A 144179-nucleotide genomic window follows, 5' to 3' on the forward strand; every position below is an offset into this window, starting at 1 on the left:
AATTTTTTTTTGTTTCCTTGTGGCTTCATTTTACTTTCACTGGTAGAACAGTGATGACACCTGTTATGTGGTCAGAATTATGTGTTATGTTATCGTGGTCAGAATGGATCACGATATTGATGAAATTATTAAGGCTACTCCACACAGTTAAAAGGAAGGTTTATTTAGTGGCGTAACTTACAAATGAAGGGATAGGTAGGTTGCAGGGTCTAGGAAAGGCATGGTGCAGTCCGGCGGTGTTCTCCGGAGAATTCTGCCCGGTCTACCTCCAGAGTCCAGGGTCTAGGAACCAAGAGAGATGGCGCATCCAGATCTACAGTCTTAAGGGTCCTCCCTTGGCCCTGCCTTGTAGGCATGACAGTTACCAAAGACTCAATGGGGTTTGGAACTTCCAGATCAAGGTTGGAATGGTTACCCATTACATCTCCCCCTTTTGTCTAAATAAGAAGATTCTAACCTAATACAAGACTATATAAAAGGAAAGGATATCAAATACTGTCCAGGGGTAAAGAGGGTTAATGACCTAGATAAGATGGAACTACAACCAATGCGAACAATATCAAGCAAGAAACACATACTAAAATCCAGGGAAGTCTAGAATGTAGGTAAATGGCATGTTACAAAGATCATTCCAAAAGATGTCCTATCCTAAAGAACCTGAATCTAATACTTAATATGTTCTAAGATTATATATATATATATATATATATATATATATATATATATGTTGTAACTATAACTGCTAGTCTTCAATCCCATCAAAGACCTGAGAAGGAATATAATGGTACCTGAGAAATGGATGGATGCAAGCAACTTTCGGAAATCTTCCAAGAATAGACAGAGACAGCTGGCAGCCTGGACAGTCAACCTAATGTTTCTCAGCATTGTTAGTGCATTCAAATTGTCTACAAGCCTAGAGTTTCTGACAGGCCATTTTCCGAAGCAGGAATTCTGAAAGACCATCTTACCTGTCTTGGCGGAGTTCAGAAGTCACTTTTTTTGTGTGTCCCACTTGTCCAGAAGGACAGCATTTGTATTGTCAGCAGTTGAGGCAAGGGCAGTTCTTTGCCCAATAGGCCATTTTGTGCCAAGAAAACAAACTTCCAACTGGAAATGTCTTAGAAGCCCAACATTCTCTTGGGATCAAGTTGGTGCTGCCAGGAGCAATTGTTTCTCACGTCAACAGAATTCTAAGTTATTTAAATGCCATATTCTCTAGGTCTATGAAGTGTTTGAAGATTACCTGTCCATCTGACCTGTGTATCTGTAAATCTAGATAACCTAACTAATGTAACTATAGAGAAGATAAGCACAGGTGACTATAAATCTGTAAGTCTTATCTACCTAAATAACCTAAGGACTAAGGCTTCATGTAAACAAGGTAAACAATCTAAAAGCAAATGTATGGTAAAGGACGATGATATATTTCTTTTTTCTTGAGAATTTCACTTATGTTTACAGTTAAAACAGGATCTAAATTTTCCCCATTTCCTTGCTCCAACTCTCCACACATCTTCTTTAAAATGTCCTCCTCCAACCTCCATGTTGTTTCATTTGTTGTTGTTGTTGTTGTTGTTGTTGTTGGTGGTGGTGGTGGTGGTGGTGTGTGTGTGTGTGTGTGTGTGTGTGTGTGTGTACAGCCCAGCAAGTCCAGTCCAGCTTGTGCAGCTAATATGTGCATGAATAAAGGACAATTCACAGGAGCATGAGCATCCTATCATTAATTACATGCTCAAAAAAGAGAGATTCTACCTCTTTACAAACTCTCAATTGTCAATAGTTCCTCAGTCAGGAGTGAGGCTTGAAGATTATCTACCCATCTACAGAAGACATTTAGCTGACTTGATTGTATGCAGGTTCTGTGATGGCTACCACAGATGCTAAGTTCACAAGTGCAACAGACATTTCATGATCAGAAAACAGTGTTTGCTGGAACTACCGTTGTGTCCCTTTTACATTCTTTCTTCCTGTTCAATGATATTTCCTGATGCTTGAAGGTGAGGCCAATATGGATATGCCATTTGTAGCCAAGATTTCAATCGTCTCATTCTCAACACATCGGTCAGTTACACATTTCTGTCTTTAAAAAAAAAAAATTATTATTTATTTATGTATATGAGTACTTTATTTGCATGTAAAACTTTATGCCAGAAGAGGGCACCAGATCCCACCAGAGATGGTTATGAGCCACAATGTGGTTGCTGGGAGTTGAACTCGGGACCTCTGGAAGAGCAGGCACTGCTCTTAACCACTGAGCCATCTCTCCAGCTGTCCCCTACCCCAGTTACACATTTCTTAACTGATTGCTAGAAGAAGCAACTTCTCTGGTGAAGAATGACAGCATGCCAAGTCTGTGCAGAAAAGCATAAATTCTAGAAGGCAATTTGACAACAGACTATTTATCAAAATAATAATAACAGGATCTGCTCTAAGACACATAACCTTCCCAGCCATGGGCTTTGACCAGAGTACCAGACATGAAATCCATGCCTGTGGTGCAGGCCTCAGATTCAATAGGGGCTTGTAAATTATTAGAGTCATATCTCCATTGCACCAATAGGCACATCTAGACTGGTGAGTCAGTACTGCAGTTTTCAGAGCCCGGCATTAGGTAAGATCACTAATTTATATACCCCCCCAGGAGCCTACAAAAAGCTCATTCTGACCTCTACAGATGGAAGTTTCCTAGTTTGTTTGAGTTAGGTTTCTAAATATTCTTCAGCTAAAGTGTGTGCTTTCTTCATCAACACAGTCTTACCATGTAACAAATGACAATGATAATATTTTGTACTGCTTTGAGACTTCTGGGTCCTCCCTGGCCTCTGATTTGTAGAGATGTCTTGCTCTATGATTTTTATTTAACAATACATATATTCTAGGAGCAACATTGTCCATGTATGTGGGTTATATCCATCTAAACTCGATCTTCTATTTATAAATTGTATTGTGAAGTTAGATTATTAACAACCAGGCTTCCATAAAACTTTTCTATACAGCCTTAGTTTTGGTTAAAATGCCCACTACTTTTTTCTTTCTCATCCCTCTTTTACATTCCAGATTAGTATTTAATCCATATATCCCCTTTCTTCTTTAATTTCATGAATGTTATATGCCCTATAATATTTTTTAAATTGATTTTGGAGACAGTATGCTTCCATATGGCTTTTCATACAGCCTTAAATGGTTTTAACTCCCAACTCGGTTTCCTTGTTTGTCCAATACTTCTGTGCCTTTCCCTGTTTAAGTGGTTATGTCCACAGTATTACACCTCTCTGCTTTGGATTTACCTACAATCTGCTATTTCTCCATTCCCCTCTTAACATATCTTCATACAAGGGCCTCTTTCACCATTTTTTTCTTTTAGTGTTCAATATTAAACATACAAAACAGAACACCTCAAGCTAGGATCAACATAAGACAAAAATCATATGACATTTTTCATAATTGAGCTGAATTACTCACTTATAAATTCTCCCATTATCATCCAGTTACCTTAAAATTATATGATTTCATATTGCTTTACAGCTGAACAATATTCCATTCTGCATGTGTACTATATTCCCCCCATTCAAGTAGTTTCAGTCCATTCCATTGCTATTGTGACTAGAGCAACAATGAACATAAAATAAATGTATCTCTCTAGCGGGATAAATGTCTGTTCATCATATGACCAGAAATGGTATAGATAGTCATATAGTAGTTCACTTTTTATTTTTTGAGAAATCTCCATGCTACTTTCCACAGTGGCTCACTAGTATACACACCCACACACTAGTGTATACACCCATCAACAATGTGCAGGAGTTCCACTTTCATGACATCCATATCAACATTTATTGCCACTTGTGTTCTAAGGGAAGGATATTTTGAGTAGAGTAAGATTGAATCATAAATGGTTTTTAAATTATATTTATCTAGTGAGTATTGTGAGTTCTATCAAAAGGGTTCCCTAGCCATGCAGTGCCTTATTTTTTGAGAAAATATCTCACTGAACCTGTAACTCACTGGTTTGGCTATACATGCTGGTCAGTGAACCATGGTATCCATCTGTTTTCATCCCCTAACCACTGATGTTACGGACACATTCAACCATAGCCAGCATATACTGGGTTTCTCAGGATCTGACCTGAAAACCTCAAGCATATACAGCAAGCACTTTACCCACTAAATCTCTTATTTCCCCCGACACAACTTTAAGCAAACAGTTATAAAATGTCTTCAACTTCAAAAATTTCAGAATTGGCTATTTGAAATAATTGGGTTTACATTTCTCTTAACCTAGACAATCATTGTATTCTTGTTGTCCTAGTTACATATTAATTCTCTTTAGCTGTTGAGTTATCACATAAAATCAGGAAGCTAACATTACAAATGTGGTGTGCAAAATATTTCCATAAACTATATCAGAACTTAATCTCAGTACCCCTAGTGATTAGCATAATGTATGTTACAAAAGAATACCCATTGATGGAATTTGCCGGATTCTGGCTGTTTTATTTTAAGTGATTTCTAAAATCTCATATACTTACTCCATTAGGCCACAAAAATCAAAAGAGTCTTCTATTTCAAATTAATGGACAGCATTCCGAACAGATAGTTCAAAGCTCACTCAGCTGGAGTCTGGATAATTATGTAACCTATTCGTATTTCCTTGTAGTTTATGCATGCACATATATAAATTAGTTAAACACAAAACAATAAAGATGACTACTGTATTTTGTATCACTGGTATTTTTCATAACTAAGATTTACATATAATTTGTATGTATGTGTATACACTGCTAAGGTTAATTTCTCAAAGAAGCTCCTTTTGGGTTACCAAAGAGTAAACAACAACCTCAACAACTAAGAAACAAGTTTGAATTCCTTCTAAATACCAGAAGGTGGTATAAAAGTTCATAGTTATTTACTTGTGTCTGTCTTATGGAAGTATAGAGTCTGATGTTATTTCCTTTGAGCTTGGTAATAAGACTCATAGGTTAAGTATTTGTATGACTTTGGAAACCTTTATCAGTTAATTATTTGGAAAATAATCTATTATTTGTATGGTATGTCTTGCACGCTTCTAAATAATGACACAGTCAGGATAAAGTGATGAGAATTAAATTTAAAGACAAGGAAAGAGTTTAGGGGTACTTTATATTTGACATCCCTCACAGAGAAGGTTTTTTCTTAACCATAATGAGTTATTCACAAGAATGAGCAAGACTAGGAAGACAAGACTCTATCAAAGAGACTTTGAGTACTGCACTGCCATAGACATTTCTGCCTCATCATGCAAAATAGTTTAACAAATAGTGACTTTATTACAAATACCAGATTTCCACTTTGTTAACTAGCTTTTTAATTATGCATGTGCTGTGATGTAGTGCATGAGTGGAGGTCAGAGACAACTTGGAGGAGTTAGGTTTCTTCCTTTACTATGTGAATTCCTAAGATTGAACTCAGATTTCTGTTTGGACAAAAGGATCTTTATCTACTGCATCATCTTGCCAGCATCTATCTATATTTTTTAGACTGTAAACTAACATTGTAATAGCTACAAAATGTTACTTAGTCAAATTAGTTATTACAAGAAGAGTTATCAAAATTTTATTCTCTTACACTCAACTTAATGGTTCCTATTACCTTGCTAGTGAGAAATATAATAGTACACCTGGCTTTGATCACATCTTGTATAATCTGCTGCTCAGATCTATGCATGGAGGAATCAAAGCACTATTAAATTTTTGAGTCAGATATTTGGTGTTTGCAGGAAGTTGTATGTCCTGCACAGTGGAGGGCTGTAGAAGTACTTTTGGGTCACACCTCATGGATACTGTTAGCATCTTCTCCATTCTCCATTCACCAAAACAACCAAGAAACTCTGTAGGTATTGCCAAATGCCTAGAACATGAGAGCAAATAGTGGATAGTACTTTATTTTAATTTAAAAAATCAATGGATTATATACTGTACAGGGGCAAAGGAGAAAGTTCACTACTCTGTAACTGAGATTCAAGGATGGATGCAAACTGAATCTAAGGTTATAGTTACACTTTAATGATGTGTTTTTAACAAGTTGTCCTATAATTTATTTATCTGAAATCCACCACAGATACACATAACAATATGTTAAAAGACCAGTAAAATGATCCATAATTTATGCAGTGAAATGCAATTGTAAATGATTTTCTACAAGTGTTTTCTACAATGAAACAGAAATAGTTGGAAAATATGATATAAGTTAGTAGTCTAAAGAGTATAAGAAAAATAACCTTGAATCCAAAGTCCCCTGGAATTCAGAAATGGCAAAAATCTGGGATTACAGCTGATTTGTGATTTTTGTTTTAGCTTAAATCTGCTCCTTGTGACTGAAAGCACAGCTCTAGACAGCAAAGCAGTTTCAGCTGTTCTGAGCAATGACAGGTAAGTGAGCTATTTAACTCATCATTAACTTGTGTTCCTCACTTACAGTTACTTAAATCAACTCCTGGGGATTGGGAGATTTCTGCACTTGAAGAAAATCGTTTTCAAGATCATGTTATTCTAAACTCAACTGTGAAGCTTTATTTTTTCCTTTCTTCTGTGCATTATAGATAAGAGTCTTGCCTGGTGATTCTACCTTTTTCTCTGTAGATTCTGTCTACTAAGTCCTCTACACAGTACTTGAGGGGGAAAAAGAAACCCTTAATTTTGAAAATTTCATCATCTGCAGAAAATATATTATTCTATCACAGACACATTAGATGTGTGAAGAGTTTTTCCAAACTTTCTGAGACTGTATGGTAATTGATGACGTAATTGCACCAGAAGAAGATGTTCCTACTTAGCCTAACCCCAGATGTACAAGATATAGTGCAGCATTATAATAATTTGCTCTAACAAATACTCAGAGAATATGTGCAGAGAAACATGAAAGTGGGACTGTTTTACAACACTAGGAAATATGTTTTAAAGAAGAAGCCAGGGGCATCTTTTTCAGTTATCGTACTCCAACCCTTGCTATATTGGAATTGTCTCTAATTTGTGCTGTTTCCCCCATCTTCTCTACCATTTGCTGTGGCTGCAGGATCTGCCATCTGCAGCTGTGTGAAGTGATCGGGTCGTTTACTGAGTGCAACTATCATTTGTGCCTAAGGAACCTGATCGAAGAGATGGTAGAGAGAGCTCTACAGCTGGGAAAACTCTTGGCATAAACTGCAAGACTGGTGAACCTTTTAGAACCTCCTGCAAGACCAGGGTGTGGTATGTCCTCACAAATTTTCAGACACCTGGCTGAAGGCACAGATTTTCGTGACTTTGTCAATTTAGTTTTGCGGAAGGAAAAACACATGACATATATTTACTTATCAGGTGGTGTATAATAGGAATAATGGAGCTATTTTATATTCCTAAAGCATAGTATTATGGTCTTACACTATTAGATCTGACCTAAAAGAACATGGGAGTCAATAATTTCTCCTCCTCCTTCTCCTTTTCATCCTTTTTCTCTTCTTAATGTAGTTTAAAGGACTAAGCCAGTTGCTTGTATGTGTAAAGCAATACTTTTATCAGCGAGCTATGCCACCACTCTAGAAGTCATTTCTTCTTTATTTAAAATAAGAAGCAAAAAAAGAAAAATCAGTGAATTTTCTTTCCATGTAAAAGAGATCCATTTTGTATCATAAACAACTGGCAGAATATGTCACATGAATTCAAAGACACTGCCTAGTTCTGTTTACCTGGTAGAAAACTAAATGCCACTGTAAACTAAGAGGTGCACTTACTGGTAAGTTTGATGAAGAACTGGAGACTGGTTATAGCTAAGCATGAGATTGAGTAACTTCAGGACTTACACTCTTAAAAGAGACAACTGCAATTTTATTCCCAAGAACCCCACGTGATTCTTACAGTACATACCTACAGAAAGTCACCCTTGTTTGTGCTAGGGAAGAAGAATGATCATTTGGATAGAAACAAAGCCTTCTCTGTAAGAACTTCCTGTTCCTCTGTAGGAGAGGCTTTGCTAGGGCTTATCCCAGCTTGAGAAACTTAAGTCATCCCATTATATCAAGCTATAGTTTTCTTCTTTCTATAAAAAAGAACACAAACAAACCAACAAACAAGAATGTGTTGTTTCAAGAAAATATACTATGGACACATGACCTAGAGGAGGAATTGGGCTAAAGAAGAGAGAGAGAGAGAGAGAGAGAGAGAGAGAGAGAGAGAGAGAGAGAGAGAGAGAGAGAGAGAAGAGAGAGAGAGAGGAGAGAGGAGAGAGGGAGAGAGAGAGAAAGAAAGGAAGGAAGGAAGAGAGAAAGAAAGAAAGAAAGAAAGAAAGAAAGAAAGAAAGAAAGAAAGAAAGAAAGAAAGAAAGAAAGAAAGAAAGAAACAAAGAAAAATTTATTCCAGCAAAGAAACAGTTGTGAAAAACCACAGGTACATTCAAAATCTGAAATCTAATAAAAGTTCTACGGAATGGCCAACTGCATGCCTTCTGCCAAGGCAGAAAATTGCCCTGTAGGCTAGAGTGCTCTTGCACTCCACTATCCATCCCTTCACCTAGACAATGGAGTCACCTGTGACCAAATAAGTGTAGTGGAAAATCTAACAAGGAAATAATTTAGACATTTTTACACAGTGCAGAATTCTCAGTGCCATGATGGAATTTCATGTTCTTCTGCTTGGTCCTAACTAGGTTGTCACACATTCTTTGTTCTACATCTTTTGTGCATATCATGTGATCATTTGTCATTTATAAGTTTTCTTGGAAAATGGCACACACACATATTCATATATTTTTATAACAGAAGTTTGAGGATACAAAAGTTCACAATACCTACACACAATGACAGAGAATTTCAAAATTTTAAACAGAGACTATGCACTGGAATTTATATTTGACCAGTTCTATTGAAGGGCACTCACCATAGAAACAAATTAAATGATCAATATTTCAAAAATGAAATAAAAAATGAAATGATGACAATAAAGATATGATAAGCTTGCAATGAACATACTATTATATTTGAATTTATTAAGGAAGAAGTACATTTATTTTAGGGTAGGTCAATAGATTTTCCTCAAAAACAACAAGAGAGAAAACTGGATAAACAACAAAAGACCCAGCAGGGTAGTCTCCAAATCCTGTGGCTACATGCCTGACACCAAAGAGCTTAGGTAGCTCTACCTTTCCAACTTGGATGCCTACAATACACTTATTTCTATTTGGGTGGTGTACTAGGAAGTTTTCCTGTGTCCTGCCAGTCCCACAGCTGTCACCACAGACTGGTTCTACTTCCTGTCTTCAGCTCTCTCAGGCAGAGTATCGTGGCTCAGGCATGTCTAGCATCTTGGGGTCTCCAAATTAATCCAGCCATCATTTTTACAACGTCACACAACGATCTCTCAATGTTTCCATACAGGGACTTCCCTTCCCTACCCCTGGCGTCAGCTGCTCTTTTTATCCTTGGAAGAAGATTTCATAACACATATAGTCTGATATCCTTCATGACTCACATCCCATAAATGACACTGCCAGTTCTGACTGCTTGCTTGGGATGGAGACTGCTCTGAATCACATTTGTATAAACGTTCTATTGCTGTGACTTGTTAGGACCATAAAATTCCCCAGGCAATTACTTTTAACAAGTTGGAAGCTTAGCTGGGTGGGGTCTTGCTCTAGTGGTATACTTTCTTTTGTTTCATTCTAGAGCAGAATTTTCTTTAATCTTCTCACCTCTTTTAGCACAGTACATAGCTCCAACGTAAAATTTTCTGGTGCTATTTTGCTCCTTATACTCTACATTTTGTATTTCTTTTTGCCTTATTTGTTTTTTATTGTAAATCTGCATATGAGTGACTACTAATAATCACACACAAAGCCAATACCTTGCTGCCATGAAATCTCTGCAAAGGAAATTAGTCCAATACCTTCCCCTTAAGCCTCAAGCATATTCTTATGACAAGGGCAGAAAGCAGCCATATTCCTTTCCAAATTATCAGAAGAATGGTCACTACATCAATTACTAATATTGTTCCCCTCTGAATCCTCTTTAGTTGGGCCTCCATAGTCCATACCTTTGCTCCACTACTAATGTCTCCCAAGGTCCTAATAGGATGGCCTGTTAATACCACTAAAGTGTTGAAGCACTTTCCTATTTTAAATTCCCAAAGTCTTCTACATTCCTCCAAAAAATATGGTCAGGTTTGTCACAGAACTAATCCCCTAGTATCAACTTCTGTCTTTGCTACTTCCCTAGAGCTATGACAAAACACCATGACCAAGGCAAATTATAGAAGAAAGTCTTTAATTTATAGTTTCAGAGGGTTGGAGTCTATGACGATGAGGAAGAGGTGCATGACAGCAGGCAAACATTACCCCAGAGCAGTGGCTGGGAGCTCATATCATAAGACACAGTCACAAAGCAAAAGAGAGACACATTGGTAATGGTGTGAGTCTCTCAAACTGCACAGTCTTTCCCTGGTGATACTACTGCTCCTCTAAGGCTCTACAGCCTAATCTTTTGCAAAGTTCCAACAACTTGATCCAAGTATTTGAATATATGCACCTATGGGGACTAGTCTCATTCAAACAACCACTATAGGGTGCAAATCAGTTGCAAGAGAAGACTGGAATGATTTATGTGATAATGAATGTGAATTTTAGAGAAGTAGTACCAACTTATGCTTCATTTTGATGGGTTATGTGCATGCACTTGGACGAGATTTCACATGTTTATTTTCTGTTGAAAGTGTTTATAAGCATTCACTCTCCATTGTCTTAAGACATCTTATATATAGACTTTCATTTATAATATTCTTTGCATATAGCAAGTACAAGGATATCATAGAGTAAATAACAATTAAAAGAAAATCCAGTAAAGAAACAATGTGCCCCCCAAACAAATCATATAGTTGCAAATAATAAAAAATATTCAAAGAACAAAAAGTCCACTTTCAAAGGCAGGAATATTTCAGATGTATATAGGACTTAATGGAAAACTCCCAATTAAATTGTTTTGGGGTATCTTTTATTTATTATTTATAAATTTAATACACATCAACAATGTATATTGATCATATTCACCCACTATTTTCTCTTTTTGCTTTCTTCAGGTACCCTGAAATTCTTCTTCTGAGTCTCTTCCAAGAACTCCCAGTTGACTATATCTCCCCTTTATGTTCTCTCCTCTTTTATTAATAACCCACTTAATTAGTGTTCCCAGTTGGAATGTTATCTGACCTTAAAACAGGAAACTGGTGATACTGTGATGATGTCATGAGTGTAATGGTTATGAGGTATCCAGAGAGAACATTTCACAGCACTCCTATCCATTTTCTGGCTCTTTTTCCATGATATTCTGAATCTTGGTACAGGAGTGGTGATGTTGACATATGTGTTCCATTTATGCTTGGGCAGTCAGTAGTCACTTATTCCCTGTACTTTCACCATTTATGAATATTTGTATTATCTGGTGACTACTTCCCAAAGAATGTTCTTTGGTTCAGATAGAAATCAACACTATGGATATAAGCACAGCTATTTAGAAGACAGTTTGATATCATATCATTCAGCAAAACAATGATGGTAAATTCCTCCTGGGAGCCTATGACATCACAAGTCATGGTCTTGTGGTCAGGTTTACAGTATTAGACACTAATTTCTTCCTGTGGAGCATGCCTCAAATCCTAACCCAACTTAATCAGTTACCCAATTACCTTCATGCTACTATTGCACCAGTGTGTACATATTGTCTTGTTGGTTGGTATTGGAGGATGCAGAGTTGGAGACAAGGGGAACACTGATGTATTTTCTTGGCCTGTAGCTTGCATAATACAGTCTGTCACTGCTGCTAGTTCTGTTGCCTTTTGGGTGTGATGGCTATTCTTGGTTATCAACTTGACTCCATCTAGCATTAACCAATTCTAAGTGGCTCTGTACACTGGTGAGGAAGTTTTTAAACGAAATCATCTGAAGTGGGAAGACCTACTATTAATCCAAATATTTTGAGGTGGGAAGCTCCACCTTTAATCTGGACCATACTTTTTGCTGTCATACTACATTATATAAAGTACACAGAAGAAGGAAGCTTGCTCTCTTTGTCTACCTGTTCTCTCCATCATTGGAATGTTATTCCTTCATTGACCTTAGAGCCTACTTCTTTGGAATTCTGGCATATACTGAACACTGGCTAAGACATCCAGCCTTATGAACTGAACAGCAAATGGATTCTTGGAACTTCCATTGGTAGACAGCCATTGATGGACTAGCTGAACCACTGATTGTAAGCTATTCTAACAAATGCTGTGTGTGTGTGTGTGTGTGTGTGTGTGTGTGTGTGTGTGTGTGTGTGTTTTATGTACATTTATTCTATAAGTTCTGTTTTTCCAAGTGAAATGTGGTGATATTTTATTTGTGCTGAAATGTGATTTTATTTGTATGTTAATAAATAAAGTTGCCTGGGGATCAGAGCTAAGAGCAAGCAGAAGTCCAGTGGTGGTGGCAGCCACCCTTAATCGAATCACATGGCAGGCAGAGTCTCTGTATGTTCAAGGACTCAGCCAAGCAGTGACCCAAACCTTTAATCCCAGTACCAACCATAGAGACATGGAGGTCTGTGTAGACGGTCAGTGACAAGGAAATCATGCTGTTGGGTTTAGAGCCTAGGAGAAGGCAGAACAGAAAGACAATAAAAGACAGGTCACACAGTAGAAGGTCTCTTTCTCAGGGGAAGGAGGGCAGTGAGTAGTAAGCTAAGGCTCTTCGCTAGTGCTCTGATCTCTTGGGCTTTTAACTCTGTATTAACTCTGTTTCTTATTTAATAAGACCATTTAGAATTTCGTCTACAGTGAACCCTATTACAATTTGTCATTGTAGATAGTCCTTGACTATGTCTCCATCTGGGACTGATTTTGGTGGGACTTCATTTAGCAGTTTTAGATTTTAAGATCTTATAATAAAGCCTTTATTCCATTTGGGATTGTTTTTCTTTCAGTGTAAGATATTGGAAAATAGTTTCATTCTTCTTTTTTAAAAAATATTTATTTATTTATTTGGTTTTTTGAGACAGGGTTTCTCTGTGTCACTTTGTGCCTTTCCTGGTCTTTGTAGACCAGGCTGGCCTCGAACTCACAGAGATCCACCTGACTCTCCCTCCCGAGTGCTGGGATTAAAGGCATGTGACACCACTTCCCGGCTTCACCTTTTTTAATTAAGAAATTTTTTTTCATTCATTTTAAATTCTTCTATGTATAATTACCTAGTTAAACACCAGATTTCAGTTGGTCAAAGCAGCTGTTTTCCAAAGTTTCAGTATGACACTTTTGAAAAATAATATTGGTGGATATTGCTGTGTGGGTTTGTTTGTGGCCTCTATTCACATCTATGATAAAAGTGTTAACTTTAGTAACAAAACAAATCATGCTATCAGACCATAATCCAAACTACACTATTCATATCCATGAATATATGTTGATTAAAAAATTATCAAAGATGCTTGGAAAGTAAATCTCTCATACAAGTAAATTCTAAAAGTATTTCAAGTTGGATGCTTCTCACTTTTGTATTATACATTGTACATAGTGACCACCTTACAAAGGATGACGTGAAAAGCAAGAAAACATTTCTTGCTTCACAGTGAAACAACCAGAGAGGTGCTGTCTTGACAAGATTGTCGTCATCAAGATCAGTTATTGGTAACAGTCTTTTTAGTATATGGAAGAATAGTATGATATAAATAATATTATACCTTTCTCATTTTCCTAACAAAGCACTTATGCTCAGCAGGATCGTGAGTGAAATACAAAAGAGAGCTACAATAAATATACAAGACCAAACCTCAAACCTATTAAGATCATCCATCAACTACAATGTCTGAAGAGTATAACAACGAAGGCTGTGAGACTCAAAGCTATAACAGTGTTGTGTCTTAACTAGGGTTTTGGAAAACAAAATAACATTTGCTAAAAATACAATAAAGATGTAATATGAATTTTAACTAATAATAATTTTTAATTTTTAATAAATTATGATACTTGCTAATTTAAATGCTATTAATGTAGATTTGAATGTTAGATAGTAAGAGAACTATATAATACTTAAAAGTTCTTTGGAGTATTCATGGAAATTTTCTGTAACATGGCAATCAAAATTTCAAGTGACAAATGCCATGTGTTAAAATTTAGCTCTGCAATTCTATAGAATTTATTTGTAGTTAAAAATATGAGACTTGTAATCTGGTATATAGATACTTTATATCCTAACATGTTATTTATGTTCAATCTCTACACCACCTGCTTCCAAAAATAGTAATTCAAGTTTCTTGGATTATTATTGCTGCATTTTTCTGAAAGAGGGATATAAAATTTATATAGTATTTTTTCAGGATATTCTTTAGTATACTAAAAAATACCCTTGAACAAAGATGCTGAAAGTTTCAATGACGTTTTCCAAGCCATAAGTCTTGAAGTAGCCACTGTGAGTGACAGATGAACACAAATTTCTGACTACTAAAAGAGGAGTCATGTTCACAGCACATAAATATTCACTGAGATGGTATCTTTAAATATAACTTGCAAATAATCTCACAGCAAAAATGTATTTTTATGCTTCCCAGCGGAATTAAAGTGAACTTTTCTCCTTTCCATTTTCTTTGATGAGTTATCACAATGTTGCTTTCAATCTCAGCATCTGCTATATTGATTTCTGTTTTCAAACACACTTGGCAGTTGTTTCAATTGATTTTATATTGACCTTGAAAGAATGATAAAATTTATGATATATTTAAAAGTTATAAGTTTACTACTGTTTACTTCTTACTGATAAAGAAATCAAGAATATGAAGTTCTTACTGAGCATTGATCATAAGTTGAGGAAACAGAATTTTCAGAAAGTACCACACAAATGGAGCAGAGGGCATAAATACCAGCACTCACCAACAAAGTTGTAACTATTCACCATTTTCATCTTTTGGAATAAAATGTAAAAGACAAGACACAAGAAGACTTTGAAGGGTATAATGATAGTGGCAAAAATGAACAACAGAGCCTTAGGGTCTCCTGTGCTGTGTGACAGAACTTAAATCGAAAGGATGGAACAAAGTCTTACTTTTTTGTGTGTGAGTTTCTGAATCAAGCACAATGATGCTTCCTCGGATTCATAAATAATGATCAATTAGCACCGTATTTAAAAAAAACATAAGAGTTCTAATCAGAATTATTCAGAATTGGTCAGCTAGTCAAAAAGTAGAAAATTATCATTTATGATGAGAGTTATCGATGATATATGACTTTGAAATAATTCTATAAGATCAAGGTTCCTACTTGGACTGGAGAGTGGTTCCCAAGGCCGACTCCTAGCTGCAAGGCAAATACCTTTAAATCTTTTACTTGAGAAATTGGGCATCAGTATTATTCAACAGCACATGGAAAAGCTTGGCTTCCTATATTCCTGATAAACAATTTAAATATTAAGAATTTATGGCAATAAGTTTATGTAGCGATTTGTTCCTCCTACACGTTGTGTTTTTGGGGGAGATAAAAATAAATATCTATTCACCTGTGTTAGGGCACACACACATACACACACACACACACACACACACACACACACACACACACACACACACACACACAAATAATACAAAACAAAACTCAGGTAAAGCAAAGTGACTCGACCCAAGTCCCCCTTGGCAAACTGAAGAGATCATTGAGATTACTTAGATGAAAAAGGATCAAAGATCATGGGATACTCAAAGGCAATAGCATCACCAAAAGTCCCATCACTCTGGAGTTTCCTGACTACTAGTCAAATCTATCAAATTGTATCTTCCCCTCAGCAAATCTTTGCTGCAAAATACCCTTGGGGAGATGGCTTGTGAATCACCATTGTGGATTTTGTAGATTCTGAGCCTCTTAATGTCAAGTTCTGTTAGCTTTCTTAGCCTCTAATCTCATTAGCTTCTATGGTCTCCCTCTTTCTCCCAAGTGAGATTGTTTCAATTCCAAGGGTAGCTGCTCAATATTTGTATGGTTTCTTGTATTTAATACTCCAACACAATTAAAAGTAAATTGTGAAAAGTTGACTCAACCTTGAATCATTAAATTCTACTCAAAATTGACTTGAATGCAAATGTTTACATTGAATTTTAGTGAAAGATCACATAAATATGAAATACATCATAAATAGTTGTGTATTTATGCAAATGCCTCTAGATATATCTAGTCATAAAAACACATATCACAATATAAAGTCGCAAGCATGTATAGCATTTATTACTGGTTTATAAGTTGATATTTGCTGTATAGCAATAACATTGCAAAGTTTAATAATCTATAAACTATGTTCACATATAAAAGTTCCTTTTTGATATTCAGGCATAAATATTATACTCAAATAATAATTTTCATTGGATCCAGAAATTAAACTGCTTTTTTCATTTTTTTCTTTTATTGAAAACAGTTTTTTTTTCCTCATACAGTATGTCTTAATTATAGGTCCCCTTCCTGTACTCCTTTCAGTTCCTTCCCATCTTCTCTCCCCTCTAGATCCACTCTCTTTCTTTCTCATTAGAAAAGAACAGGCTTCTAAGGGATAACAACCAAAGATGACAAAATAAAATACAGTAAAATGAAGCAAAAACTATCATGTTGAATTTGGACACGAACTCAATAGTAGCAGGCACAAGAGTCGGAGACTCACTCATTCTCACAGTCCGGAGTCCCACAAAAATACTAAGCTAACAGCGATAAAGCCATAATTTATAGACAGAGGACCTGGTGCAGACAAAGGTAGGCCCAGCGTTTGCTACTTCAGTTTCTGTAAGCTCCTATACACCTCTCTTAGTTGACTCAGAAGGCCTTGTAATCTTGGTGTTCTCCATCCCTTCTTGCTTTTACAATCTTTCTGCCTCATCTTCTTTGGTATTCTCTGAGCTCAGATGGGAGGGATTTGATGAAGACCTCCCATTTAGATTCTCTCTCCATGTGAAGTCCGCCTGTGGGTCTCTGCATCTGTTCCCATCTGCTGCTGGAAGAAGCCTCTCTGATGATGACAGGATAAGGCACTGATAGATGAGTATAGAAGAATATAATTAGAAATCATTTTATTGATACTTTTTTTAGACCAATAATGTTTGGTTTTACCCTGGGTCTCTGGGCTACCTAGTCTCTGGTTCTTGGTTCTAGGAGCATTGGGCATGGGTTTCCTATAGTGAAATGGACCTTAAGTAAAATCAGAAATTCATTGGCTTCCACAAGTTCTGTGCCACCATTGCCCTAGCATGTTTTGCATGTAGGAGAGATTACAGGCCAAAGGTTTTGTGGTAGGGTTTGTGTCCACATTGCTGTTTTGGTAGCCTACAATGTACCTTCTCACATCGAAAAGACTAAAGGGATATATTTTACCGCCAACTCACAAGAAATGGAAATAAACCATTCATTGATCATCTTACTCACAATTTCAAATACAATGATGAACACTTGAATTTAAAATTAATCTGTGTCTGACAGTATTTTATTATTTTTTCTTATTTCCTTCTCCCATTCCACCTCTCAACCCATCCAATTTACCCCTGTTCTCTTTCAAATTGGTGTTCTCTTTATCTTTAATTGTTATATATGTGTGGTAGGTAATTGTTTGTGTGTGAGTGTATTCCCAAATAAATACATATAAATTGTCCATCCAATATTACTTACATGTATATATTTTCATGGCTGATCATCTTTAGATTAAATGGTAATGTATGTGTTTATGGTATAGGAGACCAAGAATTAGTGAAACAGCATAACCAATGAAGACACAATAATGATATTTTTACCCAATAAAAGTTTGAGGGGCTGGAGAGATGGCTCAGAGGTTAAGAGCACTGACTGCTCTTCCAGAGGTCCTGAGTTCAATTCCCAGCAACCACATGGTGGGTCACAACCATCTGTAATGAGATCTGGCGCCCTCTTCTGTATACATAATAAATAAAAAAAAAGTTTGACATACCAGCATTGCAATTTTTAATATATTACATAAAACTGTTTACTTCTAAGAAAGTGCTTTGTTCACCTGAGGAAACTTAGTAGAAATTACACAAGCTGATGTTGATGTGTGTGCAATACAGGGACTGTATAAGAGAATTCTGGTGGTAAAAATGAGGAGATAGAAATATAAGGGAGAAAATATTTCATATACAGGTACTCCTTGCTTTATTCACATGATTAAAATTAGCTACTAAATATTGTAAAGAGCCCAAGCCTATAAGTATTTGGATCAAAATATCTGGGTAATGAAATTTTATAGGCTTGAAACAGAATTTTATAAGCTAGTGTAAGTGGTGAATAGTATAAAAATGGAATTTATAGATTGAATACAATATTATTTACTGGCTTATATAACTAATTTTTTGCAGCCAAATATTTAAAATGTAGTTTATATCACAAAGATCTACTAAATTTAATTTATAAAAAGGAACAGGAAGGAAGTATTATTGAAAAATCTAGCCATTTGTTTGTGAAAAATGTATAAAATGTGACTTATTAATTAGAGTACTTATGACATCAAAAGATACTTTTATAATTAATTGTTAATTGTGATGAATTATTACTTTTTAAGATTTATTTTTAATTATGGGTGTCTGTGCATGGAATGTTAGTGAAAGTGCTCTTGGAGGCAAGAGGTATCAGATACCTCAGACTCTGGAGTTACAGGCAGTTGTGAGCCACCCCATATGGGTGCTGGGAACCCGACTGTAATTGTCTGCAAAAGTGATATGCATTCTTAACTACTGAAACCTCAATTGAAAAAACACTTTATAAGAACCCATATTAATTCATAAAGTATAAACTCAAAACATGTGAAACTGAGTTCCACAGAAAAGTTAAGGAAAATAGATGAATGAATCTGTTCTTACCTTTGGATTTCAATATCCCTCAATTAGAAAAGACCAATTGACATGATCATCCCAACACACATTTGAACTTAAAAGTAACCATGCAATGTTTGTTTATTTTTTAATTAAGGAATTTTTTATTCATTTTACATACCAATCACAGACCCCTTGTCTTCCCTCTTCCTGCCCCTCCAACCTTCCCATCTAAATCCATCCCCAATTCCCTCCTCCAACAAGGTAAGGCCTCCCATGGAGAGTCAGCAGAGCCTGATACATTCAGTTGAGGCAGGTCCAAGCCCCTCCCTCTGCATCAAGGCTGTGCAAGGTGTCCCGCCATATGTAGTGGGCTCCAAAAAGCCTGCCCATGCACCAAAGATGGATCCTGAAACCACTTCCAGGGGGCCGCTTAAGAAGATCAAGCTACAGTTCGCTTATGCAGAGAGCATAGTTGAGTCCCATGGAGGCTCCACAGATATTGCTCTAAAGTTCATAAATTCCCACTAGTTTAATTTGGTTGTCTCTGTAGGTTTCCCCATCATGATCTTGATGAACCTTGCTCATAGAGACCCTCTTCTCTCTCTTCAACTGGAATCCTGGAGCTTGGCCTGGTGTTTGGCAGTGGATCTCTACATCTGCTTCCATCAGTCACTAGATGAAGGCTCTATGACGACAGGGTATTCACCGATCTGATTACTCGTACTGCAACTGACATCAGCATAAAAATCAGTAATAAAAGGACAGCTTAAAATTTCAAAAATATTTAGAATTTCATCAGCACAATCCTAAATAAATCAGGAGTCAAAGAAATTAATACTCTTTACTGTTTAGAAGATTCAATTCTGATTCTCCATCTGAACCAGGTGGTTCACATTCACCTGTAACTCCAAATCCAGAGAATATGATGCTTCTAGCTTCCTTGGAAACTTGCACTCACATGCAAATACATGCAATCAAATCAAATTTGTATAAATGCACAAAGACATGCACATAATTAAAAATAACAATAATAAAATGAATTATACAAATATATCAATAACAAATAATCTAACTTTCCAAATGTAGATTCCAAAAATTAAATACACTTAAAGATAAAAAAGCCAAATGTGAATATATTTAAAATAAAATATCAATTGAGATAAGGCAATAAAATCAAAAGCTTTTTATTTCTCCAAAATCCATGACACAAATAAAATTATGTAGGAGTCTAAGAAAAAATGAAGAAGTTACAAGTCACCTGTCATAGAAATTAAAGAGGTGTGTAACAGTGTAGAACTCAAGAAGACTAACAATAATGAACTAATATTGCAAGCAAATTTAAAACCATAATTTGATAAATTATATGGAATGGAAATTGTATTTAAATACAAAGTCTACCCGTTGATCTCTCTATATATGTATCTTTCTCTCTCTTACCTCCCAAACACACACACACAATATATGTATATGTATGTATGTATGTATGTTTGTATATATATATATATATATGCACTAAATACATACATTAACATTTGTATATAACTATCAATTTACTAAATAATTGGATAATTAAAAAGGGCTTTTCCACAAGTCTAGGCAGTAATTTGTCCACATTTTAATGAAAATATTAGATAATAAAATATTCCAAAAAATGTAATTTAAATTATATATATATATATATATATATATATATATATATATATATATATATATAATGAGATTCAAGGAACAGAACTCTGTTTGCTCTTGGCATGATTTTCCTCTAAGACTATTTGAAAGAATTAAAACAATTAGAAAATGCCGATGCTAAGTGATATTCTGATATAATTTTCTATGATTAATAAAGTTCAGGAAACAATTTTCCCCTAATTTATGTTACTTCCTCAAGTGTTTATCAAAGTGATGAAAAATTATAAAGCTAATGAACTTTTATTCAGTGCATAAAATTGAGCTTGGTCATATTGTGGGTAATTTAATATCTCTTCTGTCTTTACAGGTATTTAGAGTACAATTTAAAAATAATTAACAAACATTAATCATAACAAAAGTATTAGCATAGTTCCTAATAGATTCTTGAAACTAACCTCAATGCAACACATCTATTTACAGTAGATTCATGCTTCAATGATTATCTGATTCATGTAAGTTTTAAACCCTTGATCATATCATTTGATTACAGGTTCAGTGTCTGCCAGCATTTATTGTAACAATGGACACAGCAAATCATCCTGATAAATCTCAATTGGTATGTTTTTAAGATTGAAGGAGATAATTTAAGGTGTTCAAAAATAAGTTTGTACAACTATTTAAGACATGTTATGAAGACACAGATCATTGTTACATGTTGAAAAAACATTGGGTGTCTTTTACATAATGACACAATCTCATTTACAAAAGTATTTCCAAAGTAAATTCAGTTAAATCTCACCAAGAATAAGTAGGAAAATTACTTTTAAAAAATTCAGATGATACTAGGGAAGTTTTATGTGTATATCTCACTTACCTTTATAAAAATATTGTGGAAGCTACCTTAAAAATTAATTTCCACAGTGCACTAAGGATTTCCAAGCTTAAAAAAAATAGCTATGGTAACAAATTTAATGTGGTTGTTGATGAATTTCCAGTTTCAAAGATAAAGAAATATAATAATAAAGAAAAAATAATGCAGCGTTGAAGAAGAAATGAGGTACATTTTATGTGTAAAGCGCTTAGCAATACTTTTTATATATTATGTGCACCATGATCATTTTTATATCTGCCTCATTTTTGTAAGTCTTTTTGTTACATATACCTTTCCTTATCTATATCCATTTAAACTACTTCAGCTATTTACCAAATATTTCACACATTCATGTAAGGAGTTATTCTATAAAATAATGCATATATTATTGTAGAACAATAGAATGAAATACCATTAAATACTAATTCATAATATCACTTTGGTATTTTGCACAATGTCAACTTTTAAAATACATATGTTTCCTTAATATATAGAAGAAAATAGAACAATAGATGGTGTCAGTGACTCTAATGTTTATGATGAGACATTCATTCTTCCATGAAAGAACTGGTTTGGAATATTTATCTATATAATCATACATCTATCTATCATCTATCTATCTATCTATCTATCTATCTATCTATCTATCTTTTCACAGTCTATCTACTAGATATAATCATGAAAGCTCTTGAAAATTATGTAGCTCATTTCTTAACCTTCATTAATTATGCACATGCTTTACTTGAAGAAAAATAAAGTGTAAACATATTTTCACAGAATAGAAGATTATGATTCAGGTAAAATGGGTATAGAGAGGAGAATATAAGTAATACTTCAAGTACCAAATGTATATTTAACTTATTACACAGATATATTAAATGAATTGAACAGAAAAACATTTTGCTGAGTAGATTATAAAAATAACAAATTTACTTTATTTTTATCTATATAGGTGTTTTGCCTACATGGATGTGTGTGAGTAATTTGTTTGGTTTTGTTTTGTTTTTTCAAAACAGGGTTTCTCTGTGTAGTTTTGGTGCCTGTCCTGGATCTCACTCTGTAGACCAGGCTGGCCTCGAACTCACAGAGATCTGCCTGGCTCTGCCTCCTGAGTGCTGGGATTAAAGGCGTGTGCCACCACTGCCCATCTGTGTGAGCATTTTTTATGCAATACCCACAGAAGCCAGAGAGGTTTTGGGTCTTCTGGACTGAAACTGGAAATGGTTTTAAACTTCTCTATATGTGCTCTCATTTAAAACCGCTTCTGGAAAAGTCATTCAGTGCTCTTAACTAATGAATCATATCTCCAGCCTACAAGATTAATTCCAATAATATTGATATTAAATTTTCCTGACTAAGAACTATGATTATATACATATGCATTCTCATTAATCTTCTTATATTTTAAATATAAATAATATGGGCCTTAACTTTGTTTTAATTCACAAAATGCCAAATAATTCTTAAATGGCTGCCTCAAATTACCTGTGCAATGAGATATCCTAAACTTGAGAAAGGGGGGTGAATAAAGTAAAATGTTGCATGCAAAACAAAAGCAGATGTACAACAAATGCAAGATAAAGGGAGGGAAAAGAGAATCTAAGAAAGAGTTTTTTAAACACCTAACAAGGAAAATCAGTATTCTGGAATGCTACAAATATTGCACAATTGCATTTAGATATTATGGTATCTGAAATAGTGACTCCCCAAATGTGTCCTTGTTCTGATCCTCAGGTCCTTCTCCTATAGAAGAAGTGGATCAAGATAATTATCATTAAACTAGAAAATTTAAACTGTAGATATTATATTGGATAATCTGTGTAAAAAATGTGAAAAGCTGTTTCGCCACTGTTGAGGAGGAGGGACGATCACAGTCATGGAGAAGAGTTGGGGTGATTTTTATTTTGAATAAGAATAGTCCATAGAGCAGGTTGCACTCCTGGATGAGAATGGAGCACGGGTGGAGAACTAGAGGCATCTACTAAGAAAAGCAGATGGTTTGTAGATGCAGAATTCAGTTCAGCTATGTTAACAACTCATAAGGGTTCCCACATTTGTTTCAGACACTTGACCTTGAAAATTGCAAGATGACTAATCAATGTCAAATTAGGTCATTGACTCAGTGGTAATTTACAGAAGCAATGGAAAATGGATATATCTATTCTATGCAAATATTAGAAGTAAACAGGGACAACGAGTTCTGTAAATCTATCCATCAAAGGTGAGGTCTAATTAAAGGAGAAGTGGCAAAACAATATCTACTGTCTCTGGAATTTATATATGTGAAAAGCAGTTTCACCCATGTGAGTTAACTAGGGAACGCTGCAAAGTTAATTATATCACTAAAGATTAAACAGCATCAAAACTTAAACACAAGCCCAAAGGTCAAAAGTAGAGTGTCAGTGAGAAGACAGAGGCAGGGAGAAAAGTGATGTTATTGAATTAAAGAATATATATATTATCTTTAAGACAACAATTAGTCACTGATTCAGCAATGTATGTAGGTCTACTGGACAGACCATATGCCATGGCCCAGAAGGGGTGAAAACATCTGTGAAGAATATTTTGCTATCAACTTGTCAATGTGATATGAACACTAAGTTATCTCAGAGAGTAAGTATAAAGTTAAAATCCTCAAAATTATCTGAATAGTCCTTAAGAAATGTATTTAAAGATTTTAAAAAGTGTGACTCTTTGTAGCAACTAAAAATTTTACATTGAACTTAAAAACTACTTGCATTCTATTTTTGGATTTCTTATCCTGCAGCAAAACTTGAGTCTACATTGGCATGAATCCAACGAGCTGACTTTAAAGAAGCTTTAGTTATTTCAGAGGTGAAGATGGGAATCTTCCCACATTTCAGAGATATTTGATATGTGGATTGATTACCTTTTCATATTAGTGGGATAACTTAATGGCAAAATTCAAAGTTTGAAATGAACATGAACTTTTATTTATTTTTTAAACATGAACTTCTATAAATAATTTTATTCACATATATCTGAGTTTAAGTTCATTTTGAAATAATGAAAAGACAGAGCAGTGTATGGAGGCAGAAGGTTGAAGTCCACTGACTTAGTAGCACTCATACCAAAAAAAGTTTGCATTTCCCCAGTAAATACTTAGTGCTATACTTAGCCGCAGAGAACTGTTTCAAGAAAAATAAATTGTGCATAATGTTTAACGGAAAATATTAATTGCAAATTTGTATTTTATTTATAAAGCAAAATATAACAAAATAATAAAACTAAAATAATAGCAAAATTGTATATATGTCAGGAAAGAATATTCTGTGAAACATATGAAAGTTGAAACGATTTTTTTTTTGAAAAAATAGAATGAGCTACAAGTATATCAAAATAAAGGACATAAATCACACCGGATGCCACCAGTGGGGGTTGGAAATGGAAAAGGTGCCAGGGATAAGGACAGGAGTATCAGAAAAGAAAAAAAAAACCCACTGCAGTTGCCAAGTCAGAAAAGCATCAGCGAGAAGCAGTAACTTAAATTCAATGATAGAAATTCAGCTTTTGAAACTACATTCAATTCCACAGTCCTTTCAGACATACAATAGTCAACTCTACTTTTGTTGGGAAAATCTTATTAAATGAGAACAGCCTTAAACTCACTAGGAAGCCAACTGGCAATTGAGTTCTGATCCATCTACCTCCACTTCCCAAGTGCTCTACAATACCCTGTGTACGTGATGTTGGGGACTGAACCCAGCATTTCATTTATGACAAGCAAGCATGCTACCAAAAATAAACTAAATTGCATTCATAGCCCTAAAATTTATTGTAACTAATAATGCAAAACTAAAAAAAAATAAGTTGTTTTAATAGTTATCAAACTATGGCATGAAGTCCCTTGAGAAAGCACAACACAAAGAAATAGAAAGTACACTCGAATCATAAACATTGTAGGTATATTATGAATTACTGTCAATCTTGATTGTCAATGGAACTTGCAATTATTATCTAACTGGTTTTCTGGAAAGTATTAACTGAATGAGGAAGGACCCTTTGTGGACATTCCTTCCATGAGCACCCAGATATAAAAAGGCCTATATCAAGCTGATATCTAGAAAAACAAAAGATATAATATGTACATACATTTTTATATAGATGGTGAATTGCTAGAGTTGCTGACCATCCATAGAGGCTGGGTTCACATGTGCCTACATGTGAATAAAATCCATTTTAAAGGGCAAGTTAGTTACCTCAGCCGTCCTCATTTTTTGCTGAAGGAATGGAAGATTTCTGAGACCATTGATCTTCAGTCCCCATTGAATGGCTGAGGGAGCAGGAACTTGATGTCCATGAAAAAATAAAGATGACAAGCAAGCAACACAGTTCTTTTTTTTTTCTCTCAACTCAGTATCTGGGGAACTCATCAGGTAGTATTGCCCACTTCTGGGGAGTCTTTTTGGCACAGTCAGTTCTTCCTGGGAAAGCCACCAGAAAGTCAACCAGGAACACATAGCATAGTTAATTCCAGATCCTGACAAGTTGACAAGCAAGATTAACTGCCAGGATGTCAAAGTAAAACACAATCTCCTCCCTGCCTTAGCCTCTTCTTGAGTGAGTATTTGTGACCTTTGCTAACATCCTTCACTAACAGCTGACTGAAAATACTTCAGCTTTCTATACTGACTCAAAACCAATGTCGCCACAGATCATCAGGATTGGATTGGACATGTTGAGTTCTCTCTCCATGAGGACTGAACAGTCTATGTTCTAAGCTTCTCCAACTTGCAGAAAGCCATTGTTTGGCAACCTAGACCTGTCATATGCATTTTCTTTATTCTGTTGCTCTAGCAATTTGAGTGTTAATGCATTATAGTGTTGTTTATGTATTCTTGTATTATGTTAATCTATGTGTGTGTATGTATATTATATATAAAATGTAGTTTATATATATAATATTTATACTATAAATATTCAGAAGTTATTATATGTATGATGCTTGTTCAGCTTACATTGTCACTACATTCTAATAATTTCTGGTAGTGTCCTCTGCTTTCATAACCAATTTTTATTGTTAATTCAAATATCAGTTGGAGAGTTACTTCCTACTACCTGTATCCTCTTTCATGATAGTGGATTGTAGACAAATTTCTAAACATTCTTATTAAATAAGAAACACAGATTCAAATACAGGGGTGATAGCCATAGAGGTCAGAGAAATAGCAAATAGCCACTGACGAACCTTAGCTCGTCATGTTGCCGTAGCTTCCCAAGCGAGCATGTGACCCAGCTTCCTGTCTAACCTGTACCTTTATTGCTGTTCTGCCTTCTCATTGGCTGTTAACCCAGCCACTTGACTTCCTTGTCACTACCTGTCTATACAGACCTCCAGGTCTCTATGGTTGGTACTCGGATTAAAGGCATGTGTCACCACACTTGGCAGTGTCCTTAAACACACGGGGACTCTGTCTGTCATGTGATCGGTTTAAGGGCATGTGCTACCACCACCTGACTTCTGTTTATGGCTGCCTATATGACCTCTGATCTCCAGGCAAACTTTATTTATTAACATACAAATAAAATATCAAACTTCAGCACAAATAAAATATCACCACAGTGGGTAGTCTTGTGATTATTTATTATATGGGTTTCTTTAGTACATGTTTATGTTTGTGTGCTCTGTATATTGATTCTGGCACTTTTGAAGTCTGAAATATAATTTAAAAGTACTACAGTATTTTCCATTACAATACCTTCACATTTAGATTTAATAATTTGTGTTTGTCTCCTGTAATCTCACTCTTAATATATATTAAATTATATATTTTAAATGAGTATCTATGTTTCATTAGCTTAATAAAATAATATACATTAATAATCTCATATTAACTTATATGTCATAAAATTTTTAAAATATCTATGCAGTCATACTCAAATAAACATGATATCATATTTGTGCTAAAGTCTGTAGTGGATTTAAGGCTGTTTCATAATTTGAGATGCAGATGGGCACAGCATGGTACCTGAGATTACTATGACTTCCACCAAAACAAAATGTCTACTGACATGAAAATATGAAAATGGTTCTATTTTAGAGGAATTTCTCAACATTGGCCACCTGGAGAAGCAAGACTTTAAAACTACAGAACCAGAAACAATTTCATGTGTCCCTTCAGGTTTGGACATCATAAGACACATAATCATTGCATTCTCTAACATATGCCAGAAAACAGTAATTGAGAATTAATGAATGAATCCAATTACTTAATTTCCCTAGTTGTGAGCAGCTTTGACAAGATTGGGTGCTGCCCTCCCTGTCCATCATAAAAATTAACAGCTTTACACATTTTATCTCTAATATGCAATATAAATATCATCCTTTGAGCCATATTGTTGGAAGCAGAAGTATATCTCCCTGCTTGCATTTCAGTACATTGCATTTCTGCAGCGTGCTATGTGCACACCTGCTTCTTTTCTTCTGCCATGCTGTTTTATACTTTTGTTATGTTTAGAATCGTTCTCTTATTTTTTTTCCAATGATACTCAATCCCTATAAGTCAACTTCAGACTCTTATTTGAAACCTCATTGTGTCCTCATGACCTTACTTCTAATACTGTGGTTGACAGAGGACAATTCTACAAAAACATAGCATAACATATTCTGTATGAATTTGACACATGTGGAAGAGGTTTAAAGATAGAATATCTGCACATCAATCTACCTCTATCTATCAACTATTCAACTTGGAAACAGATCAAATCAAGAAGGATACAAGAAAATGCTCTACTCACTCTTGATAACATAATTTTATTTCAATCTAGATAAAAAAAATACTTGCTTAGGTGAGAAATTATGTTTAATACATGCTCATTTGTTATTTCAGTGGCTATATTTTCATCTCATGTACAGTAGGAAAATTTCTCAGTAATTTTCTACTTATAAGCATATCTTATTATATACCTTTGATGACCAATTCCTACTATAGAATACTTCACAAACAATATTTTATATTAGTCATTAAACAGCTGATAAAAATAAATTTCAATAAATACATGTTTGCATACTGTTTATAACAATTCCTTTCATAGTTTAGTCTTGATGTTAACATTTAATAAGATAATAAAATAAAGTCAAGTTTATCTAGTTTAGGGAATGTATCACATTAAACATAATTCTTTGAATAATAAAAATTATTCATTAGTATCACAAAATTTGAAGACTTCTTATCCCCAAATTATTTGGAACAGTGACAGCCAATTCAGGAAAATAGCAATGAAATCAGGAGTGTGAGCTGTGAGATTAAATAGTAATAGAATTGATAAAACTAAGGGTAAACTTATAAGATGCATAAAAATTACAAGAAGAAAGAAAATTTTGTAGAAACTGATAAGCATGACAATACAATAATAATAGACTGAAGCATTCCTTTTATGTTAACTACCTCTGATATATTTTCAGTTTGGAATCAAAAAGTAAATATGATAGTTTTGAAAATAAGAATCTTAAAAAATGTTTTACATAAAAAATTAACAATTTTATTTCATTTTGTGATAAAGCAAATCTTATTTATTATATAGTAGATGTGAATGTGGCTTAAATTTCATAGGCCTAATGTCTTCATATGTAATTATAAAACCTATTTTCCTCAAACTTTGTACAAATTTTATAATTTAATTTTCAATTTGTATAGTGAAGTTTTATAACTTTTAGCAGGTTGGTTGAAGTCATAGCTACTTTGGTACACAATTTGTTTTAAGCAAGCATACATGAATTGGAATCCTTCAGAATTTATTTCCTTTTACAAATATTTTATATGCACTTTTGTGAGCTCATGTCATATATGGTTAATTCTAAACACAACAGATAAATACTTTAAAATTGATTATTATCCAAATTAAAATGCCAAATGACATTAAAATTTTCAATTCCTATTAGAGTCATTTGTTTTAAAAAATAACTTTTACTCATTCAATTATAGATCATTAAGCTTCACTATTCTTAAAATTACCTAAAATAACTTGATAAAAATTTTCTAATCCAATAATGAAAAGTACATTGTGTGATTACAATATGATGAGTATAATTCTGAAGTTATGCCAGTAACTATGGTATATAGTTAGGGCTAAACAGTGAAAAATATTTGAAGCATATTAGGTTTAAATTTTAACTACAAAATATTGTGACTCTCTAGGAATATGAAGTCCAAAAGAACCTTTTGTGGCAGAATAAGTTGTATTTGATTAATGTGACAAAATGAAAGTCACTAATTTTCCATGTAGAGTAGCCCATAACCTGTTATCTCATTACTTGGGAGATTGAGACAGGATGGTTGTAATTCAAGGGCACTTGGTGATAAGTAGTTGACTCTGCCTCAAAACAAAGATGTTTGGTTCAGTAATTCCTGTCTGTTATCCCAATACCATGACACCTGAAGCATAGTGGTTACCAGGCATTTTAGGCCAGAGTGGGCTACGAAGTAAGTTCCACATCAGACTGAGCTACAGAGTAAGCCCATAAGTCAATATAGACTGCAACATAAACAAAGAAATCTAACCACCAGCATCATCAATAAAAAATACAAAATGAAAAACAAAAACAAGAACATTATCAGAGCCACTAAAAAGCTAGGATAAATACACTTAAACATTTTCAACTGTATTGTTGATTTTGTGTGTGTGTGTGTGTGTGTGTGTGTGTGTGTGTGTGTGTGTGTTTCAATTTAATTTCTTGATTTGGTCAACCAAAGTGAAGTCCTTTTGCATTCTAAATGCTTAAGCACTTTAAAGTTTTGCAGCAGCTTAGATTCCCCCGGTATTGAGTATGTAAACTCTCTCTATGTCTACTTCAATGCCAACAGTATTATCGTTAGGTCACAGAGAATGAGTAAATGACTCTATCGTCACAGCAACCTCCTTCCTCCTATCCTTGGACAGAGACATCAGATTACTGGCTGTCATTCATACTGACACTGTTATCACTTTTCAGGAACAGAATTGAAGAACCCAGCAATTCCCTAATGTTGACCTGTATTGCAAAGCAGAACATATTTGTAACTATCTACGCTTTCATCAATCTTGGTGATACAGCCACATATTTAACTTTAATATGACTAATGAATAAGGAAGAAAACATAAATCTGACATTAATTTTAACTTTAATTTATAATTAAAAATACAAATTTTATGTTTTGTGTAAAATAATATGACAATTACTTCCAGTATTTATACAATCTGATATCTAATAATGATATATAAATAAATAAATAAATAATATTTACATGATGCAGAGAGTAAAGTTGAAATTCCTTTGACTAGCACACCTTAGCCACAGTACTGGCTGGCAGGAACTGGCTAATATAGTATCATACTCTACATAAATGTGATGAATTACCAGTGAACTGGTAGTTAGCAGGGAACTCTAGATTGAGAAATTAAACATCAGCATCATGACATGATATAATTTTACCTCTATTTTTCTTTTAACCATGTTGGCTGAGACAAGAAGAACTTGGAACTAGTAGAAATCAATCAAATTCCATTGCTTCACATTAAGTACTAGAAATCAACTATAATGACACCAACTTTCTATATCAGATTGAAGAATGTCAACAAAGAAGGATTTTATTCTCCTAAAAATGGTGATCTCCCATGGTGGCAAAGAAAACTTGACAAAAGAATCAATCATAATCTGATTCAAATGATTACAAAGAAAGAAATCATAAAAAAGTGAGATCAGATTCTATATTTCTTTTTACTTTCCTTATGAACATTTACCAAAATTATTTATTTATGGAGAAATATAGAATTAAGATTAGAAAGAAAGTTACAAATATCAATGCAGAATTAATAAAGAAACATAATATTTCCCAGTTCTTAGGAAAAGGAAGGCTGAAATACAATTCTTTAATGGGTATGTAAATAATAATACAACTTGAAATAATTATTAAGATGAACTGGGGGATTTTTCTCATTGCTATTCCAAAATTCCTGTTAAATGAAGAGAAATGATGTATTTTTGGTTCAGAGTTTAAAGGAGGGGTAAAAACCTATGTTTTAGGAGACACGGTGGTATGCAGCATGAGGGTTGTCTGTCAACTGGACATTTTGTCCCATCAGGGAGCAGAATGTAAGTGCTCATCCTACTTCCTCATAGTAATTTAGCCCCAAACTGCAGTCAGTGGTATGGTGCCACTCACACTCAAAGTGGGTCTTTCCTCCTCACTTAAGCCTTTCTGAGACCACTCTCACATACTTGCCTAAGGTGTGTGTCTTCCCTGATTCTAAATTCTGACAAGTTGACAAGATGGCATCCTACATGCCACTGAGAAAATAATTTATAGACACCTTTTCTGCACTCTCAATATTTGTGATGAATTTGAAAGTTAACTAAAACTGAAGATAATAAAATAGACAAATGAAAAATTTAGAGGACGGGAAATGATGGAAATGCGCAAAAGCACAGACTGTAAGCTGTAAGGAAAGCAACACGAAGAAAATGCATTGTACAAACAAAGAATCGGGGTACAAAGATATGAAGATCAGTCTCTATAGTCCATTAGACTCAGGTAGTTTATTCAGTATTGACTTTGCATTTGACCTTTGAAAAAATAACTATATAGATAAATGTTTATTCCACCATTACTTCTGAAATATTTCAACAAGTAAGTTATCAATCACTGCCTGATTATTTAAATAGCTTTCATACTTACTAACCGTCTGAGGTGTCAGTAAGAATACAAGCAAGGCAGAATTTCACATTGTTGATAAAATGTGTATAACATTTAACTCTTAAGAGAATTTCATACTCAAAATAAAATATATTGCTTATAGATTTTGTGGAATTTTATCAATTTTAAATATATGATTATTACTGAAAGAAACAAGATATTGCCGTTACTACTATTTGGAAAGGCACTTGTTTTTATTTTTAGTCATAAACATCTTTGAAATAATTAGTCTGGAGCTGGAAATGAGCTTATAGTAGAACTTATAATACATAATCAATTCATAATTTCTTTAAAAATTCAAATGCTAAATGTGTATATATATAAATTTCTGGTTTAATCACAAATCTAGTTATGGCATAATTGAGAATTTAGGCTTCATAATATTTACATTAAAATATATTTTTGTGGAATTCTTAGCATTGTGTATGAACATTTCCAGAAATAGCTGTATACATAATTGGTGAGATATTCTGAGAATGAAAGGTAAAACATCAACTTCACAATTTCACATTTCATTTTAAGGAAGAGAAAAAACTTTAATAATTCAATTTAATGTGTATAGAACACTCATTTTAGAGTATAGGTTACAAAGAAAAGAAGAAAATTGTTAGAGAAGTAATAAAACATCATTCTTAAAGTGTAAATTTCAAAACATTAAATTTTAAAAAGAGGCATTAAGAAAAATTATTGCTTACTGATTTCATTATTCATCAGGCAAAATTTTAAAGAAAATATCATATGAGTCTAAAACAGGTGATTTTTATGAATGTAAATTATACTGCAGTAAAGTGATCTAAAAATTGCTGCTTTAGATTGTCAAATATTGAAATTAAAACATTTTAAGAGATTTGACTCTTTCTAATCCTACTTTCCAATTTCCTTCAAGAAAAACATAAAATATTTCCTGTTGGAAATAATGTATATAAGTAAAATAAATCTTCTACTGAGAATATTTTTTCCTGTTGCAAATAATTGTGTGAATACATGTAGATATTCTACCAAGAGTGTTGATAAATTATTTTGTTAATTTTAGATAAAATTGCTATGTTAAAATTTGTGATGACACCATAAAATGAGAGTTTATAAACTTCCTTTTATTTTTTGTACATAATACATTATAGTAATAATTTTTAAATATTTTTATTTTATAATTTATTTAATTTTACATATCAGCCACAGATTCCCCTGTCCTCCCTCCTCCCACCCCCTAGCCTTCCCCCTCAACCCACCCCTCACTCCCACCTCCTCCAAGGCAAGGTCTCCCCTGGGGGTCAGCCCAGCCTGGTAGATTCAGCTGAGGCAGGTCCAGTCCCCTCCTCCCTGCACCAAGGCTGAGCAAAGTGTCTCAGCATAGGCCCTAGGTGCCAAAAAGCCAGCTCATGCACCAAGGACAGGTCCCAGTCCCACTGCCTAGGGCCTCCCAAACAGTTCAAGCTAATCAACTGTCTCACTTATCCAGAGGGCCTGGTCCAATTCCATGGGGGCTCCTCAGCTATTGGTTCACAGTTCATGTGTTTCCGCTAGTTTGTCTATTTGTCCCTGTGCTTTTTCCAATCATGGTCTCAACATTTCGTACTCATATAATCCCCCCTCTCTTGCACTGATTGGACTCCTGGAGCTCCACCTGGGGCTTGGCCGTGGATCTCTGAATCTAATTCCATCAGTCACTGGATGAGAGTTCTATCATGACAGTTAGGGTGTTCAGTCATCTGATCACCAGAGTAGGTTAGCTCAGGCACTCTCTTGACCATTGCCAGTAGTCTATAGTGGAGGTATCTTTGTGGATTTCTGGCAATAAAATTTTAATTAAAGATTTATTTTTTGTGTCTTTTATATGGAGAAGTATTTTGCTTGCATGTATGTCTGTTGCTCTTTTGTGTGTCAACTGCTCTTGGAAGTCAAAAAAAGGGTGGTGTCTCCTCTGGTACTGGAGTTAGAGTGAGTGGTGCGCCATCATGTGGTGTCTGGGAATAGAAACAAGGTCATCGGTGGACCGAGTGATTTGAAACAAGAAGCCATCTCTCCAGCACCCTAAGAGTAAAAATTTAATTCAGTCATTATATATTGCTTCTTTTAGATATAATGTTACTTTGATTGTTCAAAGTAATTCAAGTAATACCTACTGACCTTATTGTAAATGCACCATATACAGATGGTGAACTTCCACAGGAAATTTCTGATTTGGATCAGAAAGATGGCTCTGCACAGACAAAAGATGGCTGCGAAACGCTGATGACATAGATTGAACTCCTGAAATAAAAGTGGAAGGAGAGAATCCAGCACCTGAAAGCTGTCCTCTATATTCAACACAGGTGATGCAGAATAATGTGTACCGTCTTTAGGTCACTGTCTCTCTGTCTTTCTACCTCTTTCTCTCTCCCTAAAACACACATGCTAAAAATAATAAATACAACTTAAAAATAAATTTCTAAGCAATTTATGAAATTGATATGTCCACATTTTGATGTGCTTACCTATATCACAATTATATAACTTCTCATTTTTACTTCATAAGGTAAACTCACCTTCTCTGTTTTTCTCAAGCATAAAGGAAACAAAATCAGCAGTAGCTATACCAATGTGATACCGTCTAATCAGACACACAGTGATTATCTGGTTTATCAACACTTCTCTTTTCTAACTCCTTTCCTACTAATTCACATATTAAGGTTTTCACAAGCTAGATATTTTGAGACTATTGACTGAACTATCTATTCCTCAATGATCATTTTCAAACAATTTAAAAATAAATTCATCAACCTTAGGGGAGCAATGTTTATTTCCTAATTTTTCTTCAACTTTTTTTTTTTACACAACATCTCTTTTCTTCTTGATTCCTTTGTGGAGAAAATATTATAGAGAGTCCTCTTTACTCCCCTCTTTCATATATCTCCCCAATCGCTTAGGGTCTACATCAATTGAGCAACTATGTTTATATAAGCAATTTCAAATACAAGTGCTCATCTTCTTTCATTGGATCTCAAATGGCACAGGTGGTGATGCTTATGCCTGTTAGTTTTTTGTTTTTTTGAATTATTTTTTTCTTTTGGATCTCATTGTAGCTTTTGAGTAGGTACTTGAGGTATATAATAAAAGCCTTCATTTTTCAGAATTCACCACAAAAGTTCTGTATTTTTTTAAGAGTTCAACCTAAAGTATAGTAGCATCACCAAATAGAGCTTAAAAATTCAAACAAGAAAGGACTTTTTTTGCCATTTTAAAGATCTTGCCTACTAGAAAATGTCTGCCAATGTGTTAGATGTTAGATCACAATTCAAAGTGTGCTGTCTCTGAAGCTCAACAATCAATATCTCTGCCTTCAAAGAGCCATCTTTGTATGCAAGTGAGTGAACTGGCTACAGAGCCTGAAGCATGGCACAGTTGCCATTGGTTTTCTTTATTTCCACATTCCCATAATTTTCTCTCACTCAGTCTTTCATTTATCACCATGAGTTTATGTTAAAATAGAAAGAGGGGCAGGCCTCTGGGGACGGGTTCCCCAGCAATTATTTTAAGGCTTTCTAAGTAGAATGAGGTAGGCATCCTCTAAGGGTGTTATTCTGTGTAAATCGGGTGTATGCAAATTCTCCTTCATGGTTTTCAATTACATCATAATTTTATTTCAAAATGTGAATATGTAGAAAGTAAAGAAGTTGAATTTTAAAATAAAATGCACACGACAGGTGTAATGTATTAATGAGCACTTTTCTATTTTACTTAGTTTTCTCTGTCTCATGTGCAGTATGAGAACTATATTTTTGCAGTAACACTCTTCTTTAGTACCATTATAAGAGTATCTGACATTTTATTTCCTTTTTATTCAAATTTTATGAGTGAAATAAGATCCATTGTCTGAGCCATGCTCTCTCTCCTTATCTCAGGTCATTCAGTTTTATTGCTGAAGTTGCCTTTCACAATCTACATACTATATTGGCAGACCTATTATGTATTAGCTGCCTTCTTGAAGAATGCCTACTGATGAGCATATTTAGAGTTAATTCAAATTTCAGTTTCATCTTTGTTAGAGTTTGTTAGTGCATAATAAAAAACACAATGGTTATGATAAGTTTGATAAGCCTAAGAAACCTTTTTATCTCCTGATGACCTTGAAGTTATCCTAAATTACTTTTCTCGATGGGGCATGTCAATAGAAATAAGAACAATAATTGACCTTATGGACCATTTCTAGTGAAGCACCAATAAGATCATCCTATAAATTTTGAATGTCTTTTTATTACCCTGAGTGAAATCAATAAACATATTAATTCTTTTTCTTTATTTTTTCACTAACTTCTATAAGCAGGTCACACTAGCTGAATAAAGATTTTCTTCAGAAAAAATATAGCCCAATAAAGTAGCATTTTGTAAGTATCAAGTATAATACCTACTATATATTACAGGCACTACAAACATCCTTTCCATCTTACTGATGTTTTTCAGTTCTTATCCTCCCACAAGAATGGCCAAAGAGACTTTAGTGAAAAATGTTTATGTAACGTCAAGAAAGAAAAACACAAGGTTATCCATAGGATGTGTAATAAAATCTACTATATTTTCTCAATAGTGACTGCTGGATTTTCATGTACTCTGGAAAGTCTATTTTTTATTATTAAGAAAATTTTTATTCATTTTACATACCAATTAAGATCCCCCTCTTCCCTCCTCTTACCCCTCTATTCTTCCCTTCCTGAATCACCCCCCATTTTCCTCCTACAAAAATGTAAGGCCTCCCATAGGGAGTCAGCAAAGCCTGGTACATTCAGCAGAAGCAGGTCCAAGCCCTTCCCCCTGCCTCAAGCCTCTGCGAGGTGTCCCATCATAGGTAGTGGGCTCCAAAAAGCCAGCTCATACACCAGGGATGGATACTGATCCTAATGCCAGGGGGTCCCTTAAGCAGATCCAGCTACACAACTGTCTCGCTTTTGCAGAGGATCTAGGCAGAAAGTCTATTAATTAGCATTGCTGAAATTAAAATAGAATTGAAAAATGAAAACTTGTCAGTAATAGGTTTTATGTTTCTGTTCACAAATATGCATCTCTCATTTATTAAAAAAGTACAGTAAATAATCCATTTGATAATGAATTTTTTACATGTTTTAGAATTTAAAAAATATAGTCAAAAATGGAGACTGAGAAAATTTTAATAAATTGTTGCTATACAAGTATATTGGCAAAATAGAGAGAAACTGATCCTGGGATCATAGTGGACCCAGGCTACCATAGCTGAAGGAACAGCACTATGCCAACACTTCCTGGAAGAAAGTTGCTTCAGAGAGAAGCAATTCTAGAGCATGTGAGCTGCCTGTGATTGCCAGCTTTAAGATGTAAGATGGCCGTTCTCTAGAAAAACAGCAGGATTCAGAGAAGAAAGCATGCAAATCTACTCAGGCTGTTTTTATGATCAAATTCTTCACTAACTGAGCCTGAATGAAAGTTAGAAATCACAACAGAGACCTCCAGATCATGCCTCTGGTGCTGCAAGGAAGGTGGACAAAAGACCTAGACTTGCACATAGAAAACACTTTGCATGTGGGGGATCATGGATTCAATTTTTACTCTATAGTAGTTTCCTTTATCTGAAGAATTTAAAGCTCAGCACTTGTGAGAACTGCATTTTCTAAGTAAACTTAAGTTTTCAAAGAGGGAATTATCTATGTAAATATATGCCCACACAACTACATGTAGGAATAATACATTGAACTGATAAAAAAAAAATTGAATGTCCTAATATTGAAGAAAGTAATTGCAGAAAGTAAAGATGGAGAAACAACAGAGTAAAATAATAAAACACTTGTCAAATTAATGTAAAATTATATTTATTTTGAGTATTCTTGGTATATAAGAATGTATATATGCATATATATGCATATATATGTACGTTTTCACTTCCAAAACTTATTTTTAATCGTCATCATGATTACTGTCATTGACAGAAATTTTATAATTTATAATATCCTAAGTATACAATTAGCTTAAATCATTAAGAACATTTCTATTTTCCTATAGAACTAAAGCTATAATATATAACACAGTTCGTTTTTTAAAAAGCTCCACTTAGTATGTAAATGAAATGGTAAGTTTAGTTATATTTTTGAGTATTGTACAAAGAATGTTTTTTTTTTATTTTGAGATAGTTGATATAATGTTTTGGTTGCATGTTTTCCTATTTCCACAAACTTGCTTTCCACTGTTGGAAGAGGTGCTTTCTCTCATTACTGTTAATATTCGGTATGTGAACAGCTTTTTCATAGAACTATGACCAGAGTTATTGAAGTTATTGTAGTTTTGATTCAGTTCTGTATAGGAACCTCAATGTCTGTCACAGATTGATGAAATGGGAAGGAAGGGAAACCTGTAGTAATGTTCTATCTCTACCAATGGGAACAAGTGAGTTAGTTATATTTGGGAATTGTAGAAGAAAAATAATTCAGTTTTTCTCCATGTTCTTCCCCTAGATGGCATGTAAACATTAGAGTGACAGCACTTGGGTTTAAGATTAGTCTTCTACGCAGTATTCAGCATTTGTAATTTTCTACAGTCTCATGGCACTGGGTGAAACAGTTTACAAACATAGAGGTCTTTTTTTTTAACCAAATTCAAATTCAGTATCTATGTTCTCCCCCATGTTGTCAAGCCATTAACACCATATGCTCCATACAATATAAAACATTTTATTTATCTATCCGTCTTCTGTAATTGTACCTGCATGCTTACATTTCCTAAGGTGACATAAAGAGCCTTGATATTGGAGTGAATCTTTCCTGATTTGACATCTTCAGCCCACTAGATAACCAATAATGCCAAGGCTGTCTACTTACACTATGTATAAAGACTTTGGCTACTTCTCACATTTTTCATAGCACCTAAAACTAACCACATCATGACTTGTCCAAATAATAGGACTCCTTGCTGCTATTATTGCACACAGAAGCTATAGTCAGTACCAAGAATGTTTTCTTAAAACTTTAAAGAAAATTTTTAATAAAATTATATATTAGTGAAATTTAAGGAAAACGTCAAATCTAGTACAGTTACTTAAAATATTTGTGAGGCAATGTCTTGTACATTGTCAATTCACACAAAAATAAACTTACTTAGGTGTGGTGATACACACTGAAAACCAGAGACTTCTTGCTTCAAAATCAGGAAAAAATATGATGGAAGTATTTCATTAAAAGTTAAACCATCATTTCTGAGTCAGACTTTCAATTTTGCTCTGTTTTGATAATGAATGTCATTCTAGGCAATAATTAAAATTTTAAATTATTACATGTTTTGTTGTCCAAATTTATAACGTACAATGCCAGTTATAATTCAAATGGAAATATACTAAATCATGTGCATAAACATTGAAATTATGCATTGACATATTTTTCCTCTTAATTAATGCCATTCTAAGTAGTAATTTAAAAGTTTAATTATTGCATACATTTTGCTGTCCATCTTCATATTTTAAAAATGCCAGTTTTAATTCGAATATAAAAGTATTAAGTCATGTTCAGAATACTAAAATTACACAAATTATATTTTATAGTTTGTAGCTGAATACATATTTCAGTTCTTCACCAATAGTGAAAACACACACACACACACACACACACACACACACACAAAGAATAAAAATAACTCAAATGTTTATATCTAATTTTTATATCCACCTATTTGTATTCACTCTATCACATTATCTTATCTTCATGTAACATATTGAGAAAAAAGACTGAGAAGAACTTAGGTAGTAAAGACCTTACATCATATCCTTTAAAATTCCACTTCTTACCCTCAAAATATTACATAACATAACTGCACATAATTTCTCATATGGATGGTATTTTTTATTAAGAAAAATTTTTATTCATTTTACACACCAAAGATCCCCCTCGTCCCTCCTCTAGCAGCCCCAAACCTCCTCCTCCCAACGCATCCTGCACTCCACCATACAAAGAAGGCAAGGCCTCCCATGGGGAGGCACATCCAGTAGAGGCAAATTCAAGCCCTTCCTCCTGCCCCAAGGCTGCAGGAGGTATCCCATCATAGGTAGTGGGCTCCAAAAAGCCCATTCATGCAGCAGGGATGGGTTCTAATTCTACCTCCAGGGAGCCGCCACAAGCAGATCAAGCTACACAATTGTATTGCATGCAGAGGGCCTAGTCTAGTCCCATGGAGGCTCCACGGCCAATGATCAAACTTTCATGAGTTCCCTCTAGTTTGGTTTGGTCGTCCCTGCATGTTTACCCATCATGATTCTGATGCACTTGCTCATAGAATCCCTCTTCTCTCTCTTTGACTGGACTCCTGGAGCTCTGTCTGGTGTTTGGCTGTGAATCTCCACATCTGCTTCCATCAGTCATTGGAGAAAAGCTCTGTGATGACAGGCTATTCACTGATCTGATCACTGAGATAAGCCAGTTCAGTTCAGGCACCCTGTCCACTATTTCTAGTTGTCCACGCTGGGGTCGTCCTTGGGGATTCCTGGCAACTTCTCTAGCACCAGGTTTCTCTCTATCTCCATGATATCTCCCTTCATCATGGTATCTCTCTCATTGCTTTCCCACTCTTTCCCTCTTCCAGCTCAACCATTCCATTCCCTTATGTTCTCATCCCCTATCCCCTACCTTCCATTGCCCACCCCTCACCCCCAGTTCAATCATAGAGATCTCATCTATTTCCCGTTCCCAAGGTGATCCATGCATTCCTCTTTGGGTCTTCCTTATTAGCTAGCTTCTCTGGAATTGTGGGATGTTGTCTGGTTGATGGATGGTATTTTATAGAATACTTTGAATTTTAACCTATTACTTAGTTCTTACTACAAATCAAGCTCTACAAAGTGAATATAGTTTGTTTTGACTTGTGCTGGTTCTCAACCTTCTTAATACTGCAGCCCTTCAATATGGTTCCTAATGTTTTAGTGACCCCCAGCTATAAAATTATTTTTGTTGTTACTTCATAACTGTAATTTTGTTAATGTTATGAGTCATAATGTAAACATTCATGTTTTATGGTGGTCTTAGGTGACCCCTGTGAAAGGGGTGTCTGATCCCATATAGGTCTGTGACCCACAGATTGAGAATCACTGCTCTATAGCATGAGATTATTATTAATAAAATCAGAGTATCTAATAAGTGCATATGTGTTGAATTTAATAATGTCTTATATTTGGGTTAATACTAAATTGGAATTTTAAAAATGATAAAAGTACAACTGAGAGACAAAATAGGAATGGGATCTACCCTTCTATATTTTAGGCAAGACAGAGGCAGCATGCTTAAGTGTAAAATTAAAAATCCATCATTACTGAAAATGGAATATGCTTTACAAAATAATAAAAGTATGTCTTGATAATTTCAGAAGCAGTTTGAAATTCTGTCCTAATTGCAAAATTGTTCTAATTGAACAGTAAATAGATTTTTTTTCCAGTTTTGAAATTTTCATATGAAAGTCAAGTCAGCAGCACCAGCATCAATTTTAAAGTCAAATATTTCCTAACAGTGAAATTCTAGTAAAATCCGAAGAAACACTAACCTGATAATTACTTTCTGAGTAGTAACCGTCAGAAAGTATTAAAAAAGACTCAGTTCTGTGAATGCGGATACTTCACATGTACAGTGAAAACACTGGAATGCTGATGTTCAAAAGGCTTGCATGAGCTGTGGTGTTTTGGGAAGCATGGTAAACATTTTATGACACCGCCAAGTATATATTTTGTGTGTTCAGAGACAAGGCTGTAGAGATCTCTTGATGGAACACAAACATGTGAGACATGAGAGATAAATATAAAGTGCTGTAAAAGGGTATGACTCACAGCTTGAGAAGCAGTGGCTACAGTATTAAAATTGTAGATCATTCATTCCTGAATAGCTAAAGTCACTACATTTGGATGGTTACCCTGCCACATTACACACTGAATTCAAAGAATCTGTCCAAGCAATGGTCTCCAATTGACATGGTGCTGATACACTTTCATAGGTTGGTCTTCTGTCATTGACACAACAGGAAGAGGCAGACAACACACAACTAATCTTTTAACAATTGCATGGAATGCCAGGTGTCCTCATGCACAAGACTAATATGATGCCAAAGTTAAGAGTTAAAACTTTGAAACAATATTTGCAACTTAAGATTTGAAATAGGGGGCTGCGAAGATGGCTAAGTGGTTAAGAATGATTGTTGTTTTTTGCAGACTCCCAGGGTTCTGTTGTCAGCAATCACAACAGGTAGCTCATAACTCTAGTTCCATGGGTTCTAATGCCATATCATGGCCTCTGTGGACAGCTGTGTGTACAAAGTATATCTAAATTAATGCAGACACACAGGCATATACATTAAAAATAAATCTTTAACAAGTAAGATTTCAAATTAATTAATGGTAGGAAGATGTACCATTTCAAATTTGTACTAGGAATATCCTAACAATATTTTTAGATGACACAAAATTATATATTATACATACATATATATGCATATACTTATAAGTATACACACACACACACACACACACACATATATATACTTAAGGTAATTCTCATAATAGTCGCAATCATTGAGAGAGTTTTTGAAAGTCAGTTTCGTAGATAACAAAATGAATGGTACAATATCATTATCGTGATGTAACTGCCACTAAAGAGATGTAGGTTGAACATGGATAGAAAAGTGATGTCTACAGAGTATGATGCTTTTTCACTTGCACTGTTTATTGAATAATCAGCACTATCTGTCTTTCTACTCAGTAGACCTTATATTTACTTGTAAGTTATTATTCCACAGATGTACTCCTAATATATATATATATATATATATATATATATAAAATGAAATGATTTTAATGAAATGGTTTGCATAAATAGGAGCTCTACTAAATTAATAGAAACATTTCCTTTTTTCTGATATGGACAGAATTTGGGAATGGTCTTTGTAGGATATGTATGGAGAAGTCAATGGAGTTCAATTTTGGTGGTCTGTGTTGCTGGGAATTGTGTGCCCCAGTTGACATCTATGCTATATAATCATAAATACAGATAAGTCACATAAATCTAATTTTGTATTTACCTACATCTAGGATCCAATTCAGTCCATGTATAATAACTGTTGTGAAGTTTAAATTATCATTCCATTTTTCCCTCCCTTAAAACACCCCTTGATTTCTTTGGATTGATCTCAATATATATTTAATATATAATATAATATAATTTATATATACATATAAATATGTATATATTTGTAATATATATATACAATTTGAGTTACATTTATTTGTGTTTTCCTTGAAGTGTGTATCTGTTCTATTTCACCATTTGTGGGGATATTTTATTTGTGCTGAAATGTGGTGTTATTTTATTTGTGCTTTAATAAAGTTTGCCTGGAGATCAGAGGAAATACCAAGCCATTTTAAGTAAACAAGAAGTCAGGCAGCACACACCCTTAATCCGATCACTTATCAGGCAAAGTCTATGTGTGTTCAAGGCTGTACTAGGAAACAGAACCAAGCCTGGTGACACAAGCCTTTAATCCCAGTACCAGCTATAGGGACCTGGAGGTGTGTACAGAGAGGCAGTGACAAGGAAGCGAGGTAGCTGGGATAAGATAGCCAATGAAACAGCAGACAGCAAGGCAATAAAAGTGCGGGTAAGACTGGAAGTAATTCGCATTTGGAAGCTACAGAGTTGGTGAGGTAAGGTTGGCTGGTGGCTTTCCCTATTTCCCTGATCTCTCTAAGGCTTTCACCTCTATATTTAGCTATTTAGCATCATGTTTTTTTATTTAATAAGACGGTTTAGAAATTCGTCTACAACCACTGTATTCTAGGAAGCTGGGAAGTTGGGGGCGATATTCTTCCTTAAATATTTCAGGAGTCAGTTGACTGATAATTTGTGACATATGAGTTTCCTTTAGTCACAAAATAATTAGAAACCCAACATTTTGGCAATATGTCACTGTTTTTCAATTTGTGGTTACTTCTAGTTGCTGCTAGAAGAAAAGTGAATTCAGTTTGGTTTAAATATCCATAGGAGGGTCCTAAGTCAATATCTAAAAAAGGAACCTATTAAAAAGACATATAAAGGGAAATTGCAGTCAAGCAGCTACACCATCTGGGTCATATGAAAATGAGATGTGGTGATGAGTGTTTGCATGCTGATGGTGCTGCAGACCTAATCAACTCACTGTCTCTCCAAGCAGTCATGTGTGCAGATTAATGAAGAGAGGTGTCAGAATAAAACTTCCTGCTGACTTACTGTGGATAAGCTATTTTGCCCCATCATTGCCTCAGCGTTGCTTACAGGAGAGTAGATTCATTCTACCATGTGCTTTCCTACTAATCGTTCTGACTAAATGAAGCAAATCTCTTGGTAAAAGGTGCCAGCAACATCTGGTAGCTCTAAATCAGAATCAGTGTGGATACACACACCCATGTTGTCCTGTACTGTGTGATGATCACAAATCAGTATGCTGCTGTGGACCGAACACAATATGACCTGTGTTATCACTTCATCAGGCAGAAGGCAGATTTTCCCTGGCCTTTGATGCTGATTTCTTTTGTCCTATTTCAAGTCCGATTCAAAAGTCAATAGAACCCTTTTTATTTTGTTCCCTTTCAGCACATTGGTTTTTCAGCCTTAATCACTAGTTATTTCAAATATAGCCAAAGTAATTTATTTTTTATTTGTTACTCAAAAAAGGGTAAAAAACCATTAATATGTTTTAGTAAATATGTATTTAAATTGTTTACTAGTGAATTATTTTATATATCTATGTAAAATGCTTGGTGAAATACTGTTCTGCAAACTTCTGCATTTATTTGAAAATGAACATAACATTATATATATATATATATATATATATATATATATATATATATATATATATATATATATATATATATATATAATTTAGAGATTGGTTGTCTCAGGCATTATGGAATTGATTGTAAACCTTCCTCATGATAAAACTCTTTGATTACAGCTTAAAAACAGTTTGATACTTTGGTTAAAGGATTGTTAAACTAATATAAACAATTCAGTGCTTTAGAAAGGTTATGACCGTAAATAGCATTGATAGAAATATTCTGGGTCTAGGGCTGGAACTCAATGCAATGGGGTGCTATAGGCATGCAATCAACATGGAGCAGCCCCAATAGTCCCCTATCATGACACCATCACTGTTTATTCGGTGACAATTATGTATTGCTGGCAGGTTCTGTTACTTATATTTTACTTCATATGCTGTGACATTTTGTTGAAATTCAAAACTGAAATAAGTTTCAAAATCTCATGGTTTTCTCTGGGAAAATATGTTCCATGATAGCGCACAGTTTTTGTTTTGTTATTTATTCGTAAGTTTTAATTTTTTTGCAAAAAATATATCAAGTAAGATGTCAGTATCATTTAGACCTCTAAGTCACCTGCACTGTATATATTGACCAAGTGTGAGATATGTCCCAGAAGTACAGTCACTCAAACTCAGCTGACCCCTGAACATAATAAATGACAGCAAAGAGAACATGTCTCCTCTAGACCCAGCAACCCTACCACAGTAGGTAGATCCTAAGAATTACAGTATCTCTAAAGCACAGGACACAAACTTTAATAGCCTTTATAAATATGATAGAGTTCCTTAAAAAATAATAAAGAATGAAAATCCCTTAAAGGATCCCATATACACACAAACAAACAATGGCAATAAATGAACAAAAGAGTTCAACACCTCAAAGTGGAAGTAGAGTCAATAAAGAAAATCCCAAGTGGGGGAAAACTAAGTGTGTGAACAGTGGTTTCTCTTCATCTTTATCTGTTTCTTAGGCCTTTTCTTGGGCTCTTTTCATCCTATTTGTTTGTTTTGTCCTGTTTCAGTGTATTATTTTTTGTTTTATCTTACTATGTTTAATTTTATTCATTATATTTATCTTTTTCCCCATTAGAAGACTGTTTTCTTTCCAATGAGAGACAAAAATGGGATGGATCCAGAGGGGAAGGTATGTATTGATGAAATGGGAGTAATACAGTGAGGGAAATTATAATCAGGATATATTATGTTAGAAAAAATCTCTAATCTCTATTTTCGATAAAAGAAAAGAAGCGCTACTCATGTTCCTATAGACAAATCTTCATGTTCTTGTAAACAACCTCAATGAAACTCTTTGGGATATATAAAAAAGACATGAAATTAGAAGAAAGGGAGGGGGGAAGGGAGAAGGTGGGCACAGGGTGGGAAAAAGAAGATTACTGGAAATGAGAGATGGGTAAAATAATGTAGTAGCATGTGAAATAAGTGTTTGAAAGACAATATAAGCATATAATAAGATGTCATGATAAAACCTATTTTTATGCATAACTAATAAATCCCAATACAAAAACTTTTTAAAAAGACACGTTAACAGATTGAGAGAGTTTTAGAGACAAGATAGAGTTCCTTAAAAAGAAAATAAGAATTAAAATCCCTTAAAGGATCCCATGTACACACAAACAAACAATGGCAATAAATGAATAAAAGAGTTCAACACCTCAAAGTGGAAGTAGAGTCAATAAAGAAAATCTCAAGTGGGAGAAAATATAGGCAACACATCTGACTAACTATATAATTAGAATTTTGCACAAAGCCCACATAGGATCAAGAAAACAGAGTCCCACTGGTACTTTAAAAGCTACATTCAATTGATGGCTGCTAGGAGAATTTCTGTAGGGATGAAGTGCCTAAGAGGCTGCCCATGCTATGATCCCACTCATGCACATAAAGATAGTGCCAAGTAAACTTGGTGGTTTTAAAAACAGAAACAACAACAACAATACAAAACACCACATGAAGTTGGAAGGGTGAAAGGGGACAGTTTGGAAGAGAAGGAAGTGGCAGTCAATCTTATCAACACATTGCATGTTCGCATAGAATTCTCAAACAATAAAAATAAATGCAAAAGCCTGACCACAAATAAGTAGGTAGAATCTTAGGTGTATTTTCCCCTCTCTCTGGCCAGTCCCCTTTGCCTTCTTCTCTCCCTCCATTCTTCCCTTTTCTCTCTAATTTTGTAAGCTAAAATATTTTCTTTTTCTTACTGTGAAACCATACATGAAATAATTTCATACTACCATAGCTTGTTAAAATACTATTAGATTAAAATGAACTAACTAGTTGGGAAAATGTACATGACCCCAGACATGAGAATTGCAAAGATTAATTTCCTGCAAAGTTGTAAAGGACAATTCCAACATGACCTCTACACATTATGTTAACACATTAAGTTGCCGCCTATACCAGTATTCATCTCTGTCTTTGAACATTAATGAAAAACTCTCCATGAAAATTAATTGTTGTTATTTCACCTGGTTAAACCAAGAAGGGTTTGCATATTTGAATATTTAAAAATAGGATTAACAGATAATTAGCATATCTCTAATAAATATTCAGGACATATCCAATGTAATATTATGTACTTCATAAATATTATGAATATTTTATAATATTTCATAATATTTTATGAAGTACATAATATTATGTACTTCATAAAAAAAATCTACCAACTTGTTTCAAATCAAATATCTATTTCATACCATACGTAAAAGTCAGTCTCGCGCTTCCTAATAGAATATGTTGACAAGTAACTTCTAAGGGGAAAAAAATCAAAACAAATATATTAGAGAAAAAAAAACTAAAGCAAGAGAGAAAAATCCTTGCTTTCCCATGGTAAACATTGCTAAAGTGTGTATACTTTCCAGAAAGCACAAATAATCCATTCTCTCAAAACTCACTGATTTTTTTCTCAATTTGTTCTGGATCTACAATATTTTCACAATTACTGTCTCTCTCATTGTCTGGATTCTTATATAACTGTACATGTGAGTTTGACCTTCTCCCATAGCTAAACATCAGGGCACATGTCTTGCTCTTGTGCTGTATTTTTTTTTTCTGAAAATCCAGACAGGTTATTGTTTTTTTTTTCTTCCTTAAGTAGGTTTCAAAACCAGTAGTGTGTGAAGTTATATGTGATTGCAGATCTGTACTTTATTTAGACAATGTATATAATGATACAATTTAGAAGGAAATCCAAGGACATGATTTCAGTCTGATCAGTGCAGGTAAAGAAAATGCAACACTATGCTCATGGAGACACTGCAGCTATGTCTTCAGAGGTAGGTCTTTCCCTGCCTTCTGTTCTCTTTGGGACAGATAGCCACAACATGCTCATGGGAGTACCACAATAGATGGCTTCTGTGAGTGGTTTTTAATAAATGCCATTAGACTTTGAAATCTACCAAACTACAAAACCAAAATGGCTTTAAATTACAACATTACAACTTTTTACATTTCTTACAAATGTAAGTCCAAATTTGAATCACCAAAGCCATTAACCTAAGTCTATAAGATTTCATCATAAGATTATTCTTTAAAATATTGTATTAAATTAAACTACACCATTCTTGATTTCTTATAAAATGTGTTAACTGTTTATGTTGTTGCAGTTATCATTAAGTATATGTGTCATAAACATTATTGAATAAATGAATCTGAAGTAAATGACATGATATAAATTTCCTTTCAATACTTTAAATAAACTCAACCATGTAGCTGTTTGGTTTAGTTGTTATTGTGACTTTGACTGGATTTAAAATGACAATGGGAACACATCTCAAGGCATAGGTATGAGCGTGTTTCTATGAAGGTTTAACTGAACAAAAAGACTCATTGCTAATGCAGGAACAATCCTATGTGCTGGAGTCCTTGACTAAACGAAAAGGAAAAGGCCGACTAAGACCCAGCACTGACCACTCTGTGCTTCTGGAATGCCGATGCAGTATGACTAACCACACCACACTGTTGTTGGTATGCCTGCTTCATCATGCTGGACTGCACTCACATACTCTTGAGTAAAAATCTACCCTTCCTAATGCTTGGGTGTAGGTCTCTATATCTGTTCCCTGCAGCTGCCTCTGTGATGACAATGAGTATAGCAGAATATCATTAGGAATCATTTTATTGGCTTTTTTTTTTTCAGTCATGTTTGGTTCTACCCTAGGTCCCTGGGCCATCCAGCTTCTGGTTCCTGGCCGTCAGGGCAGTGTGGGGAATGAGCTCCCTCTCTTGGATTGGGCCTCAAATTAGAGTAGTTACTAGTTGGCCAATCTCTGAGGCTCTGAGGCACCATTGCCTCAGCATTGGGAACTCTGTAGAAGAGGGCGAGGAAGGACTGTAGGAATCAGGCGGGTCACAGACACCAGGAGGACATGGTCTATAGAATCAACTAAGCAGGGGTCATAGGGCTTCACGGAGACTGATGCTGTAATCATGCAGCCTGTATCGGTCTGCCCAAGATCTTCTGCATACATGCAATGGTTGTTTAGCTTCGGGTGCTTGTGGAACTCCTAATAGTGGGAGTGAGGTGTCTCTTTTGTCGGCCCTCGGGATGCTCTCCCTCCTACTGGGTTACCTCATCTAGCGTTGATATGAGGGTTTATGCTGAGTCTTATTGTATCTAGTTATGTCATGTGTGGTTGATATCCCTGGGAGGTCTGCTCTTCTCTGAAGGGAAACGAAGAAAGAAAGTGGGGTAAATGGGAGGTAGGGGAGTCCTGGGAGGAGTGGAGGCTGCAATCAGGAAGTATTGTTTGAGAGAAAAAAAAAAGAAAAGAAATCTAAGCTTCTTTAAAACATTTACCAGTTAATCAATCACAGAATGATAAATGTAAGCAATACAATACTAAATCATAAATTATACACACGACTTTTCTGACTATTTGTGTCTAATAGCATATATATTATAATAAACATCAGAATAGAATTATTGTTGCATTGGTGAAGATTTAACACAAAGTTAATGCAATTATTGAGTGCTTATCTCAAGCTACTGTTCCAAAACAGGTATTATTTTGGAATATATGAGGCTCAGGGTTATTTTAAGTAACTAAAATCTTAAGGTGAAATTACTGCACTAAAGACCTCCTAGGTTAAATGCTACAAACAGAATTCAAGAGGCTCTGGTTAAATGCAGACCATGTAACCATACCTCTATCCTGCACTGTACCATCATTTACAGATGCATTGTGACACCGGCCGATCTTTATATAAGTGCCCCTTCTGATTTATATCCTTAAATATGTGGCAATATATATTCAATTTTTTATGAAGTCTTTTTTACACATCAATATGAAATATTCTTTTGGGGGAAAAGTAGTACATTCAATTAGAAGCTGTTACATTGTGAGTCTACTTTAAACACATCTTTCTATGTTTCTTTTAAACTTTATATCAAATCTAATCATTGTATAGACAAACTGGCCTTTCTTTCTAAAGTAATCCTTCACGGGTTTACAGGGTTTATGTACCTGTAATCTATGGCTATCGCCACTAGGTGGCAATCTTGTTGTAACTGCCATGAATACTTTCTGTATTGTCTAAAATAAATACTCAAGAGGGGTTAAGAATTAAAATATAACGATATTTCTAAGAACGAAATACAACTTTAATTATATTATATACTTATTTTAATTATTTAAAACATGAAATAATCTGTAATAATATTGATAATTACTCTGCTAAGAATACATGTTTATTCGGTCTTATTTATTTTTTCATTTAATATTTTTTAAAACCTTTGTGGGATTGTAATAGAATGGCATTATTTCCCACCATTTCTGTCCTCCCTCCAAGCCCTCTCGTGTACCATTCCCTTTTTTATTTCTCAAATCCACAGCCTCTTTTAATTGTTGACATATATATATATGTAATATTACATATGTGTATATGTGTATACATATACATATAAAAATTCATACATATCAAACCTGCTGCTCAGTCTGCATAATGTTCCTTATAGGTATATTTTTAAGGCTGACTATTTGGTACTGTATAACCAATTAGTATAATCTTCTTTAAGGAATATTGAACGTGCAGTATCATTAATAGTTATGAGAGATAAATATTAGAGTTTGGCACTTAACTTACTAAAACATATTAAGTTTGCTGAAAGTGATAGAGCGGTAACAGTAGTGCTTGATGTCACATCCAAATCCCACTAGTAATCATCTACCTCTTCATAAAGTATTAGCAGTTTCCTAAGAATAGGATAGAAAGATCTTATTTATCAATAAATTTAAATATTTTGTGGCTGTCCTGCATCATACTGCAACGATTAGTATTAACAGTCAATGTGACAAAATCTAGCATCATCTCAGAGGGCTGCTAATGTTGTGAGGAATTTTCTTAACTATGCCGATAGATAAGGCCACACCCCTGGCCCTGATTGTGGGAAGCACTATTTATGTATGTACTGTACCCTGGACTGAATTTCAAGGAAAGAGGAAACTGAGCAGAAGCAAGCTCACATTGTTCCTTTCTTCTAATTTCAGACACCACAATCCAACCAGCTCCTTCATGCCCCTAGCATCGTACCATCCCTTCCTTGGTGGAACCTGAACTTAGAGCTAAAATAACTCCTTACAGTGCCTCAGAAACAACATAAAATAAACCAAGACATATAGATGTCTATAAATCATAATTTTATAGTTTATTCATTACTATCATGTTAAAATTCATCAAACTTATTAGACATTTTATGGGTATTCTAAAATTTACTCCAAGAACACATTCAAAAGTTTGGATAAGTATCAATTAATGTTGTCTTTACCCAGTTCAGGCACCTGGTCTCATAAGTGTATAAATCCTTGGTAAGCCGTCATATGTTGTTATGTTCTCCAAACTTTAAAAGGGGATAATTCATTTGTCTACAATGAATGCTAATACATACTTTAGGAAAATGTATACTCCAGGTGATAATAACCTTATTGCGCACGTTCCTAAGCTTGCAGTTTAGTGGAATATTTGTGTATGTTATAGAGTCACAGGAGTAGGAATACCACAAGTAGAGTTCATGAATGCAGGCTGAATCAAAACACTCATACTTGATAAATATAAATAATGACATTATGCAGCAATACGGTGTACAGTATTTCTTTAGCAACCACAAACATCAAATAGACACTTCAAATACTTAAATAAATGGAAGCATCTATAGTTTTCAACTGTCAAAATTATTAGCATCTCTTTTCTCATGCTGTTAATACGAGTACCCTAAATTTTCATCATAGAACCTACATCCAGTGATTGATGGAAGTACATTCAGAGACCCACAGTCAAGCACTGGGCCAAGCTCCTGGAGTTGAGTTAAAGAGAGAGAGGAGGGATTATAGGAGCAAGGACAGGGAGTCAAGATCATGATGGGGAAAACCACAAAGACAGCTGACCCAAGCTAGTGGGAGGTCACAGACCCTGGACTGACAACTGGGGGTCCTGCATGAGACCTAACTAGGTCCTCTGCATATGGGTGACAGCTGTGTGGCTTGAGCTGTTTGTGGGGCCTCTTCTGGCAATGAGACCAGGACTTATCCCAGGTACCGGCTTTTTAGATCCCATTCCCTATGGTGGGAAGCCTTGCTCAGCCTTGATACAGTGGGGTGGGACTTGGTCCTGCCCCAACTTGGTATGCCAGCCTGTGGTGATTACCCCAGGGAGGCCTTACCCCCTCTCAGGAGTGGATGGGTAGTGGGGTGAGGAAGAGGTGGAGGGGGATGGGAAGCAGGAGAAAGGAAGAGAGGGGGAACTGTGGTAGATATGTAAAATATAAAAATTAGTTAAAAAAAGATTTTTTAATGAATGATTTCTTCTCAAATGGAAGGAAATGATCCTGCAAAGGAAATAATGACTACCTTGAAATCTACAAACTTGAAGATATATTCAAATGATTACAATATTGTATATCAATCAAGATGGAATGACATCACATAAATATACAGGTTTAAGTGATTTGTGTGTAAGAGAACCCACAGATATGTGTGCATATAATCTCAAATAATTTTTCAAGAAATAAATATTATAATTTCAGCTTCAAAATCATTACTCTTCCATAAATTTGATGATAGAATTGAATATTTAGAGTAAGAAAATATGCTTTTTTACTTATATCACATATTATTAAAAATAATTTTGAATGGATCATAGAATGAAATAGTAATTAAAACCAAAAAAGACAAGTAAAAAAATGAAATCTTTTTATAACACCCTAGTGAAATCGTTCCCTTCTTAAGAAGGCAGAAAACATAATATATGCATATATGACAAAAGTCAATTTGATAGCTTCATTAAATTACAAAGTTAATTTCATCAAAAGGTAGAATAGAGATTAAAGAAAAGGCAAAGCACAGACGGAGGGAAAATCTTAATATACTTCACCAAATCGTTTATCCAGAACGTCCGGACAGTCTTGTAACTAAGTGGTGTGAAAGGGAACTGGCTCAAAGCCTGGAAAATAATTGAGCTGTCAAGAAGCACAATAAAGAGACCTCGTGATCATGATCGTAAGAGAAATGTCAATAATACTGCATTGTAAAATTACACCATTGTAGAACACTGAGATTCAAACACTGACAGAATCTAATTTTGGCAGTTATATGGATCCAACAGAACATTGGAAGAATCTTGACTGGATTATGCCATGTAATATAATCAGAAGTCACTTTTGAGTAATAATTCCACCTTGCCCCAGAGACAGGCATTCCACTACTATTTATCTAAAAACAATGGTTTTATGTCCATTGAAAGATGTATGACCATATCTGTTAAGTCATAATGATTATTAATAAACTGAAATGACCATGTACATGATTAACTAAAGAATAGATAAAGTATGCTATCATTTTAATGATATCATCTAAGTGAGGTATTATAAGGCCAAATATTGATCAAGGAAAAAAGTTTGTAAAGCATTTTTTAATTTGCTACAGATCTATTACCCAAGGAAAGCAGGACATTCGATATAAGACTACTCTTGGAAGTGATAAGGTTAAGTAAGAGGAAATGGAGAAGGGGGAATGGTAGTGAAGAATTTATTTTGTTCTCTAAGGGGAAAATAAGCAAGGCAAACTAATAAACAAGAGGGAAATCCTTCCTAGTACTGGAGATCTAGTCATCCACCTGGGACTTGTGAAGTCCTGGATCTTGGAGGAAAACTGTTGTGTGACAGATTTTTCCTGGGGAGACACAGCACAACCCCTTCCCCCCCTATACACACATGCATACACACATATGTCTAGTCACCAGAGAAAGGAAGCCCACAACAGATCAATGTGATAACTGCAGCAATATAAAATTTGGTGAAACTGATTTTTTTATTGCTGTTTCTAAAAGGGGTATGGGTAGTAGGTTACTCTCAAGGAGCAATGATAACTCAAAAGCAGTTATATTATCAAGAAGCCTACCCCTTCAAGTGTAATGACTTCCTTGAGCTTTCTCTGCAGTTTGAGAGCAACTTCACAGTCATAACTTTTTCCTTCCTTCCCTCCTTCCTTCCCTCCTTCCTTCCTTATTTTCTTCCTTCCTTCCTTATTTTCTTCTTTCCTTCCTTCTTTTATCCCTTTATTTATATTTCCTTCCACCACTCTTTCTAACTCTCCCTTCTTCCTCCCTTTATTCTATTTTCCTTCCTTCCATCTCTCCATCTCTCCCTTGTACCTTCCTTTACTCCTTTATTCCTTCCTTTCTACATTTCTGTTTTCAGTCTCCACCACCAACAACTATTTATTCACTTTTATACTCTTGTGAGTTTTACTCAAGAATCTTTCAACCTACTATCCCCCCAGGTATGTGACCTTTTGTGTATTCTGTTGCTTGAGGCTTCTGAGCCTCCTTTACATCTTTCCTTAGGTAATTGTCATAATTTGCAGTTAGTAGGGACATGCCATGCAAGAGCCTGCAACCGCCAGTTTACTGACATAAATTCGTCCTAATTATTATCCTAATACTCATACATAAGTGTAGTTCTCAGCCTTCATTAAGGAAGCTTCTCATTGCAATGGAAGAAGGCCATTACAGAGAACCATAATAAATCAAAATGTAGAATATGTAGACCAGCCCCAGTGGATGCATTTGCATCACACATCCTTTACCTAAGGTCTAGGGAACGCTGCAGAAGAGGGATGTAAGTAGCATTGTGAGAGTCAGGAATAGGAATTCTGCGGTGTGATGTCTCCCAGAAATGACCAGAGTTACACCTTTATGTCTCACTAGAATGGTTGCCTAAGAAGGTTTGAATGAGGAGGACACCAACAGACATGCTGACAAGGAAGAGGGCAAGCTCAGGGGGTCTCAACACTAGACAAAGTCCTACAGGCAGAGAAGGAATGCTGAGAAGAAGAAACAACTGTCTTCTCTAGGAAAGAGCACACCAATTGGTTATCCAACACTGAATGCACACACACACACACACACACACACACACACACACACACACACACACTATGATATATTAAATATTACATAACATAAAATTTAATATATTACATTGTATGCATTATAATATATGCAATATTATATACATAATAATATTATATAGTGGGGAATAATAGACTTATATTACAATCTTAAAATTTTCTTTAAAATACTAAACAAAAAAATAAGACAGAAATGGCCAATTCAGGACTGGTTAACTTGAACTGAACCAAGAAAAAGTAGTGCAATCCCCTAAAAGGATTTTTTTGACTATGACATACAGGAGTTGAGGTCAAATGTTCTATGGCCTAGAGAATGGTAGGCTTAGGTACCTAACTTGCTCAGAAAGAAAACCTACTAACTGTCCCATAGTCAGGATAAGAAACCTGTGACAAGATGAGATGTCAGTAGGAATTTCTAGAGACTACAGTTAAATTGTATAATGAACATTTTTAGCACTAAAATGAAATGAATTAGCAATATGTGAAACAACATGATTAAATCTCAGATTCATTGATTTGATCAAAGAAAGTAGCATATTACAGTCCATAATATAATATTCTTTATGATGCGTTCTTGCATAATCTAAGTAGAAATAAGAAGAGGACAGCATCAAGGGTGCTGATTAATCTGTCCAGCCAGCTTGACTGGATTTATTCACAAGACTGAGGCACATACCTGTGGACATGTCTGTGAGGGCACTTTCAAGAGATTTATTAAGGAATGAAGGCCCACCCTGAACACAGGTGACACCATCTCATGAGCTGTGGACTTGAACAAAAGAGAAAAGGTGAAAAGAGAAAACCATAAACTCTTCAGTCTCCCTTGTTTTGATTTTTTTCTTAATCATGATGTGAACCTAGCTGTTCTGATATGATTTCCCATGACTGTCTGGACTATCAGATGCCCTCATGCCAAATAGTCTTTTTCTCCTTTGGATTATCTCCAGTGATGGAGAAGTCACCATACAATAGGTATTAATTGCAACCAGTAATCATGCCAACAAACAGCTTCAAAAACCATTCTTCAAAATGCATCTTCCTTCTTGCTTTGTCTGTTTCCCCTTTGACTTTCAGAAATACCCATGTGCTTTAATGCTGCTATCTTTGATGTAGTATACAAATGCATGCATATTATGAACAGGCCAGTGTTTTCTGTTTCTAAATATTGAATAAAATAAAGTGTATAGTTAAAGTGTAGTTTTAGAGAGATGACATGTAAAATACATGAGTGGAAAAAAAAAACATGAGAACTGAGTTGAGTCTTTGAAAATTCAAGAATTTTAGAGTTTTCAGTCAAGACCAAGAATTCATAAAACCTTTTTGCCGGGTGGTGGTGGCACACGCCTTTAATCCCAACACTCAGGAGGCAGAGGCAGGTGGATCTCTGTGAGTTCAAGGCCAGCCTGGTCTCCAAAGCGAGTTCCAGGAAAAGCACAAAGCTACACAGAGAAACCCTGTCTCGAAAAACCAAAAAAAAAAAAAAAAAAAAAATAATTCATAAAACCTAAGAACTTAGAAATTGTAAAACAGCATACAGTATTGTCAATTAATTATCTCAAGGATTAGCACCTCATGACGTATAGCAATGAAAAAATATATTGTTGAATTGAGGCATTTAACTAAATATGGCATCAGATTTTTAGCACAGGGAAACAGCTCTGTGAACATCAGTGTTGAAATCACATGTGATGGTAAAGAACATTGAATAAGAGCTGGGCTAAATCAAATAGCACAATGCAGAGCAGTGTAAATCATCACAGGTTGAAAGCAATGGCTATCGGGTTAGGGTAGTGTTGCCATTGGCTTTTGTGTTTACTTTGCAGGCCAAAGGCTTGCATGATCTCACCAGAGAAACTGAGTCTGCTAATAGTATCTAGGAGCTACTCAGTGCAATTGCAAAGACAAAGGAGGTTTATAATCCATAAGAAAAAACAGGAGAAGAGGGTAGTGTGAGAGGGAAAGTACAGCCTGGAAGAAATCAAGTGATTTATTACATGCACCTGTGATCGTCTTTAATTTTAAATTACATCTAATTACATAACAAGAGGAAATTGCCATCAGTTAAATGACACACACAAATGTGTATTCTGTCTCTTCCTCTCTCTCTCTCTCTCTCTCTCTCTCTCTCTCTCTCTCTCTCTCTCTCTCACACACACACACACACATACACTGACACACACACACACACACACACACACACACACACACACAGTTACATGCTGTTTGTATATACAAAATTTGCCAATAAACAGAAATAAACTACTTCCAGTTTAGTGAGAAAATGTGTTGGAAATACCACATGAATTATCTAGTCATTTATGATTTTTAGAGTGAACTCGGCGACTCTTCAATACCTACTCTGTCAGGCAGGTGAAAAAATGCTTGGCTGATAAGAATTTATTCTTCCTCACAGTCGATCAGTTGCCTTGCCATCCCATTCATGCTAGGTATGAAAAGTTTTCACTTTATGAGAACAAAACCTGTTTTCAATCAGCTCTTTTCATATGGCAGTAAAACCATATCTCAATGTAGTTTATTGGTAATAATATCAGATCAAAAAGAGAAGCAATCTGTGTTTTTTAAAGATTCAACTAAACTTTGATATTATAATATAAGAGGAATAGAGAATATTCATGTCAAATAATTTAATGTAGACTGGTTGTGTTTCAACTGTCACACAATGTCGTTCAAATTCACAAGTTTATTTATAATGCCAGTGGTGCCTATTATAAGCTTATGATTTGTAGTGCATAGTTTTATTACCAAATATTTATATTCAGCTTAATAATTGCTTAGAGAAATGCAGGATACCCAGGCATCATGTTTCGCTACCCACTTTAGGCACAAACTGAGCTGCATGGTTAGTTCTGGCATTCAGAATGTGAGAGAATATGTCAATAGCTTTATCATGATCAGTCCATGCCACATTTTGGCCAGGCTTTCTCGTTCACCAGCACTCTGGTTGATGGCTGACACTCCAGTCCTTCTCAGGATTATATTTGCAGAAATTCTCCACTATCCTGAACCTTTTTTCTTTCTTGTGTCCCGACTTCAAACAATGGCTCAAATATCAGTGCAAATTAAAGTTTGTAATGCTGGGAGCCAAGGGCAGGTCAAAGAGTAGGTATTACCGCAGTTACTAACTAGCACATTAACAGGGTTGCTTTCTTTGTTAAGGCAAGCAGTGTACAACTGAGAATTACTAAGCAAATATTTCAAGAGCATAGTTACATCTACTTTCATTGTTTCCTATTAGTGCTCAAATGGTTACATTAAATACCACAAGCCTGCAAATTAATTTCCCCATGATTATAGGGAAAGGTTTTGCATGGATATTTCCAAGACTTATCTTAAGAAGTGAAATATAATTCAGTGAAATGAAAGAATGCTTACGTAAGTTGATTTAAATATACTGATGAGTTTCCTGCTATGGTCCAGACATTTTAATGCACCCCTGGCAATGACAAGAGACAATATCTTACTGTGATTACATTTTATGTGAAAGATAATATAGAAGTAAACAGAAAATGAACAAAAATCAGATCATAAGATACAATACTTCAGACATTTGCATTTTCTATTACATTTTCTCTTCTCAGACATTAGAATTGGTATCATAAGAGAAGCTTTCTTTAAATCCCTACTGGCCAGACAGTAGCTTTAATTTGATGTCATATTTCATTTACTTATTATTTAGTCATATATTTTGTGTATGATTACAGTTTTATTGGGATATGTACATTGTTGGTATTTTACACATATTCCATCTCAGTATTCAAGAATGCAAAAGTAAGTATTGACTATGAAAATCCTAGATATAGTCAATTCTAAATAAGCCACCACAAATATAATGTATCTAAGTGAGAGGTTAATTTTGGGGCTATGTAATTTTATTCTCAATATTTTCAAATTAAAAAAATATTAATTGTACAAAATCTAAATGAGAGAGTACTTGCATAGATGTTTAATAAGTGGAAAATGTCTATACTATAGGAAATATTGTAGTTGACATAGTATGAAGTGCTAGACAATAATGGTTGGACTTTTTGAACATATGGGTGGTGAAAAATGTTTGACTGGAAATCTGAGAAGTAAGCAAGAGACATATTCTGAAAAGCAGTATGTAACGTGTCAAGGGATTTAAATTTTCTCCTAAACTATGTGAATAAATTCTCAACAATCTTAAAAGTAAAAACAGCATATAACTATGGAGTTCAGTTCTAGATTTTACATGTGTTGAGAAACTTTAGTCTTCTCTGTGCACTGAAACTTTGCATCAAGGGAGAAGTAAATGACAAGTGTGAGACCAACTTTTAAATACCCTTCCTGAGCAACATCGGTTACCTCATTCTGCTTCACTCATATCCAGTAATGCTTCCTCTAATTTTTCCAAAAAAAAAAATCTTGATAAGGTACATTAAAAGCATTCCTGTTAAACAAATGGAACTAAATTTAATATGGTTTCATTATTTTCAAGATAAATTACAGGTACTTACCCAGAGAAAATGAATAAAAATCTTTAAACAGGTGTTCCTAACATTTTCTTCTTTGGATATAGTATTTCAAATGCTTGTTTTGTTCATTTTAGGCTTAAGTAACACTTACATCAGCTACATTTGTTGTGCGTTAATTTTGGTGGGAATAGGAAAGAAAATTTCATCTACCTTGTCTTTAAAAGTGAAACACAAAAAGAGAATGTAATTTATATTTTACAGAGTTGTTCAGCTAAACAATTTCCTGGAGGGAGTGGTCATGACCTTATTACCTTCGGAAAAGTAGTTTGTGTTGAGTTATACTGAGCATAAAGTGGCTCAGTGAAGAATCTGCCTTGAGCCAACAAAGGACAGTTGGATTGCAAAACAATTGCTTTATGTGTTCTTTTACTCCAGATATTGGGAAGGGATATTTTGCAAAAAGTTAAAGAGGAAGGAGAAAAAAATAGCATACAGCTAACTAACCAATAGAATAGAATTTATAACCCTGTTTAATTGTTGACAAATAAATCAACAATATATATTGGTTTCAACAACTGGCCCTGGGCAAACTGGACAACTACTTGTAAAAGAATGAAACTTGACCTTATCTCTCATCCTGTACAAAACACAACTCCAAATTGATTAGGGGCCACAACATAAGTCCTAATATCCTAAATCTGATAGAGGAGAATTAGAGAATATGCTTAAACACATTGGCACAGGCAAGGGTTTTCTGAATAGGACATGGGTAGCATGGGCATTGAGGTCAACAATTAATGAATGATACTTCATGAAACCAAAAAGATTCTTTAAAGAAAACAGAACACCATTGCTCCAGAAAAGAGGAAGCTTATATAATTTGAAAAAAAACTTATGAATCTAACTAGAAGTGTGAAATATTAAATAAAAACCTATAAAGATGGCTTTTAAAAAATTTAAAGTATTTTGGAAAATAAGTGACTAGTACATTTTTAAGACAGTCAAAACTTTCTTTAGCTCATTATACTAACACATGCATGAGTGTTACTGTGTATGTATATATGCATGCATTTGTGTGTGATATGCTTGTATGCATGAATATATATGCACATATAAATATGTAGAAACCAAGGACATCTCATTAGTTGAATGTGAAAGCACATATCTTGCTGGCCCAGAGCCTGGACCCTGAATCTCTGATGGATGAGATCTTACAGCTGGTCACTGGTTTTCAGAGTTTACTAGCAACCCCCGGCTCATTCTCTTTCATTTTAACTCTCACTGTGGACAAACAGATCTTCTGTTCACAAGTCCTGATACTATTTTCTGTGATGCTGTTTCTAGTCTTGAAAACTGCTCACTAGGTTACATTGCAGGCAATTAATAGTATAGCGTGGTGAATACTCTTGGACAACTCTGCTTTCAAAGAGCAATGTACCCGTGCAGAAATGGGAGACACCATTGACATCTACATTCTGTCTCCTCTCTCTTTCTCACATATACTTCTGTTCCAAAAGAATGATAATAACAAGGTGGTAGCTTTTTACTGTTATTTATTTAATTTTCTTCTGAAAAAGATACAACTGAGATCAAGATACTAGCTTTGCCTCACATTGCTCTGGACCTTGCAGTTAAGTCTTACTGTTTACTGAAGAAAAGCAGTTTCACAAAGCAACATGAAAGTCACACTGGGACAAGGATAAAATGAGACCAAAATACAATATGTACATTTTGGAATCTTTCTAAGAACACACACAGAGATATGAGGTCACTGTATAGCAGAGTTATAAATTCCATATTTATCCACCATTATTAATATAAATGATATTATTTCATTGTTCACTTTTAGCTTTTGCCTCACTTTCTTTCCCTCCATCTACAAAAGATTACTTAAGGTACTCAACAAAGCTGAGCATTGTGGCACATGCCTTTCATACTAGCATGTTGAAGGCAGAAGCTGGTATTAATTTAAGAGAAAAAAATAGGAAAGTATAACTCGAACGTTAAATGGTCTTTTAATAAAAATCCCAAAGCCAGATATTGGGGTAAATGCTAAAAGATCAGAGAGACAAAGGAACAAGCCATTGCCTCACCTCACCGTAGCACCTCCTGAATTCTCTGACTGATATCCTCTGAGTCCTCACCCAAAAGGCTCTAGCCAAAAAAACCTCTAGCTGAAATAGATGCTTGACCCAAAAGCCTTTAGTTCCTATCTCCTCATGCCTTATATACTTTTCTCCGCCCAGCCATCACTTACTGGGATTAGAGTCATGTGTACTTCCCAGTACTGGGATTAACGATGTGAGCCATCAGTGTCTGGCTCTGTTTTCTCTCTTAGACTGAGTCAATCTCATGTAGTCTAGGGTAGCTTTGAACTCACAGAGATCCAGACAGATCAGATCTCTGCCTCCCCAGTGCTAGGATTAAAGGTGTGTACCACCACTGCCTGGTCTCGATGTTCGATCTAGTTGCTTGTTTTGTTCTCTGATCTTCAGACAAATTTTATTAGATTACACAATATATCACCACATTTTCCCTTTTCTGTCTAAAATAATAAAAGAAGGTTATAATTAATATAAAAAACTAAATACAATAAGTACAAAAAGTATATATAATATATACAGTTAAGAATTACATTAACAATGTCCAGTCCATAAACATTTGACAAATTCTGAGAAAATACTCCATTATCTATCCTATTTTGGTGAGTTCAAAATGTTGTACCTAATTCACTTTCTATTCTATCTTGCATTACCAAATGCATACTATCTTTTGATGTCTATCAAACGTATACCCCTTTTTAGTGAGTTTCTTTTCTGAATTTGTTGACAAGGAAAACTATAACTATCTAGTCTTCATCTCCCTCAGAGACCCCAGAAGGAAATATTACTTAAATAAGCAGGAAGTGCAAACAAATGACTTCCAAAAATGTGAGAAATGACAGAAACAGCTGGCTGCCTGGATAGTCACCCAAGGTTCCTCTACAACATTCGGGCATCCATCTTTGGCCTACAGGCCTCACATATCTGACAGACTTATCTGTGAAGCAGGATATTCTGAAGGTCCTTCCTACCTTCTCTTGCCAAAATTCATCAGTCCTTTCTTTTGTGTCCTGCTTGTCCACTTGGACAGCATACTGGGCAGTTGAGGCAAAGACATTTTCTTGCTCAGTGGCTAAATTTGCCACAATGAAAGTAAACTCCATATGGAATTTCTTCAATGCCCATCATTTTTCTCTGAAGTAGATTGGTGCTGCCAGAAGCAGACACATCTCATAGTCATAAAAAAGTCAATGCTATTAAAAAATCTTAAAAACCGTATTCTGTAGATCTCTAAAGTGTTTGAAGATGACCTGTCTATCTAAAATATATCTGTTTGACCTTGTAAACATACCTAATATGACTTACAAAGTTTGATTGTAATTACTAACTACTAACTTGCATTTCTTTGTATCCTAATTAGTGGGTAATAATAACTTTCAGGGACTAGCAATTTGCATTACATTGTTAAAAGAACTGTATAGATACAATACCTTGAACAAGATTAGAAATGTGTGTACATTATTCTAACAAAACTAATCTCCACTTTGTATCAATACACAAAATAATTGTCACTGAACTTGCTAAAAACCTTGTCTTAAGGTAAAATTGAAATGACATGATCTATTTTTATATTGACTTCTGTATCTTAGGTAAATTTTGCTTAAAAGCACATTTATCAGGAAAATAACAAAAATTAATTGGAAAATATATTAGTATTAATTGCATATGTCAGTGTTATGTTAGATGTGAAGGCTTTGTAGCTTGGGTCTTTGGCTGAATTAAAATAAGACTTTATTTTTCTTTGTTTCATAACTTTGATAAGTATATCATTCTCTACCTCAGATACTTAACAGATGGAGATATTAGGAGAACAATGACCAATAAAAAAGATAGTCCTTTGTGAAGTTGGCTATCTAGTTGATAAGAGATAACCCATTTGGAGAAGTATTAAATAAGACAAAAGCATAAACCAGCCAATAAATATTAGGTCATATTATAAAATATAAATCATTATGTTTAACTTTATATAAATAATTTAGAAAGAAAATAACGGTCTTCTCTATGGAACAGAAACATGATGGAAGGGGAGGTGGAAAGATTTTAAAAGCCAGAATACAAGACTGCTTTGTAAGTCTCTCTTAGAAGTAACTGCATCAAAAATGGCCTGTTGGACAAAGAACTGCCCTTGCCTTGACTGCAGACAGTAAGCACGCTGACCAATTCAGACAAGCAGGGCAAAGGGAAAAGCGACTGCCGAATCTTGTCAAGACAGGGTAGGAGAGTCTTTCAAAATTTCCTGCTTCTGAAGATGATCTGTCAGATGTTCTAGGCTTGCAGCCAATAGTGGTTACCCCAACGTTGCAGAGAAATATTGGGTGACTATCCAAGCAGCCAACTGTTTCTGTCATACCTTTCATATTTTGGAAGTGGCTTGTTTGCACTTCCTGCTTACTCAAGTAGTATCATTTTTCTTCTCAGGTCTTAGATGGGGTTAAATACTAGATTGTTACAGTTACAGTCCTCTAGTATCTTAGCTAAGAGCATATCTGGGATACTAGATTTAGATTCTTCAGGATAGGAGAGCTTTGGAGTAATCTCTGAAACTTGTCAATTACCATGGTTATGGATATTTAACTTAATATATGTTTCTTGCTTGATATTGTTATTTTTGGTCATAGTGCCATTTTTGGTTATGTTATTACCTTTTCTTTCTCCTAGACAATGCTTGATAATTGTTTTTACTGTACATATATAACTTTGTATTAGGTTTAGAACCTTCTTATTTAGACAAAAAGGGTAAGCATTGTGGGAATTTGCTCTGCCAATGACCTTGGGGTATCTGACCCGATAGAGGTGTGTTTTTTTTTCTGGGTACATGAATGCTTAAAATTGAGGAGGGGGCACACACTTTCTCTCTCTCGGGGTAGTTGGAGGTCAGATGGGTGGTTCCATTGACCCCCAGGCAGAACGAAGGACCACAACAGCTGTTTACTTTGTTCTGTATCTGTGAGTGTTTTGTTCCCATTCTATATCTTAATAAATCCTTAATAACCTTTAAAAAAGAAATAGCTGCATAAACAAGATGAGAACATTGGTAATAACAATAGACGTGTTAATAGGAAAGAAAAAATTCATGGGGTCTCACACCTAGATGAAGAACTACAGGCAAAGAATCAGCTCTTCCCATAGATGAAACCCCTTATTGGATTTCCGATGAGGCCAATAAGGAGTGATTATCCCTGAAACCATATGCACAGAAGGAACAACATGTGTGTGCCTGTATCTCTCTGTATATGTTATTGTGTATGTGTGTGTGCTATCAGCTTGAGAAATAGAGGGAGGCCTGTGGAGCATTCAAGGGAGTGTAGGTGAGAGAAGCTAGAAAGAAAAGAGAGGAGGGTAAATGACAACATATTTCAAGAAAGAAAATAAAGGTGTTTAAAAGGGATATCTGTTTAACAACATTGTTCAATCGTATTTACACCTTTAATTTTCTTAGAAAAAAAGTGTGTTATAGATTAAGCACTTAAAAGACATAAAGACTGATCCATCCTTTTGATAGTAAAATTTAATTTTGAGTTTAAGTGTTTCCATCTAAATTTCTTTAAATCAAATGACACGCATTTTATTTAGTTGCCTGTTATATGAAAAAAAGGTCTGTTGCTATAAGAGCTTAAGTTATCCTCTTGTTCTAAAAAAAATCATCATAAATTGCAATAACATTTGTCATTCATGTACATGGAGAGTTGGTGAGGAGAAATGTCTTTATAAAATAATCAAAATTTAACAAAAATTATCTTAGCTTGTTGAGAAAAAAAATCAGCATCAAAGTATTTGTCTCTCTCTGTCTCTCTTTCTGACCAATGTGCTGAAATAACTGTGGGCATGAATATGTGTGAGTAGGTGACATATTAAAATTTGATTCTTGGTAATTCTCCAACCAATACTAGAGTAAAATGTTTATTGTTAATTGATGACTTAAATTTGTGTAATATAAGTGATATAAAACATGAGTCTTTAATCTTACTGATCATTGTCCTTTATAGGCTAAATACTTGCTAAATTCCTTCTTGCTGTTGTTTGTAACTGCAAAGAAAGTCACAGAACCAGAGTGGACAGTGACTAGAAAGCATGATTGTTTCTCTAGAAAGTTCAGTTTTCATCAAGTGATACAGTGCAGATGTAATGAGATTTACTAAAGAAATATATCTACTTCTGTAGTTTGCCAAGTAGCATAATGCCTATGATCAATTAAATAAATCAATGAAAAATCCCTGTAAATCCACACACATATCCAACTTGTTGAATTTTTTTTTTACTCTTCTTATAAGCTCCATATTCTTAGGTTCTCAGTTCAGAGTTAGTTACTCTCACTATGTGGGAAATGATATAACTTGACCGATGCTGTGCTTAGCTTGGAGGAAGGTGATGAATCTCAGTTCAGATGTCCATCCTTTACAGACGCTCAACCTTTTTCCTAACTTGTTAACACTTGCTCATTTGACTCAATATTTTCTCACATAAGAGTAACACTGAGTGTCATGTTTTGTGATTTTCATATTAGAAATAATGATCATTGATGTACATAAAGGAAATGAAAATGTATCTATTTATCTAATATTATAAGGACTGAAAAATGAATTGGTAGTGATTTATTGACATATAGCAGCTTCAATTTTCTACTCAAGATCTCCTCATATGGAATTTTGCTTCTCTTTTTAATTTTTTTCATGTTCATGTCATATAGTCACTTTTATTTGATTAAAATGTACTATTTTCTTCTTCTATTTTTCCTTTGTTGAAAATAGTATTTTTTTTACATACAATGCTTTCTGATTATGATTTCATTTCCCCCAAGTCCACTATGATCCTTCCCTCCTCTACTTCATTTGAATGCACACCGTTTACATCTCTTCTTAAAAAAGGAACAGGTATCTAAAGAATAATAAGAAAATAAAACAAAAACGAATGAACCAGAATAAGACAAAACAAATAAACATATGAAAAAGAGCCAAAGATAAAACATAAGAAACAAAAAAATGCAGAGAAACATAAGTTCAGAACACAAAAATCTAGTAAAAATACAAAACTAGAAGGACCTGAAGACAAAATAAAAAGAATTCCAAAGATTCCATTGACTTTGTTTTGTGTTGGCTATCTACTGATAGGAATATGGCCTGCCTTTGAGAATGGTTTGTATCTCCTGTGAGATTTATTTGGAGGAAACTAATTTTTTCATTTGTGAGTGGTTATTATTTGAAGATAGTTTCTGGGTTAGAGATGTGGGTTCATGCCCACTTCTCCTCTCAGAACTGGGGTCCCCTGTGGTGCAGAGTGGTGCAGGCCCTGTGCAAGCTGGCATAGTCTCTGTCAGTTCATATATGCAAAGGTCCTGCTGTGTTTAGAGTGTGTTGTCTTCTTGGTGTCCTCCATCCTCTCTTGCTCTTACAAACTTTCCATCATCTCTTCCTCAGAGTTCCCAGATCCCTAACAGGAGATTTTGTGCATATAATCCATTTATTTCCATCTTCTTCAGGAGGAATCCTCTCTGATGAAGAGCAAGACACTGATCTTAAGTACTACTAGTAGACTACTGCTATTAGTAGTCATTTTATGGCTTGATTTCTTTAGCTCTGGTCTCAGATTACCTGGACTATCTGGTCTCAGATTCTTGGCCACTAGAGCAGTTTCAGGGGTGGGTTCCAGCTCATGGAATAAACCTTAAATCACATCAGATATTGGTTGGTTACTCCCAAAGATTGTGCCACTATTACACTTGCACATCTAGCAGATAGGTCAACATTGTAGAAAGAATTTATATCAGAGTTGGTGTTTATTTTTTTCCTTGGTTAGTACCTTCTAGTAAGATGAATACTAGTCATAAGGGTGAAGACATTAGGTAACAACCAGCTCAACTTTTCCAAATTTAAGGAGTAGTTATAGGTGTCAGCCTCAGCAACAAGGTTTATACTATCACTATATGTATATATACATATAAATATACATATATATATATATATATCCGAATAAAAATATGAAAAAATAGAATGCCTTTTTAAAGAACATGGAAACCATTACAGGGATCTATAGCTGGCTAAAATGCAGAGGACAACTGCCTAGTCCCAGCTGATACACCTGTAACAACATCTCCACATCAAGGTTGATGGACTGGAAAGACTATAAGAGCCAGAGAGTCAGGATGTCTGCTATGAGACAGTGACATCTATGAATGACATGGAAATTGAAACCATGAGATATCAAAAAGACAAATCTTGCCTAGACAAGACTTGATAAATGACAAGATCAATTGTAAATGTGAGTGGAATAAATCTCACAAATCCCAAACTGTAAATGAGGAGCTACAGACAATCTGTGGTTCTTGAGAGAGAGGTAGTAAGTCTTGTTAGGGACAAGCCACCTGCTAAGTTATGTAATTCTACATAATCATCTCTAAACGTATATACACATGAGCAACACTAAATGAAAACTGCAGGCTGTAGTTATGTATTTAAATGCACACCCTCTCACACACTCACAAATAAGAGACTATTAATTTGAATACAGGAAGAGTTTAAAAGGAAGAGGAGAGGGAAATGGTATCAGTATTCCATATATGAAACACTAAATAGATAATTTTAAAAAATGAAATTAAAATATTACAATTTTATGATAACAGCAAAGACTAACTCCACATAGATCAAAGTCCTAACCATGAAACCAGAAACACTGAAATTGCCTGAAAAAAAACTGTACCCTACAGGAGATAGTGTTTAAAAAAAGTTAAGAATAGGACTCCATTTGCCCAAGAATTAAGAGCAACAGTTGACAAGTGGCACTTCATAAAACTGCACAGAAGAAAAAAAAGCAACCAGATTAAAAGGACACTCAAGAGAATGGGAAAGAATCTTGGCTAGCTATATGGCTACTGGAGGAATAATATCCAGAATATAAAAATAACTCAAAAAACAAAGACTCAAAAGAACTCCAATGATCTCCTTCAAAACATCTTCTCCAGTGTATTGGACAGCCATTTAGTATATGCATCCCTGGGGAAGACAGTTTCTTTTGCTCTCAGATCTCATCATTCCTTAGTTGCCTTTCCTGTAGTTTTTCATATAGGGATGAAGCCCCATGGGCTTTATCCAGTCTACTTTGGCATACCTAGGTGCTATGGTCCTTGTTCAGCTCATGGTTAGGTAGTCATAATGGTAAGGTCTCATGTGTGTAGCTTTTCACATTATTTGCTGTTGCTGGAGGGCTTCTCTCCAGGTTCCCTAAGCCCCGCAGTCCCACAATCCACTTATAAAATAATCACTCAGACGCTTATATCACTTATAAACTGTATGGCCGTGGCAGGCTTCTTGCTAACTGTTCTTTTATCTTAAATTAACCCATTTTTATAAATCTATACCTTGCCACATGACTGGTGGCTTACCAGAGTCTTCACATGCTCCTTGTCCTGGCGGTGGCTGCAGTGTCTCTCCCTTCAATTTGCTGGCACAGTCTTAAAGCAAACTACCTAATCCCACTCTTAAAGTCTTTCTTTCTCCTCTTCTGCAATGTCTCCTGGGTCTTAGGTGCAGGAGTTGTATTGTAGCTGTCCCATTTGGGCTAGACTCCACAACTCTGCACTTTGATTGATTGAAGTTCTAGTGTAGTGACTGTGTTGATCTCTATCAGTACCCTCCCACCCACCCACCCCTAACCCATCAAGGATTCTATTTATCCAATGCTGTGGGATAATGCTATTGTACACTGGTTTAATAAAATGATGATTGGTCAGTAGCCAAGCAGGGAGTATAGGCTGGGCAAGCAGACAAGGAGAATGCTCCAAAGAGGAAGGGCAGAGTCAGGAGTCACCAGCCAGACACAGAGGAAGCAAGATGACAAGGCAGAACTCAGAAAAGGTACCAAGCCACGTTGATAAACACAGATAAGCATTATGGGTTAAGTGTAAGAGCTAGTCAGTAATAAGCCCCGGCTATTGGTAAAGTAGTTATAAACAATATAAGCCTCTAAGTAATTATTTTATAAGCAGCTATGGGACTGGAGGGTCAGGCGGGATTGGAGAAATTTATGACTACAAGCCAATATTTCCTCAAGCATTTGTTGTAAGCTCTTTTACTGAACTTTGCCATGGTAATGAAACCACAAAGTTGTTTTGATTTGTATCTTATGGCAAGGGAAGATGAACATTGGAAAAGTATTTCATAGTTATTTTGTTTGTTTGTTTCTATTGAGTACTCTGTTAAAGTTGCTGATCCCTGTTTTGAAGGGGAATTTAACAGAAAATAAAAAAGGCAGTTTTTGCTTGACATAATAATTGCCAATTACATTGATTTTCTTGCAAAAAAAATAACACAACTATTTCTTTCTTCTTTATCACTGAAGAAAATACTTTTGTGTAAATACCACATTATCTTTATTCATTCTTGTGAGGGACACTTAGGAAGGTTCCATAACTCAGCTTTCATGAATATGAAGTAATTGATGCTTAACGTTTTCTGTGGTGGGTGGATTTAAATCAACTAACGTATATATGTATACCCAACAATTTGCTTACTTATCCATTTGATTTCTTTTCTATAGTCCTTACAAACAATGAGTGTGCACAGAACATGATGAAAACATGGCACATTAAGCCCATTTTCCTGAGAAAAGATTATCTGCACATATTATCTGGAATTCTGTAAGTAATGAATGCCTCTGCATTTACTGAGTCTGAAACATGAGTACTGTAGCAGAGTATCAAAAATCCTCCTATATTCAAGTATTTTCTTGAGTGGCCTGAACCTTCATTTTTTTTTTATTTTGGAAATTATGTCAAAAAAATCCAGAAATCAATCACTTTCTTAATCTGAGAGTGTCAAATAGAGATAGTTGTATATGTTGACATGATGTGCAAAGAAATCATCTTGACAACCTGCCCACCTGTGAACACCTGCTCAGACTTCTCTTATTTCTTTAACTCCTGAGGGAATTAAACTGCTACTTCTTACTGCTGTTGTGTTATGACAGTAAATTATGCCTATTCTGTACAAGCTTCTTTACACACTTTTCCACATATTGTTCAATACAGCATATCAACTAGCATATATTTTCAGCATTGAAAACTTATCTGCAGTTGTTTTAATTTCCACATTTGTTATTTTCTTCAATGATACATGCAATGAGTGTTTGCTTCATAAGCAAACTGATACTACAATCTTCAAACTTTATGAATGTAATCTAACTGTATTGTTGCAAGTTCATCAATAAAATGAGCTACATTCATTAAAAGATCAAGAAATAAAGGGGTGGGAAGAAGACAATGAGACAAAGAAAAGAAACAAGAAACATAGATAGTGGAAAAATACAAGTATGAAAGGAAGACAAGAAGAAGAGAATGAAGAGCAATGTATATAAAGGAAAAAGAACACTAAATTCTACTTCTTGAGAGATGAAACTAGAACAGTTCTCACTCCATTATACTAGCCCTGTTTGTTTTTTTCTTCTTTTATTGCTCCACTCTAAACTAGGATTCCAAACATAGACGCTGTCTGTGCCATGATGCCATTTACAATTGAATACGTGTATTGTGGAGTACTGAGTTGGATACATTTGAGTTTGTAGTTTGTATTTCATTAGCATTTGAGTTAGAGGATAATTGTGAGTTTCAGTTTCAAGGCAGATCTGGTCCCTGCATGTGCCATATCATCCTTTTCCGTTTTGTCTTTAGCATGTGAATATGTTCTGTTTGTATACTGAGAAAACATTTCATTGAGGACTTTTAGTGTTCAAGTATCCATGTTTTTAATATCCTGTGAAATTTCACTGCTGTTAATGTTCCCTCTTCTCACATTTCTAAGGCATCAGATTATAGATCTATTCTCAGTATTTCTATACTATTATTTATAATAATAGATGTAATGATGTAGTCTACTTATTGCTATTGCTAAACAGTATTTAATTATCCAATTTTACATTCTGAATGATTTTTTAAAAAGCAATTCTCTCTTAATATCTTTTTTTCTAATTCAAGATGTATGATAATAAGTGGTCATTTTGTTTCAGTTACTTTGCAAAACTGTATCCTCATTGACATATTTTGTGTATTCAGTTAAATGCTATTATGATTGAATATTTCTTTAGCAATGACTTTCTATGAAAGCAAAATCTAGGTAACAGTTGGGTATATGATGTAAATTAGTTAAATGTCTAGTGGATGTAAATTAATTAAATGTCTAGTGTGTTATTTCTGGATAGACTTTTGAGTGTATTCATGTTTCCATAATCTGTGTGAGATCACGTCATTTTGTAGACTACAGTAATTAAAGGTCATTAAATTATTATATTATCATACAAAGTTGTTAAAATATTTTTGCTCATAGCATTATAAATTCTAAAATGTGATAGACTTAAGTCTGGGTTCACTCAGTGATTATACTGTAGTCCTTTTTTTTGTAGCCCTGGCTGTGCTGAAACTCATGATCACACTGTCTTCTAAGTGCTGGTATCACAGTCATGTGCACAATTCTGTCTTATTCACTAATATTCTACTGCTAGAAAACAATTAAAATTCCAGAAGCTCCTATTTTGTATCTATCTGCCCTTCCTGCCTGATAATTTTCTAGCACAGACAACCAAACTGTTGCTATCTCATCTCTCTGATGAATACTATGAACACATACCATACTTTATCTATTTGCATTGTATTTCATATGGGATCAAATATGTTTAATACTAGCAAGAATGATGAAAAAAATCAAGAGTTAGGGGATAAAGCCTCACTACTATTTTGATAGTTAAGGGAAAAAATATCACAAACTGTCCAATGGGATCATATTGAATTCCACATGAATTGCTTTGAAACAGCAGCAGTGACGCATGCCTTTAATCCCAGCACTTGGGAGGCAGAGACAGGCGCTGCTCTGTGAGTTCAAGGCACCAAAACTACGCAGAGCAACCCTTTTGAAAAAACCTCTGCAGGACAGGAGAAAATCCTAGCCAACTATTTGTCCAAAATAAGATTCATGTCCAAAATATAAAAATTATTCAAAATTAAAGAGAAGAACAAATAATCCAATCAAGAGATATCACATGGACTGAACAGATATTTTTAATGGGGAGAAATGCTGTGGTCAATACACGTATGAAAATGATCAAAATATATTTTGTGAAAAAAAATTAAATTAAAAGCCAACTAACATTTCAGAAGTTCATTAGGAAAATGAAATCAAAGCTGTACTGAGATTCCAACTCACTGCAGTCGGAATTGCTGCTATTAAGGAAATGAAAAGCAAATGTCAGTGAGGATGAATGCTCACAGTGCCACTGGGTATGGAAATTAATACAGCCAACAGAAAAGGCTTCAGAAAGTTAGAGGTGAGCTCTTCTACTTTTCATCTGTACCAGTTCTGTGTGTTTACCTTACTGAAGATACAGCTTCCTATTCACGTTTATTGCTGCACTGTTTCCAAGAGCCCAGTCATCAAATCAACTGAAGTGCCCTCTGTGGATAACTGGATAAAGACAGTGTGGTATAAATTGGTAATGGACTTTATCTGTTCACAAAAAGTATGCAGTACTTTCATTTGCAGGAAGGAGGGTGAAATTAAGAATAACCATTTAAAGTGAAATGCACCAGTTTCACAATAGCAAGTACCACCTTTACTGTCAGGGAAAAACACAAACATATGACAGTAACATGGGGAATCCTCACAGACCGACAAGGGAGAAATGAGGGGGCTGAACCAAAAGAAATGGTAATAGAAGAATTGACTCTGATAAAGTACACTATATGAATGCATGTCCATATCATGAGAAAAGCATTATGTTGTAAAACTATTGTACACCCATAACACAAAGGACATTAGGAATGGAAGGGCTGGTAAGAACACTAACTGCTCTTGCAGAGGACCTGGATTCTATGCTCAGCCCCCACAAATTGGCTCACAGCCACTTGTAACTCCTGTTCCAGAGAATCTGATGCTTTCTTCTGACCTCCACAGGGATGAGGCTGACATGTAGCAAACAGACATACAGGAAGGCCAAACATTCACACAATAAAAATTAAAAAAAAAATATGTTTTTATAATTTTAAAAAGAACATTCATGCAGATCTATCTCACTCACCATGTTGAAGCAGAAGACACGCTTTATTTACCTCTACTCATGCAAGATCCAGGAGCAATGTATCCATTGTAACTCTCTAAGTGTTTTTGGTCAATTAAATTGTATTATATTATATGTATTAGAATAAAATAGTCATAGGTTGAGCAGCCATTAAAAATTTAAACAAAAGAAAAATCACAGTGGTTGTGTTGTCTAAAGCATTTATCAGTGTCCACTTGATAATAAGAAAACTACTTGCTAAAATTTTCACAAAATTAAAAAATATTTTTAAATATTGCATTTACTCAAATGCCCCAGCCGCACCAATATTAGATGTGAATATAGCTGTTCACACACGGGCTGTCTGCTTTACTTCTCATCAGGTTGTTGTTTTAGTGTTTAAATTCACACACATATTTTCCTAATTTTGTTCCATGTGTTTGTTTCCATTGGTATTCATTGACATCCCACACACTTCATAAAATTGTAACATTATAAAATTAAATATTTTACTATGCAATTAAACATTATATTTTTAAATTAACAGGTAAACTAAATCATAAGATAGTATTTTTTTATGAGAATCACCAAAGAAGAAAATTTGGAAAAGTAATGACTTTTAAATAATCAACCAAACAAAATTTTAAAATGTGAGTTTTGGAAGTGAGATTAATATCTGAAATATAAAAATGAATAGATTCTATTGTTCTGCTATCTAGTGTGATTTTTATGAAGTTTCAGACAGCATCACAAACAATCAAAGATATGTATTTCCTTGTAAATTTAAAAGGTGAATTCTCCAGGACATAAATAGTGTATTTTCCAGAGCAACAACAAAAAATTTTGCTCACCCATACAAAATTGATTAGTTTTGTTGCTAAGGGCAAGAGTATGCCCCAGCACAGAAACATCATTCAAATGTGTCCCACTTGCTGTGAAAGCTTTTCCAAGTCAAATGACTTCTAAGAAGTTTACAAAATCAGATGCAATATTAATGAAAATATTACCCTCCCACACAAAGCAGACCAAGCTTTTGGCAAAAGTTTTCCATCAAGCAATGGTTAGACTTTATATAATATTAATGTATTTATTGTTCAAAACAATTATTATTTCATATGCATTCCAAGAGATTTGCATTAGGCAAAACACTGATTTATAGCGTATAACATGGCCTTTGGCATTGAGTAATTCATATCAAAAGAGAATTTGCTTAAAATTTCCTTTTTTCCTAACTTCTGTAACATCAGAAAACATGTTTTCTTTTACTTAATGGCTAGCTTACCCACCATGATTTAAACTGTCATAGGATAGTCTTTTCAGAATACAGATTCAGAGTCTAGGTTGTCCTAAATGCCAAAATGTGTTTGCTTTACTCATGCAAAGATATTAACTGATCCAGGTGTTCTATTTGTATCTATCTAATTTGATAGAGAAAAACAAAGAAGGAGGAGGAGGAGAAGGAGGAGGAGGAGGAGGAGGAGGAGGAGGAGGAGGAGGAGGAGGAGGAGGAGGAGGAGGAGAAGAAGAAGAAGAAGAAGAAGAAGAAGAAGAAGAAGAAGAAGAAGAAGAAGAAGAAGAAGAAGAAGAAGAATTAGTGTGGCCATATTCATACTTACTGAATCCCCCTTGTATTTATTAAAAAGAAATGATAATTAAGTTGAAAATTATTTTGTACAGTGATTTATATTAATTTTAGTGGAGTGAAGTAATGTTTCAGAAATGAGAAAATCAAACTCATTTTTATGATTCAGGTGGAGGCAAAGTAGTGTTCTCTGTAAGTACTTTTGTTTCTTTAGGCTGCATATCTAAATGCCATTCTTAAAATTGCGAATACCTGAAATTTTTATTTCATATCAACATATTTGTATACATTTGATAGTCTTAAAACAGCATTATTTTATTACATGTTTAAAGATATAATTTCTTATTAAATAGTACATTAATAGAATGACAATATAAGTTTAAATAGAAAAAATTCTCAATTACAAAATTCCTTTGCCTAAAACAAATTTAAAATAATTTTTCTAAATAAGTCATTGTGACAAATATACATACTCCTTAAAAATAGTTTATGAAAATAGCAGTGAACTGTTTTATCATAAAAATTAATATCACTTAAAATCCAAATATTATGTTTTATTTTTAATAAACAACAATAATCCAAACAGAATGAATCTGGTGATTAGTCAGAAATAAATAAACTTCAATCTCTAGTGAATAAATCTTTCACTTTGCAGTTTTACTATGAGACATGTTCACATCTGTGTAATGAATTGTGTCCACTGTGGTGGTAATTCTCCACGGAATTGAGTTTTAAAACTAGATATCAGCTCCCTGTTATCGGTTTGATAATTAAAATTCTGTTTTTGTTTTAATTTCTGTTAAAAAGAAATGAAACATCTTTCCAATGTAAGGGATAATTCAGTCAATTAGGTAACACCATATAGCCAATATTTATTAAAGACTAGGTTATAGACAAATTTTCTAGGTGACTAAAATAAAACAATGAAACACATTTAATAAACAGAAAAGCAAAGCAAAGAAATGGCACTGAGGGGGAGAAAGAGATCAAGAAAGGGGAGCAGAAGAGGAAAATGAAAAAGATGAGATCAAAGGAAGGGCAGAAGTGAGGAAGGGGAAGAGGAAGAAAGCCATGAGGAACTCAGAAAGAAAGGGACTGGCGGGGAGGACTGAAGGAGAGGATGAGGAAGAAGGAAGGGAGGAAAGAAAGGCAGGAGATAAGAAATGACGAAACCAAAAGAACAAGAAAGAGAGAGAAAATGACTTCTTCATTTCCTTCTGCAAAGAGGGAATGAAGGAGGACCTGGGAAATGTAGAAGAAAATCTAGACAGAGATCTCGCCACAAGCACTTCGCCATCAGAAAAGAATTTAAGGATAAAAAGCTGGAATTATGTACACTATTAAACAGCAAAGTTATTGCCTCGTTGTGAAGGAGAACGTATTCCAAAACACTGAAGTCCTATGGGTATCAAGAATATGGATGTCACTTACTGTTTGGTGAGTTTTAAAGCAGAATTCTGCAAACTTTCCTAAAGAATGAGCCCGAGGCTCCACTTATTTGCACCCATCACTGTGCCCTGTAGAGATTCTGAGGAGAGACTGCACATGCACAGTAGAGCAACTATTCAAGACAACAACTGATAAATCATGAGAAACATATAACCTGAATTTCCCCAAACATGGTTCGAGAGAAAGCCAATATATATATACAATGTGTTATAGAGTGAAATACATTAAATATGTGTAACTCTTATAAGCATGACAATTCTAACTAATATCATTATGTTTATATAATATCATTAATTCTTTAACTCAATTTCATAATCAAATTAAATTTCCAGAACATTACTTACTTTCATTTAGCTCTGTTTTATTATGCATGCTGACTTCCTTCTGTCAAACTGAAATACAATGATGGTTTGTAACACATGAGTTTTTCATCAAAAATTATAACAGTCTAATGATGAACCTGCCTTCATTACATAATGCTAGATAATATTTTGAAGGCTAGGAGTATTTGTAAAAATCCAAACAGATGACTCAAACCATTTTTTAATAAAATAATTTAAATAATTTATTTATTATTATTTTTTTCTTGTTTTTTTTTTCCCGAGACAGGCTTTTTCTGTGTAGCTTTGTGCCTTTCCTGGAACTCACTCTGTATCCCAGGCTGGCCTCCAACTCACAGAGATCCACCTGCCTCTGCCTCCTGATTAAAGGCATGCGCCACTACCACCCGGCATAAAATAATTTATCACTAAGGTTTTTTTGTTATTGTTTCTGGATTTTTTTCTTTCGGTTGTGCGAGACAGGCTTTTTCTGTGTAGCTTTGTGCCTTTCCTGGATCTTGTTCTGTAGACCAGGCTGGCCTCAAACTCACAAAGATCCGCTTGCCTCTGCCTCCTGAGTGCTGGGATTTAAGGCGTGCACCACCACCGCCCAGCCCTGTTTCTGGAATTTTTATTAATCATTCTATATTCAATATTGCTAATAGCATATACTGTATTTTGATAGAATCCAACTTCCATTAACTTCTCTCCAACAATTTCCAATTCACTACTTTTCCCTCTTAGCTTTCCATGCTGTTTTAAAATAAATGTAATATTTACTGATTCCTCTAATATATATATTAAAAAAATGAACTGTGCCCCATAATCTTATTATTATTTCCATAGTTAGGTCATCTTGCAACCTTTATCAGAGTGACTGGCTTTTCTTTCTGCAAAGCATCTCAATTAATATAAAAATTCCCACCTAGCAACTTGCATAGATTAAGAGACTGTGGAGATATACAGTTCTAAATGAGGCGTCTATATCTTAGTCTCTTCTTCCTGGCTTCAGAAATCATTGTGGTATGGGATGTGTAGAAAGACTGTAAGATTCAGAGGGAGTAGACAGCTGCAAAGAAACAGTATATGCCAGGCAGCACATCAATTTCGATATACAAACTCACAGCAACTGTAACTATAAGCCCAAGTTCAAGCCAGGCATAAAGCCAGCATGGATTGGGAGGTGCTTCTAAAGTCTTATCCTTATCTGATGAGCTTTTGAAAATTGATAACTTCTAGGGGAAGTAGAGTCAAATTTTTTCAGGTATGGGTATCCTGAGAATCTACCAAGACTTTCAGAAACTTTATCCAGTGCCAGGCTTGTGGATTATGTGAAAGATAGTTTAATTTGCATTTGAACAGTTTCCTAGAATTTGAGAACAGGGACAAGCTTGCAATAGTATAAAATTAAAGCTGAGAGATACCATGCTGTTAAAATTAAGGCATAGCACAGTATAAACTGCCCATATGTTTGAAGATATCACACAACGTGCCCATTATTAAAATTGGAAGATTTATACTTGGCAGTTAAGAATACAGGGATATGGTGAGTAATCATTCATACAATTTTACCTCATATCCCCATGTCTCTGTAATGATTAAAGGATATGATAACAAGAATTGATGTTAAAACCACCCTCAAGCATGTGAAGGTGTGTTCCTAAAATCCAGTCTGTGACATTCCCCCAAATAAACTGGAATGCATGTATTTATATTCTTACTAATGTTGGTTTGATTAACAATGAGCAACTAAACTATAATGATATAGGTTTATTATTTTTAATATATAGGATTCTTGAGGATATATTATCACTGATAAGCTGTTTTTAAAGCCAATGGAAAACTACTGCAACCCTACATAGACAGGTCGAGTAGTGACACAGATTATTAAGGAACAAATACACAAGTCAACTCAACTTACAAACAACCTTGAGTGGCTAAGGTGCTTGAACAAAGCAAAGGGCATGGGACTGGGTAGTGAAGAAGCACATATAGAAATAGCCCAGAAGCATTAATTAGCTGATTGATATGCTTACATTGTGCTTATTTATTTTAGATCTATAGCTTTTTTCTCTTTATTGCATAAGACACAACTTATTATTAGTATTTAACTTTTCAATATGTTATTTAAGCTGTATTCTAACAAGTTTTGGCAATACTGTCAGGCACTTGGAACAGGATGTCCCTCAGAGCCAGAGGAAAACCAATTATCATCTTGATTTAAGAAGTTTAGCCTCAAGAACTGTGTGGAAACGCATTTATGGTGTTTTAAACTGAGTATCGTGTGTTACTTTGTTATGGCACTCATAAGAAATGATACAAATGTGAAGGGGCTGTTTGCCCTGGGATACTGCCCTTTAGCTCCAATTCAAATGTGAACTTTCAAAGTATTGAAGCTGCCAACGTTTTCAAGCCTGATCACAGTCAAGCTTTAGATTTACTCACTGTCAAACATTTTAACCCACTCATTCTCATCTCTTCTGGTCTTTTTTGCCATCTGGTTGTATAATATCCTATGACATATTATTTTCCTGTAAACATCTCACTTTTCATATAGAGATTCAGGTTTATTGTTTTGAAATGTAGGCTAGGAACCAACCTAGATATGTATTTTATGCCCGTAATCCCTGCACTCAGGAGGCAGAGGCAAGAGGATCACAGCAAGTTCAAGACCTGTCCTGTTTACAGGCAGAGTTTTGAGCCACCCAGAGCTGCAGAGTAAGACATTGTTGGTTAAACAAAACAAAAATGTCAAAAAGTACTTAAAATGGAATTAAGGGAGTGAATATTTTAAAACAAAATAAACAAAATCTAAAATGCAGGTTTTAATATGGCAGTGATTTCTAAGAGTATATATGAGAACCACATAGAGAGTTTGCTATACACAACAGGTCACAAATCATCAATCACAGGGTGTTCTAATTTATCAGGACTGGACTTCCCCCAAGGACAATTGTTTCTATTCACTTCTCAGGTGAGGCTGATGCTATACTAGTCTATCATTCAAACATCAGTATCTTATAAACTCTTCCATTTTTAACACATTGTTCAGTATTTTAACACAGATCAGCAGTCTGTACTGGGAGGCACCATGCTTTTAAAAAGCCTTTATTTTATTCCATTTTAAGCTTGTTGATGATCACAAATTCTAGACAAAATTCATAATTTATTTTTTAGGGAGAAACATAATTATCATCTTAATGTTTCTTTCCTCTATTCTCTACTGTCTCTCAAGCAGGAAACAACAGGAACTTTCTGTGTCTCAATATTATCATTTCGCCTTATCAAAATACTGGAGATGGGGGGATGGCCTATAGAACATCTTTCTCACCATTTTGGAGGCAAGGGAGTCCAAGAAGAACTTCCAGCTCAGTTGTTTGCTTTGGGCTGATTTGGACTTCCAAAGCTAGCAAGAGCACAATGCTATGCATACTTATTGCCATATCCTTCAGAGGACAGAAAAGTCATCTCTGTATGTATTTGAAGGCAAATACATAAAAGAGCAAAGGCTGTGTGGAGCATTTTTACAAGAACCTTCATTCTGTTCTTTAGAACAAGGTCCAATTGGAAGGAGCTCTTCTTAAAGGCTCCACTTGTAACAGTAGCACACAGGCATTAACATTAAACTTATTAACTCTAGTGGAATTTTATTCTGACTAGCAATCACACACCTTTTGTATTGATTTAGCCATTGAACATTAGACAAAATCCAGCTGATTGTTTTTAATTTTGATTTATTTATTTTTATTTTCTTTTTAGATTTTTGTCTTTCTTTTCCATTTCACTAAATGTGTATCCCATAGTCACCTTTGGAAGATTTTTTTTCATTCTCTTAGTAATATCATATCAACTTTTTATTTGTAGGTCTTGCACCATAGTATTCTATTTCTCATTTCAGTAAATATCTGATAGGGAGCCTGAGATTAATCTTCAGTGCTTCCAGGAATTCTGCTCTAATGAACATCTACAAAAATCACAGGGTGTGGTTGGCATAACCTGTATAATTACAGTCTTTGAATTTTGGAGGTGAAAGTCAGAGAATGAGAAGATTGTAGTCGTCCTTGTCTATGTGAGACATAACTGAAAATATAAACAAAAATGTAAATTATATAGGCAGCTAAGTGTCTCTCTTTGTATCTTTGTATAGCACAGTGTGACTTATTTTATAGAATTCTCATGTTTCTTGTTCCTATTATATGTGGTAAAATAAAGTCCCATCATCACGAGTGTCTCACATGATGTGTACTAGGTATAGATCTTATGTGTAAATTAGCATGTGATGAGATTAATTTGAAACTTACTTTGCTTCTTGAATCAAAAAGGGATGTTGAGAGTCTCATTTCAATTAAAAAAATAACAGTAAACAAAAAATGTGAAAGAAACTATGTGTCTTAGTAAATGTTCTAATGCTGAGAAAAGACACCATGACCATGGCAACTCTTATACAAGAAAATACTTAATTGAGACTGGCTTACAGTTTCAAAGGTCTAACCCATTATCAGTGTGACAGGAAGCATGGCAGAATTCAAGCAGGCATGGTGCTAGTGAGGTAACAGAGAATTCTGTACCTGTATCAAGAGGAAGACACTGGGACTAGCCTGAGTGTTTGAAACTCTGAAGTCCAACCCTAATGACACACTTCCTCCAACAAAGCAACACCTTCTCCAACAAGTCCACACCTCCTAATCCCTGTCAACTAGTGCCACTCCCTAACGAGCAAGCATTCAAATATATGAGCCTTTGGGGGCCATTCTTATTCAAACCACTCCAGTATGTAAGTATGAAAACTAAATAATAGTTTCCTGTAAACGTAATTTTCAGAAGTTGACAATTAAACATAAATATTGACAGCTATTCTTTAACAGTCAGTCATGCAGACTCTGTCCTTTAATCTGCACATGTAAACCTCAATGTACCAACCTCTCCTTTGATATTGGTTATAATCAGATTTAATAGTTTTCTAAAGGACAACCATATGCTTATAAAAGCTCTAGACCAGTGATTATCAACCTGTGGGTCACAACTCCTTTGGAGGACCAATCATACTTTCACAAGGGTCAAATGATATTTTCACAAGGGTCACATATAAGATGTACTGCGTATCAGATATTTACATTATAATTCATAATAGTAGCAAAACTAGTTTGAAGTAGCAATATGGAAGAATTTTATGGTTGGAGGTCACCACAACTTTAGGAAATGTATTATTAAAGGGTCACAGCAATAAAAATGGTTAAGAACCACTGCTCTAGAGCATTCATCCTTTGGATATTGTAGCACCAGATTTATTTTGTAATCTATCTCTGCTACTGCAGTTAAAAGATTCTTTCTGATTTTGTTTTAATACCTTACAAAAACAATGCAGATTTTACAGTATCTAAAATGTAGGGAATGAAAGAAAGGATTAAGAAAGTATTTCATAAGAGGTACAGAAAATCAAGTGAAGAGCGTAAGTCCCATTATTCAATAAGGTGCATAGATGTGCACATGGTTGGTATCGATATCGGAAACATAACTTTAACAGATCCTGTAAACCAAAGGAGAAAAGTGGTGTATTGTATATGACATCCAGATTCAATCTGTGCAGCCCAGAGAGCTGTCCTCTTTTCTAACTAGGTAGAAATCATTCTGTAGTGCCACATATGCAGCAATAAACCTAAGTGATTGCTATTGCAATTAATTTCAGTCACTTCATTTCAATAAAACAAGAACCTCTTTGTTTGGTGTGCATTTCGCATTTATCTTTTTAATAGTTTGAATTGATCTTAACAGTACAATTTCACAAGAAATTTATGTTGAAATTGATTAATCTATACTGATTAATGGTGTCTTTAAATCAATGGCTGCTATCTTGTTTCTCAGAGCTGAGAAAGTTGGGTTTGAAATTCCTTTTTTTTTTTTTTTAATTTGTAGACCCTCTTTCTTTGTTTCCTTCTCCTTATCTTCTATGCCTTTTCTTCTTTCTTTGCTTGTTTGAATGCCTCTTCTTTTTTCTTCATTTTTTTGGAGGGGTTTCACAGAATTTGTAATTATCCAAAATATCAATTATATATACTAACATGTTAAAACTTACTTTACTTTCAATATATCTATATGTTAGCTATAAAAGAAAGTCTTAGTGTTTCATCATAGTTGACTGTGATGAAACAACATAACCAAGAAGCAAGTGAGGGAGGATAGGTTTATTTGGCTTACAATTCCATATTGCTGTTCATCATCAAAGAAAGTCAGGACAGGAATTTGAATATAGGAGGAACCTGGAAGCAGAAGCTGATTCTGAGGTTATGTAGGGGTGCTGCTTACTGGCTTGCTTCCCTGGCTTGCTCAATATGCTTTCTTATAGAACCCAAGACTGACAGCCCAGAGACAGCATCACCCACAATGGGCTGGGCCCATCCCACTAATCAATAATTAAGAAAACACTGTACTGCCGGATCATATGGAGGCATTTTCTCAACTAAAGTTCCATCCATTCAGATAACTTTAGTTTGTGCATCAAATTGACATAAGATTAGCCAGCACAATAAATATCTATTCACTTGTGAAATATCTATTTTCTTGTGAAAATTAGAAGTAGAAACATTATTCACACCAATAATATAATTCTGATAAATGGAGAATAAGATACTATGAACATTATTTCATAGTCTTGGGAGTAAGAGTGATTATAAAGAAATTAAATGGAATATATCCTGAATATTTACATTTATTGAAATACTTAAATAAATATTTTTGGAATATTTGTTGTCAGAAGATAATATCTTAGTATTTTTTAGTAATCAAATGAAACCATCAACTAATTTGATAATTATTTAAAATATTTACTATTGTTTAATATTATCTTCATCTATGCATATGGTGCCTTGATTGACCTGTTAAGAAAAGGGAGACAATAACAACCAAATGAGCAAGACTGAGCTCTCCTAGATACAACTGCCAAGCATAGTCTTCTCTATACCAGTGGTGACCTTGCTGAGGAAGTAATATAATCATCATTGGACATCTTTGGGAAGAGCACATCAAGCATATTGCACTGAACACCATAAAAGTAATATAATATTATCATCAGTTGAAAAGTCAACTAAGAAATTCTGAGAGTGGGAATATAGCCTTTCCACTCTTAGAATTCCTTAGTCGACTTCCCCAGAGGAGACCATACCAATTTATTACCTAATACCAAATGGTAAGCCTTGGAAACATTTAATACAACTAATATTAAACAGACTGAAAAGGTTGTATTTAGTAATATATTAAAACATTTAACATGGACACTAACATGCATTTATATATGTATATATATATGTGTGTGTGTGTTATATATACACATATATATGTGTGTATCAAATATAATGTATATAACACACACATACATATTTAATTAAAAATAAGTTATGAGTTTGAGCAAGGGGGAGATACATGAGTTTTGCATGATGAAAGGGAATGGGGAAAGTATGTAATTATATTCTGTATCTTATAAAAAACCCCACAGCAGACATGACAAGCACTATTTGGAGTTGTTGGTCAGGGATTTTCAGTAGACTCACAAAATACTGTAGGCTACTGTTAGTGCACTTTCTGACACAAGAGAAGTCCCTGTTGATGAAGATACCATGGACTGGTGTGAAAGCTTCTTCTGTAAGGATTAGTTTTCCTGTTACCAGAAGGTGCCTTGCAAGCTTCCATAGAAGGGAAGCAACCAACCATCCTACCAGCCATGAAGCAGATGAACCACAACCACCACCAGTGTGGTATGCTATCGCTAAGGAGGAAGCAGTGCACTGCATATCTGGAAAGCAACCAACAGCTCTCTAATCGGACGTAAGACCTGCTTAACAAAAAAGAAATCATGACTGGACTTTAAACCTAACCAATAACCCAGGATAAGTGGATTCACGGATCTTGGAGGAGAACCTATAACTTCAACTTTACAAAACCAGCATAATCCCAGACCAAATCCCAGCATAACCCATTCCAAATATATATCCATATATCCAAGGATAAGTGTGGCTATAACCACTCAATCAAGGAAACTTTACTTAGCAACAGAGACTCTTACAGAAAACCACAACTGATGAAATACACAGTTGTGGGCCTATTTCCTACTGATACATATACAGCACAATGCCTGCATTTAAAATTCAGAGATAAATAACAGAGTCACAGGGAGTTTTTTAAGGATTGTGTCTATATACATGAAGTCTTAACACCATGACTGCCTAAATATGAATTGTACAAGGATTACATCAATAGACACACTAAGGTGGATGAGGCACAATAGCTTAGGAGGCCTCAGCCCTAGAAAGGAACTACAGTAAACTATTAACAGATTGTATTTATGTATTTAGGAATATATATAATTATATATTCATATAGATGTCTATATAAAATTCTATATACATATATATGTGTGTGTGTAATTAAATAAAAAAGGTTTGAAATAAAGCAGAGTGCGGGCTGCATGGGAGGATTTAGAGTGAGTAAAGGGAAGCTAGACACAGGGTACTTACATTAATTTTAAAATTAAAAGAAATCATTTACTTTTAAGAAGTCTTGTGGCTGACTAGAGAGATCACTCCACATGCGAAAGCACTTCCTACACTTCAGAGAACCCAGTTCCTCACAACTACCTGTCAGCCAATCAGCAGGGCATTTGACACTCTTCTGGCTTCCATGTGCACCTGAACACATGACACACATTCACACAAGCAGCTGAGATATAGAAATTTACATATGAGGGATGCCTTTCTTAGGTAGAGGACTTGGCCTTGATTGCCGTAAAAGAAAGACAAACAGGGTTTTGAGTAGAAGACTGGTTTGAAGCAAGTGAGCGAGCTCTCAGTTTTTTGTTTTTTGTTTTTTTAAAGATTTATTTATTTATTATGTATATAGTGTTCTGTCTGCATGTATGTCTTCAGGCCAGAAGAGGGGACCAGGTCTCATTACAGATGGTTGTAAGCCACCATGTGGTTGCTGGGAATTGAACTCAGGATCTCTGGAAGAGCAGTCGGTGCTCTTAACCTCTGAGCCACCTCTCCAACCCAAGCTCTCAGTTTTGCACAGCTGCTGTAAGTTGGAAGTTGAGAGTAAGGAAGAGACTGAGCATCAGATAAAGGGTAAGTTGGGTTGCTAGAGTGAATATTCAGAAAACATAATGCACAGAAGGCAATTGTAAGAGGCCATTTCCTTACTTTATATAAATATGCTCATAGTGTTTATGATTAAGCTTATGATTAATCATATTTTACTTACCTAGAAACATAGCATATATATACAAGTACATCATTATATGTCATGTAAAATCATGATATTAATTTATCTTTTTTCATCCAGATTAAAGCATTCCACTCTGGTGGATGAATGTTGTTAGTTCACTACAGAATTGAGTAATATCTTACAACTTGAGGTGTTCTTTTCATGGTCCAGATATGTAACAAGCCTCGGTAAATGTTGTGTAGTATAAGTAAAAAAACCCTCATATATGTATATATGAATTCAAATATGTGAAACAAAATTTATATATATATATATATCAAATGCAACTTTGCTCACATACATGAGTGAAGAAAATCAGTGGTTTATAATATAGCACACTATGTGCATCATTCAGTCTTCAAGTATTAGCTCATTTTAGATATAAATTAAACACATGCATTCTTATCTATGTATAAACTATTATTACCATCTTATGCTAACAGAATATTTCCCTATACTTTAAAGAGTAAAATCTAGGTCTCCAAACATGACATAGTATTACATTTCATACATAATCAAGCTCTTCCTCCTCTCAACTGTCTGTTACTATCCCTGATTTGTTTCTCCTTCAGTAATTTTGCTGTCCCCCACTCTAAATCATTACCACTGAATGCTTAAAGTTTTGAAACAAATTCTTTTGTAGGTATAACATGAATTTAGACCAAATGCCAAGTGGCAATGAGAATTCCTTTAGATATTTTGTTCTCAGCGCATATTCTTCCAAATCATCTATGTATATTTGACAGATTAATATTTTTAAAACACTACTTGACATAAATTTCGCCGATGGCTAGAATTTAAATCTAGATATAAAATAGCTATTTCATTAGTTTACTTTCCTAAGATCTTCCCTGGAATAGAAGTATTAATTACCAAATGGATTATTTTCAGAATCCTATGGCTGATAATGAAGACATTCAATAAATTAGCTTCATCTGGCTTAAGGCATTATCATAAAATATTAATGAGAAAAAACCATAAGTAGTAAAGTAACATAATTTCTAGTCTTTTTTATAATCCTTACCAGGCTTAAATTTGTAGTCAAATTATATATACTTTCTGTAAATATATTGTCATGTATGGAATATAAGAGAATTGGAGTGTCCCACCATAAAATACCTCGCACAGCCTTGAGACAAGGGTAGGGTCTTGGGCCTGCCTCAACTGAATGTACCAGGCTCTGCTGATTCCCCATGGGAAGTCTTACCTTCTTTGTAGGATCCTGGTAATGGGGAGTATGTTGGGGGTGGGGAGACTGGAGAGGTGGGAGGAGGGATAGGAGGATCTGTGTATGTAAAATGAATAAAAATTCCTAATAATAACAAAAAATGAATTGGGAATTTTTTTTGTGTCTAAACCAGCATATATATCATTGGGAGGGGGATCACAGGATTTGATACCAGTAGTTCTGAGTTGGAATTCTAATAGGTTATTTATAAAATTATTTTCCTTAGTCACCCAACCTCTGCAATTTAATTTAATTTATTCAGCTTGAAAACAGACTTTGTATAAGGTGCCATGCCACAGATTTGTTACGACTGGTATCTAAAAGAATGGGTATGACAAGTTTTTCTATGTTATTTGGATGTGTTTATATTAAAGTGTTTGCATATTAAATAATATTCACAACAGTGGGAAGAAGAAACAGGTTTTTTTTGGGAATAGAGAAATGAGAGAGATGAAAAATGAAAAGGAAACATACTTTCAGTTGGGCTTTGCCGGCGTAGCCAAGTTTATTCTTGCTTGAAGACTATAGGGACTATAAAAAGGACAGCCATTAAAGGTCAGGCACGAGGTTGCTTCAGAGACATGGTTCAGAAACTTCTTTACTTAGTCTTGAGGCCTGCTGTCATCAAGTGTTCATTCTGTTTCCTCCTGATCACAGTGCACGTTAGGTAATCAGATGCTTATGAAAAGACTCATAAACAGTTAGGTGACATTTTCTGACAGTCTGATGGCACATTCTCAAACAAGCAGTCTCTAAAGATGTTGTCATTCTTTTCCTTGTTGCCTGTGACTAGGTTAAAGTAACTGGTGAAGAGGGACTTTCTGAGGTGATTAAGGGTACGAAGGTTGAAATAGAGAGGTTTTTCTGTCTTTGGGGGCACAATATAGTCAGTTGAGTCTTTAAAAATAGAGTATTTAGGCTGAGGCCAGCAAAAGTGGTAGGAGAGCCTCAAGTGTAAGAAGAACTTAATCGACCATGTATGGTTCTAAAAATAAATGGAAAGAAAAGCCTGGGTCAGGAGGGATTAAACCAAGATACACATGAACAATAGCCAGTGAGCGGGACTTTAGTTCTACTACTGATTCCTTAGTCATAGTCAACCAATAATCTTAAGGGCTTGGCATTGGTTCTCTCCCAGACTCCAGAAGAGATCCCAGGAGGACTAGTAAGAAAAGTTAGAGTATTCAAGCTAAAGAACATAGAATATTTTATCACACCCTCAGTAGATAGTGCAAAGTTACGATAGATCACTTAACACAGAAAACAAGGAATCTGCCTTAGATTTCATCTATACTGCCATTCTCCTAACTTTCCAGCATTTAGTTTGAAGGACCTGGTAAACGCCTCTTTTAACTTCCCACATGGGTGCTGCTTCTTTGTAACTTGAGGGTACACTGGTAGAGAGAAGAATATAAAATTTGGGTGTATATGTTATCCCTTCAATATTTCTGTTTCTGTACTAACAAAGCAAAGCAAAGCAAAACAAAACAAAACAAAACAAAACAAAACACCAAAAAGCAATAATCATCTTTTCAGAAAGATTGTGGGCTCTTTTTGAAGAAGTATGTAGATAGTGCTAAATTTGATAAAAGTGTGACTGTTGACAATGATTCAATGGACTAAGAAGACACTACTATACTAATGAATATCCATAGTTCACACTGTGACTTTTAGATGTCCTAATGTTATACGACAAAGTGGTTTCAGCTCTTTGATCCTGCTTGAGTGAATTTTCTCTTTTTCTGTCTGATTCACTGATTTCTCCTTCTTTCATGTATACACTTTTTTTTTTTATTCAGACACCATTTTTAGGAGCATAGATCACATTGATTCATTTCTTACACCTGTTTAAAAGCGGTAGATATCTAAAACAATAACAGATGTTATTTCCTGCTAATGTGGCAAGTCAAATTTTGAAACATTAAAAGCTCAATGAGGCATTGTATATTACATTAAAAATTTGATATGTACATTTGTCCATGATTTTATTCTATCCTGAGATTGGAAGGAAAAATAAAAACTATAAGAGATATATGCATGGAGCTCATACCAGAGTCTCAGTCAAACTGAATTGTCATAATCCAAAGCCCATTCATAGTGTCAGAATTAGTATAATTTATTCACAATTCAAATAATATAAAAACAAATAAGGTGGGCATGGCGGTAAATGCCTGTCCTTCTGGCACATAGGAAGCTGAGGCAGAAGGATGAGAAATTCAAGGCCTATTGTTTGGAATAACGGGTAAGATTCTGCTACATGGTACCTCCCATTCCCCAACAGCAGCAAAGATATAGTGAAAAGTTTGTCCTTTATAATCTGATTTTAAAAAATAAAAGTAAATGAAGCCAAAATAAATTCTCCAGACTACCCCTAAGAATTTTAGAATAACACATCCTTTTAGTCTTTTTTCATAGCATTTTATAAATTGTTGATCAGTCTTAATTCCCTTTCTTCTACAATTTTGCTGAAAATTTGTTGATAGAAATGTGATATGTCTTCAAAAATGATTTTTCTGAAGAAAGATTTTAGTTTATTTAAAATAAATTGATACAGAACTTTAAGCTAGTTAGTTTAAAATAAAGGTGATCAAAAGAGCCAACTTTATAGCCTTCATGATATAGGTACTCCTTTTTTCCATAATTTTAAAGAATTTAGTAATATAAAATTTTGTGCCTAATCTATTATGTGTAAAGCTCCATAGAATTAACACTTGTGTCCTTTTTTATATTAGCTTGGGTAATTTTAATAATTTTTTCTGATTTATTAATATGTAAAATGATAAATGCTGGGAACAATACTTGAATAATAAGCTGGTTTTTTTTACTTGACACATCATCAAAATGTGATTTGATCATCAGAAATTATTAGAGAGAAGAAAAGGACCAAATATAAATGCAGAAGTAAGGACATGTTTTTCATGTGTTTTAACATTTCATGACTGGAATCTGTGGTGGTATTGTGTTCCCCAAAATATTGTGCACTCTAATAAACTTATCTGGGGTCAGAGAACAGAACAGCCACAATATTAAACATAGAGGTTAGACAGTGGTAGCACACACCTTTAATCCTAGCATTCCAAAGGCAGAGATCCGTCTGGATCAGTGAGGAAGCTGTGGCTTGTTTTGCTTCTCTGAAGTACCAGAATTCACCCCAATAACTGGCCTTGGGTTTGTTCTTATTAATAAAACCATTTAAGATTCGTGGAATCTCACAGGAATCTCATGTGGTAAAAGATTAATCTGTTAATTTTTTGAAGAAATGTCACTGTTCTATGAAATAAAAAAGAAATCTATGCTTAAGATATTAGAGACAAAATTGCTGTTTGAATATTAGATGTCATTAAAACACAAACAAACAAACACACACAAAAAAAAACAACAAAAAAACAACAACAACAAAAAAAAAAACAAAACACAGAGCCAGATATCAGGGTGAAAGCTGAAATATCAGAGAAGCAGAAAAGCCAGCCACTATTTCTTACCTCTAAAAAATCCTTAGCCTAAAAAGAGTGAGATCCTATATATCTAAAATATATCTTTGTTTGATCTTGTAAACATACTAATTTGACTACAAGTTTGATTGTAATAGGTGACTAAATACTAACTTGAATTTCTTTATATTCTAATTAGTTGGTAATAATAACATTCAAGAATAAGAAATTTGCATTACATTGTTAAATGAGCTGTATTTTTTTCAGAGTAGATTCAATAATCTACCCTTTATTCATCATTTCTATATCTTTTTTTGAGAGTAGATTCAATAATCTACCTTTTATCTTATCATGTCTATATCCTTGTTTTTTTTTTCTTTTTTTCTTTCTTTCTTTTTTAAAAACAAGAACACCAAATCTAATTCCCTTAGTTTGGTTTTTTTCTTGACCATTGTCAATTAACAACTCATAACCAGTTATCCTAAACAATGACAATTATCCATAACCTATCACTCATCCCACCTCTTGGGAATGTGGACACCATGTTCTTAAAATCACTTCCTGCTGTCTGGGGGCAAAGGCATCTTTAGGGAATCCTGAAAAAAAATTGGGAGGGGGGGTTGTAGATGTAACCAATCGTCTTTTTAAAATAAGAAACACAGAGCCAATGTAAAAGAGAAAGCCGAGAGGTCAGAGCTCAGAGATAAAATCTTACCTCCTCCAGAGCTCCTAGCTTCCCCGAGAGAGAGAGGTACTTCCTGTGTCTCTGTTTAAATAATCTTTCTGTTCTGCCTTCTCATTGGTTGTAAACCCAACCACATGACTGCCTCATCACTGCCTGTAAGTACCGCCCTCCAGGTCTTAAAGGCGTATGTCTCCAATACTGGCTGTATCCCTGAACACACAGAAATCTACCTAGCTCTTCTAACCACCACGCTCTTGCTATGGCTCTAATAGCTCTGACCCCAGGGCAACTTTATTAACATAAAATTAAAATTACATTTCAGTACAAATAAAATATCACCACATTTCCCCTTTTCTATTTTAATAAAAAGAAAAAAGGCAAAAGGTTATAACTAACAAAAGAAAAACTATATACAAAAGTACAATAACTATATACAATATATACAAGTAACAAATACCTAAACGATGTCTAGTCCATTTGTATTTGACAAATCAGAGAAAATAATTCCCTTATCTATCCTATTTTAGTAAGTCCAAAATGTATCTAATTCACTTTCTATCCTAATTAATCTTCAACTATAACTAACTAATCTTCAACTCCCTCAGAGACCCAAGAAGGAAATAATATTAGCTAACAAAAATAAAAACAAGAAGTGCACAAAAGCAACTTCCAAAAATTTTGTGAGTTGACAGAAACAGCCAGCTGCCTGGACAGTCACCTGAGGTTTCTCCACAGTGTTGGGGCATCATCTTCAGCCTATAGGCTTATCGTATCTGACAGACTCATTTGTGAAGTAGGTTGTACACAAGTTCAACAGTTCAACCTCACACTGGGTGAGAGCAGTCCATGTACCAGAAACACCTGAATTCCACTAGTGTCATGTCATGATTCAGGATTTTAAATTCTGGAAATTGTTGATGGTTTTTGAATTCAGCTGTCCATTCTTCTTGGCTGTGTATATATGGCTTCATCTAAGCATCCCCTTCTCCACATCCCTCTATTAAATGCCAGTCTACTATTGAGAGGCGTGAGCTTTCAGTTGCTGTTCCATTGCACAACAGAAGCCATCGGCCCACTGCCTGTTCAGCTGCCTTCGAAGAAAAGGGTACTGTACCTTTTCCAGATTGTGAAGGCGACTTCAGGGATGGTGCCATATTGTCCTGGCCTCAGAAGATGCCTTTTGATAAAGCCATAACCACACTTGTTTTGGCAGGAATTGGTAGTCCTTTGTTTCGTGTTCTGTCTGTCCATTTTTTCTGTTGATTTGAGGATACTTTGTTGTCCAGTGGCTAACTTTTGCCACAATGAAAATTAACTCCATATGCAGTTTCTTCAATGCCCATATTTTCTCTGAAGTAGATTGGTACTGCCAGGAGCCGACATGTCTCAAAAAAGAAAAATTTCTAAGTTATTAAAACATTTTAAATGCCATATTCTGTAGATCTCTGAAGGGTTTGAAGATGACCTGTCTAAAATATATCTGCTCAATTTTTTAAAACATATCTAATATGACTACAATTTCTATTGTAATGTCTAACTACTAACTTTCATTTCTTTATATCCTAATAGTTGGTAATAATGTAAAGTATTTAAAACTAGTAATTGTCTTTTTCTTTTCTTTCTTTTTTTTTTTTAAACAAGAACCTTAAATCTAATCTCCTTTGCTTAGCCTTTTTCCTAACCCTTGACAACTTGTAACCTACCCCCCTAAATAAGGAAAATTATCCCAGACCCAAAACCCATTAAAAAAACCAAAAAACCACCTGTCCCACACCACTTCTTTGGCAATGTGGGTGTCATATTCTTAAAATTGCTTCCTGCTGGGTATGGGCGAAGTTATCTTTATCCTGAAAGAAAAATTTAGGTTAATTGTCAAATTCTAGGAAAGATAACTATATCCTTCATTATTATCCAGTCTATGTATAAAGCCAAAGTTCAGGGTTTATCTCAAGTCCTTATTCAAGTAGTCTCTGAGACTGGATCATCTCAGCTATTCATCTCAAAATTGCTCTAAGCACCTTGTAGTTCAAAGCTGATCTGTAGATGATGTTTGTCAGTTCAGTGATATTATTATTGTCCACGTGGAATTGTTGTTGTTGTGTTTGTTGTTGTGGGGCCCCATCTTCTTCCTGGAGATTTCAGTTGATGTTAGGCCTGGCCATGATTTCCTGCAGAAAACTGATAAGAGACTCGAACACAAAGACATATATATGCAGCTAATTGAAGCCTTTTTTTTCTAGAATTAGTTAGTACTCTATATGACCATTCATATCTTAACAAAATTTAAAATGTATATATATATATATATCAATCTTGTAAATTTTGATATAAAATTTATACTTTAAGAAAAGTTGAGGCCGGGCGGTGGTGGCGCACGCCTTTAATCCCAGCACTCAGGAGGCAGAGCCAGGCGGATCTCTGTGAGTTCAAGGCCAGCCTGGGCTACCAAGTGAGTTCCAGGAAAGGCACAAAGCTATACAGAGAAACCCTGTCTCGAAAAACAAAAAAACAACAAAAAAAATAATAATAATTTGGGCTGGAGAGATGGCTCAGAGGATAAGAGCACTGACTGCTCTTCCAGAGGTCCTGAGTTCAATTCCCAGCAACCACATGGTGGCTCACAACCATCTATAATGAAATCTGGTGCCCTCTTCTGGCCTGCAGTCATACATGCTGTATACATAATAAATAAATAAAAAAAAAAAAAAATTGATCCTTTGGGGCTGGAGAGATGGTTCAGTGGTTAAGAGCACTGACTGCTCTTCCAGAGGAACTGGGTTCAATTCCCAGCACCCACATGGCAGCTCACAACTGTCTGTAACTCCAGTTCCAGGGGACCCTCAGACAGACATACATGCAGGCAAAACACCAATGCGCATAAAATAAAAATAAATTAAAAAAAAAAAAAAAAAAAAAAAAAAAAAAAAAGAAAAGTTTAAAGAATCAGAATAGAATCAAAGAGTTGAGATTAGTAATAGAATAGTCCCTTAATTAATTTGGCTTTTGTCCTGTCCCATAGCAGAAAATGGCTCTTTCTGGCATGATACAGGGAGTTTGCATTTTCCTTTTAACAACATGCTTGAGTTTAAAGAAGGAGAGAGCCATTCTCCAACTCCAAAGTCAGCTTTAAATTTTAATTGAACTGGGACTATTAGAAAACCAATAGTGTTAAATCTTTAGAGAAAAGAAGAAACAAACATTTAAGAAGACATAAAATTTTTTAGATAATATATACCCATATGCCATATACTCCCATATACTCTGTTTCCTGGGATAGATGATTTGTCCCTTTTCTTCAGTTGTCTCATTTGTCTTGTGTCCTTCAGATTCCTTAACCTTCATTCTCCTAAAAGACAAAAACAAAAACCTTCCCCCAAGACTAATTTTGGGGATGTTCCTTTTTGGCAAGTTATTATCTGATTAAATGAAAAGACATGTGTTATAGGTACAAGTTAGTTTAAATTGGATGTTCATGCTGGTTGATGAACTATCACCTCCTCTAATTAAGAGGTTTCTCTTGTTCAAATCGAACCTTTATCAATTTTGATGGTACCCACAGCTTATCTTCTCCTGTAGAAACAAAAGCAAAACCTCGTCCCCAACGTAATACATACCCTGGTTTCCATTCTGAGGTCAGCACATCCTTAAAGTATATAGGCTGATTTAATTCTGTAGTTTTTTCTATTACCCAATGTCTCTCTGCAGCTGTTGTTCCTTTCTCATTGGCATTCAGAAAATTCAAAGTTAATAGAGCATTATGCAGTCTATTTCTGGGGGTTTTTGTTACTCCTTTCTGTTTATTTAGCATATCCTTCAGAGTTCTGTTTGATCTTTCTATAACTGCTTGACCTGTAGGATTATGTGGTATACCTGTAATATGCTTTATTTTGTAATAATCAAAAAACTGTTTCATTTTAACAGAGACATATGATGGAGCATTGTCAGTTTTAATTTGTGCAGGTATACCCATGATGGCCATAACTTCTAGCAAATGAGTGATTACAGAATCAGCTTTTTCAGAACTCAAAGCAGTTGCCCATTGAAAACCTGAATAAGTATCAATGGTGTGGTGTACATATTTCAATTTTCCAAATTCTGCAAAGTGAAACACATCCATCTGCCAGATTTCATTCCTCTGAGTACCCTTTGGGTTACATCCTGCTGGAAATGGCGTTTGATTATAGAAAGAACAAGTAGGACATTTCTTTACTATTTCTTTGGCTTGTTGCCAGGTTATGGAAAAATCCTTTTTTAAACCTTTACTATTGACGTGATGTTTTTTATGAAAGTCTGAGGCCTCCAGCACATTTCCTATCAATAATTTATCAATCTCATCATTGCCTTGTGCTAAAGGGCCTGGCAGACCAGTATGAGATCGGATGTGAGTTATATATAAAGGATGACTCCTTTTCCTGATTGTATCTTGTAATTGAATAAATAGTGAAGTTAATTCTGAAGCATCAGGGATAAATTCTGCAGTCTCAATATATAACACCACTCTTTCAGCATACTGAGAGTCAGTTACTATGTTGAGAGGTTCTGAAAAATCCATTAATACCAACAGAATAGCTTACAATTCTGATTTTTGCACTGAATTATAAGGACTTTGTACCACTTTACTTAAATTTTCTGATTTGTAACCTGCCTTTCCTTGTTTATTGGCATCTGTATAAAATGTACGAACTCCAGATATGGGTTTTTGCCGTACAATTTGAGGCAAGATCCAATCAGCTCTCTTTATAAAATCAATTCTGTTGCTTTTGGGATATTTGCTGTTAATTTCTCCCAAAAAATTACTGCAAGCTCTTTGCCAAGGTTCACTTTCTGTCCATAATTTTTCAATGTCCTCCTTAGTTAAAGGTACGACAATTTCTGCTGGGTCTATTCCTGCTAATTGACGAAGTCTCAATTTTCCTTTCCAAATCAAGTCAGAGATTTTTTCCCCATAAGTTTTTAATTTTTTATTTGGTTTATTTGGTAAAAATATTCATTCCAATATAATATCTTCCCTCTGCATTAGTATTCCAGTAGGGGAATGCCTAGAAGGTAAAATAACCAAAATGCAATCCAGCTTTGGATCAATACGATCCACGTGCCCTTCATGTACTTTCTTTTCTACCAAGGCCAATTCTTTCTCAGCTTCAGGTGATAATTCTCTTGGACTATTTAAGTCCTTGTCACCTTCTAAGGTTTTGAACAAATTAGTCAGTTCATCATTTTTTACCCCAACAATAGTTCGTAGATGAGAAATATCTCCAAATAATCTTTGAAAGTCATTAAGAGTCTGTAGTCTATCTCTCCTAATTTGCACCTTTTGGGGTCTAATTTTTTGTAGCTCTATTTTATATCCTAAATAATTAATAGAATCTCCTCTTTGTATTTTTTCAGGAGCAATTTGTAATCCCCAGCAAGGCAAAATTTTCTTTACTTCTTCAAACATTCTTTCTAAAGTATCTGCATTTGAGTCAGCTAGTAAAATATCATCCATATAATGATAAATTATAGATTTAGGAAATTTTTTACGTATCACTTCCAATGGCTGTTGTACAAAATATTGACACAGAGTTGGGCTATTTAACATTCCCTGTGGGAGGACCCTCCATTGAAATCTTTTAACCGGTTGAGAATTATTATAAGTAGGCACTGTGAAAGCAAATCTTTCTTTGTCTTTTTCTTGTAAGGGTATTGAAAAGAAACAGTCTTTTAAATCAATAACTATGAGAGGCCATCCTTTTGGTAACAGAGTAGGCAAAGGAATTCCAGATTGTAGAGAGCCCATCGGCTGAATTACTTTGTTAATTGCTCTAAGGTCTGTTACCATTCTCCATTTACCAGATTTCTTTTTAATAACAAATACAGGAGAATTCCAAGGGCTGGTTGACTGTTCAATATGCTGAGCATTTAACTGTTCTTCTACCAGCTCTTCTAAAGCCTGGAGTTTCTCTGTTGTTAAAGGCCATTGCTGAACCCATACAGGCTTGTCTGTTAACCATTTTAAAGGTAGAGCTGTTGGTATTTTTGGAGGATTATCAGTTGTTGTGCCCTGTTCCTGTATAATATGGATGGCTGGTGACCACTCAAAATAATGCCTTCTAATATTTCTCTCAGAAACATGTGCTAGTTTATGATTTGTTTCTGAGATTGGAGGGATTTTAATCTGAGTATTCCATTGTTGCAACAAGTCTCGACCCCACAGGTTCATAGCTATGTTAGCGACATATGGTTTTAATTTTCCTCTCTGTCCTTCTGGACCTATACATTCGAGCCATCTTGCACTCTGTTTCACTCCAGATAATGTCCCAATTCCTAACAGTTGAACGTTTACCTCTTGAAGAGGCCAAGCTGGATGCCAAAATTCTGGTGCAATTATGGTAATGTCCGCACCTGTGTCTACCAGACCAGACAACAAAACACCATTTATTTTTATCGTTAATTTTGGTCTCTGTTCATTAATAGAAGTTTGCCAAAAAATTTTCTTTATGTTTTCTCCTGAATTTTCTATTCTCTCTGTTTCATCATCCTGACCAGCATGATTTATTCCAATAGTCATTTGGTTATTTAATCGCTCAGAGCAGGGATTTCCTCTACAGCTGCAGGAAAGGTTTGAACTGGTTTTGCTATGGGGGCCTGCATGAGGCCCCTCCGGGAGTTTCCCGAAAACTGAGGCAAAGGATTACCCTGTCTGTCCTTTGTTGATCTACATTCGTTGGTCCAGTGTTTTCCCTTACCACACCTTCTGCATACTCCAGAAGGAAGGGGCATTCTTTTGCCATTGTTCCTTGAAGAAATATTGCTTCTAGGAATGACCTGTTTACAGTCCCTTTTAAAATGTCCTTGCTTTCCACACCCAAAACATCTAACACTCCTCAAACCTTTTGAAATTACTTCTCCTACCCACGTATCATCATGCTCATCAGCTTCAACATTAATTGTTTCTCTAATCCAATCTTCCAAAGGTGCAGATCTTGCCCTTAACGGCCTGATTATTCTTTTGCATGCTGCATTCGCATTCTCAAATGCCAAAGCTTCAATTATTGCCTTACTAGCTTCTGATCCTGAGACCATTCTGTTTACTGCTGAAGCCAGTCTTTCTAAAAAATCTGTGAAAGATTCTTTTGGGCCTTGCATAACCTTTGTGAATGACTCAGGTTTTTTTCCTGGTTCATCAACTCTGTCCCATGCATTCAAGGCTGCCATTCGACATAAAATTACGGTTTGAACATCATATAAACATTGTGTTTGTATTGAAGCATATTGGCCTTCTCCAATAAGCTGATCCTGACAAACTTGTATTCCTTTATCCGTCCATTGTTTTTCTACGTTTCTAGCTTCCTCCTTAAACCACGTTAGAAATTGATTTCTCTGGCTGGGTTCCAGAACAGCTTGTGCAAGGTCCCGCCAGTCCTGTGGTATAATCCTATTATATGTTGACCAAGAGTTTAACATTTGCTTTACATATGGGGAATGCATGCCATAAGATACTATTGCCTCCTTAAACCTTTTAAAATCCATCAGTTCAATTGGAGCCCAGATATTTTGTGTAGCCATTTGATCAGGCATCTGCTGTACGGTTACAGGATAAATTAAGGATGACTGTGTGAAAACAGGCTTTCTTTCTGTAACCTTATGATCCAAACTTGAACCAACTTCACTGTTAAAATTAACAGGTTTTTCTAAAGCTGTTATCCTGGCACTTAAATCGACTATCTTTTTAAATAGTAAAATGAGAATAAGCATGGTGATAAACTGCATAATTCCCATAATACTAATCTTTTCATATAGTTGTTCCATTGTCAGACTGCCTAAAATTTCAAAAACCCAATTTTCTTCCAATGTACACAGAAAACCCATTTTTTTTTAAATGTGGAAAAAATTTGTCTTTTAAATAGTTTCCTTTATGACTTACCAAATCTGCGTAGAACAGTAGAAATCCGAGCGAATTTCAAAAGAGCCACCTAGTGTCCTAGGTGTGAATCCAGAGAGAGAGAGAGAGAGAGAGAGAGAGAGAGAGAGAGAGAGAGAGAGAGAGAGAAACAGAGAGACAGAGAGAAAGCAAGAGAGAAAGCGAAAGCGAAAGCGAAAGTGAAAGTGAAAGTGAAAGTGAAAGCGAAGGGGTAGCCGGCTAAAGCTTAAAGCCAGTCACTTGTTCCCTCTTGAGCCGAGTCAAGGCTTGGCTTTACAGGCAGGGGCCCTGTTTAGCAGGGCAGGCCTGAGCTGTTTGTAGCACTGGCTTTAAGCAAGCAGCTCACAGTCCAGCCTGAGCCCAAGCAGACCTGGGCCGGGGCTAGGGAGCCGGCTGCTCCGGCTAGGGAGCCGGCCCCAAGCAGTTTTTAATGGATTCTTGTCACGTTGGGCGCCAGATGTAGATGTAACCAATCGTCTTTTTAAAATAAGAAACACAGAGCCAATGTAAAAGAGAAAGCCGAGAGGTCAGAGCTCAGAGATAAAATCTTACCTCCTCCAGTGCTCCTAGCTTCCCCGAGAGAGAGAGGTACTTCCTGTGTCTCTGTTTAAATAATCTTTCTGTTCTGCCTTCTCATTGGTTGTAAACCCAACCACATGACTGCCTCATCACTGCCTGTAAGTACCGCCCTCCAGGTCTTAAAGGCGTATGTCTCCAATACTGGCTGTATCCCTGAACACACAGAAATCTACCTAGCTCTTCTAACCACCACGCTCTTGCTATGGCTCTAATAGCTCTGACCCCAGGGCAACTTTATTAACATAAAATTAAAATTACATTTCAGTACAAATAAAATATCACCACAGGGGGTGATTATCAAGTCTTGGGAGAGTTAGCTATATCATTTTTTAGTCTCTGCATAATAGGAAATTGCAGGCTTGTTTCAAGTCCTTGCTCCAGTAGTCTGTGAAGCTGGATCATCTCAGATAGCCATCTAGAAATTGTCCTGCAATTTGTAGTCCAAAGCCAATTGGGTGGTGTTTGTCAGCTTGGTGGCATTATTATATTCCAGATGAAATCATCGTTGTGGTGATTCTTCAAATCGCTGTTAGGTATGGTCATGGTTCATTGTAGAAAATCTTTTTCGTGGGACATTTTTTTCTGGATGATTTGTCTTTTTTTCTTTAGATGTCTCATTTGTCTAGTTTCTTCAGATTCCTTATCATTCATTCTTCTGAATGACAAAAACAAAACCCTTCTCCAACCCTAACTTTGGGGAGGTTCCCAATCTATCTTTATCAATTTTGATTCATGGTTTCTGCTTAAATTTTTGTTTTGTTTTGTTTTGTAAAGCTGTTCTAGCACCCAGAGAGTATGGCTTTTTACAATAGGCATTAGATTCTTTAATTGCTCTGGGATGGGTTTTCTTCCATGATGGCAGGAAAGGACTAAACCTAATTTGACATGGGGCCTGAGACAGGCCACTCAGGTAGTTTCCCAACAGCAAAGGAAAGGGGTTACTTTGTCTGTCCCTTGTTGATCTACATTCGTTAGTCCAATGTCTGTCTTTGCCATGCCTTCTGCATAATCTAGAAAGGAGGGACATTCTGTTGGAATTATTCCTTTAAAAAACATTGTTTCAAGGAATGCCTTGTTTATAGTCTCTGTTTAGGTGACCTTGTCTACCACAATTGAAACACTTGACATAGTTATTTTTTCTTCAAACCTCTGGAAATCACTACTTCTCCTCTCCAAATATCATCATGGTCATGAGATTCAATATTCATTGTATCTCAGATTCATTCCTCCAAGGGTGCTGACCTTGCCTTTAATGGCCTAATTACCCTATTTAATTGTGCATTACCATTTTCAAAATCAGAGATTCAATTATTATCTGTCTAGCTTCTGAATTTGATATCATTCTCTTTACTGTTGAAGACAGCCTTTATAAGAAATCAGTGAAGATTTCTTTTGGTCCCTGTATAACTTTTGCATTTTTTTTCCCCTACATCTTCAATTCTGTCCCAAGCATTCAAGTCTGCCATTTGGAAAAAAGCCAGGGTGTGATCATCATATAGAGATTGCCTTTCTACATTAACATAAAATCCTTCTCCAAGAAGTTGATCTTGGGTGATTTCCATACCTCTAGCCCCACTTTACTGTTCAATTGTCTTAGCCTCATCCTTCTACCAGGTCCTCCATTGTAATTAGGGACCAGCTTCTAAGATGGCTGTAACCAAATCTTTCCAGTCTTGATGGATAGTTTTATTACAAGTTGACCACAAGTTTAACATCTGCTTAACAAATGGGGAATGCATACCATATGGCAGTATAGCTTCTTTGAATCTCTTCAAATCTACATTTGCACAGAAGTCCAGTCAGCTCTCACAAAGCTTTGAACATTTGGCAATTCCTCTAAGGATAGTGGACAGGTTAAAGTTGGCTCTTTGAAAGCCTTAGGCTGTTTCTCTGTAACCATATAATGTAATGCTGAGATTTGTTTACCTTTAAATTCCTCTGTCTCAGTCTGAATTTCTCCATAATCTCTTTTAACATGTTTTTCTAAATTTTTAATCCTGGCATTCATATTAACCACTTTTTTTAAATGATCAAACAAAAATTATCAAACAAATAATATTTATAATTGACGTTACATGAATCCCATCTACACTAATTATCCTCTCATTTAATTGTTCCATTTTCAGACTGTCAATTGTATTAACAGAAATCAAATTCCTTCCATTGTAAAAATATTTCCCATTTTTTAATGTGGGAAAATTTTTTATAATCTAATTTCTTCCTTTAAGAAATCCTAATTGTCTCTCCAAATCCTCTGACGATGATTCAGATGTGAGGCTCACTGATCCTGCATAGATCAGTAAAGCCCAAGTGGGTTTCAAGTCAGCTACTTTGTGTGCTAGCAGCCCAAGATGGGGGTCCAAGGAGAGCCCACAACCCACCAGGAGAGAAGAAGCCAAGGTGCCAGTCATCTGCACAAGGGAATGCAATAAAGCAGCTAACATCTATGGTATTTTAGAGCTCCAAAAAACTAATGGAGTTTGCTGCAGAGAGGCTGCAACAAAAACTTAGCCAGTGGGTTATGGTCTCCGGCCCACGTGGAGTGAAGTCTCCAACCACAGCTTTTGGATGTAAGGGCAGCTTTGGCCTTTGCTGAGGCCTGCAATGCCACAGGCAAGCAGCTTTGTTTTGTAAATTCATGTTGCTCAAGTCGGACATCAGACGTTGTTCGAATCTTAGATGGTCTTTTAACAAAAATCCCAGAGCCAGATACCAGGGTATAAGGTGAAAGATCAGAGAAGCAAAACAGTCAGCCACTAGTTTTCATCTCTAAGAAATCTTCAGCCTAAAGAGAGTGAGTGCCTATTTCCTCATGCCTTATATACTATTCTCTAGCCTACCATATTACTTCCTGGTATTAATGGCATGTATGCTTTCAAGCAAAGGTAAGAGATCTCAAGTGCTGGGATTAAAGGTGTGTGCCCACCACTGTCTGGCTCTATGTATAATCTGCTGGCTCTGTCCTCTGGTCCTCAGGCAAGTTATTAGGCTACACAATCACCACACAAAATATTATAACCTATTAAAAGAATTTGAATGTTATGACTGCTAATGTCCATTCATTAAAATAATACTAATAATAATGTTAAGAAGAAAATGGCACTTAAATTTCAGCCAGGATACACCATCCAATTAAAATAATGCTACAATTTCTGGCATCTGGCCCAGTTGGAGGAAATGATATTATACATTGTTAGCATTGATGGATAATTATTTTAGCTGGGAAGTAAAAAATAATAGCTACTGTTCATAGAAGTTGGAAATCTAGGGTTTAGTACAAATCATATTTCTTAGTATGCAGGAAAATGGAGTTACTTCAAGGACAAAGGGGTGAATACCAATAGAAACAGAACATTAATTCTCAATGGTAGGTTATTAATCTAACAGGATAACATGAGTTTCATAATGTTAAGAAATAATTTATTTCCCTAATTATTTATGAATAAGGAAAATAAATAAAGAGGAATTATTCAACATTATTGAAAGTGTTAATTGGATAAAATAGATTCTGTCATGCCTCATGTATAAGCACAAACTTGAAGTACCAAAAATGGTGCAAAAAAGTCCATACAAATGAAGGATATAAAATAGAGAGAGGTGGGTGCTGTCAACCAATTAGGACAATGTCATGGGAAGCATTACAGAAGAAAATAACATGGAAGAGTTTATTACCATTGATCTTGAGACAACAGTAGAAAATGAAATGACTCTTAATTTGGTATTAAATGTTAAAATGAATTAAGGGTGCAATAAGAAAATTGAAACCTAAGAGAAAATCAAACATAATTGATTTTGAAAAAGCCATGTAAAGAAGGTTTTCTATCATCTATATGCTGACATGTGTATGTGAGGGGAATATGAAGAGATGAATATAGATAGAGAAGTACTAAAAAGCAATTAAACATTACAATAAATTTAGTACTTTATTAGTTTGATGGATTTTATTATGACTTATTCATAAAAGCATATGCTGTACTTTGCTTATATACATCATTCACTGCCTTTTCTTGCTGTAGACCACCTTCCAACAATTGCCTTCTTTCCCTCAACACTTCTTTTTCTATTCCAGTTCCTTACACAGAGGCTATTTAAAGTGGGTATTGTACCTATGAGTAATTATAGGTTGCATTTTCCTTCTTTACTCAAAGAACATTTTGGAAACCACATGGAATTTTTAAATTGGTCAAAAATGTTAATGAAATATAATAGTATCTTAATTTATCTCTCAATTTTGTTGTAGTGATTTAAGATGTCAGTTGTGTTGTTCCTTAGATATTTATTCTTGGTGTGTAGTGATATTTTATTTGTGCTTTAATAAATAAAGCTTGCCCAGAGATCAGAGGAAAAAGCCAGCCACAACACAGAAGTCATGCAATATTAGCACACACCTTTAATCCTATCACTTGGCAGGCAGGATCTCTGCGTGTTCAGGGCCACACTAAAAACAGAGCTAGGTGTGGTGGCACACACCTTAAATTTCCACACTAGTTAACCATGGAGGTCTGGAGATCTGTACAGACAGACAGGAAGTGACAGAGCTGGACAGGAAGAGGAAATGATGTAGATGAACAGAGAGAGCAAATCAGATGGCAGAACAGCAAGGCATGTAGGTGTGGGTAGACAGGAAGTAACTCACATTTGGAAGCTGCAGAGTTGGTGAGGTAAAGCTAGCTGTGGCTCTCCCTATTTGCCTGATCTCTCTAAGACTTTCACCCCTATATCTGGCTCCATGTCTTTTTATTTAATAAGACCATTGAGAAATTCATCTACATTGGTGTATATGAAGTAATATATCTTTGATGTTTCATCTTATTCTAGTTGCCAACTTACCTAAATTCATTGGCTATCAAACAGAACTTTTAAGAATACATTACAGAAAGTTGATAAGATTGGATTAAAGGTATTTAAAATTTCTTAGACTAAACTAAAAAAAGGATGTAACCGAGTCTCATCACTGAAAGCCATGCCTGGTTATAAAAGACAGCCAGTACAGGATCTGTAATCGCCATTGCTAGGAGTCATCAATAGGGTCACCCTCATAGATTCCAGGAACTTTATTGCCTTAGGTTTCCACAGTACCCTCTCAATGCTACCCAAATTCCAGCTCTCTCTCTCTACAGTCTCTTTCTTCATCCTTCCCACCCTCAGACCCCACCTGATCTTTCTTGCTCCTCTCCCCACCCACCTTCAGTCCATCCAAAAAAAATTTATTCTATTTCTACTTCACAGAGAGGTCCACCCCCTGACCCCCAACCCTATGGCCTCTCTCTTTATCTAACCTCTCTGGGTCTGTGTATTATAGCTTGACTACTAATTACTTACCCACTAATCTCCATTTATAAATGAATACATACCATATTTATCTTTCTAGGTCTAGGTTCCCTCACTCAGGATAACTTTCTTTTTTATTTCCATACATTTGCCTGCAAATTTCTTGGTAACATTTTTTAAAATTTTATCTATCTATCTATCTATCTATCTATCTATCTATCTATCTATCTATCTATCTATCATCTATCTATCTATCTATCTATCTATCTATCTATCTATCATCTATCTATCTATCATCTATCTATCTATCTATCTATCTATCTATCTATCTATCTATCTATCTATCTATCTATCTATCATCTATTGGCTTTTTGAGACAGGGTTTCCCTGTGTCGTCGTCGTGGCTGTCTTGGAGCTCACTCTGTAGACTAGGCTGGCAACAGAATCTTGGAGATTGGCCTGTCTCTGCTTTCCAACTGCTAGGATTAAAGGGAAGGGCCACCACCACCCAGCTGATGTCATTTTTTTTAGCACCCAAGTAACAGTCCATTGTGTAAATGTGCCCCATTTTTTATAAGTTATTCAGTTGATGGAATCTATGTTATTATGAATAAAACTGCAATGAACATAGTTGAGAAAGTGTCCTTGTGGTAAGACTGAGCATCCAGGCTGATACTGGGACAAAAAATTGCTCTCTGAAAATTGACAGCAGGGCCCCCATTGCAGAGGAGGACAGCAACCACACAGTTCACTGAACATAGAATGTCTGAGCTGTTGTAGGCATGGTGCCTTAACCCCTATGTTCTTGTCTTTTTGGTATGGGAAGGTACTCTGCAGGCTATGGAAAGTCCAACCTGGACACTAACCCAGCCTGACAATTTGTTCTGCCTGCAAGATGTTCATGGGCTCTAGTGACATAGAAATTGTGGGAGTGGTCAACTGATACTTGATTTAACTTGAGGCCCAGTCCACAGGAGGGAACCCATGTCCTTCACTACCTGGTTGACCAGGAATCAGAAACCTAGGGTAGAAACAAACACAACTGGCAAATAATACATATCAAAAGCAAAGAAAGGATCCAGTGATATTCTGCTATACTCATAGATCGGTCCCTTGTCCAGATATCATCAGAGAGGCTGTATCAGATGGCAGTAGCTACAGAGACCACAGCAAGAAGCAATGTCAAGAGAAAAGTCTAAATTGGTGGTCCCTCCCCTTGGAGATGAGGGAATCCTATGGAAGAGGGGTATGAAAGTTTGTAGACATCAGAAGGGATGGAGGACACCAGAAATGTCCCACTGCATCAACTAGGCAGGGCTCATATGGACTCACAGAGACTGAAGCAGAAAGCACAGGGTCTCCATGGGTCTGTACCAGGTCTCCTGCATAATTGTTATGGCTGTTAGCTTGTTGATTTTGTGGGACTCCTAACAGTGAGAGCAGGTGCTGCTCTGACTCTTTTGCTTGCTCTTAAGGCTATTTTCCTATGGTTGGGTTGCCTTGTTCAGCCTGCATGTGATGGCTTCTGCTATGTCTTATTGTGTTGTGTTTTATCCCGTTTTGTTGTTGTCTCTTGGAGTCCTGTTCTTTTCTGATGAAGATAGTGTGGATCTGGGGGAGAGGGGAGTTTGGAGGAGTTGAAGTGAGTAGAGGGAGGGGAAAGTGTAGTAAAGATGTATTGAATAAAAGAAAAATCCATTTCCAATAAAAATTAAACATACATAAGTAAGTAAAATAGAAAAGAATGAGAAAACAATCAACAACCAAACAATGAGTAAAAGTATACTTAAGCTTGATGAGGGGTTTGAAAACAGAGTTGCTGTGTATCACAGAAATGTTCATGGCAGGACCTTTTGTCTGCTCCATGTTTTTCCTGAGCTAGATCTAAGACTCAACAGCCCCAAGGATTTTGACTTGGGCTGCCAGCCAGTTAGATAATGATGCTATTCACAGAGAGAAAATAATATAACATGAAGGGCATGCTTAGAGGTGAAATTAATTAGCTCGGTTTCAGACATATTACATTTGAGACAAATGGGAAATATTTAACTGGAGAAGAAGCTACATGTTTATCTAGTAGAAATGGGGTTTCTCCTGACTAGAGGATTTGCACATGACTGTTTACAATTCAGAAAAGAGTACCCTGCTATAATCTTCCTTTAAATAGTGCTTACCCACAGTGTTATACTTTTCTCAGCTATGGTAAACGTTTATGTGTTGATAAAGCATTTTCTGTAGCTAGATGTGTTATATTTAATGCTAGTCTTTGTTGTTTGCCAGTTATCTGAAGATAAATAATTTAGCTGGCTTGCTTTAAGCTTTAATTTGCATATCTGAATGGTAGTTGTATCATAATTTCCTTGGGAAATCTTGAAGAATTACCTGTTATATGTATTGTATATCTGCAACTGAATGTAATATATGGATATGTTTTCTTGAAACAACATATGTTATTTGAATGACTGAAAAGTTATTATAAGGTAAATCAATTTTCAGTTGGTTGTTTACAACCAGAAGATACTATCTCTTTGGAAAGTATCACATATGCTGGCAACTTAAAATAGGCATATAAATAAGGAAAATATAGTTTGTTTTGTCTCTCTGTGTGTTTTGTTTTGTTTTTGTTTATTTGTTTGTTTTATTTTTCTTAACTTTCAATTAGGAATTTAGTAGTTACAGAGAAATCTTGGTTCTATCAAATTAGGATTTTAAAATGAAATTATTTCTCAATTGTTTTTCCTTATGGGATATCGTAAACACTGTTATAGTACACTGCGTGCTATAGTTCTGCCGTTCTTCATTTGTTAAATGACCTTTCAGGCCTTTTGAAGCCAGCTAAGTGATTCCTCATTGAGGTGTTAGGAGAGGAATTGAAAGTTACTTTTCAATCTGATCTGTAAAAGTTCCTGTGTTGCCCCTGGCTATTTTTTACACTATGATGATCTTCAATGGATAGAGATTTACCTAATAAACATTACCATGGAGGAAAACTCAATATATATTTTAATGTCATTAAGGAAGGTAGTATACTTATTCATTTAATGTACCTATTTTGTCTATTATTAAAAGTGTAATTTGCAAGTATTTGAAGCTGTCTTTTCACTTTCCCCACACAGTTATAAGCTTTTATTTTGGATCACATTTAATTTGTTTTCTTTTGTTATTTGTACTTCTGGTGTCACATAAAACAATTCATCGTCACATCATAGGTCATCTACATTTCCTACTAAGTGGTCTTCTAATAATTCTATATTTTATCTCTTGCATTTTGGTCATTGATCCATTCTGAGTTAATACTGTGTATGAGATCTAGTAAAGGGAGGGTCAGGTTCTTCTCTGACGTGTTGATATCTTGTTCAGTGCTGATACTCCAGCACCATTCCCAATACCTTTATTTTCATTTTAAATGACCTGGCACCTTTGTCAAAGCCTACTTGTTCTGGGCTTGAGAATTTGATCAGTGGTTAAGAGTACTTGCTGCTCTTTCAGAGGACCTGAGTTCAAATCCCAACACCTACATGTTGGATCATAACCATCCATAATTGTAATCAAGGAGAACCGATGTCCTCTTCTGACTTCCATGGACACCAGGTACACACCTAGTACACAGACATATATGCAGACAAAACATTCATACAGATAAAATAAGGTAAGCAGATACATTGAAACTCTATTTGTCCTCTGTAGCTTTCTTACTGATGTCTTTGCCTGATCTAATAAGCTGACTCCGAAGTGTTTCCTGATCCTTTGCTTTTAAGCCATCATTGTTTTTAAGCCATCATTGTAAAGTCTTGACTAATTGTAATTTATTTTTTCCAAACAATAAGCATTTAATCTTATTTATTTCCATTATTTTTTTTTACCTCTATGCAGTGTGTTTCTTCTGTTGTCATTTTGTTTCTCTCTCTCTCTTTTTTTTTCTCATTTCTGGGCCCTAGAGAGTAAGATTTAGAGGTCTTACATTGCTTTAAATATTGTCATATATATATATATATATATATATATATATATATACATATACATCTCACTTTACCTTCTTTAAGTGCATGAATTTAGTACCCATTGCATTTGTTTTTAATTCATCACAAATTAGCTTCCAATTTGTCTGCTATTTTTGTTACCACTTTTGTTCATTTTGTATGTGATATTTAGGTTACCCATTTTTAAATTTTCCTTTCTCATAATTATTAATGTTTCCTCATTAAGTGTTTTGAAAATACCGTCTTCTATTTTTATTCCTTTAGATTCTTTAATTTTTATTCTATTAGATTCACTGAGCATTTTTTACAATTTTATTTTGTTTTTTTTTTCCATCTACCATGCCATCTGTTCTTGAAGGTGAGCCATTTGAAAGACAAGAACATACATCTTCGCTTTTGGGAAAGAAGGCTCAGCTATCTACTCAGAACAATCAGCAACAAAAAACTTGGGCATCTTTTGGTCTTTGGATGCACTTCTCACTTCTACCTGTAATCGAAAGTATGACAGTGAAATCTTTGTGGTTGTTGTACTGTGGTATAGTCACTACACTAACATGGTTTATTGTGTGTGTGTGTGCTTTGGTTTAGGGGCATGCTAATTTGCTGTCTAAATTGGTTGAACCTTTCATCCTAATGTCTTTTGTACTGATTTTCTCTACTCACAATATTTAGCTATCTAAATTCATAATTGACACATTTAATATTATTCCACATTGACACCTTCTATTGGAACTTTAATCGTAGCTTACAAGGATTGTTTTGATTGTATCTATGCTGTGTTTTTGGTCTTTGATAAATCAAACGTCTGTTATTTTTGCAGGTAGTTACCTGCCATTTCAAGTTCATAAGTAGTATTTTCTTTTTCTGATTGAGTTTAATGAATTTTAGTGGAAGAGTGTTGATTCAGAAAACATATACTGATTATTTTCCATTCCTCAAAGGTTTCTGGGTTTGTCATTAGAATTAAAGTGTTTCCTTGTGTAAGCATTGTCTGTTTCTTTAAGTTACATATATTTCACCCCTACCTCTGTGAATCTTCTGACATTATTTTTCAGGGAATATCATCTTGAAGCTTCTTCCATTTACCCTAGGAAAACCAATCTTGGCAGGTTCTTTTTGGCTCCTTCTATGATCAAGGCACCTATCAAGATGCACTAATAAAGATATGATTGCTGTCATATTTTCAGTGATGCCTTGCCAATGTTTTCCAATAATTAATAAAACTCAGGTTCTGACAGTTGGAGAGTTCCTGAGCTTGCCTGTAGAATTTTCCTCTTCTTGACCCTAGGATGGCTGTCAAAATATTCTCTTTCAAACTAAGCACCTGTGAGGCTGATCAGTCTTTCATTCATTTCCCTGTTGGATTTTAGTACTATTGCACTGTGTTTGAGAACATCCTTATGCTAAACTTTTCACTGACTTTTTTTTCTATGAATTCCAGTTGAAGAAGGGATCTGAGGTAAACTCTTCATTTTCTTTATTTTCATTAAAAACTTTCTCCTAAAATATCTAAATCGACATTTTTCAGCAAATATTACCTAATACCTAAATATAAAAAATGATAGTATCATTTCTTACCAAACAAACTTTACATAGGATCTTATAACTTCTAGGCTTATTTGTGCAATTGCTTGTGTTATCAATTTTTTGAAAAGAATCCTGTGAAGGCAAAAAAAACTTTGTTTTTATTTCTCATCAGGTCCCTTGTCCTCTGCTGTTTGCCAGAGGATAACTGATTGCCAGAATAGCTCTGGTTCAGTCTCCTGTGCAACGAATTATTCAGACAAGTAACGCTAAATGCCCTGTAATTGTATCATGTATCAGTACCTTCCTACATATGCTGTGTGTGAAGGTGAGCCTTATCATTTTTCTCTGCTGAAAAGTTTTATTGCCATGATCCTTATATGAACCACAAAGGCCATGAATAATGTCTTCATTACTGTGATTTTCCACTGCTATTGCATAACTTTTTTATTTCCAAAACTCAAAATAGTGACTATTTATAATCCCAGGCTTATTCTTTTCAGATAAGTTCCTATTCTTTTAAATACCTTTAAATGTTCTCATTTTACTCATTTCAAAGCAGTATAATTAGCTCTTTCTGAATCTTCATATTATATTGAGTATTTCTATGGAGTTCTCTGAAAAACTATATTCTATGACCTCTTTTATAATTCTTTGTGTGAGTTCACAAAAATTCTTTCTCCATCAGAAGCCATGTTATTTGCAGTTGATAGTCCTCTCTCAAGTAGTCTCTCATTTTTACATTGTTCCCCGGTAATATCAATATTACTTTTTTTCTTATACAGTAAGCATATAGGGTATAATACCCCCCATAATGTCTTGTACCTTGACAACGTCTTAGCCCTAAATTATCAATCACATTTGATACACTAACCTTTTTTTAATACCCTATTAAGTTTAAGACATTTTGTGCTTTTAATTTGAGTCATTTTGATCTCATTATTTTGATCACTTGTTTAAATAAATCCTTTACTACCATGATTACTGATGAATTTGAAGTAGTCAAATCCAAGTTTTATATTTTTTCTCTTTATTATTTTCATCTAGGCATTGTTGACCCACAGCTTTACGTTAGTGCTCCTTTCTTCACAACGATTCCATATTCCACTATTGTCAGTGCCCTTCTCCTTCCCAATTTATACATTTACAATTTACTCTTTATTCTTGTTACCCATGAAAGGTGTTTTCATGTGACATCTTCAGAACCACACAGTGTCCTCAAGCCCCTCAAACTGTTTCATCAAGGTGTCTGAAAATGTACCCAATATTCTTTATCTGCAATATCTCCACCTGCTAGTAACACAATTAACAGACCTGTTTTCATCCTGTTCAGGAATAGTGGTCACACATATTGTGCCACTTGTAGAATAAGAAGCTCAGACTAATGCTTTGGTTTCATTCCAGGCATCTGGTTTGTGTAATATTTTAAAAATCATGAATACTCTATGAATTGAGGTGGATGACAATTGATAATTTGTGATATCCCCAGTCTTAAATATTAATCACGTAGACATATCTTGTGTATTATATAAATAAATGTAAATGACTTCAATTTATGGAAGAAAACTTTGGACTGCAGGTAATAGATGTATAACTTTATCTAGACCACTGGTAAGTAAAGTCACTTAGGAGCATAAATTCTATGACAGAACCATGTTATCACTGATTCTAAATGAAACCTTGTCCACAGATACAAGAAAATATTGTTGTGTTATTACACTTGCTTATCTCAATCTGTAAATGTCAGTTAATTTATAATTCCATGAATTCAATTTGTTGCAGTAGTTAGTCTTATGTGACTCTTACTCTCCTGTTTTCCTTAAATGATTATGGAAAATGACCTATATTTCTAGTTTTTTTGCATTAAATATTGTTGTTGGTATGTTGTTTTATTTTGTTTTGGAGACAGGCACTCACTATATTGTCTGGAGTTGTAAATATCCTACCTCAGCTTTCTAGATTCTGAGATTATAATTATATGATGCTGTAACTAGAGTTTTCCTGCCTTGCCCACAGTCAGGACAAATCTTTGTCACCCGCCAATCCCACAGCCGCTCAGACCCAACCAAGTAAACACAGAGACTTATATTGCTTACAAACTGTATGGCCATGGCGGGCTTCTTGCTAACTTTTCTTATTGCTTAAATTAATCCATTTCCACAAATCTATACCTGCCATGTGGCTCGTGGCTTACCAGCATCTTTTCATGCTGCTTGTCGGGGTGGCGGCTGGCAGTGACTCCTTCTGCCTTCCTGTTCTTTTATTTCTTCTCTCTGTTAGTTCTGCCTATACTTCCTGCCTAGCCACGGGCCAATCATTGTTTTATTTATTGACCAGTCAGAGCAACTTGACATATAGGACATCCCACAGCATGAAACCATGCCTGATACTCATTTTAAATATTAAAAACTTTTATTTCTGCATTGTTCCACAGGTTCAGGAAAGGGTTTCCCTTCTATGTAAAGTGTGCATGCGTGTCTCTCTCTCTCTCTCTCTCTCTCTCTCTGTGTGTGTGTGTGTGTGTGTGTGTGTGTGTGTGTGTGTGTGTGTGTGTATCTGGCACCAGGTAAATACTTTCAGTTTATCTAAGTAGACAATTCTTTTTTTTTTTTTTTTGTCAGTCACAATCACAAAGGCAAAATAGTATGTTTCTCCAATATTTATAGAAACCATTTGCCATCCTAAATTAATGTTTGAGACTGGGTTTTGGCTCAGTTCCTATAGCATGTGAACTTACGTTCAGATGCCTTGGAGAAAAAGGCAAAACAAAACAAAAAACAAACGAGGAATGGCAGTCTACACCTGTATTTCTATCAAAGAAATGGTAGCAATAAGGGTCGGTCCCTTGAGCTTGCTAACAAGCCGTCTAGCCATTCTGTGAATTTCAGGCTCAGTGAGAGAGAAATCTTGTCTCCAAAAGTGTGGAGACTGATTAAGGAAGACAACAGTAATTCTTGGTAGCTCCTTAAGCATAGAATGTATCTCTCCCCGCACACACATACATAGGCACAGACAGACGCATACAAACACAACTTATATTCATGTCATATAGTGTGCTTTTCTTAAAACAGACCTATAATCACAACAAACAATAAGGTCTAAGGTAAAACTTAGATTATAAATAAACATTTTTATTCAGTTTTCTATTGGGTATAAATATGATGTAATTAATTATTATATGTATAAAATCTACATTTTTCTCTTTTATATTGGAGAAATATTTCACATTTCAGAAGAAGTAATTTTAATGAAATGAAATTTAAAAGAACATGTTGCTATAAAAATGATGGAGTGTTACTTTTATTGTTTAAATCATGTTTTATTATTATTATAATGAGTATAATTGTCATATTTATCATTACTTTATATATTTATTATTCTAATGCTGATAATTGCTCATTTCTATTTAACCTAATCATTCAACTTGAACAATTATTTTAAATATATAGACTTTCAAGTGAGAAGAATTCCCTTTCTCATAATCAAGAATAAACCAAAACCAAAATTAATATTCTGATTTCATGAAGTAAGCATATACATGGTTTTAGTTTTTCTATACACTTTTGAGTTAGAATGAGTTACTGTTAATGTGAGGTATTTGTAGCTATACACAATACTACAAAAAAGTAAAAGTGTAAATTAGTGTCATCCAGTGGTAGTTTCTGTTGGCTTTTGGAGAGAAGAAATTTTAGTTTTATAACGTGAGATTCCCATACTTCAAACTTTCTTTGCACAATTAAGAACCAATTTTCTCCTATTGTTATCCTATAAAATCGAATAAAAGCATGTTAACCAAATATTTTCTTAATTAATAGCTTTATTTAAAGTTTCATTTACATTCTGTTTACTTAGAATCAATATATTTTGGTGAGTCCCACTCAAAGCAACTAACACATGTGATCTTCAGTATCAGTGTTCATATGCAAATATTCCCAGTCAAAGCTCTGTTCCAAGATTATGGTGTATTGCTCAATTCAATCCTTTATCTCAACATTCTGTTTGAAATTATGAATCATATTATGATTAATGACAAATGCTACATATATACAAGAACTTGGCATCATGACGTCTCTTCTTTTCATAAGAGTAAGATTTTTGATGGGTCAAGTCTTCTGTATTGATAAACTAGGAATGACTAGAGGCTACACATTAGCTGGTTACTGATTAATATAAATTCCTTCAAAATATCGAGTCCAGAACATGCACTTATGTAGCCTGTGATGACTAAAATGTGCATGATCAGGAATGGGAAGAAACAATAGAAAGAAGCTCACTGTGACTTTAAAAATATTGAAGAGGTAGGAAGAATCCAAATAATCTCCATGGGGATTAGGTCATGCTGACTCTGAGTCAACGCGAGCTCCTGTGACCAAAACATCCTCACTGCTATAAATAGAATATATCTTGTTAGAAAATATCCCTGGTACAAGACTGCAACCATCAAGCCCTGATCAAGACAGAGAAAAGAACTATAGGGCCAATTTCCAGAAGAGACCGTGAGTTGTAAAAATATCTGTCGAATCACATCACAATTAAGAGTGCAATCCTTAGAATGTGTCAGTTTTAATGACTTGAGGATAGAAGGGGAAAATGTAAGTGGGAAATGCATTCATCATTAAATTTACTTCATGATTTACTTTTCCTTGAATTAATAGTATGGGTGCATGCTTATAAAGATGTATTTATTTACTTACTTAATTATTTGTTAGGACAGCTTCGGGCATTTTCAAAGATACAATCCTCTGTATTTATAACATATCAGTTTAAATATCACCCTGAAATTTGTTAAAACATTTGAGATAATTAATAATTAATATCTCCTTAGTAGTTAATGTAAGCTTCAGTAGCACTCTCAAAAAAAGTTAGTTATTTTAATCGAGTTCCATGCTCATTTGCCATATGTAATGCAACTCAATGGAAATACAGAAAAGCATTTTTGAATATCAATCTGAGATAACTAAATGTTTTGGGCCATAGAAATTTTTATTGCATGGTTGATGTTTCATGATTTAGGACCACTGAATGTTTTTTCTTAACTTTTATACTATGAGAAAAATCTTGACTGACTGGAAATCACAAGTGGTCTACTTCAACTACGTAATATGTGTGTGTGTGTGTGTGCATATAATTTACTGAGTATGCATGATTCTTGTATTATTAAAAATGGAAAAAAATTATCTGGAACTGAATCCTAACTTAGACCACCTTTCAGTGAAAAAGATCTGAAACTATATGGTGAAAAGCATGTGTTTTATAGTGGTTCATATTGGTACAGAGAAGAGGGTGGATGGATAGGGAGAGCACTAGAGACTTCCAATGCAGGAAATTTCTTCTATGATATAACAATGACACCAACATGAAACTGACAAATACAACCAATAAAGCTGAATGTAAACATGGAAATTTCTTGGAACCACCTAGAAAGACTGCCTAACATACGCTACAGGGATTCTGTGTCCATAAGTTGGTCTGTGAAGAGAATGGAGAGCTGATACACAAGAAGCAATACTTTCTGTCCACTGTTAAATCTAATCTTAGCTAGGAAAGGAAGTCTCTTATTAATGAAATGAAAGTATCCAAGCCTTTCTACTGAAACAGAGTTACTAGTTCTGTAATCTAGTCATAAACAGCACAGGTTAAGATCTGATTGGATACCTCAAGTAAAAGGATTAACCTCTATAGAAAGTTGCCTACTTTTACAAATATCTGATGAGTATTATGTAGCCTATTTTCACAATTGTAGAAAATTCCCCCTTTAAGCAATATCACAGCAATGCATAACTCAATTTGTGACCTTATAGAAGGAAACTTCTCTTAGACTATGTAAATGTGCTCTTTCCCAAAATTCCCCAAGCAAAAATAATAAAAGCGCTTACCTTGCAAATTGATCTTTGTATTTAGAATAAATAGATTTAAGATGTTAACAAAAACAAACAAACAGACAAACAACTACCTAAGTAGATAGGTAATAAAGATCCACATATTAGAAATCAGGTTTGGCATTCAAAAATTATAGGAAAGTTAAAAATATGAGAAACAGCAGTTTGGTAGAAAGATGCATAAATTCAACACTCCAAATTAATCCTACTGTTTAATCCTGACTGGAAAAAAAAAACCCTCACAAATAGAGAGTTAGTGTAAACAACTGATCTTCAAAGTGTTACACACTTGGGGAGCTTACTCAGTCTGCTCACACTCTTATTGCACTTTTTGGCAAGTGGCTAACTTTAGTTCTGCTTCAGTTTTACTTTAACATTCAACAGTAATTTAGACATTAAGGGAAGAACATTTCTTCCTTCGAACCTCTAAGGAGCAATTAATTTTCTTTGTTCTTATCAAGTGGTAGCGCTCTTATTGTTTTATTAAGTTCACTGCATCCCAAATTAAAAAAAAAAACACATTTAAAACTTTTATTTCTGGAATTAGTTCAAATGTAAGATTAACTTTCAGCTAAAACTTAAATGTGAGTTTTGAACTAATTTATATAGTTTAATAAATAGCAAAAAAGCATGCATTTGGAAATTGACCAAATAAAATATTTATATAATTTTTAATTCACATTCTAAGTTCATAAAACAGACATTTTATTGTCCATTGTTTTGTTTTTGAAAGGCCAAAGTGCGTATTTATAAATAAATATATCTATGTATTTATTTATCTAAATATCAGATGATTCATCTTTTACTCACTCCTGTCTTGGTGACTATCGTCCTTTCACTTTACCACACCTTCACAAGAGTCTGCATGGAATGAAGAGGGAATGTTATGAATGGCTTACAATGTACTTAAGTAATTGTCACATGAGATCCATGATTTTGTTGTGTGACTAGTGATCTGATGTATTTTCTCTAACGACCTAATTAGGACAAACGTAAAGACCTGGGAGTGGACACTCAAACTTCAGTTTCTGACAAAGGAGTTTTCAACCATGTAAACTACTGTGGTGTTTGAGTAGGAATGATGTCCATAGGCTCTTATATTTGATAGCTTGGAGTTTGGGGAGTGGAACTATTTGACTGGCCATTAGGAAGTGTGGCCATTTGAAGTAGGTGTGGCCTTGTAGGAGGAAGTGTGTCACTGTGAGGTAGGCTTTGGTGATTCAAATGCTCAAGCCAGACCCACTGTGTCACTCTCTTCCTGCTGCCTGTGAATTCAGATGTAGAACTCTCAGCTACCTTTCCAGACACATGTCTGCCTGTGTGACACCATGCTTCTCACCATGATGACAACAGACCAAACTTCTGAAACTGTAAGCATGTCCCAATTAAAGGCTTTCTTTTATGAGTTGCCATGGTCATGGTATCTCCTCACAGAAATAGAACACTGACTGAGACAACTACTTACAAAGGAACTTGCTACATGAAAGGAAAGAATATATAATGAGGCAGGAATCACCTGTAATGGACATGAGAGGTAACAGATCTTACCAACTTCCTCGAATTTGGTTCTGAACTTTGCTAGGCAATGGTCATTTCACTTCTGAGTTCTTCAAGACTCAGAAACTCCTTAGCATAATCTCACAAGTTTTGCTCAACTTTTATTACTTTCCATTAGTTGGTAGGCAACAAATATAAATTTGAAATATATTTAAACTTAGCTGTTCCTGTTTTTCTAAAGTTGTTTTCTCCTGATGGTCTTTCTGTAAATAGCTTGCCTTTTGCAAACATAGATGAAACTGTTTTGTTAGAGGGTTATAAGAAAAAAAATCCTGAATTTTGCATTTATAATATTATTCACATTTCTATTCTCAGTAATGTAACTGTGATTCATAAGTGACCTTGCTATCTGCTTAGTGTCCCTCTCAAGAAGATATTTCATTAACATGATATATGTACTATAAACCACATCTAGAACAAAAAGGTCCAGTTGCACTGATTTGGATGATGGACAGAAAGAGAATAACGACAGAGATGAGTTCATGATCTGTTTTCAAAGTGTTGGTAGCTTAAAGCCTCAAGTAGAATCTGTGTATGGGGAACTTAGGAGTTAGAAATATGCATTGTTAATATTCTTAATATATGATCTAAGAACACTTTATTCCTTGTTGCCTCTATCTATCTATCTATCTATCTATCTATCTATCTATCTATCTTTCTTTCTTTCTTTCTTTCTTTCTTTCTTTCTTTCTTTCTTTCTTTCTTTCTTTCTTTCTGTGTGTGTGCGCGCGCACGCGGACAGCAGAAGACAACTCCTGGGACTTAGTTTTCTCCTTTCACTATGTTGATCCCTGGGATCAAACTCAGTTCATTAGGCCTGACTGCAAGCACCTTTACCTGCTGATCCAGCTTGCTTGGAAAAATTCATGATTTTATTCATTCAGTAGCCCTCTTAATATCATTAATGCATTACTCTTTTCTCATTGCCCCTTGTCTCTCATCATGAGTATTATTTTTATTATATTTTATTATTTCTTCATTTTTCCTAGAGCTCAGTGATTTGACTACATTAGATGATCGAGAAGTTGCAAGGAATTGGCTTTCTCCATCTCCCCAGCACAGGCATTACAAACACGTGGTATCTCATGGCTTTTATGTGGGCATCATAATCAGGATCCCAAGTTTGTGCAGTGTGCCCTTTACCACTTGAGAAAGCCAGCAAAACTTTTAAATTTATTTTAATTCACACAAGCTTAACGGTCGTGATTAGCCTGTTTCATTGTTATAGGCATTCAGTTTACTGAATACATAACCATTTTCTCTAGAGTTTAAGGCTCAAAATCTGAGTTGAAGGAGCAAGGAAGACCACTTCATAGAAGCATTCTGTATTGTACAAATTCACTTCCCGGCAGAAGAAGATTTCCATTCACCATTCCGTATTTGGTGTGATTTAACTTAACTTGACTGAGATTTGACAGAGTATTCATCACAGAAGTGTAGACTATAGCATTTCACAAACTGCGGGCTTTACCAATTCTTGGGAGTTATAACTTGGAAATGTATTTTCTCACACTTTGGTGTCTACAAATCTGTGATGGGGGTCTCAGAAAAGTTCTCTCCCCCCTGCCTCTCTCATTAATTATTGTTCCTGTGGGCTGTCTTCACTTAGCATGATCACACTTAGCATGTCATCTCTGGGTGTGTCTGTGTCCCAGCCACCTCTTCTAACAAAGGAATCAGTAAGGCAGTAAGACTGTGTCACAGACCACATTAATGGCTCCATTTAATATTATTTCCGTGAGAAGGTCCTGTGTTTATATGCACTCTCATTATAAGATAGTAGTGATTAGGGCATTACATCACAGTTTGAGGGGACACAGTTCATCTCAATACACAGATAAATATATTTCTATCTAAGTGTTGGGAGGATCAAGAGACCAAATAATATTATAGAAACAGTTCTTATTATCTTGAAATTTTATTCTGCAGTTTTTATATGATTCTAGCAGTACTCATCTCTATGTAAAAATAATATACATGAATGGTGATCACCTTATGTGTAACAATGTATCAGGGGGTCTCCATGTGATTTGCACTCTGAATAATCAGGTGGAAAATGCCATGCATAGTCTCTAAAATAGTAACTTTACACAGTAATTATTATGTACATTTTAGTAATCACTGCTGTGGGATGTTCTGTATGTCCTGTGGGAGCCCTTCTTGGGTTCTTTGTGGTGTTACCCAGCAGGTCCGCATAGAGGATGATTAGGACCATGGGCCTGAGTGCAGGTGTCTGAGATGGTCTGCACTTGGCTGTGCTGGGGGATGGTCTGTATGTCAAGTTGTTCTGATTGATCAATAAATAAAACCTGATTGGCTGTGGCTAGGCAGGAAGGATAGGCGGGACTAACAGAGAGGAGAAATAAAAGGACAGGAAGGCAGAAAGAGAGACTGCAGCCGCCGCCATGACCAGCAGCATGTGAAGTTACCGGGAAGCCACCAGCCACGTGGCAAGGTATAAATTTATGGAAATGGATTAATTTAAGATAAAAGAACAGTTAGCAAGAAGCCTGCCATGGCCATACAGTTTGTAAGCAATATAGGTCTCTGTGTTTACTTGGTTGGGTCTGAGCGGCTGTGGGACTGGCGGGTGACAGAGATTTGTCCTGACTGTGGGCAAGGCCGGAAAACTCTAGCAACAAATCACTACATACCTTAAAATGAATTATTATGCATTTAAGTAAATCCAATTTTATTGTGTAGCCATAAATCTTCAGTGAAACTTTTATCATTTAAAAATCAAATTGGATAGGGACTTCAAAAGACTAAAATAGAAAAAAAATTGTAAATAGGACGGGGAATTTTAAATAGAGTATTTCCCAATAGTCTGCCATCTACAGAACTGATTAAAATAAGTAACATTCACTGCCTTATTAGTTAGAGAATGTGCTCCATCATGGAGTTGATTTTATAATAATAAAAAATAACTTAGCTTATGATATAATTTAGATGTGTACACTCATCATAAAAATACATTTCTATCTTGGATTTCAAAGAAAATGTACAAAGGTTATAGTTAACCTAAGATTGTTTAAAATGAGATGTGTGATAAACCTATTACTTTGCACATTAAATCTTAAAAATGAATGTTTGCAAAGGTCTGACCTCATTGTGGTTTTCTCATAGCCGGGACAAATGTATTTACTATCTGATTTCTTCGATAAAATATATCCTTAACAAAATTGACCTATTATCTCCATCACGTGATAATCCATGGTCTATTAGTTTATTGGCAAGTTGATCTGCCTGGCTTTCTCACTTACTCCCACACCACTGATCTCAGTAGAAGAGTTTACTGTATGGCAATTTTAAAGGATTTACTTTTTAAAAAAAAAAGTCTTTCAAAGATTTAGAGCTTGTCATGTGTGCCTTTCCACACTTTTCTGGTCACAAGTCACTTTTAAAGCAACTGAGACTATTGAAAGCCAGTCTGATAGGAATGCCATGTTGGTGTAATCCTCAGGGGAAGTTATTCACACAGCACAGCCTAAGAACTGCCTGCCAGACAAGTGTCATAGATAAATATCCCCTAGAGGACTTTGAGAGGAAGGAAAGCCACTACATATCACAAGCAGACAAGCTCATTTTGCCTGACCACTTACAACACTTAACAATTTCCTGTGATTTATGAATGGGATAGATGATTTCATGACTAAAATTTTGCGTGTGTGTATTGTCAGCATACATATTTTATGCCCTTATATTTCTCCAGAATAACTTTTAAGGTTTTCTTCTTGTTCCAGAAAAGCACTTTGTCTTGAGGTATCAATTTCATCAGAACTCAGGGAAAGAAAAAAAATCAGTAAGGAATGGATCCATGATTGGCAGGGAAACGAAATAAAATATGTAATTCTATAAGATACTTGGGATTGGCTGGACCATCATGGGCTCAGTAGGATGGTGGATTACATGCAATAAGCAAAGACGTGAGTTTTGTTAGGCTGTGCCAAAATTTACACTGTGGCTCAAAACACGAAAGGTAATTTCAGCTCTAATGTCATCTCTCTTTTCTCACTCAGAGCCACTGGCATTGACAATAAAAATCCACGTATATTTCACATGGCAGAATGTCTATCAAAATAACTTTTCAAGATGAAGTGTGGAATGGACAATGTATGCTTTGAAACTCATATGTCTCTGAATGAAGGTCGTCATCTACAAAATATTTGTGTAAGAGCCCACTCATTCTCTAACCAGAACATGAGGGGAATAAACTACACACCATAAAAACCATTCTCCTCGTATCTTACCATACTGATTATTTAAAATTTTGCAGCAAACTTACCATTTTTTTTTTTCATTTTCCTCCGATGTATTTGGCTAGCCATCTTAATTGGAGTATGAAGAACATGATTGAATGTTTCTTTTCTAAATCAGGGCTTCCTCTGACCATCAATTAGCATACGGTAGGAAGACAGGCATGCCTTAAAGGACTATTAAGAGGTGAGACCTCCTTGTCTGGTTCTGAATGGTGCCAGATGGCTTTCTAATTACTTACACTGCTGCATCTGGACTCGACTTGATCCTCGCTATCGTCTTTGCAGAATTGCTGTTAATAGTTTATACTCATTATTTTTCACATTTATCTGACCTACTGTCTTTTAGTATCACAAAATGTAATATCAAAAGAGATTGCAGTTTGTAATTTAATTATTGTCATGAATACAGGATTTTACCTTTTCTATCATATAAGGACCAATCTGTTAGATAAATATACAGACATATATGTGTATGCTTGAATGTGTTTGCTTTGTAACTTTATTAAGAACTTCAAAATTCTATGTTGCAATGTATTAATATTGCAATCTTAGACATTAAAGCATTTTCTGCATATATTTATGCATTCTCACTCTAGTTTGTAGTCAATATTAAAAAAACATGCCTATAGAATAGATATTTCACATATACATATATACATATGTATGTCTGTATTCATAGTTATCACATATACACATAGTATACTTTTCAAAACACTGCCCTTGAAATATAAAAATCAATAAATTATTTTATGACATACTAATTTTGTGTCCATATGTCTTAAGAAAATAATAAAAATATTCTGAGTATACAAAACACAATAGAATATATTCCCTAACTATAATAACTATCTAAAAGAATTTATGTCTTATAAAATTGGTTTTATAAAATGTCATGTGATGAATTAGTAACAGTAGAAGATATGATACTTTTATACATGCTCAATTTCACACTAACAAATGCAAACATAAACACAAAAGTCTTCTAATACCTAATCAATGGTAGCTGAGTTCAAATAACATTCTGAACTTGTATTCCTAGTTATCACATATATACATATTATACTTTTCAAAACACTGAATGGGAAATTTTCTGCTACACATCAAGACACAAAAATTCCAGGATATAGCTAAAACAAAACAAAAAATCCTGAATAATAAAAGAACTTCAAGATATATCATCTGACCTGACATTGTACTACAGAGTCATAATAATAAAACCATATAATCTTGGTACAAAAACAGCCATGCTGATCAGTGGAATTGGATTGAGGATCCAGACATAAATCCATATAGCTATGGATGCTTGAATTTTTATAAAGAAGCCAGAAATATACACTGGAAAAAGACAGCATCTTCAACAAATGGTGCTGGTTAAACCAGATGGCTGCATGTAGAAACAGGCAAATAAATCCATACTTATCACCCTGCATAGAACTCAACTCCAAATGGATCAATAAAACAACTCAATATAAGTCCAGATGTAGGAGAAAGTGAGGAATAGTCATGAACTCATTGCCACTAGAGAGACTTTCTGATCAAAACACTACAGCACAGGTACTAAGAATAACAATTAATAAATGGCCCCTTACGAAGTTAAAAAGCTTCTGAAAGGAAAATACTGTTATTCAGACAAAGTGGTAGACTATAGAATGGGAAAGGATTTTTACCAAATACATCTCTGACAGAGGGCTGATGCCTAAATTACATAAAGAACTCAGAAAGCTATACATCAAGAAAATAAATAGTACAATTTTTTAAAAAAGATACAGATCTAAAATGAAAACTCTCAAAAAGGAAACTTAAACAGCTTAGGAGCACTTGGCTGATATATAAAATTAAATTAATTATAAAATAAAAATACTTATTTAAAAAAAATGTTCAACATCCTTAGTCATCCAGGAAATGCAAAATCAAAACCTCTTTGAGATTCCACCTTACAACTATCAGAATGGCCAAGATAAAACAAAACAAAACAAAAACAAAAACAAATGACAGCTCATGCAGGTGATGATGTGGAGTAAATAGAAAAATCATCCATTGATGGTGGAAGTACTAACTTGTTTAGCTACAGTGGGAATCATTATGGTAGCTCTTAAGGAAGCTGAGAATAGATCTACCTCAAGAACCATCTATACCACTATTGAGAATATATTAAAAGGACTCTATGTCCTACTTCAGTGATATTTTCTCAATCATTTCCACTGATGCACTGATTATAATAGCCAGAAATCAGAAACATATTAGATGTCCATCAATGGATGAACGGATAAAGAAAATGTGGTAGATTTATAATTGGAATATACTCAGCTGTAATTAAATCAGGAAATTTTCAGGAAAATAGATGGAAAAAGAAAAATCATCCTGAGTGAGGTCATCCAGATACTTTTTTTGACAAATATGGTATATATTCACTTATATGTTCATGTTATCTATTAAATCTTAAGTAAGCAGGCAATAATCCTTATAACCACAGAAGTCAGATGTTAGAAGTAAATGACTTGGGAAAGGATTGGATCCTACTAGGAAGGGAAAAAGAATAGATAGTTCTGGATGGTTTGGCAGGGAGGGCTGGAATAGGAGCATCAAAAGGTGAGGGGTGTTGTAGATCATTATTTTAAGTAGGCAAAGGTGTGTTACATTTGTTTTTGGTGTGGAATATTACTTAATTGTGTAAAGGTGTGTTACGTTTGTTTCTTATGCCTTTGCTAACAATGTAAAAATGTGTTACATTTGTTTATACTGTATTTGTTTAATTATGTAAAGATGTTTTGCTTTTGTTTCACCTTGCCTGCCTAAAGCACCTGATAGATCTAATAAAAAGCTGAACAGCCAAGAGCTGGGCAATAGAGGGATAGGTGAGGCTGGTGAGAGAATAAGTAGAAGCAGAAATCTAGGCTTAAGAGAGAAGAGAAAAAGAAGAAAGAATGATGAAGAAAGAGAAGGACATGCCTGGGGCCAGAAGCCAGGCAGCTGAAAGCTAGCCAGACATGGAGGAAGCAGGAAAGCAAGACATTTAGTGTAGCTTGAGTTTTTCGCCTTGCCCACAGTCAGGACAAATCTTTGTCACCCGCCAGTCCCACAGCCGCTCAGACCCAACCAAGTAAACACAGAGACTTAATTTGCTTACAAACTGCATGGCCGTGGCAGGCTTCCTGCTAACTGTCCTTATCTTGCTAACTGTGCTTTTATCTTAAATTGGTCCATTTCCATACATCTATACCTTGCCATGTGGCTGGTGGCTTACTGGCGTCTTCACATGCTGCTGGTCATGGCGGCGGCTGCAGTGTCTCTGGTCATGGCGGCGGCTGCAGTCTCTCTTTCTGCCTTCCTGTCCTTTTATTTCTCCTCTCTGTTAGTCCCGCCTATCTTTCCTGCCTAGCCACGGCCGATCAGGTTTTATTTATTAACCAATCAGAGCAACTTGACATACAGACCATCCCCCAGCACAGCCAAGTGCAGACCATCTCAAACACCTGCACTCAGGCCCATGGTCCTAATCATCCTCTATACGGACCTGCTGGGTAACGCCACAAAAAACCCAAGAAGGGCTCCCACAGGACATACAGAACATCCCACAGCAATATAGTAAGAAAGAAAGGTTAAAAATCCCTGAGGCAAAATGTAGATGAAGAGAAACATGTTAATTTAAGCTAATAGAGCTAGCCAGAAACAAGCCTAAGCTAGGCCAAAAACTGATTCAAAACTAATGATGTTTCCATGTCATGATTTGGGAGCTGGTTGGAGGTCCAAAAGAAAAAGCCTGATATAGAGGGAAATGGAAGAAGGTATTAGGGAGCAAATACAAGGAAAGCCAGCTAAAACTAATGGTTGTTTGTGAGATGGTATAGAACGTCATAAAATATATGCACATATGAAAGTGACCTGTGCAAAATGATCAAATAACAAGCAGGAGAACTTCCAGTTCTACATCTCTCATCACCAAATGAAGACTCCTCCAGTCCAGAGGATGAGCTACATCCAATTAATTCATTAGCCAAATAAGACCAATGATATTCCCTAAATAATCATGAGTATTGCCAAGGTTGATGGTTGCTCTCTACAAACTGATGTTAAGGTCCTGTTGCTGAAGACAATGCTCACAGAATTCACTGAACATGGAGAAATAGGCTGGTGTCTACCTAGAACCTTCAACCTTTTGGACAACTAACTGTTCCTGGTACTGGAAAGTACTCTGCATACTGCCAAAAGAGAAGGTAAACTTTAGCAGAGCTACAAACCCTTCAGTCTACAATGATGACCTGCCTGCAACATGTGAGAGGACAATGATGGCACTAAGCTTGTAACACAAATGAACTAATGTCTGATTGAATTGAAAAACAACTCCATGAGATGGAGCTCATCCCTGACACTACTTGGGTGTCCAAGAATCTGATACTAGATAAATAAGGGACCTACGTATGGGGAAACCAAATACTACTGTTGTACTAAAGGGATATAGAAACAAAATGACTGACTCTTAGACATTCTGGTGCACTCATAGTTCTATATATTGATCAGCTATCAGCAGAGAGGCTACCTCCTGCAGCATATAGCAATAAATAGAGACCCACAGCTGGACAAAGTGCAGAGAGTGAGGGACCTCTAACACTGTCTTAAGTGGGATGTTTTCATCAGTTCCTCTCCTTGTCCCACACCTCACAGCTCAGACAACCACGTGGAAGAGGAGACAAAAAGATTTTAAGAGCCAGTATGGATAGAGAACACCAAGGAAATAAGGCCTTTTATGCACACTAGGATCAATGCACATATGAACTCACGGAACTATGAACTCACATATGAACTCACAGCACGCATAGGGCCTGTTCATGTCTGGACCAGATAGGGCTGCAGTGCTAACAGTGGAAGTGGAAATTCCCCAGCTTTAACCCAGAAACCATGTCAAGTTGAAAACTATTTGCAAATGAAACACTGTTTGCCCCAGAAGAGTTTCACTGGGTATATAAACCAGCCTTAAGGGGAGGCCTCATGCCCACCAGTAAATGGCCCACCAGTAAATACCAGTAAATTCATCACAAGATGAATTCAATGGTATTTTGGAAATTTTTGTCTCATAATACTTTGGATTTTTTTGTGTTTTTGTTTGTTACCCTGCAGTTATTTTGTTTATATATTATTATTTCTGATTTTATGTTTTTAGAATTTCTTTGCATTCCAATGTGTGTATCTCTACTTCTATGCATTTCTCATGTTTTTTCTTTGCCTCTTTATTTTTCTGTTCATTTATTTATTTTGTTCTTCTCAAGTTTGTTTGTTTTTATTTTATCTCATTTTATTATTTATATATATTTTTTAGGGAGGATAAGGTGGGATGTTGGGGCAGAGCAACCATAATCGGAATATATTCTATGAAAAACATTTTTTCAACTAAAATGCAAAATGAATTAAAAGTAACATTGTGTTTATAGCAAAAAATAACAAGAAAAAAACAGAACAAACTAAAAATAAAAACAATGAACAAACAAACAAACAAACAAACAAACAAAAAACAATGACAATAATCCTGGGAAAGAGTTGGAAACCTTGTGGCCTGATCAACATGAGTGCTTTTCCAATGGGTCTTCACCAGGGAAGACCTGTGGAAATGGTCCCTCATTTGGCAAGAGAACCAGTGGATCCTGGGACAGCACAAAATACTACTGGGACCGAGTAGCCTGAATGCTCTCCTCTTTCATAAATTTGATGATTCCTTAGGCAGTTTTTAGTTTCACGTTGTCAGTCAGATATAGGACAGATGTAATCATTCCCAGAACCACCACCCCCCTCCCCCTTTTCCCCCAGGATTTCCTCCTAAAATTCGTTGGGAACTAATGCTTCTCAGATTTCTTATACGGAGGCTTAGGCATGTAGGACCCTTTTCTAAGAGAAGGGAACAGTTAGAGAAACACAACCTACTGTATACAAGCAGTTTACAGCAAATCACCATTTCTGTAAATATGCTTTGTTAATTGAACAATATTGATGTTCTTGAGAATGTGTGCCTATTTTATCATCTTTTAGGTTTGTAAGGACAGGATGTGCCTGGTTCAATATTTAGCCAGGCTAAAAAAAATGCTGAGTGTTTGTTGGTTTTTTTCTTTTGTGTGTGTGTGTGTGTGTGTGTGTGTGTGTGTGTGTGTGTGAGTGTGTGTTTAAGTTGTTTTGATGTAAAAGTTGGGAAAACACATTCCCCCCCCAGAGGTAAATCCAAAGGGTGGGAAAAACATGCTTGTTTTTGAAAAATAAAGATGACTCCAGCTATTCCAGCTGACTACTTATGTGAAACTCATCTCGTGGGTGGACAACTCTTCTCTCCCGACGCCCATTCCCCATCTCAGGACCTGAACCCCTCTGCAGCAGAAAAGAAGAACCCTTACACAGTGCTAATGGGAATACAAACTGATGGGGGTAATAGTTGAAAATCAATATCTTGGTTGCTATACCGCTCAAAAGTATCTATACCACAAAGGTACTTGGAAATGTATGCTTATTGCTGCACTGTTCGTAAGAGCCAATAAATAGATGGAACAGTTTAAAGTTCATCATCAACTGAATAGATAACAAACCTGTGTAAATACATGTTTGTGTTTATTGGGCTTAACCAAAAGGTAACAATGTCCTTTGTAGGAAATACAACCCTTTTTGTCTAAATCTCGAAATTTTGTATATTTATCATTTTTGTTGTTTCTTTTCTAGGATATTTATTTGAATGTACCATAAGTACCATAAGTGTTGATACTTTTCCATGATTAACAATATTTGTATTCCCCATATCATTAACTTAATCACAGTCCTTTTTCCACTAATTGATCCTTTACCCACTCTTTATCCAAAAGGAATGCTGGGATAGGGAGAGTTATTCTCCCTCATGAAGTGTAAAGCAGTTGTGTAGATGGAAATTTCTCTGTCCCACCTAGCCCCACAATCCAGATGAATCTCTCCTACCTCTAGTCCTACAACCGCTTATAAAATAATTACTCAGAGGCTTATATTAATTACCAACTGTTGGGCCTATTGCTCAGGCTTATAAATAATTAGCTCTTACGCATAATTAACCCATAATTCTGGTCTATGTTTAGCCATGTGGCTTGGTAGCTTTTCTCAGTTCAGCATTCTCATCTCACTTCTTTTGCATCTGGCTCAGGACTCCATATCTGCCTTTGCTCCTTCCAGTCTTCTCCTACTCTGGTTACCTTGTCTACACTTTATGCTTGGCTACTGGCCAATCAGCATTTTATTAAACCAATAGAGTGACAAATCTTTACAGTGTACAAGAACATTATCTTACAGCACAATTGTTTGTCCAGTACCAAATTGTCACCCCTAAAAACATATTTGTTTGTTTGTTTGTTAGTTTGTTAGTTTGTTTGAGACAGGGTTTCTCTGTGTAGTTTTGGTGCCTGTCCTGGATGTCTCTGTGTAGACCAGGCTGGCCTCAAACTCACAGAGATTCACCCGGCTCTGCCTCCCAAGTGCTGGAATTAAAGGCATGCCCACCACTGCCTGACCTAAAAGTATATTTATAAGAAAAATTATACATATTGAGAAAGTTATATATATATATTTAGTGATATATATGTATATACATATACATACAAATATATGTATGTGACAACAATTAATGAAACAAAGGCCTTGAATTTCTAAAAACATTAAGGAGCGTTACATGGGAGGGTTTTGGATGAAAAGGAAAGGAAAAATATGTAACTGTATTATAATCTTAAAAATAAAATAAGTCAAAAATTATAGCATTTTGGACTGACTTTCTATTTACCTTTACCATACATGACTCAATAATCTATGCCTGCTATTTTTTATTCTATGATTTCCTAATAAGACATCCAGGAATCCTTTCCATTTAAGCTCCAAAATATTTTTTCAGACTTACCTCTCTCACTAGTTCTACTTGGGTAATCACTGTTCCTGCCATCATCACTGTGGCAGAGTGTGGTGATATCTTAATTGTGCTGAAATGTGATTTTATTTGTATATTAATAAATAAAGTTTGCCTGGAGATCAGAGGTCATAGTGAGCCAGGGATAGCACTCAGGTGGTGGTAGCCCATGCCCTCAATCCGATCATGTGGCAGGCAGAGTGTCTATGTGGTCAAGGACACAGCCAAGTGTGGTGACCTGAATCTTTAATCCCAGTACCAACCATAGAGACAAGGAGGTTTGTATAGACAGGCAGTGATGAGGTAGTCATGTGGCTGGACTTAGAGCCAATGAGAAGGCAGAACAGGAAATCAATAAAAAGACAAGTCACACAGGGAGAAACTCTCTCTCGCTCTCTCAGGGGAAGGACAGCAGTGAGTGGTAAGCTAAAGTTATTCTTGGCTCTGCACTAGTGCTCTAATCTCTTGGGCTTTTAATTCTATATTTGGCTCTGTGTTTCTTATTTAATAAAACAGTTTAGAATTTTGTCTATAGAAGAGACCTCAGAATAGAATGTATAACCTGCATAAAACAGTCTCTCTGCAGCTAACAAAGCCACACTTTCAAAGCTTAAATAAATAAATAAATAAATAAATAAATAATAAATAAATAAATAGCCACACTGTTCTTATGCAAGTCTCCTGTTGACTTGAAGAGTAAAAATCAGAATCTTGACCTGACTCATAAAGGCTGAGAGGAGTTGAGTTACATCTTCCTTTCCAGCATGTACTCTTACGGTTTCCAAATTAGTACCATGTGGGGTTTTATTCTTTTTTCTGAGTTTGTGGTAGCCCTGGGTGAGCTAGATTTTCCTCAGTTTTATATATTCTGAAGCAACTCTTCCTCTCAGCAACCTATGCTAAGTGAACATGTGAAATATGTCTTTAGATCACTCTCATTCCAATTTGTATTTATAGAATTCCTATCCTGTTTGTTTATATGATTCTCTATTGTCTTATCCTATTAAGAACGAAGCTCCATGAACTTGACTTCATTTTGTTCTTCCCTGTGCAAAGAACTTTCAGAAAGTTCATCAGTTTCCAGGTGGACACTCAGCAAACCACATTATTATACAATATAAAATAATTTGCAAATTAGGATAATTTGTGAAATAAAAGAAGCTGAAAGAATAATTTGAGTTATTGTTTTGATAAATTATCATCTTAGGATGGAAGTAGCTCTAATAATCTAGAAGTTATTTTCAATGTATTTGAGAATATTTTGTGTTCTGGTTTGCTTCTTAATGATGTGGAAAGACATTTTGGAAAAAACAATGTAGAGGGAATATATTGTATTTGGTTTACTCATTACAATCATAGTCCATCATAAAGGGAAGTCAGAGGAGGGACTTAAGCAGGAACCTGGAGGCAGGGAATAAAGCAGAGTCTATGGAGGAACACTGCTCACTGGCTTGCTCTTCATGGCATCTTCAACTTGCTTTCTTATAAAATCCAGGACAATTTGAAAAGGGGGGCACTGCCCACAGTGCTCTCCCATATTAATCATAAATCAAGAAAATGCCCCCAAGCCAGGTGGTGGTAGCATATGGCTTTAATCCCAGGACTTGGGAGGCAGAGTCAGCCTAGTCTGCAGAGTGACATCCAGGACAGGCACCAAAACTACACAGAGAAACCCTGTCTCAAAAAATAAAAAAACAAAACAAACAAGCAAACAAACAAAAAACAAAAAAATAAGAAAGAAAACATCCTCAAGACTTGCTTACAGTCTAATCTGATATTATTATTTTCTAAATTGAGGTTTTCTCTTCTTTAGATGAGTTTAGCTTGTGCCAACTGGACAAAATAATAACAAGCCACCTTGGTAATAATAAAGATGACATAATAAAAAAAAACTCCTCAACAAAAATATCTTCAATGTCATCTTGGAAACATTTGGAAATGGTCTATGTAAGATCAATTTATAAAGAAAAAACATCAAAATCTAATTACTTGACAAAAAGTCAAAATAATTTTCAAATTAAAAATGTTGAGTAGATTTAAAAGATTGAAATATTGATGAAGAATATATTAACATATAGGAATAATACAAATGAAATGTCATTGTGTTCAATAAACACAAGTAGATAATGTCCTGGAATAAAATAATAATCTTTTTCTAACCTGCAAGAAATATATGATCATACAAAAATGTAGTCCTATAGGACCAAAGTTTCCTCTAAAGACTATTTTACATTATTCTCATTTCTGATTTTCTTTCATAACACTTGCATGGGCATGGACAGCTTTCATTTTAAATCTGTGCTGACCAAGCAAAGTTAGGAGTGTTTCCTTTCCATATTCAGCCTGTCAGTTGTAGTGTATGGGATGATTTTGCAGATTTAATAGTCTAGTACCTGTGAGGCTTACATGTCCTACTGTAAATTAATATACTGGCACCAGGCTTGTAGGCCTATTTAATGCAAATCCACTCCAGTGGGATGAATTTGCTCTCTTGTGCTAACAAAATTAGTTTTCTAAGCCAGAGGGCAAGATCCAGAAGTTTGGCAGACACACCGAAGGATGAATGCTACCGTGTGAGATTTTAGTGAGAAAACCTGAAGGTCTTTGCCTTTGGGGCACACAAAACAATGACTTTGGGTGAATATACTTGAGAAGGACCTTAGTTTTGTTACTAGTTTTACCACAGTTAAAATGGAAAATGAGACTACTTTTCATTGAAGTGTGAAGAATCCCTTGTTAAGAGTTTTCTACATTTTAATGCATTCTGGTTTCTTTTTAATTTCTCAATTTTGTTTTGACAATTTCAAACATATATGCAGTGCATTCTGATTACTGCTGTACTCAATCTCTTATGTCTATCCCATACTTATTACTCTTCCCTAAAAAGTCCTTCCCCATATCTGTGTCTTTTGAGGGAAGAGGTTTGGATAGTTTACTTATTTGTTTTTTATTTATTTTTTGAATCTACAAGTTTAGCCATAGCCATCCTTGTGACCATGAGGTTGGAACTATCCTTTGGTTCTTTGTCAACTCATTAGTTGACAATCAGTTGAAGATAATGGCTAATTCTTTTCATTTACAAAGTTCATAGAACAGCATGAGAAAGAGATTTTAGTTATTTAGTTATTAACTTATTCAATAAAAGTTGTTTATTTAACAAAAGACACAAGTGCCACACACATAGAGTTTATGTTTTGGTTACATTGATACATATTAAGCTAATTACCCTAAATTTTAATGAAAAATTTAAGTGGTAGAGAAAAGAAGTAGTGAGTAGATTATGAACATTCTAGACTTTAAACACTAATTTCTGAGCTTTTGAAACAGATGAGCATAATATAGTTTAAAAGTCAGAAAAATACATCAAACATTGTTTAGAGGGATAACACATCAAAGACTGTAAAAACCATAAATAGTAGATGTTACAGACAAGTGAATTAGATTCTCAAATTACCCTTTCCAAATGTTTTCAACATGGAAACCTGAGTGCTGCAGGTTATCTTTCTGTATGCTGTAAATATGTGCTGCTCTGATTGGCTGATAAATAAAGCTGTTTGGCCTATGGCAAGGCAGCTTAGAGCCAGGTGGGAAATCCAGGAGAGAAACAAGAAGAAGAAAGGCAGAGGCAGAGGAGATGCCATCCCACCATCCAGGGAGCAGCATGTAATGGCACACAGGTAAAGCCATAGAACATGTGGTGACATATAGATTAATAGAAATGGGCTGAGTTTAGTTATAAACTAAAGAAAATTGAGCTATAGGCCATGGCCATGCAATTTGTAATTGATACAAGCCTCTGTATGTTTACTTGGGTCTGAGCAGTTGCAGGACCAGGAGGGACACAGGAAAACTTCCAGTTACATTTGGCATCCAACTTGGGGCTGGAGTTTCCATCTAAAACTTGAGAGAACTTTAAAAAAGATTCTAAAACAGAGCTAAAAATAGCTTCCTAGTGTGTCTCTCAGGCCAGCTGCAGCCTGCAGGCTTGAGCTACAGTATGGCTCTAGGGTGCTAGAATGGTTGATCTGCAGTGAGCACACAAGCCTCTGAGCCAACCTGCTGCTGCAGCTGCTGCTGCTGCAGAGGCTGCAGGCAGAAGCTGCAGGGAGTACGGGGTCTTTTTGTCATGTGGGCACCACTTATTATGATCAAACCACATGAGTCTATTAAGTAGATATCAGAATTTATTAAGATATAAATTGAGGGAATACACTCAAAATTACAGAACAGAGTAGACAGCAGAAGACGTCCTCTGATCTGACCAGGAATGAATCCACCTTGCAGGCAGAAACAGGGAGAAGAGGGCTTGTGACCCTTCTCCATTTCCTTATAAGAGGTTATTTACAATGGCAGGAAGCACCTCCTCCTTTGGGCCATATAGCCCAAGGTCATGGGCAGAGCAAATACCAATACAGTTGAGGTAGGCAAAATAACTAATTATCATCAAAGATGCCCTTCAATAACATCTTGAATCTGAGTACTCTACAAAAAGGGTCTCTGAGATGGTAAACATCTTGAAGTGATGAAATTATTCTGAATAATTGAGATGGATCAGTATTGTCATGAATCCTTACATTAAGGAAGAAAAGGGGTCCAGGTAGAAAGAACATACAACCAGGGAATCTGAGACTGAATTACTCAATCGGAACAAGAATCCAGCAATCTGAAAAGGCAAGAAAACTTGTTTCCCAAGGGACAAATGTTATAAATAGCTCTGTTTCTGAATATTTTTACATCTAAAATGGTAATTTAATAAAATTGTGTTACTTGAAGTCACTAGATCTGTGGTAATTCATTATAACCCTAGGGAGAAACAGATACTGATGGCATGTGACTTAATGTATTATCTGTATTGTTTAAGGTGGGATGATATTAATTAAATAACAGAGTTAGTCCAGGCATTAATGATACTCTCTAGGGAATAGGAGCATGTTTCTAACTGTCTAATTTCAAGCTTTATGTATGTATATATGTATGTATGTATGTATGCATATATGTATGTATATGTATATCACATAATTTACTTGTTTACATTTTTAATATACAAAAGTGGAAGTTTGTAAAATGGAAAATGTTCTCTTGTTTAAGGCACCTCTATAGGTTTATCTCAGAGTTGGTGAATATTTTAATGCATTTTATATCTTTTGTCATATCTGTGATATGGGCTCTGTGTATAGAAAAGAGTAGGACCAAAAGAGTACATATTGTTAATAACCTTTTTGTACACTGTGAAGATGTGTCTATGGTGGTATTTTATTTGTACTGAAATGTGATTTTCATTATATGTTAATAAATAAAGTTGCCCGGGGGTCAGAGCTATTAGAGCCATAGAAACAGCATGGCGGTGGTAGCGCACGCCTTTAATCCCATAGTTCTCTGTGTGTTCAGGGATACAGCCAGCATTGGAGACATACGCTTTTAAGACCTGGAGGGCTGTACTTACAGGCAGTGATGAGGCAGTCATGTGTTTGGGTTTACAACCAATGAGAAGGCAGAACAGAAAGACTATATTAAAGACAAACACACAGGAAGTAGCTCTCTTTCGGAGAGGTAGGAGCACCGCAGGAGTAAGGGAAAGGTTTTAGCTCTGAGCTCTGGCCTCTTGGCTTTCTCTTTTACATTGTTTCTGTGTTTCTTATTTAATAAGACGGTTGGTTACATCTACATGTGTCCCACATTTTTATTTAATAAAGAGCTGAACCACCAATAGCTAGGAAGGATTTCCAGGCACAGAAGATGCTGGGAAGAAGGGATGAGTCATGCATTTCATCATTTTTAATGAGTATAACAGAATATTATTTATGTTTCTAAATCAAACTACTACCCTAAAATAACTATAATTATAGTATATAATAAATGCATATTTTGACATTATTTACTTATTACTTAAAATAGTGTAACATCTAGGTTTACCCATGAAACATATATGTTTCATTTAATTTGAAATTATTATTTGTAATATGATATGCAAAATGTCCACCAATAAAATGTCTCTAACAGACAGTGCTTTATTGATGTCATTTATATCCCTGTGCTTACATTAAATCTCTCCAATGCTATGCACCAATTATTAGGCGTTATATTTAGACAGGCTCCCATGATGCATCAGTGGAGGTCATTTTTTAGAACCAAAAAGCAGAGATAAATCCAGAGGATGCATATGAATGAATGCTGAAATTTCAATATTTAGTCTGAAGAAATAAGAGTTGGGACAGGACATTTTGACATACTTCTGAATGCTGTGCTGTGGATGGTCTAATAATTCCCCCAGCTCCATTAGACTGCCTTTCTCCAATCTACAGTCCGTGCTTTCACAGCTATGCTATGAGAGGAGAGCTTCGTATGTCAGCATCACCTCCTGTTTCTCTGACAGGTATCTAAAATGAACCATTTTTAAGAGTGAAAAGAACTCAACCATAGTTATATGACTGATATGAACTTGGTACCAAGTAGACATTATATGAGTCACAAAATGAATGTCTGAAGGTATGATAAAGAGTGCATCTGTAGCAGTCACCATGACACCATGATATTCCTCATCGCTCTGAAAATGCATAATATATAAAAACAAGAGGGGCTATGTTTACATTTTGCTGTCTATGCAAATGTGAGTATGTATTTAATGCTGAAAATGATAATCTACTCTCCTGGATTAATTCTGATCTCTTTTTAGCAAAGACAGAAGAAAAAGTTCACTCTTTAAAATTTGAAGGCTAAAGAGGAATGGCAGACCGATGGTACTTAAAATATCCATGCCTGGTGGGGAAGCAGAAAGTTGCAACTAATGATGGGATTTCCTCCATCGAGCTATTCTACCACATGGAATTTTGGACAGACTCAGATGTTGGTTATTGAAACCCTCTCGGGGAAATCTCACTGACTGCTCTTTCCGACAAGACAGCCCTCACTTTGAGGATAACCAGAACCATGCCTCACCCAGAAAATTTCATCAATTTCATAATGACCATAACAGAATAATATTATGCCTTTCTAATGCAAACTACCTCTCTAAAATAACTATAATCATAAGTAGTTTATAATAAATACATGTTCATATTTCGCAGACAATTGAATTTTCCTTGTAACAAAATGTCCATGCCAAAATCTGTTGATTTAAGGTCAATAAAATTATAATTTTAAAGCAACTGCCAAAGATTTCAGGGTTCATCATTACCTAATCTTTATTAATGTCTTTGAAACTGGCAGGAACCACAGAAGACAACTGTGCAATGCAGATATGAAGACAACTCTAGAGTAGCCCAGCATCACGGGTTTATAATAGGCAATAAATATGATTCATTAAACAAACTCTCCTAATACTACAGCTGGAACACAGTGATTTTAGAGCCCTTCACATTGTAGGAATTTATAATTATTACTTACTGTTAAGAATAGAGAAAAATCATTGTAAAAGAGTTTCTAAACTCCAGCACACTGGGCTGCATAAAACTGATAATGAGTTGAAATTTTTGACTGTCAGCAATGAGTTCTCCAAAACGGCATACAACCCATTTGAATATAAAACGGTAATAAAACAATCAAGTATTTTTACTCAGAAGGAAGTCATTATTTTAATGTGTGGAAAATGTTTCCAGAACTAATATAAACTTTTTAAAACATGTTTAAACTTGAAGTGTATGGTGCCTTAACTTAAGCATTTAAACACATGAAAATTGTGCTAATTATTTCTTAATGCAGAAAAATGGAAATGTGTTATAAAAACTCATGAAGCCAAATACTTTTATTTATAGTGAGCATATTATTTTCTAATAAAGAAATAAAATGAAATAATTTGAAGAACTAATACTACACAGTTGAAATTGTTACTACACACTTTAAAAGTCTTCTTCATACAAGGCCACTGGAAAACCCATTAAAGGAAATGAGTAACATTTACTCAATATATTTTGAAATTGAATTATTATTTCCCAATTTTGATATAGACACCTAAAACTGCCAAGGGAAATAAAGTTTCTTTTCATTTTTTAATGTAATAAATCACCATTCTCTGTTGTTGTTGTTTGTTTGAGAACTATGGCTAAGCTCACTGATTCTTTATCATCTGGTTAGCTATGTGGCCAAGGTTTGGTTAAACAGGTTTACTCCATTTTTGTAGTTATACTAGTTATTTCAAAACTGGCCAGTCAAAATCCACATGTGAAACCCAGACTAATGAATATTAGTGGCTTTCTGTGAGTTCCAATGTTGTAATAAAGCAAAGTATAAATAGGATCTTTCATTCCTTCCCATGTGAATGTTATCATTTCTTGACAACAGTTCTGATTTCAAGCCTCCATTATATTGCCTTTCTCCTCTTGTTCAACAATGAACATTTAATATTACATGCTTTACTTGACACAAAGATCTCAGGAGTGGGTGGAAAAACCAGCATAGAGTCATTAACCTGAGCTTGTTCTCATGTTCCAAGTCATGACAGCCTATATCAGATGCTTGACAGCTGAATAACCAGGTTAGACAGTGTTCCTTGTGATAAGTGGCTGACACTTTCTACTTGGTAATTGCTTGGAATTGAAAGCTTTGTCCACATATTACTTATCTGAGAACTTAATTCACAGTACTGTTTTAAGAACAGTTGATCACTTGGGAAGTGACTGGATCAACAAGAAGACTCCCTGTTCAATAACTGAGTCATCTTCTCACAGATGGATGATGGATAGTTAGGTCACCAATGGAGTAGCTTTGTTTAAAAAAAGTGATTCTCTCTGGATTGACTGAAACAACAGTGATTAAAAGTTTGGTATTTGAAATGAAACACTTAGATCTTGTATCCAAGTCTCTGAAGCAGTAATGTGAAAAAATGGGGAAAAATTGCCTTTCATAAAAATTATGCACCCCCCATATATCTCCTTATAACAACAGAAAACAAAATTTGGGTTTACTTCACTAGAAATATCTTTATGCCACATAATTACAACTTTTGAATACTTTGTCATATCATTCATATTGGAGAATTTTTGCATATGATGGTTTAAATATATTCACACCCCTCCTACCACAACTCTACCCCAACCCATCATGCTTTTCTAAGTACACAACTTTGCGTCATCTTTTTCCATTTGATGACCAATTTTGGTTGCCCAAATATTATTGGCAACATGCCCAACCATTGGAGTTTGGCTACACTCTTAGAGAAAACTGACTCTCTCTTTCCCTAAAGCTGACAAATGTTAATAGCTCATTAGCTAGTAGTGCAACGTACCCATGCAGTGGCAAGCACTATGAGTTCCTAGGGACAGTAGGAACTGTGTCCAGAAGACATCGATTCCTTATCTTCCACAACTTTTTCCTTTATTCCTCATGCCTCTCCTTTATCTTCCATCGTGCCTGAGTCTTAAAGACAAAATATATGGTACATATGTTTCATGTAAACTGGGAGTTCATTAGCTGCAGGTATCTCGGTCAATCACTGCATCAAATAACATACCTTCTCCGATGAGGCCTGAGAGATGTTTTATTTTATAGATAGAAATAAGTCATTTTTAATGCTATTTCCATTTAGCAGAATAGTAGTGGATATTTTGCCCTAGGGCCTCTATTCTGTCGAGCCATAGCATTTGATGTGTAATGGTACAAGGTGCGGCTTTCATCTCAAAGGCCAGGCTTTGAATCCGGTGTCAAAGTAATTGGTCACTCCAGTGACATTTGTTCACTATTGCACACGCAAACACGTCTTGGCGGTCAATTCATTAGCTCCTGAGGTTCATAGCTAGGAATGTCTGACACTTGTTTTCTCCTCTGGTAGTATCCATAGCACCTTCTTGCTCTAAGAAAGCTACCCAGTATCAATAAAGTTGCAAGTCAGGTCCAGCTTGATTGCTTCATGTTCTGGGACTCAATTGCATAGTGTTATCAGAAGCAGTATATTATTGGCAAGCTCTGGAGTATAGCCAAGAGCTTTAATGGGTAGTACAGCAATGGCAGAACAATTATTCCCTGAAATAGAGATAGATGTTTAGCTGTCTTTCTTACTATTTCTCATCTTTTTAAATTTTCAGAACCATAAAAATCATTTGTTCCTCCCATCATTTTCATAATGGTGTTTATGCCCAGGGTTATTATTGTAAGCCTTACCTTTATATTTTAGTTTTATTTACCTGATATTTATTAAAATTAATAATACTGTAGTGCTTACAAACATAATACATAGACAAATTCCTTATTTATGCTTTTTACTCCTCACCATTGTACTCCTAAAAGTCCCAAAATACGATATAGTTAAGAAAGGCAAGCCTTATGCATTCACTCTATTCCTGAACTAACTCTTCTTAAATTTCCATCAAAATTCATACAGTTTATTCATTAAATTCTAAAAAGCCTTTTCCTATTTTTATGATTGACTGATAATCTATACTGACACAGAATCAAAGACCTGCAAAAATCTTACGAAGACATTCACAATTTGCTATGGATAGAAATCAAAGAGATGTTTCTAGACATGTACAAGAGTAGATTGGTACTGAAGATGCAGTATAATTATATTTCAACTCCAATGACTAAAAATGTTCTTAGAAAAGAACTTTAAGGTGTTTTGCACCTGTTGCTAACCTTGATAGAGAACTTTTTCTGCTCTTTAATAATGCTTTTAGACTTCATATGTGTATTATCAGAAGAAAATAAAATATATCATTATTAAATTTTAATAAAAATATTCTATTGTCTTTCACAGAAAACTCTCCAAAATATCCTTATGTGTATAAGAACACATGATATAACAGATACAAGTTTATTATAAGTATTAATAAAATATGTAAGTAATATATAATTTTGCATATGACTTTTCAAGAGTAAATTATATTCAATAATTAATTTGATTATAATTTTACAATAAGTTGTTATATGTATAACTCCTAGGTCATTATTAATAACCAGGTAGACTGACACAGAATCTTCATGAGATAATGGGTGGTGAGATGCCAGTGTTAGTTACCTAGTTACCATTAGTGGGCTGGCTATTTATTTATGTTACTAGATATGTTCATAAGCATAAAAAAAGTAATGGAAAGTACCAAAATATCAGAACTGTAGTAAAGAGTCAAAGAGGAAGAAACAGGTAAATAGTAGGAAGTTTTCTTATTTCTCATTTACTGTGTGAACTCCATATTATTCCCTAATTGCTGACAACTATCTGCCCAGTAGAATGAGCCTCTTGCTCTATCAGACTATGATTTTTGTCCTTTGAAAGTTTAGCAACTCATACTATCCAAAAAAAAAAAAAAACATAATCTACACTCAAAAAATATGCTGAATTGTGAAACAGAATTTTCCCATAGCAGTAAAAAAAATAAGGTTTTAAAATTGGAAAACAAAAACCACCTCATACACCATGAACAAGAAACAAGCCACTGAGCTCCAGTTCTGTTGTGTCTTAGTCACTGTTCTATTGCTGGGAAAAGACACCATGACCACAACAATTCTTAAAAAAGGAAAGTGTTTAATTTCAGCTTGCTTACAGTTTCAGAGATCTAGTCCATTATCCTTATGGTGGAGAGCATGGTGGCACACAGGCGGAGAGGAAACTGGAGAAGTAGCTGAAGAGTTCTACATCCAGATCTTCAGGCAATAGTAAGAGAGAGCTATTTGGCCTGGCGTAGGCTATTCAAGTCTCAAAGGCCAGCCCCTGTGACACACTTCCTCCTTGAGGGCAAACCCATCCCCTAATCCCTCCAAGAAGTGCTGATCCCTAATGATGAAGCATTCAAATAGATGAGCATCCTGGGGCCATTCTTACTTAAACCACCACACATCAGGGCAAGTGCAAACAATAGCTAGAATGTTAGACAAATTGTAACCAGATTTTGTCTGCTAGTCCATTCTGACTGCGTCCTCACAGTCCAGTGAACTATTCAGAGCTGAGGATTTGAAGTTTTCTTAAAGCAGAAACAAAGACAGCTTCCCTATGGATTCCATCCAGCAGTGTCAGCTTGGCTCAGAGCTTTTCTGGCAATTCGCTGTTAATTTCTAGAAACAAATGTCTAGTATTCAGATGACTGTGATGATTTTAATGGTTTGGCCTGCAGCGTGGAACAGCTCAGTGAGTGGGAGTAAGCACTTCTTAAATTCCCGCAAGAGTATTTCTGAAAACTGAGTTGAAAAACAAAACAAAACAAAACAATGACAGCAACAAGAAATTCAAAAAAAAAAAAAACCCAAAACATGTGACTATCAGGAATTTCGGAATAGTATTTCATATAAACCCCAAGATCCTCAAAAGAATATATAATTTACTTCAGAAGAAATGCCTTATAATATTGGAGAAAACAGTGGCACAATCAAGTTGTAAGTCCCCAGACTTAAAATGCACAGAGTTCTGATATTAATAACATCATAATTTTGATGCTTTGATATTATGGTATGGGTCAAAATGAAAGTATGTGGTTCCAATTAACTTAGGCTCTTGGCAAGCAGTGTTTTGAAATTATTAAGCTCTATCAAAAACTATTTTAGTCATTGATGCTCTTTCCTATACGTCCTACAAGAATATACCACAATTAGCAGTAAATACAATTGTACTGTTAGTAGTCACCAAATATGAAGATTGTGTCTCATTTATTTATATCATAGGTAAGAAAGTTAGCTTAAAGTCAAATTAAAGACTATTATTAATGTTACTGATAAAATACATGTTGAAAATGTTAAGGTAACTGAATTTCTTAGGTACAGTCCTCCAAATATATACTAGAACAGACATTTATGTAACTAAAAAGTAGGTATTGTCTCTGGTTAAAACAAGAAAGACAACAAATGACCATGGCAATTAGTAGATAAAGTATTTTGTGATATTCTTTTGTCTTTTAATAGTTCTTTAATAGACAATTACAGTTTGTGAAAAAAAATCATAGGATTTTAAAGCTATCTAGTTGATGGAAGTAAAGATACTTTGAGATTAGCATACTAGATACTTAGTGGCTTTTTATTTATTAAATAAAAAATATTCTACATTAAATGTTACAACTGTTTAAAATAAATTGTGTGTGTTTGGAATCAAATTATGCACAACTGAAATAACTTTTAGTTATAACTATGTATAAAGTGTCATTACCTTTACATAGCTTATAATTTACTTCTGCTCAAAATGCAATTCCCTATAAACTATTTTGATTATAAAAGATATAGGACTCTAGTCAGAAAATTTGAGCACTGTTATTTATTCCAAGTGTCTGTATCCTTGATTGACAAAGGCTTGATATGTGTATGTGATATATATATATATATATATATATATATATATATATATATATATTTCATTGTTCATATTTCATTGTTCATTTTCAGATAAACACAGTAGTGGCATATATATATGATGCACAGAAAATGACTCATGTGTACATTATACAGTGCTCCAAACAGGGCAATTATTATGTTCGTTATCTTAATCTACTACATTTTCTTGAGGGGAAAACCACATCAGTAACTCCTTTCTACATTTATATGGAAAAAGGAAACATTGTAAATTACTATGTTCAATTATTATCATAACAAGGAACACTTGTAATTTTTTTACTTGAAAATAACGCATATTCCATGATTTTCC

Source organism: Peromyscus maniculatus, chromosome 20, assembly GCF_049852395.1.
Source record: "Peromyscus maniculatus bairdii isolate BWxNUB_F1_BW_parent chromosome 20, HU_Pman_BW_mat_3.1, whole genome shotgun sequence".
In the NCBI taxonomy this organism is placed as follows: domain Eukaryota; kingdom Metazoa; phylum Chordata; class Mammalia; order Rodentia; family Cricetidae; genus Peromyscus; species Peromyscus maniculatus.